This window comes from Cryptomeria japonica, chromosome 6 (assembly GCF_030272615.1).
Source record: "Cryptomeria japonica chromosome 6, Sugi_1.0, whole genome shotgun sequence".
Classification (NCBI taxonomy): domain Eukaryota; kingdom Viridiplantae; phylum Streptophyta; class Pinopsida; order Cupressales; family Cupressaceae; genus Cryptomeria; species Cryptomeria japonica.
The window spans coordinates 456,203,935-456,348,113 of NC_081410.1; the positions used below are offsets into that span (position 1 = coordinate 456,203,935).

General features: G+C 36.1%; 1 protein-coding gene across 1 annotated transcript; it reads left to right on the forward strand.

Moving 5' to 3' along the window:
- The first annotated feature begins 30,297 nt into the window (after positions 1-30,297).
- Positions 30,298-109,031, forward strand: LOC131876656 (uncharacterized). Its single transcript, XM_059222099.1, has 3 exons — positions 30,298-30,498; positions 68,484-68,671; positions 108,755-109,031. The coding sequence occupies exons 1-3, from the start codon at positions 30,298-30,300 to the stop codon at positions 109,029-109,031; spliced, it is 666 nt and encodes a 221-aa protein (XP_059078082.1).
- The last annotated feature ends 35,148 nt before the right edge of the window (positions 109,032-144,179 follow it).

Here is a 144,179-nt window from a genome sequence, read left to right on the forward strand (position 1 = left end):
GGGGTTAAGTTTTATTTTATGATTGGATTGCGCTCTTAAAATTTCAGGAAAAATGTCCAAGACCGTGTGCACTCCGGGCGCCATGGTCCCGACAACTTTTCACCAAATTTTTAGGGCCGTCGGATATGATGATTTTAGAGAGAATCCCAAAGTTACAAGTGATTTTGAGATGTTTTGACCCTCGAAATCAAGCCCCCAAGTTCAAAATAGGGCCTAATTAGGGTTTTTGATTAAATGATGTATTGGAGGAATAAAACGAAAGGGGCACAGTTTAATGAAAGGGCCCAACTTTATGATGTGGAAGATGATGAAATAGAACCTTAGACCTAATTAATTTGATTAATTAAGTACTAAAGGGGAAATGCAATGCAAAATGCCAAATGCGCCAAGGCGGGTGCTAAACTAGGTGTGAAATTGTAACATCCTAGCAAGTGCGTACAATTTACGACGCTACAAATCCCCTTTCCTCTTTTAAATAAATTAAATAAACATTTATTTAAATCATTAAATCCCCCCCACTTTCATTCTCCTAAAAATGCAACTTGCACCTATTTGTGTAAATAAATGAATTTTATTTTAATAAAATCTTACTTTCCCTCACCCACCAAACCCACTTGCAATCCTAAATCCCCTTCTAGATTCTTCTAACCCCTTCCTAATTAGCCTAACCCATCCCCTAATTATTGTCACATTCCTAAGCAACTTAGAGTCACTTCTCAAAGACTCCAAAGTCTTTGAAAAGCATTTAATGCTTTATGTGTCCAACAAACTAACCTCTAAATTCTTCCAAACCACTAATGACTCTTACATGACTATTTATGGTTAAATCCACTTGCACCCATGGTTAGAGAATTTGACCCCTAACACAACCCTCATGTAACTGATGTGTCTCCTCAAGCATTTATTGCTTTGACCATGGTTATCCTCACTAACTCTTGCACAAGAGTTTATCCATTGGATAAAAGCATTATTCTTTGAATAATGAATTTATCCATTCAACTCAACCTTAACCTTACCTCCCAAGTTAACCCTTAGGTCATGTCAAGCATTTAATGCTTATTCCCTCTCCTCTAAACCCATCTCATGTTGACACTTGTCAACATGGGATTGGGTTGAAAGCCCTCACATGGATTGAATATCATTCAATCCTGACCCTTGTTGAGATTACTCAATCTCAACCATCCATTGCTCCATTTTTCCTATAAATAGAGCTCACATTCCTCATTTTCAAATCCTTAAGCATTCTCAAGCATTTAGCATTCTTAGCCTTAATCCTGAAAACTTGTATGCATTTACATTATAGTCATTTTTGGAGAGCATTTAACATAAATTAATCATATTCACTCTTTTGGTTTAAAATTAACACTAGCTAATTAGATAATCTCTCATTTTAGCTTTTGTTCACACTTACATAACATTTAGATTAATCATTTTTCAATATTGAATCTCCATAAGACATCCATAGTGCAAAAAGCTGCTGAGAGCTACACTAATTTGGAACTTGGAGAGGAGAGGAACAAGGGAGGAGGAGCTACAAGCATGGTGGAAGGCATTTGGAGATGTCTTCTTGCATTTATTTTCATAGTTAAATGCTTCATTATGTTTTTAGTGTCTCTCTTGGTATGCCTGCTTAGATTAGTCTTTGGTTGATTAACACTAACATTTCTCTTTGTTTCGTGTGTTTTTTATGTGTTATATGACCATAGGTTTTTTTCTAACAATCTCCCATTTCGCAGAGCATCATTTGGTGAACCCAACGTGAATCGAACACGCAACCTTCTCAAACTACTAATTTTTTTGATTGTTTTACTTGACACACAGGTCACGCGTCGGTGCTTTTGTTCACGCTTTAGCGCTATCGTAATTTGGTCTTTTAGCGCTATTGTTTCCCCAATAGCTCTATTGTCCCCAAATTAGCGCTCTTGTCTATAGTGTAGTGCTATTGACCCTTAAGTAGCACTTTTGTTCCTGTTTTAGCGTTGTTGGCTTTCTGTATAATAATTTCTTTTAGCGCTTTTGTCTTTATTGTTGCGCTTTTGTGTTAAGTAGCACTTCTGTTCTCACACAGAGTAGCGCTATTGTAACAAAGCATTGTAAAAAATGCCTTGTAACCGATAAATCAAATTTTCTTAGGCTTGTAGAGGCCCACCATATATGCGGATTTTATTGACTATTTGCTTCTTGTGCAAGTTTGAAGTAACCCATTTTATTGCTTAAAATTTTAGAAATTCACTTTTCTTGATTTTCTTGCAAGTTAAAATTAACTTCAAAACACTTCATTTTGGTGCTTAAAATCAAACCTCAAAGACTTCATTTTGGTGCTTTAAAAACTTACAACAAACTTTATTTTTCATGCAAGATAGGCAATTTGAACACTTCCTTTTTGGTGCTTAAAAATTAACTTCAAACACTTCATTTTTGGTGCTTAAAACTGAACAAGACAATTTTGATTTCCTTGCATCAACTCAAGTTAAAATTCACAATCCACATTTTGTTTTGGGCAAATAAAAAGAACAATCGACTTGTTTTGTTTTTTAAAGCGATTTCCTTTCAAAGCAAAATGTGCTTTTCATTCAGTTGACCAAGATTTCATTTTCCTAGTTTACTCAACATATTGCCTTTGGAGGATAAAAAGAACACCATGACTATTGGAGCAACATATCCAAATAGTTAGATCACTATTGCAATGATAAGTTAAAAAGAACAAGTGTCTTTTGTGTTTGGCACACTTGTGCAAAAAGTTTGTCAAGTGGTCCTACTTCTAACACACACTATCCTCTCCCTTGGCTTTCATGGTCCCAGGTGCAAGAAAAAAGTATTAGTAACACTCAAAGTTTCTATTTTTAAGAGAGGCCTGCCAAGAGACACATCACTCTTGGGAATGACCTCGCGTGGTAAATTCTTTGAACCACTATAGAAATCAGGTGTGAGCGAAAGCTGTAGCCTTGGGTATAGTTGTTCTTACAGTGTAACTTGCCGAAAGGACAAATGGGCCCCACCACAAGTTACAAGGCTCTTAAGTGAGTCACTGCAGAATGAACTTATGTCCAAAGACATCAAAAATTACTAAACACCTTTATGTAGTAGCCCACCCATTCTATTGATTGAGGATATTTGTGATAAATTCAGTGCAAGAGCATAGAAGGTTTTTCTCCCAAGATACTCACCATACATATTTCCTTGAGTAGAAACATAGCTTTTTGAAAGGTTACTTGTAGCATGATAAAAGTGGTGACTCCCCCATCATAGGGATCATCTATTTGTTATGCTCATGCAAGACTTAGTATATCACATCCTTACCTGCCACGACGGGATTCATAAGGTATGTAGTACCAAAGTTGAAGAAATATCAAGATGTGGGCTGAAATTATCACAATTGGCCATTTGACCTTAGGGATAAAGTGTGTTTGGAGTGTCTTCATTTTGAGTCAAGACCAGTGATAAACTGAGCCGACTTCAAGATTTTTGGAAAAACATACTCAAAAATATTTGGAAGGAGTCATAAAAGTCCAAAGATTGGGTTGATCTAGACCCATACTTACTTTTGCCTTTTGAGGCAACATTCTTGTGTTTGTGTGCTTGCTTTGTTTTCTTGTCAAAGAAAAAATCAAAAATCCAGTTCCAAAAGACAAGTATTCATCCAACACAAACATTTTCAAATACCACCAAAGATCAAAAACAAAGTATCAAACTATATGACCATTCTTCACATCTTGAGAAAGAAGAGTCTTCATCAACACATCAACTTAAAGAAAAGACCATTGAGCTCAAAGGCTTTCATCAAAAGAAGGAAATTCTTCTATCTTAATAGACAAATTTTTGTCTCACATAGAACCTTATTACGTCACATATGTCTATATCTTCAAGGAAATCCAACGAGTTTGATCAAGAGTCTTTAAACCGCATAGCTTTTACTCAATATAGAGCTTTGAGTTATCATAAAAACAAGGGAGGCAAAATCAATTCTGCCTTCTTTCTAGACATTTGCATCACATATAACTCAGCTAGAGAAGAACCACCAACCCTTGAAAGAGAAGAGGAAGAGTTTGTTCCTTTTATAACACAAAGTTTTTATTGAAGTTAACATTTCATCCATTCTCACATTCACACATCATCAATCCATTCCAACTCTTGAAACATAAAAAGGTTATGTCCTAAGTTCTTCTTCGATATTGCTTGAATCAAACACAACACATCACTTTTTAGAGTATCTCTACATCTTGGATAAACTCATCCTAAGAGGCATTTCTACGCAGGTTAAAACTAGTCTATGAGTGAATCCTCTCATTACTAGGTAGTTGGGTCTGTAACACATCTCAGATCTCTCTAAACCTTATCACATCAGAAATTGTCAACAAAACACAACAAGCAATTCAAGAAAGTACTTTGGTAGAATCTACCTTTAGTGCTAGAGATACGTATGCAAAACACTCCACCAAACATTAATATTTCATTCCATCACCAACTCATCATCATCTTCACCAAACTTCAGCAAAAACTTATAAACAAAATGGCTCAAACCAGATCAAGGTCTAGACAACTAGAAATTGAAGAGGAAGAGGAGGAAAACCTCAATGAATTCCAAGAAGCCCTTGGAGGAAATGAAAATGATGAAAATCCAAGTACTCCTATTCCTACAGCAATAGAAAGGGCGCAACACAACCCTCTCTTCAATCGACTTTTTGACGAAATACTCAGGAGCAATGTTGATGCTCACTTTTTAAGACTTGCCCGAGAGGGAGCCAAACTACCCTCTGATTTTGATACATCACAACTAAGGCAGGCATCAGAACACTAGAGTCGTAATGAGGATGGAAGAGGTCGAGATCACATCAGATACAATCTTAATCAAGGAAATTCCCCACCTCCTCCTCCAAATGACATTGACATGTTGAGGCAACAAATCGAGAGTTTAGCCCAACAACTTCACAGTGGTGTGAAAACAAACTAGTTTTCACTTAATGACATTTGTCCCTATCCTTTGATAGGAACTTACATATGCCACCTTTTCCATGAGGGTTTGAAACACCTAAGTTTGAAAAGTATCAAGGAAAAGGAGACCCTCATGATCATGTTAGAGAATTTCATTCACCTTGCCTAGAAGTAGCATATGAGGACACATACCTAATGAGACTCTTTCCTCAAAGTTTGGCAGGGACAACCACGCAATGATTTTCCCGACTCATAGGTGACATTAGGACATTCGAAGAACTGGTCTATAAATTCATTGCACATTACTCACATAACATTGAACACAATATCACCATGGCTGATCTATGTAACACTAAGAAAAAACCAAGGGAGCTATTTTTAGCTTTCCTGCAACGATGGTGACAAATGTCTAGCAGACGTTCCCTTCAGCTACCTGAAAGAGAACTAGTGGAAATCTTTATTTCCAACTTGAATGAAGAAATGGAATTTCATTTAGACATGAAAGGTACAAAGTCTTTCAATGACATGATCACACAGGGTTTAAAATGTGAAAGGGCCCTCATCAAAAAGGGGCTTATCAAAATATACAATGAACCCAAAGATGCTCCTCACCCGCGATTCAACAGTGATAAACCTAACTTCTGGAATTAAAAAAAGAACATCGTCAATGATGGGGTTGTAGATGCAAGAACTATTAAAAGTGCAAAACCTGTGGTCCGCTTTGTAGGGAAAAACCCCCCTCCTAAGACCAACACAGTTCCTCCCCCACCAAATCAAGGACGCAATGTCCCACAAGAAGAACCAAGACAATGCCAACAAAATTATAAACAAAAATGAACGTACACTCCCTTAGGGGAACCTATTGAAACAGTGTTACGTTAGTTGGTCTCTTCAAATCTGGTGACTTTACCAAAAACATCCAATTACAAACCCCTGGTCAAACCTTCATGGTGGAGGGATAATGAACACTGCGAATTGCATCAAGGGAAAGGGCATAAAACAAGCAATTGTCACAGATTGAAAGATCTTAATCAGGATCTCATTGACCGAGGCGAGATTGAAATTGAAGGCCACGACCCAAAAACAACAAACAATGATCATCTTATGTTTAAAAATCCACTTCCATCACAAGATCAAAGGGGTCCTTCCACTTCAGGGTGAAACATAGATATAACCAATTATATGCGATCCGCCTATAATTACACTGTGAATCACCTATATGATGCCAATGAACAAATTTAAACTATTACCATAAAAAATCCAAACTGTACCTACAATGTTGTTACGCGTTGCAACAAATCACCATCAAAGTAGCTCCACAAGGCACACCTTCCATCCCAAAGCAGTATAGCCTTGTGGAACAGTTAGATAAGATGCCCACACTTATCTCCATCTTAGAGCTTTTGCGCCTATCCCCATCTCATAAAACAATCTTGGATCAATCTCTCCAAGAAGCATCAGTCCCTGCAAATCCAAATACAGATCAGTTCCAAGCTATGGTTGGAAATCTAAGGTCATCACCATGTCTCACTTTCTCTGAAAGTGACAATACATCCTTCCAACAACCTCATAACGCCTCACTCCATATTGAAGGATTTATCAACCAACATAGGATCAAGTGAGTCTTGATCAACAATGGAGCAGGCCTAAATATTTGTACACTACAATTGGTCACCGCATTGGGGTATGCAGTTGAATCATTGGATCCCCGCAAAAAGATAACCATAAAAGCTTATGATGATGCAGAGCGTTCATCCAAAGGAGAAGTTGTGCTACCAATTTGAGTGGGCCCAGTGGTGAAGCACATTATATATTAAGTTCTGGACCTTCCTCTGCTATATAATTTATTGTTAGGAAGACCTTGGATACACACCATGCAAGCCGTTCCATCCACCTACCACTAGTGTATCAAGTTTCCTCATAATGGTGTAGAAATTACAATCATGGGTGATGCAAATCCATTTGCATATTGTAACAATATCAACCATCAACCGGAGATTACCGTTCCTAACAACAAAGAAGCCACCTCATCCACCTCATACGTTAGTCTAGCCTCTCTTTCCAGTTCAAACACCACTATACCCAAGCAAGAGAAGCTCAAGATGAAAATGGCAAAGGAAGGTCCTGGAGAGTACAATCTAAGCCGACTCTTTTGTGTTGGACAAATGCCCACTTCTTCTAGAACTCATGGTAAACCTCAATGGTTACTTCAAACACCACTGGTCAGGCCAACATGCACTTTGACACCTTTCATCCTTGGAAAGAGTCAAGAAGAAAAAACCAGAGATGAAGACTTAGCAGAATGGATCTATAAAGACCCAATCACCATGAACATCCCGCAAGCTAAGCTTCCCACAGATCAATATGGAAAAGGCCTTCTCATTATGCAAAGAATAGGTTATGATGGTCAAAGTTCCTTGGGACCTTGCAAGCAAGGACAATATGAGCTCTTGCAGCCGGAATTGAAGCCCAAAGATAACACAGGCTTAGGCTTTCAAAAGGAGATTCTTCCTAAACTCCGATTCAAAGGGAAACCCAACAAACCTCTATATCAGCCTACTACAAACATGAAGAGGTCACCTTTGATTATATCAGCAACACCAGAACCACACCAATTATTCCAATATGGTTGAACATCCAAGCAATACCATCCATAGCACCAAACATCCCACCAATCAAACCAGCAACCTCATCAGCAGCAACAATTGTATCAATAACACCATTAGAAGTATCAGAACCCACAACGGTATCGACAACTCTAGAAATTCCATCAAAAGAAGTAGATTCAACAACGTCGATGCTACCTGTATCGGATTCACTAATCCCAATAATCCTTCCTGCAACACCAATCATTTCATCTACAAAGGTACATCAACCGATCACACCTGCAGTGTTTAACTCAAAGGATATCCCGGTATGGTATAGTAATCGGATACTATAAAGTGACTTAGAGACCGACTCACATGAGTGGGAATTCGATTCAGTATATCTCAATACTTCAGATGAGGAAGATGCATCACCCCCTCCACCTCACAAAGAAATCCCTGTATACAGAGAAGCACAGATTAAAACCTCTTAGGTACCTGAACTGGAATAACCTTCCACAGAACCTACGTCACATCCTATGCTTGATTCTGACAGGGAGAGTACCATCAACGACCTTCACCACAACGTCTTAACCCTCACTGACACCTCCTATGAGCTTAACCTGATCAATGAGGTAATGCCTATTAAACATCTGGAACTCATAAAATGGAACTGATCTAATCCCCCATGCCTTGACCAATTCCAAAACAATGAGGTGATCATTGATTTTTTGGAACTAAGGGATAACATACCAAGCGGGGATCACAAAGTTGGGTTCACCATTGAACTTAATAGCGCAGCATACTTTGGGGCAGACACCAAACCTTTCATCGGCAAAAATATAACAATAAAACATGGATCTTCCAGTGAAAACCACACTATGGCACTATTTGATCCCACAAAAGTAAAAAGAAAGAGCGTATCCAATGGTGAAAACCTCTCTAAGGCGCTTGAGGATGAAAGGTTTGACATCCTCCCCTCTAGTACATAGTAGGAATGATCAACAATCCTTATTGAAGAGACAAAATAATACAACATGGGGACTCCTCAAACTCCTCACCGCATACATCTAGCATCTCTTTTAACTCCAGAGGAACAACCTAAGTTTGTCGAATTCTTCTAGAAGCGTCAGATTAACTTTGCATGGTCATATGCAAACATGCCTAGTCTTGATCCGGATTTAGTCATGCATCACCTCATCGTAGCAAAAGGAGCTAAACCTGTCAAATAGAAGCTTCGCAAGATGCACCCTCAGATTGCGGTACTCGTCAAAGAAGAACTCAAGAAACTCCTAGATGTTGGTTTTATTAGACCAATGATTATGCAGAATGGATATCCAATATTGTACCTATCAATAAAGCCAATGGGGGCATCCGTATCTATACTGACTTCAGAGATCTGAAAAAGGCATGTCCTAAAGATGACTTCCCCCTACCAAACATTAACATAATTGTAGACCTAACAGTAGGACATGCCATGCTCTCTCTCATGGATGGCTTTTCAGGGTACAACCAGATAAAGATCGCACCAGAGGATCAACATAAGACAGTCTTCACATGTCCATGGGGAACATACTATTGGAATGTAATGCCTTTCAGTCTAAAGAATGCAGGAGCAACCTATCAAAGATCAATGACAACTATCTTTCATGATATGATGCATACCATAATGGAAGATTATGTTGATGACTTACTGGCAAAATTTATAACTAGAGAAGGTCATCTGGAAATATCAGATAAAATCTTTGATAGACTAGAACAATATCATGTTTGCCTCAACCCAAAGAAATGTGTCTTTGGAGTAACCTCAGGGAAGCTTCTAGGATACATTGTCTCAAGCAAAGGCATTGAGGTTGACCCAGCCAAAGTCAAAGCAATCATGGACATGCCACTTCCATAGAACATCAGTCAGCTAAGGACATTACAAGGGCAACTACAATCCATCTGATGATTCATTGCACAACTGGCAGATAAGTGTCACCCCTTTACACACCTATTACACAAAAACATCTGCGTTCAATGGGATACCAGATGCCAACAAGCATTCCAGATGCTTAAAGACTATGTCATGAATACACCATTGCTGATCCCACTAGATCCGAGTAGACCTCTATTGCTCTATATTTCAGAAACTCATACAACATTGGGAGTGCTAGTGGCTCAACACAATGTAGAAGGGAAAGAGTGTGTTGTATACTACATTTCTCGCACACTGGCCGGCTATGAACTCAATTATACACCTATTGAGAGAGCTTGCCTAGCAGTAATCTTGGTAGCCACTAAACTAAGGCACTATCTGTTAACACATAAAGTACAACTCATTGCCAAAATTGATCCACTAAAGTACTTACTCAGCAAAGCAACATTGACAGGCTGCTTGGCCAAATGGGTGATGATTCTAAGTGAATTTGACATCGAGTATGTGGATCGTAAGGCTATCAAGGGTCAAGTTATTGCAGATTAGTTGGCTGATGCACCAATCATAGGTGATCATCCTCTCATTTCCAATTTTCTAGATGAAGAGATATTCATGATCACAGTAGCACAACCATGGAAACTATACTTTGATGGTTCATACACTAGGCATGGCTTGGGGGCAAGCATTTTGTTTATCACACCTGAAGGTGACAACATCCCGAAGTCTTACAGGCTCACATTTCCATGCACAAACAACATAGCTGAGTACTCAGACTAGCCATACAATGGAAGTTAAAAGAGTTACAAATATATGGCAACTCCCAACTGGTCATTTGACAAGTAATAGATGAATATCAAACCAAGGATGACAAACTCATGTCATACAAGCAAATGGTGGACAATCTAAAGGCATCATTTACTACTATCACCTTTGAGAAGACACCCAGAGATCAGAATCAAGCTACTGACACTATGGTTACTATCGCATCTCTCCTCGATCTTCCATAGAATTCAACATGCTACAAGTTCTTGGTAGAACAACTTTGGATTCCCACTTATGATATCCCTGAATCTGAGATGATATGTCACCTTGTCAGTTCTGAATACCCATGGTATGGTGAGTTCTACACCTACCTTTGCGATCACACACTTCCTCCTAACCAATCGAATAACCAACGTAAAACCTTCATTCGCCAAACCGCTCGATATACCATTATTGCTGAAACCCTATATCGATGCAATCTTGATGGTACTCTCCTTCAATGTCTGGAACAAGACGAGATAACAAAGGCCTTGGAAGAGGTACATGAAGGAATTTGTGTAACTCACATAAGTGGCCCGTCCCTAGCAAAGAAGATCATACGCGTTGGATACTATTGGCTGTCCATGGAAAAAGACTCCTATTATTTTGTCAGAAAATGCAAGAAATGCCAAATTCATGTAGACCTGATACATGCACCAGCACAAGAATTGCAACCAATCACAAAACCATGGCCCTTTTGTCAATAAGGACTTGACCTTGTGGGTAAGATTCATCCATCTTCATCCAACGACCTCAAATTCATTATTATCGCCACCGAATACTTCACAAAGTGGATCAAAGCTGTTCCACTTACCCAAGTCACCGACAAGCAGATCGCCTCATTCATCCTTAATTACATCATTTGCTAATATGGTGTACCCATTTCCATCATAAATAACAGACTCCCATTCAAAAATCAGGATGTCTGTGAGCTCTGTGAGAAGTTTCACATCCAACACCGCTTTTCCACTCCCTATTACCCACAAGGAAATGGTCAAGGCAAAGCATCAAACAAGAACATATTGAGAATCCTCAAGAAGATAGTCAATGATGCCAGCCGTGATTGGCATGTTTAATTAAATCCAGCACTATGGGCGTATCAAACTAGCATTCAAACCCCTACAAGCGCAACTCCCTACTCATTGGTCTATGGCGCAGAAGCCATCCTTCCTATTGAGGTTGAGATACCATCTCTACGGGTTTCCTTGCATAATCTCATAGATGATGAAGCATACTGAGTCTCATGTCTTCAAGACTTAGAGCTACTTGATGAGAAACGACAAGTTGCATACAATCACCTCAAAGCCTATCAACAATGCATGAGTAGAAGCTATAATCATCGAGTTAGACCTCGTACATTTGAGGTAGGTGATCTTGTTCTTCGAGAGAATCCTCATAACCAACCAAATAGAGAACATCAGGGAAAGTTTGAATCAAACTAGCTAGGTCCATATGTTATCACTATTATATTTGGGTCTGGGGCATATCGGTTGGCTAGTTTAGAAGGAAAACCGCTAGCAGATCCGATCAACAACATGCACCTCAAACGGTTTTATACATAAGTTGTACATAGCATCAAGCTCCCATACATATCATAAAAACACAAAAAACATTCAGATAAATGTCCTGAAAAAAATACAAAAAAATCAAAATAGTAAAGAAAAATCATGCATCCAAATGGTGAACAACCACTCCGGTGGCACCTTGGGTAAGTGCAATGGTGAAAATCTGGCAAACAGGCGCCACTTGTAAAGGTTATGGCTCCATTGTATTTTAGACTTGTTGCGATCACATTCATTGCATCCACACATCCATCAGTCAAAACCATGGCTTGTTATTGATCTGCAATCAAGGATGGTACTTCATGCGTCTCGCATCTTGCTTTTTCATAGTCATGTCTAAACTGGGGGCAATGCCCTTAACCTATTGATGGAAGTGGATTCTACATTACTTATGATTCATTGAGTTCTTCATTCAAAACTGTCTCACAAAATACCAAAAACATTCAAAAAACAATCACACAATACCAAAAAACATTCAAAAAACACTCACAAAATCCAAAAACATGATAAAACATAAAAAATCAATCAAAAACATGGCAACACCTTGTACATACACATCCAAGCAGACAATCAACATCAACCAAACAATCAACATCAACATGCACAACTGTCTTAACTAGGATGCATCCTTACCAAAACAAAGACAAGATGACATTTTCTTTGATGAGAAAATTTTGTTTAAAGCTATCAAATACTTGATTGATTTGTAGGTTATTTATTCATTTATATTAGGTTCCTACGCTACTCCAGGATATCCACAAGTGATTAGAGTGGTCGGGATGGTTCCTAAGTATCATTTTTGTTTTTGTATCTTCTGTGATTTATTCCAATGAAGTTCTGGGGCATGTACTAATGGTGTCTACGTGGGAAGTTCACTAAGCTATGTGATCTTATGAAAAATATAGTCATGAATCACTATGGCTTTCTGACTACAACGTATACATCAACCATATGAGCATGAACCTGTAAAGCGAAAAATCGAACCCTAGATGTTCCCCCCCCCCACTCCAAGGAGAGAGAAAGGAGGGTCACTAGGGTTGACGGTTTTCACTTAGAAGAGACTTTACATTCAAAAGAGGGGTTGAAACTCACAAGATCCAATCCCACACACTGCAAGACTGGATTCTAAATGAGTTTCAAGGGTTAAGACATCAAGGATACCCTCTTTTGTAAAGAATGTAGATAGAATGATTGAACTAGGAATGCATGTAAAGTAAGAAAGATTTGCTTATAAACAGAGATAGGGATACGGGATGAAGCTACGAACCTGAAATTAGCAGTAAAATGTCAAGATGACGCTATCTTGCAAATTTGAGCAAAAGTTGACGGGACGATGGCGCCCGGAGTGCACATGGTCCTCCGAAAAATCCGCGAAACGAAGGGGGATCTGTTCGTCTCTGCACAAGGATTCCAGATCTTCAATTACAGCCGCGTACCTACAACCTACACACAGAAAAGAGAGGATGATTGGGGGGTTAGGGATTAGGGGTTTGCCTTTAGGTCAAACCCCGGTTTTGGAATTAACCAAGAAATGAGAATGCTGTAAATGTAAATGTTTGTAATGTAAACAAGTACTGATACCTTGTTGTAAGAATGTTTGTATTCTTACATGCGAAGGTGTAATGATGTTATATGTTGTAAGTGATCTCCTCTTCAATGGTTGAATCCTTGTCTTGAATGCAACACCTAGCCTTGAATGGAGACTTAGAATACTCAATTGCTTGAAGGGATGCTTGAATGCTTGAATGTTTGAATGTTTGAATATCGCTTTCGCGTCTTGCTCTTGCTTCTTTTCTTCCTCCCTTTTTAGGAGAGGAAAAGTAGTTTATATACTTGTCAATTAGGGTTAGGAGACTGATTTTTTCGACCTTAGGCTGACCCAGGAACATTATTTTATGAATTGAAAACTTAAAGAACCGATGCCCACAAGAGACCGGGCCCAAAATAGGGCCAGGGACCAGGGCGCTGGGCACCCTGGTCCCAACTCCCAGGACAGCAGGGTGCAAGGAGGATCAGGCCAAGGTGTAGAAATATGTAGTTTTTGATGTCGTAAACAGGTTTCGGGGTCTCCATTCAGGTTCAACGTTGCGCCGCCATCGTGAAGACCCAAATGCAGTCGACATTGCAAGTGTCGCAATTTTAGGATGCTACATTTAGCCCCCACTTTAGCGGGAGTAAAGCGTACGCCCATACTTCCGGTAAAGTACAAGGAAACAACATTGAAAGACTTTCACCACGTCAAGGAGGTAAGATACACCAAGCCCCCAGTGGACTAAGGATCTTACAACTTTGATTGACAAAGTAAAAGGGAAGATCACGAGGGAGAACCATGACTGTCAATAGTAAGGTTCCCTCACTATGAGTCATGCAAGAAAAATACCAAAAATTTTCAAGGCAAAGCTAAGTTCGCCAAGAAATTTTTAAGTATCTTGAAGAGATATGAACGGGGTGTATGCCCCCCTACGTTAAAGCGATTGCACATGCCTCATCGGGGGTGATTGCTTTAAGGTAGTGATACATATAGGAAATGAGAAGGGAAAGGAGCACGTTATCACAAGGATTTAGCCCCCAAGTGTGAGATAAGCCCAAGGATAATAGACACAAAACACAAAGCACAAGGTGACTTCGCTTTCCTTGGGGTCAGTATGCTGCATGATAATTCATGTATATCATATGTATGTATGCATAATTGTTCTTCATTCCCCAATCAAGGAAAGTCACCTAGAAGAAGGGAACACATGTGTCTTTTGAGTCAACATGAGAGAGACCAAAAGAGATCTCAATGCTTTGTATCATCCTCAAGTAAACAACACTAAGGACAACGAATAGAAGAATGAGAATAACACATAGAAGAAGTAACAAAAGAGATCAAGAGAGGAGGAGAGAGTCTGCTATGCTAATGAAACTAGTCTAGCACGTCATCCACCCCCCAATCTTGCTGATCAATATTTCGGGAAGGCAGGAAACACGCTAGAGGAGGAACATCCAACACAACAGATGGAGCTATCACAAGATCCAAACAAGGGCTATGTTCATGTTCCACGCCACGTTGTTCTTGTCTAGGAGCTAGGATAAGTGCTTTAGAAAATTCGTTAGATAAATGGTTATCAACATCAACATATTCATATTCACTATCAGAAGAAGGAGGAGTAACATTTTCATCATGAATAACATTTTCATCTATATCATCATCAAGATAGCCAAGGATAGCCTAGCTTCACACGAAATTGTTCGGAAGATGGAATAATAGCAAAGTTCACATCAAGGGATTTGTTACGGACCTCAATAGGTAATGTAATAGAACCAATTGCAGGAGAAGAAAATGAATCAAATAATTTCACAATCACATCTGTTTTGTCATAGATCACTTGATTCAATTGCAAAGTAAAAAGAAATTCTTTAGTAATGACATTAACCATGCACGAAGGATCAATAAGCACTCCACGACAAGGTGTATTCTTAACTTTTGCAACTATATATAAAGGACCATCGGGTGCTGTAATAGTTTCACTGGAATCAAATGTGATGGAAGGCTCTTTAGGGATTTTCTGCTGCTCTACAAAGTTAATCACATTCGGAGTCACAGACACAAGACTATCAGGTGAGAAAGAGGAATCATTAGTCTCAATCACATTAGAGGTATGAGAAGGTAATGGATCAGTAAAAATCTTAAGATTTTGGTTAGGAGGAGCTACAAATGTGTTGCCTTTATCATTCACACCAAAAACAGAGATAGTATTATTATCAATCAAATCTTGAATTTTACCCTTTAAAGCAAAACATTTTTCAGTATCATGCCCAGGTTGACGATGAAATTGACAAAAAGATTTGTTATCAAAATAGGGTGAATTAATCTTTGTAGGATCTATTTTCTTTATAGGAGGGAGGGTAAGCACATTTTGTTCCAATAACTTATTCATAATACTATGCAATGATTCATTCAAAGGAGTAAACTTTCTTTCTTTCTTGAAAAACTTAGAAATAGGAGGCACACCTGATGCTGCATTCACATTGTTTATGATGATGTTTTCATTGAACTTAATGACCTCTCTGTTCGGTTTAAACTTCCCAAATGATTGTTGACTACTATCACCCTTATCACTCGGAGCCATAGGATTTGCTTGTTCCATTTGACTCACAGTCAGTTGATAATTGTGAAGAGTTGCGCACAACTGTTGGAAAGAAGTAAACTTAGAAAACAGAAGTTTTTCTCTAATATCTTTTTGTAAGTTAGAAATAAAGATTCTTTGAATATCATTGTTAGGTATTGGAAAGGAAATTTGAGCATACAAATGCTTATATCTACCAATGAAATCAGTCACTTTTTCTTTAACACCTTGTTTACAATGCATTAAATCAATCAAAGTAACTTTAGGACTTATATTGTTTTGAAATTGTTGAATAAAAGCATTTGCAAGTTGTTGGAAAGAAGTAATAGAATAGGAAGGCAACGAGCAATACCATTGTAGAGCCTTATCTCTTAATGTTCTAGTAAACAGTTTTGCAAGCAACCTTTGGTCATGAGCAAAATCGGTACATATTGTTTGAAAGGTCTTAACATGTGTTAGAGGATCACCCTTACCATTATAAAGCTCCAACTACGGGATTTCAACATGCTTAGGGGGGATAGCTCGAACAATGTCAAGAGAAAGTGGGCTCGCAACATCAAATGTGGGCACACTAGACTTAGATTGATTCATAGAGGCAATTTGTTGCTGTAAAGAAGAGACAGTTTGTGCAAGATTGTTAATGGTCGCTTCAGTCGAAGAGTTCATATTAGACGTGTTAGATTGTGATGGAGGTATTATGTTATGAAAAGAAGGTATTGATTGAGAGTAAGGTGGTGGGACACTATGATAGTTAGTCATAGGAGATGATTGGAAAGAAGAAACACTACAAGGAGGAATGGAATGATTAAACAAATTGCCCCCTTGCGTCATGTTCATTTGTGGAGATGTAATAGGAACACTCATTGAAGGAATGAATGAGGAAGTAGGATTAAATGAAGGAAGAGGGTTGATTGAAGAGGAAGGATTGCCCCCATGACTGGTGATCATAGGTGGAATGTCTTGTATTGAAGTAGTCATTATGTTTGATGTAAAAGTAGGTATACTAGCAATAGGAGTTGTCAAAAGGGTAGAATGATTGACTTGAGTAGGAGGTTGTGTATAACCTAAAGTTTCAGCACAACTCTTCATAGGCATCATATTCGAATCCACAATGTGTGCAATACTACGTAAAATATCAATTCCATTCTTATCACTTTGAACCATACGTTTTAGACCCTTAATTAATGAAAGAGCTTCACTATCGGGGTATTCTTGAGACATCCATTGCTGAAAATCATCAAATTGGTTATCCAATTTCAAAAGTTGTTCTACAGAAACCTCATGGAGAGCTTCTTCATCATTAAGAGGATTAGAGGAATTACTCATGTCCTCGTTAAAAAGGCCATTCAAATTAGGTTCCATCTCCTCGGTAATTAAACTTCGGAAAGACTTAATTCTAAGGCTTCGTCTAACGGGAATAGTGTAAGTAGGGCTTATTGTTGTAAAACTCATGCACTAAAGAGAGAGAGAAGATTTTGAATTTAGAGGTAGCAAATTTCAATAAAATCAGCCAATCTCCTAGATTTAAGTTGTTAAATACAATCAGGACAATCTCCTGAAATTTCGAAAAAAATGTCGGGGACCATGGCGAACGGAGTGCACACGGTCCTCGCAACTTTTTTCAAAATTTTCAGGGATGAAAGTTATGATGATTTTAAAGCTAATCTGAAAAAATTGAGTGATTTTAAGATCTGTAGGTAGGCCAAATTAAAGTTGCAATCTCAAAATTGAAGCCTACCAAGATTGTTGAAAAATGCAAAAATTTGAATTTTGAAAAAGAGAGGGAAACTGAAATTTTGAATTTTATGATTTTAGAGGGAATAATAAAAGCAATGCAGGCTTTGAAATTTAAAAGTTGACTCAATTTCATGCAAAATTCAATTTTGAAAGCGGAAATCAAAGTTGTTGTAATTAAACATTTAATTTCAGAAGTCATAAACTGCAAAAATTTGAATAAAGCACTGAAATTTCGAATGAATGCCAACAAACTTTTTAGATTTAGGATAGTAAGAAACACAATTTTGATATGAATTTTAATTTCAACAATTTTTGAATGATTATAAGCCTTAATCCAAGCAATCACTAGAGCAACTTTGACTTTAATTTTGAAAGTGTTAGAATTGATAAAATCAGCCAAGATTATGGATTTTAGCAGAAAAATATAGTAAGATCTAGCTCCCGAAATTTTGAAAAAAATGTCAGGGACGATGGTGCTCGGGGTGCACACGGTCCTCGTAACTTTTTTCAAAATTTTCAGGGATGAGAGATATTGTGATTTTGTTGCGGAATCCAAAGTTACAGCCGATTTGGAGGTGTTTTGATCAGTGAAATTATCAGTCAAAGGTTGAATCAAGAGGGTTTTAAAAATTAGGGTTTTGACACTTAACCACTTAATTTTCAGAATTAAAGCACAAATATGAATTGACAATTTGCAATAGAAGGGTAGATCTGAAACAAGCATTAACAATTAAACATTTCACAAGCTCAAAAAGGAAAATTTAGGGTTTTTATGTAATTAACCTCTAAAATTTGCAAAAGATCAAACATGGAAATGTAATTAAGGAAGCAAATTTTTTTTTAGATCTAACCATGAATAATCAGAATTAGGATGTTCACGTTGGGTTCACCAAAATGTAAAGCGAAAAATCAAACCCTAGATGTCCCCCCCCCCCCACTCCAAGGAGAGAGAAAGGAGGGTCACTAGGGTTGACAGTTTTCACTTAGAAGAGACTTTACATTCAAAAGAGGGGTTGAAACTCACAAGATCCAATCCCACACAATGCAAGATTGGATTCTAAATGAGTTTCAAGGGTTAAGACATCAAGGATACCCTCTTTTGTAAAGAATGTAGATAGAATGATTGAACTAGGAATGCATGTAAAGTAAGAAAGATTTGCTTATAAACAAAGATAGGGATACGGGATGAAGCTGCGGACCTGAAATTAGCAGTAAAATGTCAAGACGACGCTGTCCTGCAAATTTGAGTGGAAGTTGATGGGACGATGGCACCCGGAGTGCACACGGTCCTCCGAAAAATCCACGAAACGAAGGGGGATCTATTCGTCTCTGCACAAGGATTCCAGATCTTCAATTACAGCCGCGTACCTGCAACCTACACACAGAAAAGAGAGGACAATTGGGGGGTTAGGGATTAGGGGTTTGCCTTTAGGTCAAACCCCGGTTTTGGAATTAACCAAGAAATGAGAATGCTGTAAATGTAAATGTTTGTAATGTAAACAAGTACTGATACCTTGTTGTAAGAATGTTTGTATTCTTACATGCGAAGGTGTAATGATGTTATATGTTGTAAGTGATCTCCTCTTCAATGGTTGAATCCTTGTCTTGAATGCAACACCTAGCCTTGAATGGAGACTTAGAATACTCAATTGCTTGAAGGGATGCTTGAATGCTTGAATGTTTGAATGTTTGAATATCGCTTTCGCGTCTTTCTCTTGCTTCTTTTCTTCCTCCCTTTCTAGGAGAGGAAAAATAGTTCATATACTTGTCAATTAGGGTTAGGAGACTGATTTTTCCGACCTTAGGCCGACCCAGGAACATTATTTTCCGAAATGCAAACTTAAAGACCCAATGCCCACAAGAGACCGGGCCCAAAATAGGGCCAGGGACCAGGGCGTTGGGCGCCCTGGTCCCACCTCCCAGGACAGCAGGGTGCAAGGAGGATCAGGCCAAGGTGCAGAAATATGCAGTTTTTGATGTCATAAACAGGTTTCAGGGTCTCCATTCAGGTTCAACGTTGCGCCGCCATCGTGAAGACCCAAATGCAGTCGACATTGCAAGTGTCACAATTTTAGGATGCTACAGAACCATTATGAAGGATTCATATTCTTTATTCTTTATTTATGCTACTTGTTTGCAGGTACAATGCTCCATCCTTGGTTCCTACTGCCTCATCCAAGATTGATACTACAATGCTCAATGATGAAATAAAGCACTATGGATCGTCATTCCATCTCATCTGTATATATTGCATTCTATTGCATTCCACCCATCCATACATTCATAATAGTTGCATATCATGCATACATAGTCATAACAATACATACTCTATTTTACTCATCTTCTTCCATAGGACTCGGTCCTAGGTCCTCTATATCTTTTATCTCACACTGAATCCCCCCCTCACCCTCCCTATCTTGATCATCAACATCATCATAATCCCTTCATCGTGTCCCAATCAAGCCTCGTTCATCACCATCCATCTCTAAATAGGAGGGACTGTGTTTCCCATCCTAAGTCATGCTCTAAATCAAGCAAGTACTCTATCTGCATAGGTACATCGATTCCCACACACCTAGACTATTAACAGATACTTTGATCAAGTCTCTTCGGGTCTCAACAAGTAATCGATCATGGTAATCCTAGACTACATCAGGCATTTATCATAATGACCTAGTCTCAATGGGGCTACTATGATTCACCACAACCATCCATCCCATGCCCACACTATCAATTGATCAACCAATCCAACACAATCCAACGGACAATTACATCAATTGTCTAAAGTTTCAACGAGTATTTTTCTTCATATACCTTGACTTCATCGAGCAATTACATCAATTGTCTAAGTCACATCAGGTCACTTTGATTCACTTACTCAGACTTTATCCTATCCAAGTGACCAACTAACATCAACTGTCACACTTTGACTCGACCGGGGCAATTAAACCGATTGCACCAGATTGTCCAACCAATTTTGATCAATTGTATAGCATCAATCCAAACCACACACTACATTTGCTCTGTATCTCTTGCATGACCTAAGGGTACTTGTTGGCTTGTTTCTTCGTATTCATTCCATTTTCTCCCATTCTTTCACCAACATTGCTCACTTCTTCTCTTCTATCTCCCTGCCAATTTTCCTTCTTTTTCGAGAGATTGCCCGATTTTTTGAAATTTTCGGCCCATCTCTCAAGGGGGCATGCCACCCATTAAATTAACATTTTATGAGACATATTTCTTCACACCTATTTTTCTTTCTTTGAAATGATGCGATAAACCGCACCGTCTCAAAGAGGGGCAAATGTAGTCACATAAATCTGTCCAATTAAATTAAATGAATATTTGTTATTTATTTGATTAAAAAAATCCACTAGCCACCAGTTAATTAAATTAATATTTAATTAATTCATCTTCAAACATTCTCCTAATTAAATAAATTATTCAATTTATTTTAATTAATTCATTAAACCAAATTCACAATCAATGAAATGAATAAATCCTATTTATTCAATTTAATACCCTTTCCTCTTTTAAATAAATTAAATAAACATTTATTTAAATCATTAAATCCCCCCCATTTGAATTCTCTTAAAAATGCACCTTGCACCTATTTGTTGAAATAAATGAATTTTATTTTAATAAAAAACTTATTTTCCCTCACCCACCAAACCCACTTGCAATCCTAAATCCCCTTCTAGATTCTTCTAACCCCTTCCTAATTAGCCTAATCCATCCCCTAATTATTGTCACATTTCTAAGCAACTTAGAGTCACTTCTCAAAGACTCCAAAGTCTTTGAAAAGCATTTAATGCTTTATGTGTCCAACAAGCTAACCTCTAAAGTCTTCCAAACCACTAATGGCTCTTACATGACCATTTATGGTTAAATCCACTTGCACCCATGGTTAGAGACTTTGACCCCTAACTCAACCCTCATGTAACCCATGTGTCTCCTCAAGCATTTATTGCTTTGACCATGGTTATCTTCACTAACTCTTGCACAAGAGTTTATCCATTGGATAAAAGCATTATTCTTTGAATAATGAATTTATCCATTCAACTCAACCTTAACCTTACCTCCCAAGTTAACCCTCAGGTCATGTGAAGCATTTAATGCTTATTCCCTCTCCTCTCAACCCATCTCATGTTAACACTTGTCAACATGGGATTGGGTTGAAAGCCCTCACATGGATTGAATATCATTCAATCTTGACCTTTGTTGAGATTACTCAACCTCAACCATCCATTGCTCCATTTTTCCTATAAATAGAGCTCACATTCCTCATTTTCAAATCCTCAAGCATTCTCAAGCATTTAGCATTCTTAGCCTTAATCTTGAAAAACTTGTATGTATTTACATTATAGTCATTTTTAGAGAGCATTTAACATAAATCAATCATATTCACTCTTTTGGTTTAAAATTAACATTAGCTAATCAGATAATCTCTCATTTTAGCTTTTGTTCACACTTGCATAACATTTAGATTAATTATTTTTCAATCTTTAATCTCCATAAGACATCCATAGTGCAAAAAGTTGCTGAGAGCTACACTAATTTGGATCTTGGAGAGGAGAGGAACAAGGGAGGAGGAGCTACAAGCATGGTGGAAGGCATTTGGAGATGTCTTCTTGCATTTATTTTCATAGTTAAATGCTTCATTATGTTTTTAGTGTCTCTCTTGGTATGCCTGCTTAGATTAGTCTTTGGTTGATTAACACTAACATTTCTCTTTGTTTCATGTGCTTCTTATGTGTTATACGACCATAGGTTTTTGTCTAACAATCTCCCATCTCGCAGAGCATCAAGTAGTAATAAAAGCTTTAATTATAACAAAAGTTCAATAATGGTTTATATTTTATACTCTTTTATGTCATTAACTAAAATATGTACGTGTTGTTTTTACAACAATTTATGCGTCCTCATGAAACTGGTGGCCATGATCAGGGTGTAGCAGGTAGTTCAGGTGATGATGATTTTCTTGGCTTATCACTTGCTTGGCTTATCATTTTGAGTACCCAAAATAAATCATACTTGATACTGTCAATGTTCATAATAAAGGTTCATCCTTGTTTACAATTCTTGCACTTTTCATATATTTAATGCTTTATATGTTTAATGTATTATTCTTCAGGTGCTGTCAATGTTCCCATGCAAATGTTGTTGGAGCCTCATCAGAGGTTAGCCCCACCTATATTGCCGACTGCAATGTTGGCAACATGTAGCATGCAAACGTCCTCTACTGCACGTCATATTGGCCCACCTACTATTGGTAGATCCCTCTTTTGCTCTATCTTTTGTTATGTGTTTATTTCCCTTTAAGCGTTCTTTCTTGTGGGCATTTCATAGTGGATTCATTTTCTACAGCAAGAGATGCACATGAGGATGCACTAGAGGCGACTACTGCTGATAACATACCATCATTTCCTGGATCTTTTCGTATTTCTAGTACGAGAACGTTGCAGGCCATATTGGTGGTGAGCGACGAAGAAATGATTCCCTTAAAGATACAAAAAGTTCCAGGTACTTTAAAATTATTATTATATATAGTCTAATTGTAATTTACTTTCTGATCACTCGTTTTGGACTAATGATCCCATGAATTTTTTGTAGGAAATGATATTTTTTATTAAAATCTTAGTGACATTGCATTGCAGATATTTGGGCCCACCATACGTAAAAGGTGGAACATCATATGTGAACTAACCCTAATCCACTATTTTGATTTCATATCATTGCTAGAATAGTTTTCCTTTGATCCATTTCTTGAACTATAATAAATGTAGCTTCAGTTCATTTCTGAATCTAATAGGTTTGTTTTTGCTTTAAAAGGTGGAATGATTAAGAAAAGAGGTTAAAAGATGAATTGACAAACCATATGGTTGAGTGGTTTGGAAATGACACCTTTGACAACAAGCTCCTTGAAAAAGCTCGCACATATCTAAAGTATGTGAGGGACCAATACAAGAACCATTTAGAGAAGAATGTAAAGTACGAGCATCCCCCCATGATTCCAGAGAGGGAGTGGTGTTGGCAAATGCACACTCCAATGAGAAATTGTAGGTGATTGAAGGTATTGTCATTGATGGCAACCTTGCAATCCTATGATACTGGCAGGCACCGACACCGGCAAACTCAACACCGACACACAAATCACCGACACTGAAAAGATTGATCACCGACACCCTGGCCGACAAGAATTTTGTTTAAATGTATTTTGTATTTAATTGTAAAATCTTTTGTAAGCCAACTTGGCGGATTGTAATATGACTCATTATGTATGAGATCATTGTAGATCATTTAGTGAGTAGTAGATGGAAGGATTAATGTAGACCTAATATGCGAATTGTAAGGAAGATATTGGATAAGGGTTTATGTATGTAGCAGAGCTTAAACCGGTACTAAATCTAGCATAGTAGATGCTGATCTGAAGCAATACAAGACATTGGATTTGTATAATCCATTTTTGTAAGTCAGTGAGACTTCTTTTGTAACTAAGTGGTGAGCTCTAGGCACTTGGCTTTCCTGCATGTGCAGGACCCTATTGTAAACAGTAATATTCCCTTATTGGCCAATAAGAGAATATTGTGGGTCACAAATCCCACCGAGGTTTTCCCTACACCGGGTTTCCTCATTAAAATACTGTGTTATGGTATGTCTCTTATGTTGTGGTTATTGCTCTTATTTACTGCATTATTTTTGGTTTGCTGGTACATAGTTTTGATATGCTTTTCATGTTATAATTCAAATAAATTCTTATACTGGTCAGATACTGATTCACCCCCCCTCTCAGTATCTTTGGGAATCCTAACAAGTGGAAGGACCTGATTTTGGATGCCAAGGAGAGAATTGAAAGGAAAAAAGGAAATACACCACTAGGCACCAAAAGAAGGTATGGGATACTATTAAGAATGTAATTATGTACTAATTAATTACTCTGTTTATTTATATAATCTAAAATATTTCAAACTTTTCATAGACTGAGTGACACGTCAAAGGAAACCAAGGCAAGAAAAGAAAAGAACGGGCAACACAAACTTGGCTCTGGTGGTTATATGAAACTTTCCGCACAAATTGTAAGTATCTATAAATGAAATATCGCATCAAAATATTTATAAATTGTAAATGATTTTTTTTTATCAAACAATGCAAGCAAAATTCACGATACCAAGCAAAAATGCAGGGCTCTGAATTCAATAGAGCACCCATAGAAGATGACAAGAGAATTGCCTACCAACAAGGTTATACAACCATGGTTGATTGGCTACGAGAATTGAGTGGGAAAACACAAGATTCTGGTGCATCCGTCACATAGGTAAATAAGCTAAATGAAAGTTATTTCAAATTGAATACTTTACCAATAATCTAATTGATGTTGAGTTCCAACATAAAGTGACTATATTTGTTTTAAATAAGCAAGCAATGATAACAATGTGCATGACATTGGAATGCAGCCTACTAATCGTGAAATACCACCTGCACATGAAGGTCCGAATGTGCATCCCAGTAGTGGAGTTATTTGTTTGCTATTCAAATTTATTTATATAATTATTAATACAATTAAACATCTTAATTTGTAATTAGAGTAGTAATTAATGTAACCTTTTTTGTTAATATTTTAGAGCATGTAGTCAGTGGTGACCAAGTGGAGCATGATCCGGGTACTAAACATCAGGAACATGATGTTCCCCAATCAGGTAAAGAGGACCACTATTATTCCTTTAGACAAATTTAATTGTAAATGGTGTTCAAAATTAATGTAACCTTTAGTATTTCAATTCTAGAGGATATAGAGGGTGTTCAACATGTTGAGGTTGGGGCTAGACAAAATGATGTGGCCCCATCAGGTAAAGAGCGCAACAGTTATGCTCTCTAAATTAATGAAATACTTGTAACAATAATAAAAAATGTTTTTAATTTAACCCATTTCTTTTTTATTGCAGAGGATCCCCCTTCGCTTCAGTGTCCTCGTCCTCGGTATAGGACTAGGGATACATCAAGATCACAAGCAGAGGACAAAACAACTGAAGAGGGGGGAAATGATGAAGAAAATGATGTTCCACTTAGTCTTTCCATAGCTTCAAAGAAAAAAGGAAAAAAGAAATGATTGTAATCTACCTTATTTGATAATGATTAATTTTTATGTGTTAATGAATGTAATTATGTGCTAATGAATGGTTATGAATGATATGTGTTAATTAATATTGATGAATGTTAATCAATGCTATGTGTTAATAAACATTATGTGATATTAATGAATGAATGTTATATTTTATTAATGGTAGAAAGAAAGAATGAATGAATGCTAGATGTTAACGGGGAATTTAGAGTGATGTTAGGGGGGGGAGGGGCCAAATGAGCTTCCACCTTCACGTGGTTGGCCCTATTAAGTAGAGAATATTAAACTATTCTCGAAACCAAGTGAAGCTCAATAAGATAACACACTTTTCAATATTTCATTATGTTGCACAGTTAATCTTATTAAATGATGTATATTGAATCTTAATTGCAGTGGCCAACAGAGCCAACACAAACAACAACACCACAAGTTGTTGGGTATAATGAACTCCCATATTGTCTTGTATGTACACTAACATTATGAGTTGCTTCTAGTGTTGATATCAATGGCGGGACTGCAAAAGTTATGAATATGCCTCATCCTTGTAAGTTTTTTTATTACTTGACATTTTATTTAGCATTTTGTTACTTCATGAATGAGATGTTTTCAGATGTCTATTCCATGAATACCTCTCTCTTGTATGCTTCATGATTGATGTGTCTTCAGCATGTCCACTCCATGAGAACCTTTCTCATATATGCTTTTACCTTATGTGTATCTATGTATTACTTCATGGTTTAAATGTATGATTCATGCCTTGCATGTATTCATATGTATGGTTTGTGCTTTACATAGCTCCTTCATGCCTTGCATGTATTCATATGTATGGTTTGTTCTTTACATATCTCCTTCACGCCTTATGATCATTACTTCATGCCTTGCAGCCTTCTCAAAATGTTGTAAATTCATTCAACAAGAAAAATAGTAGAGGCTACATACCAAAATAAATTAGATCTCCCTCTTTATTTCCTCACTTTCTTCCCTATTTTCTTCCTCCCTTCTTTATCACTTCCCTTTTTCTTTATTTTTTCCTTGATATAACTAACTTTTTCTCCTTAATGTTTTTCATGAATCCAGAGACTCCTTTACACTCCCCACTTTACATCCATGGCAACTACCTCCATAACTTCACTTAGTGTGAAGTAAATATTCTCTTCTACCATGGCCTTCATATATCCTTTCAAATATTACCATCCATATATATATATATATATATATATCGACCTCATTCTAAGACTTTGAATCTTCTCTACCCAGTTCTGCTTCACATTTATCTTATGTGACGACAAAATGTGAAGATTTAAGAGAAGCTTCAAATCATAATAGCCCTTAGCATTGGTTTAGAAAGAGTCTCATATTATGCCTCCTATATTGGATGGCTTTGATCCTCATCACAGTATTCAGCTTTGTCCTCATTGGATTATTTGCAGTCATGATGACAAAATTGTGAAGATTATATTTCAACAATTTTATTTTTTTTCTCGCTTCTGATTCAACGAGAATCGGTTAAGATATCCTTTCGGTGAAATATTTTTGTCCACCTTTGGTCAATGAAAAGAAATGTATTGTCATGTATAAAAGAGAGGATGGATGGTGGGCACATAGTCCCACAAAGAGATATTTAATACAATATATATTAAGATGTACGGTCTAAAAAAGTCCACAATATATATTAAACTACCATATGAAATTGAAGAGTAGCAAGTCAATCTTTCCTATCCCTAGCCTATTGTGCCTTGTTATAGAATATGAATAGAACCTTAACATCATTGATCATACTCACCACTTTTTATTTTAAAATTTAAAATCAACATCCGCCTCATTTCTAATGTTGGTAAGGTTCACTATTTTTAAAACAGTATTAGATAAAAGATTTGATGGAACAAAATTGATAGAGGAAAACAATAACAACATTATATTTTAGATGTTAAATGTTTTTTAATATATATTTTCTATATGATAATTAATATTTTGGGAGTAGTTCAGGATAAGGAGATCATTCTTCTATTTGATAGTCTATTGCCATCCTTATGTTATATTGTACTTTTGTTCTAGGAAAGCTTTTGATCTTTTGCAATTAGTGTGAGTTTTTTAAGGTGACGCTTTATATGTCCTAAAATTGTATGAGTGTAATAGCTTCTACTCTTGTTGATAGTTTGGTGGCTTTGAACAATGGCTCCTTTGAAGAAGTGTGATCCTTGTAATTTTGGCCTTCCATGATGTGAAAAGAGGTTATGTTATGAATAATGGTCCAGATGATTTAGTTATTTCTTATTATGTTGAGTATGAGTAAATTTGGGATTCCTTGGCTATGGTCACTATTTTCTACTAACTATTGTGATTTAGTGTGATTTGAGCATGGACTTGAAGTAATCAAGAGGGTGGAAACAATCTTCAAGTGTTAGGGGGTACGCGGCCTCGACCAAGGGATGAAAGTATCAGGAAAGTACAAGTGATTCATGTGTAGATCAATGTATCATTCACCTATTAATTCCTAGCAACATTCTCAAATAAACAAGAAAAGAGGTATGTTGAGTGCATATATAAATTTTATGTTCCCATGATATAAGTAAGATATCAAACACGTACAAGCTCTCTCATCACAAAATCAAACATACCATCCCCCCTCTCACAAATAAATATGAGAAATCAATTTCAAATGATGAACACAAGTCAATCCTCATACAACCAAGTCTCATATCAAACCCCCAATCAAACTCTATTCAATCATATTTCAAATCAAAACTTGTTCAACCCAACACAATCAAAATTCAACATGACACAATTAGGAAGTAATTGTTGGAGTTGAGAAAATACAACACCATAGGAGCCCAAATGATCTCTACAAGTTGAAAAACCTGTTACAAGGAGAAGCAAGGAAGCAAATCACAGAAGAAAGAAATACACAGAAAATATGCTCAAAAAGAGAGAGCTCAATATTCACAAAAATGTGTAATGTAAAAAACCTTCTTCTTCATACAATGAAAAGTATGAACTCAACCTTTAATAGGTCATAAAACCCTAAAAGGGAAAACCTAGGTTTGCACATAATAATTAATAAAAGAATTAATTATTATGCACCTAAAGTTAGCTTAAGTGTAAAAGAGATAAAGGAAACTTAAATAATTAAACAAATATTGTTTAATTAATCAAGTAAATACCTGAATACTCTAATACCTCCCCTTAAGCTAGACTTAGGGAGAAGCTAAAACCTAGAACAACTACTGAAAGCAATAAAGATGGGTCCAGGCAACAAGGCCTGATCAGGTACCCAAATACAATGAAATCTTTATGAACTGGAGAAATAGAGAAAACCACGTGGGAACAAAACTCTACTCCAAAAAGAGATGGAAAAGAACACCACTGAAGCATGAAGAACCTGCAAACTTTGTTGAAGAATAATTGCTGCGCTCAAGAACCTCCACTGAAATAGAACATGACCAGGTAGAGAAGACTATAATATGTATGAGTGCCCTCAAATGACACCACTCGAATCAGAAGGAAAACAAGGCAAACAATTGAAATCGAAGATACAGATGGCATAAGAAACCAAAGCCTAAAGAGCTGATCAATCGAACCACGGAAGCATTAGAACCAATAGGAAAAACCTCCCCATAATACTGAAGAGGGAGAGGGACAGGAACACTGAAAAGAACAACCAAGAAGAACTGCATGACGAAGAACCAGGAACATCAAGATGCTGAGAAAAGTACATGGTGTCATGGAAGGAACACTCACTTGACACACATCATGAGGTGAATGTCGTGGAAGGAACACTCACTTGACAAAGGTGGATGGTAAACAAGGCAAACATCAACCCCCTCATGACACTTTATAAGTAGTGCATGTACAATAAGGCACAAGATATGCAATATCCCAAGTAAACAATGCATGATGGCACTTTATCTCAGTGCATTTGTATAAATACAAGCTACAATGATAAGAAGACTGGAAATAGAAACGAGAACCAAAATAGAAACATCTGAACCAGACAAGAGATCCCAAGACCTGAAACAACTAAGATATCCACCAGAGTGCTGAAAAGAAAAAAACTGAATAAAATATGCATGGAACATAATCTGGAAATTAAACTCATATAGATGGAAATCACACAACACATGCTTTCCAATTTTTTTTTTTTTTTGAAAAACATAGTTCAGATGCTCATTCTACGTCCCCTGGAGTGCAAAAAAGAGACCTCACTTTGATTGGAAAAAAACATAGTCAAATAGAAAAATTAAAAAAAAATTACCAACATGACGAGGTCTGGCTCGGAACCATCTTTCCAATGCCTATTTGTTTTAAAAAAAATGACTCCGTATGCCCAAGATATGGCCAAAAAACCAAACCTCCCCTGAAAGAGGCAAAAAAGGTAGTCTGGTGGTTGGGCGGTGCACCGGTGGCTAGTGGGTGGCGCTCCGGTGGTGACTGGGTGGCTCCCTAGTGGTGCTCCAGTGGTGGAAAGGCCAGGCGGAGGTTCCCGGTGAAGGATTAGCGGCGACAGGGCTGCAGTGGCTGCCGAGGGTGGATTCCGATGGCGGGGAGACCAGTGGCGGCGGGGCCAGCGGGCGTTGCAGGTGGCGGCGAAGAGCTGCAGCAAGAGGCCAGTGGTGGCCGGGGGAAGCATCAGAAGGTGGGCGCAGGCGCTGCAAGGCCGGCGGCAGTGCGGTCGGGAGGCGGGAGTTCGACGGCGAGCGTGGGCGACGTGAGCGGCGGGGGCCGCAGGGAGTTGCCGGTGGGGGCCGGAGGAAGCTAGGAGGAAGTTGGGGCAGCCGCCAGAAGGCAAGGGGCCGGAAGGAAGCTGGTGATGGTGTCGTACCAACGCCTGCAACAAGGCACGGGCCCCACAGTACCCTGCGTACCGTGGGGGCCCCCCAAAAAAACTTTTTGCCAATAAAATTTTTTCCTTTTGAAACCCTATTCACCTTTTTGATTTTTTTGAATATATTTTTGATTTTTTTTTCAAACAAATCAAAATCTGCCCTGCATGCCGTAAAAAGGCAAAATATTTTTTTTTTGAAATTTTTTTCTCGAACTGCGTGCAAGGGTTGTATGCCCTGAATCTGGAGAAAAAATACTCCCAGAGGCTCAGGAACCAAAATAGGTCAAATTTTATATGACCATAGGGGTTTTTAGGCCTTCTGAGCATGATGGTGAGGTTCGTTTAGGCCCAAAGTGCTAAAAAAAAATCCTATCCCTAGGTACATAAAAAAAAAATTCTGAAACCCCAGATCTGCTTCCAATGCAAAAATTCTTAAAACAAGAATAGATAGTTGTAGATCTGAAGCTCTGATACCATGTTGGAGTTGAGAAAATACAAAACCACAAGAGCCCAAATGATCTTTGCAAGCTGAAAAACCTATTACAAGGAGAAGCAAGGAAGCAAATCACAGAATAAAGAAATACATAGAAAATATGCTCAAAAAGAGAGAGCTCAATATTCACAAAAATGTGTAATGTAAAAAAACTTCATCTTCATACAATGAAAAGAATGAACTCAACCTTTAATAGGTCAAAAAACCCTAAAAGGGAAAACCTAGGTTTGCACATAATAATTAATAAAAGAATTAATTATTATGCACCTAAAGTTAGCTTAAGTGTAAAAGAGATAAAGGGAACTTAAATAATTAAACAAATATTGTTTAATTAATCAAGCAAATACCTGAATACTCTAATAGTGATATCATGGAACTAGAGTTTGGTATAATTTTACGAGGGCCATCACTGAACGTTGAACCAATTTTTCTTCCAATGCAACCAAGTGTTCCTCAAGCAACCACACAACCCCTGGTTCCACAAGTAATTGTACAAATAAGTCAACCCCTACCAAAGTCACATACAATTAGACAACCAATTTCACCTTCGATTGTATAACATGTCAGTAAATATCCTCTTATGTCCTCAAATAGACCATCAAAGATGTCCCAAACAAACACAAGCGTAGTTACAAACATGCCACCCTTTGGACATCAACCAAACATAGTCACTGTGTCACCCGCCATGCAAAAAGGTCAATTAACAAATACCTTGTAACATAAAAATGTTGGAGTCATATCACAAACAAGATCGCCCAAACAATGAAAATTCCAACCTAATCTTCTCGACAATTTGCTTCAACAACTAGGTTGTACACATGAGACTATTCCTAAACATGATCATCTACCCATGTCTAGCAATGACTCATCTTCCTATCAATAAATTGACTCTCAAGTGGCCTCCATGTCACCCACCATTTCCTCATTCCCTAAAGTTTCACAAGAGCAATCCACACTATCTCCATCAAATGACACATTCAATGACGCAGCCTCCCAAGGGCTATCCACAATAGGTTTCCAAGCTAATCCAATTCAAGATACAAGTCCCTTCCATGCACTAGAAATACAAGACCCAATCACACCATATCCTCCCATTCTAGAGAGTCCATGCAAATTCCATCACCCTCATGTCAAAACATTGATTCCTTCCCAGAACCCCCTGGGCATATTCAAAATCATACCCCATGTTAAGAAGATGATACAAAGAATGAATAAATAAGTCTTGAAATAGATCAAGATCAAGATCTTAAATATTTTCCTTTGCATCCAACATTTACCAAGATCTCATTTCCTTTGATGATCCCAGTGTCTCAGACCATCCTATGTAAGATGATCCCTTTTTGCCTCAAGAACACATTGTCCTTTCAAATCCTATTGATACAAAACTTCCTAAGAAAGATTATGACACCCCTTCTATCCTTCCCAATGATTCCATTCAAAATCCAGAGAAAAATACCCTTAAAATGGAGTCCAATGATCCTCTTCCAAGTCAAGATCAAAGTATCCCTTCACTTTCATATTTACCAAAAGATCCCATCATTCCTTTAGATCCCTATCAAGATCCTTCCATATCTTCATCTCCATGTCTTAATCCTTTGTGTCCCCCACAAGATCCCATTATCCCTCAAGATTTCATCTCACTAGATGAACCTACCATTTCTCCTAGTCCCCACCATGATCCCAATGCCTCTGTGTAAGCTGTTCATGAACCCATTACATATCAAATGGGTTGCTCCAACTTCATCTAATCTAGTTTACTCCACAAGCCTATTATTTATTCCATGTTGTATCCTCCTAAAAGTGGACTTGCATCTTGTTTCGAAAGGAACAAATATCCAATTGGTAAAAATATTTGTTAAAGAATGCATTATCAAGGCAAAGGATTAGGGATATATGAACAAGGAATTTTAGAACCCCTCAATGTTAAAACAAATACTGATTGTCACGACCTTGGTTATATATCTCACTCTCAAGACGTTGGTATCTATTTTTAAATCTAAATCCAAATATACACCTTCTCCTTCATCCCTTCCATCCATCTTAGGTCCTTATATCCCTCCATTCCCTATCCAAGATCAACAAAGGCACACATATTTGAGAACCTTCCCACCATCTACTTACATCAACCCATCCAAAATACCTTCATATGATTCCTATCCACCCATTAATCATATTACTCTTCCAAGCATGTTTGATGCCAAGCATAAAACACATAAGTGCAACAATCCACATGCATTTAAGGATCAACATGTCCCATTTAATAGACATGTAAAAACAAAGAAAAATATGATCCAAAAAGAAAAAGAAATATTCAAAAGGGTCAAAAGGCCCATTGAGAAAAAGAAAGAAAAGTCAAAATCCATATGGGTTCTTAAGTCGCTTGTAGAAGCAATGTGTTACAAGGAACTACAAAATAAAGAAAAGTAAAAAACCATGTGGATTCCCAAGCGGCTCCTCGAATCACATCCTAAAGAAAAGTCAAAGTTGGCATCCAAAGTTGTTTTCCCTCCTTCTAAACGCCTTCAACCTTTCAAATCCATTTTGGGTCCTCATGTCCCAAAATCCATGGCCATTCCTCCATAAAAATCTCAAAATTCAAAATTTTCTTTTCCTCCATTACTCCACCACCCCTCAAGGTGTGTGCCAATGTCGATCTTGTCAACATTTTCATCCACTAATGAACAAGTCTTCCAACATCCAATCTATTATATCCAACACCTCTTTTCCACCCTTCCATCCCACTTATCCAATCCTTTACATAAATCCCTATCCCATTTCATCCAATCATCCATTTCATTATCATACCAATGTCTTTGAGCATACTAGTATCCATCATCTATTGCAACACATGTTTTAAGGGTACCACCCAAAAAGATGCTTGAGTCCTTTATCCATATCCTATCATGTGTCCATTGTCTTTCAAGGAAATAATAGAACAAAAGAAAATGAAAAATGAAGAAAACATAAATAAATAGTAAAGAGAAATAATTCATCTACTGCTGAAAACCTAGCAAACAGGCACCTTGGGCATGTACCATGATGAAAACTTGGAAAACAAGCATCACACATAATCCTTCATCTTCTTGAATTCCACACATGGGGGAAGGATTCATTCATGATATCCTAGCACATCCTATCCATCACATCCTTCATTATTCTTTATCCTTCATGTCCATCATTTGTATTTGTATCCATATTCTCTTTTCCACCTCTGATGTTGACAAGGCTAGGGATCTTCCTAAGCATCACACGTCCTATCTACATCCCTTTTGTCTATATTGATTCCCTTATCACACCCTCATCCTATTCATATTGCTTATTCATTTTTTTATCTTTCGTATCATATCCATGACTTATTATTATACCCCTAATCCATCCATGATATTGATATAGAATAAAGATGTAAAATACAAAAAATGCCATGGTTTCAAAAAACCTCTTGACATGTCCCTTTGTATGGACCACATGTCATCTAGTGCACCATGCTATCATCTTATCTTGTCATGTCCAATCCCCTAGCTTGGAAAAAACATGTTATCTCATTGTCAAATAGCCCTTGGAAACTAGCTCAACTTTGATTCCATAATAATCTCCCCTTATCTTCCCTATATATCCATTACCATTTTGTCAGTCCATTCATCCATCATACTGTCCTTTCCTTGCTTGACATTGGGGGAAATTCCCTTATCATAATCAATTAATGGAGTCCTTGTAAAGAGATCATAGGATGATACCAGTACATAGCAAAACGTCATAAAAAAATAAAAAAATAAATAGCAAAATGTCATGAAAAAAGACCAAAAACATTCAAATAATGTCATGAAAAACAATCAATCCAAAAACATTAAAAAAATGTCTTGAAGAAATCACAAAATAACCACAAAACCCTAAAAATTTCAAAACAATCAAAACTCTAAAAACAATCATTTTTCATTCCATCAATAAACTTATCCATTGCAATAGACAAACATTTGAGCAGACACATATGGAAAACCCGTAAAGCACTGCACTTATGAAATCACACAACAACAGACAACCTATCAATCAAGTAAGCAATTACACATATAAACTTGCCACATCAATCAATCAATCAACATCATCAGTCCTTTATCAACTATCATGTGTCTTCAAAGGGTGTGGTATACTTGAAACCAAACAATGTCCATCTTACATAGGGTACTTCATTCCTGAAACCAAACATCATGATCATCCTATCAGAAAAACTATCAACTTTGACAACAAGATCAGAATGGATGTTGACTCAATTGGTCTAGTGAGTCTTATCTTTTATTAATTTATCTTTGATCTTGTTCCCATTTTATTCAAGCATATCACCAAGCGATGCGAGTGGAAGGGATGGTTCATGACCTTTTGCTTTTTATTTTTGCTTGTGGGATGTTTTTCAGGACATTCTAGGGCAAGTATGTTTTGGGTGTCTATGTTGGTACATGCACTTCGTGACTATCACACATACCTTGACCCTTGACATACAAAACCAACTATTTTAGAATGGATTGGAACATTTCTTGTCTGCAATATGTTTGTTTTTTTGCAAAGGGATCACATTATCGCTCTGACCTCATATGTCATGATGTGATGCATCCAGTTGCCATATTAAATAAAGCTCTCTATTGATAAAGATGCACTTATGAAAGAAAGAATTCATCATTACTCATTGTTCCCTGTTTAATTTTTTCTTCTTACTAACATTTTTTCTCGTTCATCATATCTCCTCTTTCATTTAACATTTTTTATTTCTTCTTTCGAGAGATCATTCATTTCTACCATACATAAACAACCTCTCGAGGGGGGCATCCTACCTCCATCCCTTGGTTGACTAGGGCACATGATTTTTCAATTTTATCTGAAACAAATCTCAAAATCACATTGTCTCAAAGAGGGAAAAAATGTAGATGCTAAAAATTGGTAAACACATGTGTTCTTCATTTTTAACCTAATCATGCATATAGTCTTTACTATTTACATCGATCCTGTCTCACTTCTCCTTTCCCATTTTCTATCTCGTTGATATCATTTTCTCCCCGTTTATAGTTTGGGATATCATTTTTTCTTTAAATTTATCCCCTTGATGTTAGTTCATTCTCATTTCAATCTTGTGATGTCGATTTGTCCCTAAACCTGTCCTAATTAGGTCAATTTGCTTCTTTTTTGACCTTGTGGCTTCCCTTTTCCCATTTTTTGTCTAGAAGGTATCATAAATTCTCCCAATTCTGATTTTATAACATCATTTTGACCTCTTCTCCCACCCCATGGTGTTGCATTGGTCTCATTTCAGTCCTTTGACCTGGTTGGCTCGCTTTTACTCAGTTTGACCTAATTTTCCCATTTTGGCTCAATTCTTCCCATTTTTTGTTCGAAACTTCCCAATTCTTCCCAATTTCACCCAATTTGACCTAATTTGACTTAATTTGACCAAAATTAGGTCTTTGGATGCCAGTTTGACTTAATTGTCCTTTTAGTTTTAATTAATTAATTAAACCTCCTATCCTACTAATAATTCTTCTAAATAAATAAATAAATTTAATAATTTATTTATTTGTCCCCTTTGTCCATTAATTAAATAAATTTATTTTATTTAATGAATTTAGTCAAAAATATGAATAATAAATTAAGAAATTCTATTTATTAATTCATTCTATTTATTTTCTTCCAAATTAATATATTTTATTTAAATTAATTTATCCTTATTTTCTTTTTTAGGATGAGATTTTTAGTAAATTTGATTTATTAAATTATCTCTATTTATCCTATCATATGAGGATAATGTCTATTTTTTCCTATTTTTTAATTCCTCATAATATCCTCCTAATTTTCGAAAATGGGAAACTAATATCTTTCTTAGATTTTCAAAAATCAATCTTTTTGGAAATATCTCATAAATTTTAATTTTAAATTTGAAAATGAGGTATGCACCATCTAAATATGTTGAGAAAGTATGCCTCAAACTTGTTGGTTGGAACCTCTCATAAGGGACTAATCTCTTCAGGGATTTTGGTGTGACTCTATTTGGTGTCTTGGTGAACTCAAGCATAGTAGTGATTTCGGTATGACTTCGGAGTTTGACATGAATCTTCAAGTAGTTCACATAAATCATACCTCTTACCGATATTGGTGATACATTTGATGGGTCTTGGTGATGTTAGGGAGTTCGGTGTAGCATGTGATGTCACTAAGACGTTTCAAGCTTGTATCCACAGTGACCCTTCTTGTTGACAAATTATGATATTGATAAGACAATTAGTGTGTTATGACGAAAAGCTAAATTTCAGTGTAACATTAGTGTTCTATGAGATAGATCGAGCAGTTAGTAGAAGTCTTAACTTTTGTTGATGAAGACCATATCAATGAGACTTCGATGTTCGGGAAGACATTTCTAGCCACTAGCCGATGTTATGGTTCTTGCCGATGAAGGTCGTGTCGATGAGACTTTGCCAAAGTCTTGGTGACAAGAAGGAATATCAAGGATCGAAGATTGGGTCGAACAAAGCTTGATGACAATGTGAGTTACACTTCCATTGTGTGCTAATATGTTGATAAGCTTTGAGATTATCTTGGTGGGGACCATGGTTGAATCATGTTGTTAGTGTCAAGCAAAAGTGTTATTGGTAGAATTTGAAATTTTGGAAAATTCATTTTAAACGTCGATGTTCAATTCTATGCCGATAAGTCAATAACCTATTAGCCTAAGGTGGGAACCATGATGGACTCATGCTGACCTGCTGAGTAGGATGCCAATGATTGGTCCAAGCCGCAATGTAAGGAATTTTATGAGAGTTCAGAGAGATGGTTGAATGGAACCATGAAAACTGAAATGAACTATTTTTTGAAAGAGAAATAAATAGATCTTAAAAATGGTTGTGATTATGATGGTCGATTGATGGTACTGTTGGATGCTGAAGTGTAGATTGACTGTGTTTGTAATATGTGTAATTCAAAATAGTTTTGTAATCTGTATTGCTACCTAAATAGAGGTTAGGTCAGAGCATGAATATTGTAACTTGTACGTAATTTGAAATTACTATAAAACAAGTGGATAGTGCTTTGGTGTGTGGGTTTTTCACCCATAAGGGTTTTCCCACGTGAAAATTTGGTGTTCACTCTGTGTTTGAAAATTCTTTGTGTTGCTCTGTTTCTTGCATTGTGCATCTTAATGACTGTAGCAAGAATTAAAAATAATCCCTGCTTCTCTACTCTAAGAAATTGACATTCAGGAAGGCGTTTCCACACTCTGCTTTCCTTACATAAAATATTCTTTTTTCCATTTCCTCTACTTTATCTTTATCATATTCGTCCTTCCCTAAATGGCAGCTTTGACATGCGCTCAATCAAGTCCATCTGATCAACCAAAAATCATTTCGATCCTGGTCGTCTATCGAATTTCAATTTTCTCTAAATTGAGAGCTCTTCATTTGTCAAATCATCTAGTCTTAAGCATCCTTACTCTATCAAAAACATTTAACAATATAATTTTATGCATCTTTACTCTATCCGATCATTTAGCACTCATCTAAATTTTATGCATTATTACTCTGTCAAAAATACATTTAGGCATCTAGCAATTAACATCATTTTGTCCAAATCCATTTCTCCTTAGAATCACGTTCCTATTAAATCTCTAACATCACATCCTCGATTTCATTTCATATTTGCACCTGCATAATGAGAGTGACATATTAGAATTAGAGATCAAAGGAAGAACAAAAAAGCTTTATTGAAGAATCATGGAAGCGTTGGTTTGCATTTAATTCCATGTTTTATTTTAGTATTTTTGTTGGTTAGAGTAGGAATGATTTGCATGTTATTTAAGTTCGTGATTAGCTTAGATCAATTTTATGCAATGGTTTGATTTATTATCCCAATTTTTCGATCTACAATCTCACTTTTCATACAATTTTGAACGTGTTATTTCTATGACTAATTTACTTAACAAAAAACAAAGAAATGGAAAATTGTTTGCATCCTTATTACAATGATAAAGATACCTAGCAAGCAAATGCCCATATCATATTCTTGAAACATAACTTGTTGACATATTTGTCCAAAATTTAAATCAGCAGATAGTATATAACTTTCAAGTTTAATGTACTAATACATTTGATGAAATCATAGAAAAAGGTAATTTTTTTTTAGAAAGATCATAACTAAAGGTATTGTGAAGATTTATAAGGATAACAAGGATAATCCTTCTACCTCCAATGACAAACCTTGTCTTTGATAAAATAACTGTAAGAATTTTGTCAATGATGGTGTAGTAGATTCAAAAACCATTCAAAACATATAAACCCCATCTAAAATATTAGAAAACACACAAAACATACTTCAAAGGTGTCACCTTTCATAGACAAAACAACCCTTTTATACAAAATAATATTTCAAGAAAAAGAATTACTTCTCTAGTGAAGCCCATTGAATTTGCCTTACAAAAATTAGTCCAAGATAAGATGATCACATTACTAGAAGTTAGAAACTATGAACCTCAAGTGAAAGCCTTGTGGTATAAAGATAATTATTTTTGTGACTATCACAAATTCAAAGGGTGCAAAACTTCAGATTGCATCAAATTGAAACACCTTATCCAAGGCCTCATAAAAAAAGGTAATATTACTAATGAATATACTCTTTCCTCCTTAAATAATGGTCTCAAGACATTTAAGGATCCAGTCCCTAAGCATCAAAAAGGAGACACCTCCAATAAGGGTAGAAATGTCAAAAATGCTAATTATTCTATTGCCACATATGGCTATACCATTGGTCACTTAGGAGAATCCAATACTCGTATCTGTTAGGTCCTAGAGACAACTGAGAGGGGGGGGGGGGTGAATCAGTTGTCAAATAAATTCAAACCAAAACAACTTAACTAGCTTAATGCTTAATACTAGTAAACCAGTTAAGTATGCCGGTAGACAATTTTAACAGTTAATTGCTATACCGGTAAAGATTAATGCATGAAACATAAACACAAAGTCATCCACAACACATGGCACCAATATTTGTAAATGGAAACCCTGTAAAGGGAAAAACCATGGTGGGAAACCTTACCCATAATCAGATGATACTACTGCAGATACTAAGTGTACATAAATGGGGTGTGCACATGCAGAAAGGCCAACAGCCTAGAGCTCACTGCTCAATCACAAAATGGGAGTCACACTGACTACAGTTGGATGGTTAAATCCAATAAGAATGTACTGCACAAAATAGCATCTTCATATGCTGGATTCAGTACCAGTGTAATGCTGATATGCTTTCACAAAAACCTAACTTCACCTTCAAATGATGTCTTCGTGTATAACTCTACTTAATCTTGCATATACCTTCACACAATTCTTTTTCTGCATTCCACATTCGATCTTACAAATAAGATCTTACATTTATACCATAACCTAAGACCAATTTTAGTAGGTCGGCTCTACAAGATATTACAATAAAAACATTTTACAAACAATATAATATCTGATGCAATAACTGATTGAACATGTCGGCTTAATGCATTTACAACAATAATTAATCATTTCCTTAGCATGCCATGCTGATCTGGAAAAGATAAACCTGCCGGTGTAACCCTAGGTAACCCTGGACCTATTTACCGGTAACAAAAAATATGCAAATATGAATATACCAATGATTAATTCATTAAGATAAGATGTCCACACAATGTCTTCGATATTACCAAGTGTCTTCCATATCATTTCAAGTGCCGATGATCATTATATCCTATTGGTGAACCATATACTAGTAATTGTGCAATAGTTACTTGCTTGCCAGTGAATGCTGCTGGATCTCCAAAGTGCTAGTGTTTTAGTAGGTGTTGACATCAATGAATAAACCATACCAAAATACCAACAATCTCCCCCTTTGGCATTGATGGCAACACAAGATGGAAAAACCATCAAAGTGCCAAAACAGAAATGCCAAATACAAAAAAACAACAATCTCTCCTAAACAACAATCTCTCCCCCTCGGAGCAACATGTGTTATCCAAAGTTTTTCAATACCAATCTCTCCTCAAAAGATAATGTGTTTTTCCATAGATTTCTCTCCCCCTTTGACATCAAATGCCAAAGTTACAATAATACCAAGTTCATATACAAAATACCAATCAATTCGATATACCAACTACTCCCCCTGAGAAGTAGCTTCCTCATCAAAGACCGGAGTAAAAGATTTGTCTTTTAATTCTACCGGTTGACGACAATCATCAACTGTCTAAGTCTCTACCGGTGGTGGTATGACTCCAAGCTGATCTCTGAGATATTCAAAAGTCTCCTTAGGCAAAGGTTTTGTGAAAATATCTACAAGTTGTTCTTTAGTGTTCACATAAACTAGTTTTATCTCCTTTTCTTCAACTTTTTCCCTTAGAAAATTCAATTTGATAGAAACATGTTTTGTTTTAGAATGTAGTACTGGATTCTTAGATATATCAATTGTTGCAGTGTTATCACAATATATGGTAATAGGTTCCTTGCATTTTACCTTTATGTCTTTCAACATTTGCTTAAGCCATAGTACCTATGTATAGTTGGTTGCTGCTGCAACATATTTTGATTCTGCTGTTGATAAAGATGTACAACTCTGTTTCTTACTTAACCAAGAAACTAGTATGTTTCCAAGAAAGAATGCTCCACCAGTGGTGCTTTTTCTATCATCCACATCTCCTGCCCAATTTGCATCTATGTATGCACATAATTTAAAGTTTTCATCTCTAGGATACCACAATCCAAGATTTATAGTGCCTTGTAAGTACCAAAAAATCTTTTTTACTACCGATTCATGATTTTCTCTAGGATTACTTTGAAATCTTGAAACAATACATACTGCATTCATAATATCAAGTCTGGTTTGTGTCAAATACAGTAAACCTCCTATCATAGATTTGTATCTAGTTGGATTAATAGGTGTAGATTCATCCCTTTGAGATAATTTGTCATTTGTAGTCATAGGTGTGCTTATCGGTTTAGAGTTCTCCATCCCAAATTTTTTTAGTAACTCTTTTAAGTATTTGGATTGACTCAAGAATATACCTTTGTCAGTTTGTGAAATCTCCAATCCTAAAAAGAATTTTATTTCTCCAATCATAGACATTTCAAATTCTTGCTGCATTTTAATAGAAAATTCTTTACATAATCCATCTTCTCCTCCAAAGATTATATCATCAACGAATACTTCTATAATCAAGATGTCATCATTAGTTATTTTGTAATATAAATTGTTGTCTGCATTTCCTTTAGTAAAACCAATCTTTAAAAGATACTTATCCAATCTTGCATACCAAGCTCTTGGGGCTTGTTTCAGTCCATCCAGAGCTTTTCTTAACCTGCAAACCATATCATTGTCATCTGTCAAAGAAAATCCATCAGGTTGTTCAATATAGACGTCCTCTTCAAGATCTCCATTCAAAAATGCACATTTAATATCCATTTGATAAACTTTGTAGTTCTTGTGAGCTGCAAAAGCCAAGAATAATCTGACTGCCTCAATTCTAGCTACCAGTGCAAAGGTTTCATTGTAATCAACTCCTTCTTTCTGAGAATATCCCTTACATACTAGTCTTGCTTTATTTTTGACAACCTTACCATCTTCATTAAGTTTGTTTCTGAATACCCATTTGGTTCCAATTACATTTTTATCTTTAGGCCAGGGAACTAATGTCCAAGTGTTATTTTTCTCAATTTGTTCTAATTCTTCTTCCATAGCTTTAATCCAAAATTTATCTTCACATGCCTCATTAATAGATGATGGTTCAATTTGAGAAATAAGACATACCTCTTCATTTGCCAATCTTCCTCTTGTCATAACTCCTTTAAATTTATTTCCAATTATCTGATCTTCAGAATGATTCAATCTTACATACCGGGGTGTCTTTGTTTGCTGTTGTTCTTCAATTATTGTGGAATCCTCAGATGGTACTGGGGTAACTGGATCTTCATTCTGTACCGGTGGATTTGATGTAGGTTCATTTGTCACAATTTCTATTGTCGGTTCAGAGTCTATATACCTTGAAGTTCCTCTAAATTGTTCATCAATTTTTACATTTGTACTCTCAACAATTTTCTCCAATCTCTTGTTAAGACATCTATGCCTTGCTCTTAGATGAATAACCAAGAAATATTCCTTCATCACTTCTAGGATCAAATTTGCCAATATACTCATATCTTCTAATATAACATTTACTTCCAAAAATTCTAAAATATTTAAGAGTAGGAGTATTACCAAACTATAGTTCATGAGGGGTCTTACCGGTTTCACCTTTGATGTGAACTTTGTTGAATGTATAGACCGCTATGCTGACTGCTTCTCTCCAATGCACATGTGGTAAATTTTCTTCTGATAACATACTTCTTGCTGCATCCAAGATAGTTTTGTTTTTCCTTTCAACAACTCCATTCTGCTGTGGTGTCCGAGGTGCTGATAGCTGTCTTCTGATTCCATTCACTTCACAGAATGTATTAAAGTCCTTAGATGTGAATTCTCCTCCTTGATATGATCTTAAGCATTTGATTTTCTTACCGATTTCATTTTCAACCATTGCTTTGAATAGTTTGAACTTTCCAAGTGCTTCTTATTTTTCTCTGAGGAAAGTAACCCAACACATTCTAGAATAGTCATCAATGATTAGCATGAAATATCTATCACCTTGTAAGATTTTAGTTCTAGCTGGACCACATAAATCAGTGTGAATCAAATCAAAAGAATTATTGGATTTTTCTGGAATACTTTTGAAACTAGCTCTAACTTGCTTTCCAAATTGACATTCCTTACATATTGTATTCTAAGGTTTGACAATTTTAGGTAGATCTCTAACTGCCTTAGAAGTACTGATCTTTACCATGCAAACAAAGTTTACATGACATAGTCTCTTATGCCATAACCAACTTTCATCTATATGTGTAATCAAGCATGTCTTTTCACTGTTATTCAAATGAAAGATATTACCTCTAGTCTGATTACCGGTTGCAATTTCCAAACCAGTTCTATTCATGATTTTGCATTTTCCATTTTTAAATTGTAACTGAAATCCTTTCTCAACTAATTGACCAACACTTAAAAGATTATGCTTTAATCCTTCAACATAGTAAACATTGTCAGTGTTATGCTTACCATCAAGATATATTGTACCCTTACCTTTGATTGAACATGCTTTGTCATCTCCAAATCTTACTAAACCTCCATTGTATTCTTGAAAGTTCAAGAATTTACTTTTGTCTCCTGTCATATGATGTGAGCATCCTGAGTCAATGATCCATTTATCCTTTACTTCAACTTTAGCTGCTAGGGCTTGTTCTACCGGTTGAGCAATAGGTGTCGGTTGATCTTCTATTATAGAAACAAAAACCTATCCATTGTTTGTCGGATCCTCATCAGAATCATCAGTCACACCTTCATCAACAATGTAACAAGATTTGTCTCTATTCTTCTTAAATCTATATCTCTGATATTCAGGATTAGGCTTGTATGTCCTTCTAGCTTCTTCTCTTAGTCTAGCATGTCTATTAGGGCATCTCGAAGCCATATGACCAATCTTATTATAGTTAGAATATTTAAAGGGTGCTTTACCTTCATACTTACTTCCAATTGGACCTTTAGGCATTTTCCTTGCAAATAGTGCTTCAAGTTCTTCAAGTTCTTCATTTTCTTTCCTGCTTTCTTCAAGTTCTCTTGCATAAAAGGCTTTCCAATCAGATTTCTCAAATGATGGAGTAGATGATGTTGATGCTTTAAAGGCTAAATCTATCTTTATAGTAGCAACAGGACCAAATTCTTCAATTTCAAAAGCTAAAAGTTTCCCAATCAATGTATCCCTAGTTACTGATGTATTAGGCATTGTTCTTAACTCATTTATAGCAATAACCTTCATTTTATATGCCAGTGGCAATCCTCTTAAGATTTTTGAAACAATTTCATCCTCACTTAAGGTTCCTCCACAACATTTAATACCCAAAACAATTTCATTTACTCTTTCCATAAAAGCAAAAATCCTTTCATCTTCTTCCATATTCAGATGTTCATACCTGACCCAGAAGCTTTCAAGTTTTACAATTTTGACTGTGGAATCTCCTTCATTCAGTGTTTCCAAATGATCCCAAATAGCTTTAGTAGTAGACCTATCTGATAATCCCATGATTTGTTGATTTGATAATGCGCTCAAAAGTGCTTCTCTTGCTTTACAATCATTTTCCTCATCTTTAGCCAAGGTAGTTGGACTGGGCTGACCAGGTACAGCAATAGTGTAACCTTTCTTTGTAACTTCCCAGACGTCTTTACCAATGTAGTTTAGATGTGTCTCCATTCTGATCTTCCATATGCCATAGTTGGTTCCATCAAGTTTAGGATTGTCCTTCCTGAAATAATTAGTAGACATTGGATCTCCTCAAGTTGTTAAACTTCTGCAAAAGAGGACTAAGCTCTGATACCATTTGTTAGGTCTTGGAGACAACTGAGAGGGGGGGGGGGGTGAATCAGTTGTCAAATAAATTCAAACCAAAACAACTTAACCAACTTAATGCTTAATACCGGTAAACCAGTTAAGTATGCTGGTAGACAGTTTTAATAGTTAATTGCTATACCGGTAAAGATTAATGCATGAAACATAAACACAAAGTCATCCACAACACATGGCACCAATATTTGTAAATGGAAACCCTGTAAGGGGAAAAACCACGGTGGGAAACCTTACCCACAATCAGATGATACTACTAAATATACTAAGTGTACATAAATGGGGTCTGCACATGCAGAAAGGCCAACAGCCTAGAGCTCACTGCTCAATCACAAAATGGGAGTCACACTGACTACAGTTGGATGGTTAAATCCAATAAGAATGTACTGAACAAAATATCATCTTCATATGCTGGATTCAGTACCAGTGTAATGCTGATATGCTTTCACAAAAACCTAACTTCACCTTCAAATGATGTCTTTGTGTATAGCTCTGCTTAATCTTGCATATACCTTCACACAATTCTTTTTCCGCATTCCACATTCGATCTTACAAATAAGATCTTACATTTATACCATAACCTAAGACCAATTTTAGTAGGTCGGCTCTACAAGATATTGCAATAAAAACATTTTACAAACAATATAATATCCGATGCAATAACCAATTGAACATGTCGGCTTAATTCATTTACAACAGTAATTAATCATTTCCTTATCATGCCATGCTGATCTGGAAAAGATAAACCTGCCAGTGTAACCCTAGGTAACCTTGGACCTATTTGCCGGTAAAAACAAATATGCAAATATGAATATACCAATGATTAATTCATTAAGATAATATGTCCACATGATGTCTTCGATATTACCAAGTGTCTTCCATATCATTTCAAGTGCCGATGATCATTATATCCTGCCGGTGAACCATATACCAGTAACTGTGCAATAGTTACTTTCTTGCCGGTGAATGCTGCTACATCTCCAAAGTGCTAGTGTGTTAGTAGGTGTTGACATCAATGACAAAACCATACAAAAATACCAACAGTATCACCAATCTATCAATTAAAGTTCAATTCTCCAAATGTGTTGTCAATATGTGTAGAGGTAAAGTTACCCTTTTAGGGGTGTCATCCATGTAGACTCATCGGTGCAAAATGGGTAGAGTTTCTACATTTATTAATGTCGTATGTATTTGTGAAATGAATAGATTTTGTAGGTATTGCATTTATTAATGTCGTATGCATTGCAAGTAAAAATAAAAGGAAACATCGTGTAGAAAAAAATCAACAGGATAGATGTTAGATGTCCTAAATTAGTTGTACCTCCGTGGAAGTCATTAGGTTCATCCACATGCTATTCTTATTTTGCACATTCCTTTACAATGCATGAGTTTTTCTTTAAATTATTTTACATGTTTTAGGGGAAAGGACCTAGTAGTTGTGCATCCTAACTTCATGCTTCTCAAAATCCTACGTGGAAATTTCAAATCACTCTGATTTTTTTACAGAAGCTTACTTGGTAAGTCCCCTGCTTATAACTAAGGTTTTAGGGCCACATCATCAAATATGATGCCACATCAACATGCTTTTTTCCAAGGTGTCCAAAATAGCCCAAAAAAAAAGTGAGACCAATAGGTTGGCAAAAGGGCCCCAATACTTGTGCATCTGATGTGGCATCACATGATTGGTTACTTTTCATAACAAAATGGTATATTTAATTCAATTATTGGTACTTATCATACAACTATTGGTGCAATGTTATACAAAGGTTGGACATTAAATCAACAAGTATTGGGGTATTAAATCAACAACTTCTATCACAAGAATTGGAACGCGCTCAACTATTGGGTCCTTTCCCCTAATCTTTCTTTAAACGATTTTACATGTTTTGGTAATGCATTTTAAATTATACTTGGATAATTGTGATAGCATGCTATTTATTATGTTAGGATTTTTTATAATTGTTTATTCTATTTATATTAACACATTCATTCATTTAGTTTGGAAAGATGGCAAGGGAGTTGATATAATATCATCTCTATGCAATTTCTATCACACATTAAAAGATTATTTGGTAAAAATAATTGACTAGGATGATGCAAAACTATTAATATTATTTTAGGGAATGAAAATAATATTTCTATACTTACATATCAATTGTTTGAATTATAAATCAGAATTCACATTTTTTATGCTATTCAATTCATCTGTATTAGGAAATGGTTAGAGCTAATCTATGTTAAATTAAATCTATGGTTGGACATATTCATCTATGGAATTGTATTGTTTAGTTACTCAAAATAGAAAAATAAAATCTAAGACATCCAAATCATTAAGAAAATCAGAATAAAGAGTAAAGGATTCCCTATGAATTCAAATTTTAAAACCAAATAAATATGGGATCACTATGCTACTCAAAACTTTTAAATTATAACCATGCAAAACAAATTTGCTACATTTGGAACTAAATCTAGACAAGCAAATCCCAAACCAGTAGAACCAAACTTAGATACATGTAACTTGCTTCCTAAGAAACCAAAAAAAATGAAGTCATTTGCATGTAATTGAAGCACATCAAAATTGGGTTAACTCAATCCAAACAAGTAAGTCATATGCGCATGCAATTAAAAATCTTGAAATTTTCTCAAATGCAATCCATATCAGTCAAAACCTACTTCAATGAAGACCAAGGAAATGAATTCATATCAATAGAATACAAATTTGCGAAATCCAATCCTACAGACCCAACAAAGACAACTATTTGAATAGATGTCAAACAAATAATTTCAATTTCACTCCATTAAACATTTTAAACAAGTAATCCCAAATCTAAACCTAAGACTTGTTTGAATGGAAATTTTACAGATGAAACCCATATCAGTAAAATACTAGACTTGGAATACATGAAAACCTATATGGATTAACCATCTCGTTCACAAACTAGCCTCTCCCTTTGATTCTGTCCACAAACAACTTGTTATTCTCCTTCTCTAGAGCACCCAAATAAATGAACTAAAAAATAATCATAGCCAAAATCCCAAACAAACACAAGGGTATGTGCACAAAGATGGTGGTCAGAAATGTGGACACTGCCTACAAAAAACATGAAAAAACAAGTAGTGCGTACGCGGTATTAAAATTTGAAATCACAGCGTACACGCTTAGGTCCATTACCCCCGAGCCTAAAGAAAAGATATCGTGTATGTGGTGTTTTTAGGAAAGTGATCACATTCGTGGTTTTTAGTCCTAAAAAATCGCATACGCGATACCTGTCAAAAAAAGTTTTTTTAAAAAAATGACTGGGTTTTATTTTCTTCGTGACCACAACGTTTTTTTCTTCATTTTCCCCATGAAACTGCAAATGGGCTCCCACATTTCTCAGCAAAATGCTATGGATCAAGGTTAGTTTTGCATAATTTTTGTCTTTCTTTCTCATTTATTCAATATTTTTACGTTTTGAATTTAATTTTGTTTATTTTGATTAGGTTTTTTAATTTTTTGTTTCAAAAACTAGATTTTGATAATCCACAACAACAACAACAAGATGCACCTCTTGAAAAACCTGAACAAAACCCACAAGATACACCTCCAACTCCTCCTTTTGACTGTACACCTAATACACATGAGCAATTGATTAATCAGTTTGGGCAAAACTCATCTAAAATAAATAGATTGATTAATAAATTAAAAACATTTGAGCTTGAGCATCATAAATCCCTCGCCATTAGCCTAGAAACATTAGCTAGTGGTGCCACAACTATTTCCACGCAAATTACAAAATGGGAAAACTTTATGGATATGTGTCATCAATACTATGCTAGTGGGTTATCATACGAGGGAGTGAAAATAAATAAATTAGTAAACAACAAATATGTGCCCTTTTTGTTGATCCTAAAACTGGTCAGTCGTTACCTCTTAATGCAAAGAGGTTTCCCATACATTGGTGTACCAATATGCAGATGAAGAATATTTTTTGGCAGAGGTGGTGGATGGTCTTTGATGATCCACCTTGTAATAATTATGAGGTGTCATTGCATTTTTTGAGAAAAGTATACTGTGAGTTTGTCCTCAATGTGCAACCAAACTATTTTGACATGACAGAGTTCTATGGTAGAGGTGGTGGCTCTGCTCGAGATAGACTTGGAGCCCGTAGGCGATTAGCCCCGGAGAGTTGCCGCCCCCTAGCACCCAAACCCAAGGTGAATTAGGTTGTGCCAATAGAGCTGAAAGAGTCGATGGAGCTATGGACTCTTCAGGTGGCCACAACATTGATTGGTGCCATCATCCAGCATGGGACACAGTTAGCACAACCTCTTGTACTAGATGATGAGCCATTAGTTTTTCCAGGTGGTGACATAGAGTCTATTCAACATATGTGTGTCAGTTGCTCGGGGATATGCATAGCGATGAATGATGAGGCCGCTGCAGATGGATCCACATCTCATTCATGCATGATTTTTGGGAGTAGATGTTAGACTCGCACGACTGAGGATGTGGCACTAACAGACGAGTTGATGGACATGTTGTTTGACCATTAGCCATAGACACAGGTGTGTTGATTTGAGTTCATAGCATTTTATTTATCATTCACTTTAAATTTGTAATTACATAAATGCATTTTCATTTATACATCGATTTAAATTGATACAAATAATATGCATTTCAGGATGCAACAACGATATATCATACTCCTCCCGCAGTTACTATAGCTGCAACTTCGACGCTTGAGGTATAAATTTTGTAACATGTTAAAATAGAATAGTACACTTTGAATTCAAAAAAATTACAAGATATACTAACTATCTTTAATGCTTGGTCCAATTTTTGGTTTGTAGGTGTTGATAGGGGACCAAATGTCCTAGATTCATGACATCATGCTCAACGATCGATTTTGGCCTACAAGGCTATACGATATCATATTTTGTACAACCTTTTTTATGTATTGTTTTGATGGAATATGCAAGTCATTTCATTTTAGTTTTTTAAAATTATGTTTAATATTTTATCTGTATTAATATCTCATTTTAATTTTGTTTTTTTAGGGTACCCCCTCCACGTCTAGGCCTCGTCCTAAGCAAAATAATTCCTCGAAAACACCAAAACGTGGAAAGAAGGTAATTAATTGAACACATTTTAAGTTGTACAATTGTTTGAAAATGTTGAAATTGTCTTAGTTGGGATTTGTAGGTTGATTAGCATTTTTTGTCTATTTTAAATGTACAACGACCATTGAGCTATGTGGATTTGTTGAATGCACCAGATTTGCCCGTGGATCGAGAGAGGGAGGAGGTATGTATCTCTACTTTATTTTCTTGATTTCATGATTATATGTACGTGTACATGTGAACTTGTGATAAATTATAATCTTATATATTTTTCATATAGGAAATATCCATAGTTGCTTCATCAATGGTGAGCCCTTCTCCATGCATTGGAGAAGCATCTCAAGATCTGGTACACTTTTGTTTGATATATTACATTAATTGTTTTTAACCTACAATACTTATCATTATATTAATTGTATTTAATATTTGATCATTTTTTGTATAGGTAATAGCGATAGTTTCTCCATCGATGGTGAGCCATCCTCAGTCCATTGGAGAAGCATCTTAGGCACCGATACGTCATTGTTCTCTATATTATAGCTTTTAAGTGTTTTTGATTATTTATGTTAGTGCATTGTATTAATTGTACATTTAATCTACAATAGCCCTTTTCGTGGTCCGGCTATAACATGGATCCTTTTAAGTTTGTCTTCAAGAAAACTCCTAAGACTGACAAGGAGAGGAGAGCGAAGACATTTGATCCAAGATCAGCCAATGAGGTAATCTACATTTCAATTGCAAAGAAATTATAGTTAAATGCATAGTTGTGTTGTTAATTGTGAACTATTTTCTACAAAACAATTCTAACTTGGCTTTTGAATTGTGGTTTTGTAGCCATCTACAGAGCCGCGTAGTGCTTTGGAATATGATTTGATAAAATTTATAAAATGTTGAATTAACCCTAGTTTCTCTTGAAAGATTTTCATAAATTCAGCTACACATATATCATTTTTCACTAATTGCATCTCTTCAAATATTTTCCATCTTTAACTCAATATGTGACTGTCTTGTATTTTCCAAAAGAAACTAGTTTCCTACCGATTTCATGTGTGCTCTCCAAATATACACATCTTGGTAAACATTCCAAACCATCACATATAGCACAAGAACCTTCCAAACAAGACATCTTATAATAAATGCAACCATCATGTCTATTACATAGCACACTTGAAATAAATTCTCTTATCGACTTAGGAGGTGCTTGTATATTGCATTCCTGTAAAACATCGTTAGTGTGCAAAGTAGAACAAATATGATGAAAAATATCATAGTGCATGGAAAATTCAATATGCATCCTACAACAACACATGGTGCGTACATGATTAATCTTAATATAAAAAGGTTTTGCCATTTCAAAAAATCTTTGAGAAATTCTTATTTGAGGAAACTTTTCAAGGAATCTTTCATAAAATTTTGTTTGAGTCATATCCAGATAGTGTTTGGCATGTGGCTCACAATTTTTAGACCTGATTCGCCTTCTAACAACATCTCTTTGGCTGGGCAAAACTCTTTCGTTGTCATGCCAAAATGTTTCAATTAATGTTCTTAGTGCATCAACAACAACCTTGTCTTTGTGTGGTAGTCTACCCGAGAATGCCCAAAGAGAATTATTGTTAGGTTCCTCTATTTTTTCCCGCCTCTGTAATGTTTTACTTAATGTTATTCTAGTAACGTTTAATGACTTACTTGTTTTGCTTATCAAACGATCTTTTTTATTTTCTTTCTCATTATAGTTGATGTAATTACACGTCGAGTAACATTAGAATCTTTAGTATGTGATTTTGAATCAATATCTTGATATGCATCAAATATATTTCTCACAATAGTTATTTCGCTATTACTTTCAGATGATCTTAGGCCTAGAATTTTCATTGTCTCTCTAAAATTCAAATTTTTAATCATTTGAACAATTAATTGACATCTTGCGGTTTGATTTAAGTTTTCCAAATAGTTTTGCCATATTATTATAACAATTCTCCTACAAGTTCGTTCATTCATTTTATCGGGCATTGGCTTCAATATATTCTCATCAATGTCAATTAGATACTTTGGTTTCCTACGGATGATTCTAGGAGGTGTTAACATCGGTGCATTGTGTGCATTGTGTATATTCAATTCATAAAATAGAGTAGGTGTATGTTCATCATTTAATTGATTATTCAATGTGGTCTCTTCTTCAATTGCATTAGGTGCATTATGTTCATTTGGTAAATCAAATTGAGATGTGAGGATGACATACCTTCATCTCCCATTGTTCTTATGTCACGTAATTTCTTCATACGCTACCTTTGTCTTTCCTTTTCAGCCTCTCGTTGTTCCATCGTTCCTCGCTTGTTCTTTCCCATGGTTGATATCGGTTGTCCTAAATAGAATCATATTACATATATATAAACAAAAGTTCATAAACAATCAAATAACCATAAATATGCATCTTATCGTTATTTTTTTGAATCAAAACTATTAAAGAATCACAATAATATTGACAAAACTAATAAGAACAACAATTCAATCATTTCAAATCATGCAAAAACAAAATATTCACTTACTTCTATGTATAAAACAGTGACAAAAGTGCAGACACAGTTGCAGTGGGGCCTTCAACAACCTCAAAAACTTCTTTTGAGGCTATTGAGGCTCTTGGGCAACTAAAACTATGTCTAAGTCCCGTGTATGCGGTCTAATAATAGATCGCATACAACGTACGCGATCTATTAATAGACCATATATCGCGTACGTGTTGTTATTCCCTAAAATTTTTGCAAGCCCAATGGTATTTTATGGCACCCTGTGCGTGCTTAAAACTCATAAATACCATGTACGCGATCCTAGGCCTTAAAAATGTTATGGCGGGGCAACGAACTAATAGGCTCAGTACCTCGTACTTGCTATTTGTAGTAAAGAAAATGTGAAGGAAAAGGGAGGGAGGGAGAAGGAGAGGGGCAGGGAGAGGGAGAGGGGGAGGGAGAGGGATATATATATATATATATATATATATATATATATATATATATATATATATATATATATATATATATATATATATATATATATATATATATATATATATATATATATATATATATATATATATGTAGAGAGAGAGAGAGAGAGAGAGAGAGAGAGAGAGAGAGAGAGAGAGAGCAATCAATTAAATTGTATCATATCAAATCAATCTTATTGCATAAGCTAATAATATATTTAAATGCAATGGAATTGATTTGCTTGGTATGGCTATACATTTCTACCCAAACCATGAGTTTGGAAACCACTTCGTATTCTAAGAATTGCAGGAGAGAAAATTGGAAGAAAAAATGTGCATTACCAAAGATTACCCAAAGCCCACCACAGGAGGAGTGTGGTGGAGGGATGATGCATAATGGGTTTTATACATTGAGTCAATTGATTTGTTTATCAAGGAAAGCATAACCTCTCGAGCTCAAACTGTGGACCTTAGGATTATTAGGTCTCTAGTTCATCCAAATGGTGACCACTACATGGCAGACCTAATTTCAATATAACAATATAAAGTAAGGGAGATAAAGGGGGTACGGAGAGAGAAAGAGTGGGGAGAGAGAGAAGAAGAGAGAGAGGGATGGGGTATGGAGGAAGGGAGAAGGGGAGAGAGGGAGAGAGAGGTAGAGGGAGGAAGAGAGAGAGAGAGAGAGAGAGAGAGAGAGAGAGAGAGAGAGAGAGAGAGAGAGAGAGAGAGAGAGAGAGAGAGAGAGAGAGAGAGAGGCACCCTGTACGCACTTGAGAGGGGGAGAGAAGGAGACAATACACATACATACACACACATGTGTGTGTATATATACATATATATATTATATACATATATATTATATATTATATAATATATATATTATATGTATATACACATATTATATATATAATATCATATTATACATATTATACACTCCCAAATTTTAAACAAAAGTAGTGCGTACACGCTGTTTTAGCTTTATTACCGCGTACACGTTATTTATAGTAAAGACAACGTGTACGTGCTTCTTATACCATAGGTACCCCGTACGCACTTCTGACTGTTTAGGCTTGGAAATAGGCCTGGATGACAAAGCTATGGGTTGGAAGTTTGATTTCCCTCCATTTCCCTCCTTTTTGATGTGTTTTATTTTATCAACTTGGTTTCTCAAATTTGTCATCATCAGGTTTACACTTCATCATCACAATTATCGTCATCATCAAATTCTAGTGTTTTGGACCATTCTTCAATCCAACCATTTCAATGTTGCAATCCAAAAACTTCATATTTTGAATCTTCACAACTTTTACTTATTTTTCTGCTACTAAATCCAAAATCACTTCTACCATCTACCATGTAAATAGAACTAAGATTGTAATTATGATGATCTTCTTGTTTTCCTTTTCCATTTCCTTTCCCTAAGAATACTCTTGACTATAGTGGCAACTACAACTTTTAACATGAGAGCTTCCATAATGTTGTCTAACTTTGAATCCCAATCACACATAAAAAACACTAGTAGTACCATTAAGCCCAGTGCTAAAACTTGTTTTTAGTTTCCCCAAAAAATCATCATACGAAGCTCTTCGAGGATAATACAGCTGACAATGTTCAACTAGGCTAGTATTTTTTCCCCTACTTATTTTGTTCATGAAAATAGTGCATAGGCTGAAATAAATTTTTTGTTTTAAATGGATTTCTTTTTTTTCTACATGTCCTTGGTTGTAGGAACTATTATGTATACATTAATATTCTATTTGAGAAATTTAAAAAATTGTTTTCTTTCATAAGTACCATGTTTTGTCAGATACTATTAACAAAATGCTATTTTGTTTCTCAAGGTGCAAAGAACATATGTTTGTTGCTTTTATCCCTATTTCCAATTGCACAGACAATATCTAGGCCTATAAATGATCATGTATTACTTGGTGAAAACAAGTTTGATATAGATAATATTCAAATTCTTGTTCATGCATTGTCATATGTATAAGAATCAACATTTTTTTCCTAGTGACTTGGAATGTTATTTCTATTGTAGTATATAAGTTTTGTAATATATATTTTCTATCACATGTATCAAAGAAGTACCATAACAATATCTAAAGAGATTTTTGGACTCCTTAAAAGATTCTAAAGTAATTTCATTGAGTTTTTTTTCTAAGTATTTTTATTGAATTTTTATTTTGAAAGTTATGATTTTGATGTTTATGCCTGAATTGTATATAGTGGTCTAGCAAACTATACCCATTTGGCTACAACACAAATGCATCTTAGTTTAGAAGAGGGAAAACCAAAAGAAGACAACTAAAAAATATTTCATGGATTTAAATACATTATTTTTAGATTTGATTTCCCCTTTAACAATTTTTTTATAAGGCATGCATTGTTGTCTACTACCATTATTTATCTATCATCATTGTTAATCACCATTCAAATTGTAAATAAATACATTGAGCTCCTGATGTGTGATAATCAATCCATCAATGAGATTTTTGGTAGAATACCCATAAAATTAAGAAATTTGCATCGCAATAAAAAAAAAACCATTGCTACTTTTTTCTAACAAGTAACAATTTTTATTTTTTTAAAGGAACATTTCTTTAATAGATCTTCTATTTAATTTTACCTTTGATTTCCTATTGGCAAATCCCTTGAACCTCTTATCAGTGCAAGTGCTAGTTATTCTATTGCCACATATGACTATGTTGGCAATTTGAAGGAATTTATTACATGTATTGCATTGATGTTTTGTCATTGATGTCAACACTAGCTGTTATGGTTGTTTACCGACTTCCGGTAGAAGGATTGGATTGGGAAGATTATCAGTTGATTGTCACCAATATGATCTGGATGATGGAATAAGTTTATATGGATGATTCATATGCTTCTAAACTATGTTTCAGTTAGTTGGTATTTACTTGATGATCGGATGCTATCTCATGTTCTAGTAAGCCTGCTTTGTAGGTCAGGTAAGGGTTTCACTGACAGATCTTTATGAAGATCATTGATGTAATACATAAGTGGTGTTGGTGTAGCTTCTAGAAGGGAATCAAGATGCTGATAGTGATTGTGTTCATGCCTCAACTGATTGGTGTCATTTCTTTAGCTTGTGTGGATCTAATTTAGGTCTGATGCTATCTAGGTTATGAACCGGTTTTCATGTAATATGTTGGTGGATCCTCTGATGCGCTTCTAGGATGTTTTATTGGTTGGATGATGTTTGTTTGGCCTTAGGCTGACATGTTTTATGATTTTATTTCAAAATTATGTAATGGATCTATTGAATTATCATTTGGGTGGAAGGCCTAATTGGTTAGGTCCCGAGTTGGTATAAATATATGTAAGACCTCATTGTAGATCATAGGCAAGGAGCGAATAATGTAATAATCATTTGTGTAGAGGATTTGGTCGATCATAGGTGATCGATTTGGGTTTATGTAAGAGGTTTTAGACCTTCGGTATTGAGCTTTACCGGAACTGTAATCTGGCATGTTTGACGCTATCACAAGCAGTTCTTCTTTCTGGATTGGTGTCCAAATATTTTGAGGTGGTTGGCCTCTTCTATAGTCATTGAGACTCCATTGTGATGAGAAGTGCACTCTAGGAAGTGTGGCATCCTGCATATGCAGGCCCCTATTGTAATCATATACTTTCTGCAGAAGTATCGTTTGACTGTGGGTAGGGTTTCCCACCGTGGTTTATCCCTTTATCGGGTTTTCCACATACAAATCATGGTGTTATGTGTTATGGTTGCATGGTATTGATTCTTTGGTTTACAATTATGCTTAATGCTTTATCAGTTATTCTAGTAAAAGGTTTTAAGTGCTTTAATTCATATAATCTGTTAACAACTGATTCACCCCCCTCTCAGTTGTTCACCGGTTATCCTAACAATTGGTATCAGAGCTTGGTCCTCTTTTTGCAGAAGCTTAACCGCTTGAGGAAGATCCTATGGCAACTAATAGTTCAACTACTGTTTACTGGAAGGACAACCCTAGGCTTGATGGAATAAACTATGGATTATGGAAAATTCTGATGGAGACTCATTTAAGATGCATTGGAAAGGAAATTTGGGAAATAACTCATAAATGTTACACTCCTCATGATCTAGCATCTGGCAATCCTGCACTGACATACTTGGAAAGAATATTGAGAATGACTATAGAGCTAGAGAAGCCCTCTTAAGCACCTTATCAGATTAGCGAATCATGAGAGTATCTGATAAATCATCGGCGAAAGCTATATGGGACTTGTTGGAGACTCTGAATGAAGGTGATCCCACTATTAAAATTGTAAAACTTGAATGTTACCAGGTAAGATATGAAAGCTTGAAGATGGAGGAAGATGAAAGAATTTTTGTATTCATGGAAAGGGTAAATGAAATTGTATTAGGAAATTAGTGTTGTGGTGGATCTCTGAGCGAGGAAGAGATTGTTTCAAAAGTATTAAGGGTTTTGCCACCGACATATAAGATGAAGGTAGCTGCAATTAATGAGCTAAGAATCATGCCTAATTCTTCTGTCAATAGAGATACTCTTGTTGGGAAGATATCTGCTTTTGTGCTTGAAGAATTTGGTCCTCCAGGAGCTACAAAGATTGATGCTACATTTAAGGCATCTACATCATCAGCCGACAAGCAAGATTGGAAAGTTTTGTATGCAAAGGAATTGGAAGAGATTAGGAAAGAAGATGAAGAGCTTAAGCAACCTGAAGCCCTATTTTCTAGAAGGATACCTAAAGGTCCGACAGGAAGTAAGTATGAAGGAAAATCTCCTTTCAAATTTTTTGCATGTAATAAGATAGGTCATTTTGCATCTAGATGTCCTGAAAGGAATTCAAAATTAGAAGAAAGAGCAAGAAGATCTTTTAAGCCTAGCCCTGAATATCAGATCAAGCATAAGTACTAGAGAAACAAAAAAAAATCATGCTACTATGCTGATGAGGAAGGAGTAACTGATGACTAAGAGGAAGAACTGGCGGGAGATTCAGCTAATGGATTCATCAATGGAAAAGACTGGGTATTCTATGCTATGAAGGAAGATGATCTGGAACTAGTTATCAAAAATGAGGAAAAGGCCCTTGTAGAAAAATTTGAAGACAAAGATGAATGGGTAATAGACAGTGGATGTTCTCATCATATGTCAGGAGATAAAAGAAAGTTTCTAACCCTAGAAGAATTTGATGGTGGTCAAGTCAGATTCGGTAATAACAAAGCATGCATGATCAAAGGAAGAGGAACCATTTCATTGGATGGTAAGCATAACACTGATAATGTCTATTATGTTGAAGCTTTGAAGCATAATCTTTTGAGTGTAGGATAGTTGGTAGACGAAGGATTTCGATCACATTTCAAGGATGGAAAGTGCAAAATCATTAGCAAATCAGGATTGGAGATTGCAACTGGTACACAGACAAAAGGTAACATCTTTTATTTGAGCTCCGGTGAAAAGACATGTTTGATTGCACATATTGATGAAAGTTGGCTATGGCATAAGAGGTTGTGTCATGTAAATTTTGATTACATTGTAAAGATTAGTTCAACTAAGGCAGATAGATATTTACTTGAGATTGTGAAGCTTGATAATCCTGTATGTAAGGAATGTCAAATGGGTAAGCAAATCAAAAATTCTTTTAAAATCATTCCTAATAAATCTAATGATATTCTTGATTTGATTCATATTGACCTATGTGGTCTTGCTAATATAAGAAGCTTTCAAGGAGATAGATATTTCATGTTAATCATTGATGACCATTCTAGAATGATGTGGGTTGCTTTTCTAAGGGAGAAATCTGAAGCCTTTAAGAAATTCAAGATCTTTAAAGCTATGGTCAAGACATAGACATGAATGGAAATCATGTGTTTGAGATCAGATCAAGGTGGTGAATTCACATCCGGTGAATTCAACAACTATTGTGAGAAAAATGACATTTGGAGACAATTATCTGCACCCCAGACACCTAAGCAGAATGACATTGTGGAAAGAAAGAATAAAACCATTTTGGATGCAACCAGAACCATGATGATGAAAGCTAATTTTACTCATATCTACTGGAGAGAAGTAGTAAGTACAATGGTTTATACATTCAATAGAGTTCATATCAAATGAGAAACCAGTAAGACACCTTATGAATTATGGTTTGGTCATTCTCGTACTCTTAAGTATTTCAGAATCTTTGGAAATAAGTGTTATATCAAAAGAGATGATTCCATTGGAAAGTTTGACCCTAGATGTGATGAAGGAATATTTCTTGGTTATTCAACTAAAAGCAAAGCATATAGATGTTATAACAAAATATTGTAGAGAATTGTGGAGAGCGCTAATGTGAAAGTGGATGAGCAACACAAATACCAAGCTAAATCTTATGACAAAGAACCGATAGTGGAAATGATCATAAATGAACTGGTAATGCCTGTACCAGAATAAAATACCTGAAACAGTTACCCTGACATCATCAGAAAACTCAACTATAATTGAAGAGTAGCATAGAGAACCTGAAAAATCAAAAAACACCAAGGTATGTAAGGCTAAATCATTCTGAAAATCAAATCATTGGAGACCAAAACAAGGGAGTTATGATAAGAAGAAGATTGGAAAATCAAGAGGTATTTTTCATTTCTCAGATTGAACCAAAATTAGTAATTTAAGCTTGTAAAGATGAATGTTGGATGAAAGCTATGGAAGATGAATTAGATAAGATAGAAAAGAACAATACTTGGACTTTGGTTCCCCGACCTAAAAATAAGAATGTTATTGGAACTAAATGGGTTTTTAGAAACAAATTGAATGAGGATGGACAAGTTGTAAGAAACAAGGCTAGATTGGTTTGCAAAGGATATTCTTAGAAGGAAGGAATTGATTATGGTGAAACTTTTGCACTGGTAGCTAGAATTGAAGTTGTTAGACTATTTCTTGCTTATGCAACCTATAAGAACTACAAGGTCTATCAAATGGATGTTAAGTGTGCATTTTTGAAGGGAGAACTTGAAGAGGAAGTCTTTATTGAGCAACCTGATGGATTCTTATTGATAGATGACAAAAATATGGTTTGTAGATTAAGGAAAGCCCTATATGGATTAAAACAGGCTCCTAGAGCTTGGTATGCAAGGTTTTATAAGTATCTTTTGAAGCTTGATTTTATAAAAGGTAATGCTGACAGTAACCTATATTATAAGATCACTAATGATGATATTCTGATTATTGAAGTATTTGTTGATGATATCATATTTGGAGGTGAAGAAAAATTATGCATGGAATTCTCTGATAATATGTAGAGTGAATTTGAAATGTCTATGACTGGAGAAAAGAGATTTTTTCTAGGTTTGCAGATTACTCAGACTGACAAAGGAATGTTTATATATCAAACTAAGTATCTAAGGGCATTGTTGAAGAAATTTGGTATGGAAAATTCCAAACTGCTTAGTACTCCTATGGTTACAAGTGAAAAATTATCAATTAAAAATGTATCCCCTCCAGTAAATTCTACAAGATATAAATCCATGATTGGTGGTTTGCTATATTTAACTCAGACTAGACTGGCTATAATGAATGTAGTCTGTATTGTATCAATATTTCAAAGTAATCCAAGAGAAAATCATGAAAGTGCAATAAAAAGGATATTCTGGTATTTGCAAGGAACAACTAAATATGGTTTATGGTACCCTAAAGATGATGACTTTACTTTATGTGCATATACAGATGCAGATTGGTTAGGTGATGTTGATGACCAGAAGAGAACATCCGGTGGAGCATTCTTTCTTAGGAATAAGTTGGTTTCATGGATCAACAAGAAGCAACCATGCATTTCTTTATCTACTGTTGAAGCTGAATATGTTGCAGCCGCAACTAATTGCACTCAAGTTCTATGGATGAAGCAGATGTTGAAGGATATACATGTGAGTTGTAATGATTTGGTTGTTATTCATTGTGATAACTCTGCAACTATTGACATATCCAAGAATTTGATATTTCACTCCAAGACTAAGCACATATCAATCAAGTATAAATTTTTGAAGGAAAATGTGGAAGCAAAAGAAGTCATATTGGTTTATGTGAACACTAAAGAACAGATAGCAGACATCTTCACTAAACCTTTGTCCCGGGAATCATTTGAGTATTTGAGAGACAGATTGAGGGTTTCTACCCCTCTGGTAGAGACTTAAATGATGAAGATGTGCATTAGTCCGGTATGCATTATCAGAGCTATCTTTTGCTTCGGATTGATGAAATATTGATACTACTCAGGGGGAGTAGTCAACCTTGAGATTTAAAGTTTTCATATTCTGTTTGATATCTATGTCATATCTTTGGCATTGCTATCAAAGGGGGAGGAATATATGTGAAAAACCATTGCTATCTATTTTTTAGATTGATTGCACTCCTTAGGGGGAGTTTGGCAGTATTTGGTCTTTTGATTTAGATTTGGTTCAGAGCTTTATTGCTATATCATTTTATGGGAGATTGTTGGTGGTCTTCCATAGGGGGAGACTTGTTTGACATTTCTTGGCACTTGGATTCTTTTCACATCTAGTGTTGCCATCAATGCCAAAGGGGGAGATTGTTGGCACTATGAAGGAATTGGTTATGTGTTGCATTGATGTTTTGTCATTGATGTAAACACTATTTGTTATGGTTTTTTATCGACTTTCAGTAGAAGGATGAGATTAGGAAGATTATTAGTTGATTGCCACTGGTATGATCTGGATGATGGAATAAGTTTGTATGGATGGTTTATATGCTTCTGAAGTATGTTTCAGTCAGTTGGTATTGACTTGATGATCAGATGCTATCTCATGTTCTAGTAAGCCTGCTTTGTAGGTCTGGTAAGGGTTTCACCGACAGAGGTTTATTGTTCAGATCATTGATGTAATGCATAAGTGGTGTTGGTGCAACTTCTAGAAGTTATTTAGGATGCTAATAGTGATTGTGTTCGTGCTTCGACTGATTGGTGTCATTTCTTTGGCGTGTGTGGATCTAATTTAGGTCCGGTGCTATCTAGGTTATTGCTCAGTTTTCATGTAACGTGTTGGTGGATCCTCTGATGCGCTTCTGGGATGTTTTATTGATTGGATGATGTTTGTTTGGCCTTAGGCTGACATGTTTTATGATTTTATTTCAAGATTATGTAATGGATCTATTGAATTATCATTTGGGTGGCCAACCTAATTGGTTAGGTCTTGGGTTGGTATAAATATATGTAAGATCTCATTGTAGATCATAGGCAATGATCAAATAATGTAATAATCATTTGTGTAGAGGATTTGGTCGATCATAGGTGATCGAGTTGGATTTATGTAAGAGGTTTTAGACCTCTGATATTGAGCATAACTAGAACTGTAATTTGGCATGTTAGATGCTATCACACGTAGTTCTTTTTTTTGGATTGTTGTCCAAATATTTTGAGGTGGTTGGCCTCTTCTGTAGTCAGTGAGACTCCATTGTGATGAGCAGTGCGCTCTAGGCAGTGTGCCTTCCTGCATGTGCATGCCCCTATTGTAATCATATACTTTTTGCAGAAGTATCATCTGATTGTGGGTAGGGTTTTCCATCGTGGTTTTTCCCTTTATCGGGTTTTCCACGTACAAATCATGGTGTTATGTGTTATGGTTGCATGGTATTGATTCTTTGGTTTTCAATTATGCTTTAATGCTTTATCAGTTATTCCGGTAAAAGGTTTTAAGTTCTTTAATTCACATAATCTGTTAACAACTGATTCACCCCCCTAGGGCTCTTAGTTGTTCATTGGTTATCCTAACAAACTATACCATGGGTCACTTAGGATAATCCAATACTCGTATCACCAATCTATCAATTAAAGTTCAATTCTCCAAATGTGTTGTCAATATGTGTAGAGGTAAAGTTACCCTTTTAGGGGGGTCATCCACATCTGATCCTATATCCACTATAGTCTTTAAGATCATTTGGGAAAAAATATTGCACAAATATCCATCTTAGAGCTCCAATAAATATGTCACACACATAGAGAGATCCTCTAAAAATCACTCCAAAAGTCTTATTTACCTAATAACATAAATGTTGATCAATTCCAAGCCATTATAGGGCATATCACTTCTTCCCATCAATTAGTGTTCACATAATGAGGCTCTATACCTAGAGATTTTCTATTTACAAACATAAGGTTAAGAGACTCGTGATAGATTGAGAAATAAGTTTATACATTTGTACCCTATAATTGGTAAAACAATTAGGATATTTTTATGGTGTTAGTGATTCCCAAAAATGTATCACAATAAAAGCTTATGATGATGCTAAGCATTAATATGGAGGGAGTGATAACATTTGCCATTCAAATTGGTCCCATTATAGTTGTGATTGTTTATCAGGCCTTGGACCTTCATCTCCCATATATAATATCTCTTGGCCATCCATGGATACATGCTATGCAAAATGTACCTTTTACATAGCATCAAAGTAGAAAATTTCCTCATAATGGTGCCAAAGTCACTATTCATGGAGATCCCCTCCCTTTCTAATATTGTGATAACACAGAAGAAAAGTATCATAAATCCAATCAAGTACCCATTCGTCAAGAAGCCCCCTCATCATCCTATGTAGATCCTGGAAGGCCACCTAGTCAACTCCCTATAATGCATCTTTGTATATTATTGTTTGTGATAACAATGTACCATAGAGTATATATTTTTCATGATATGAATGAGTATATCTATGTGTATCTTACTTCTTGGTTGTGACAAAGTAATATTATGGATAAATTATACATAATTGAGCTACGATGCTTAATGATATTTTATTTGATTCTCAGACTAAATTAGATTATTTCCTAATGTGTTACATTTGTACAATAATGTTGGATATTGAATTGACCACCATGGATATTTTGTGATATATTGGATCTTATTTTACAATCTTTAACTATGCTTCCAAATTGGATATGCACTAATATTGTTGGCTTTTTGACCAATATTTTTATTGAATTGTATACCTTTATTTTATTTTATTTTGATATGTGAATGTTGCAAAGGGTGCCATTCCCATTACAACATTTGTGCCCACAACAGAAATATGACATAGATTTAGTTTCCCATGATTACAAACCCATCAAAAAGACTATACTGACTATTTCATTATCACCATCATCCAAAAAGGATTGCAAAACATTTCAAATTTCACCCAACCCTTACCCATGACCAACATACCCAAACACATCACCAACCATCAAAATCTTTTGTTCTTCATCCTCAGTCACTCCAAGGCACCTCTCATCCTTCAATAATCCCAAGCCCACCTTTGCCTAAGCATTTTCATGGTCCCCATCAAAAGTTGTACCAAAGATAATGAACTAGGAGCTATTGAAACTCTAGTAGATTCTTGATCAAAAAATTAAAAAAACTCAAAAATTGTTAAAGACTTAACTATCACCTTCTTGATAATAATCTAGAAAAGCACATCTTAAAAATAAAACTATAAATTAATCTTCATTTCTAACAGGGAATCAAAAAATGCTTTGAATGACAATTATATATCTCAATTTGAGATTCCCATCTAAAAAATGTCAAAAACATTAAATACTTAACTATCACCCTCTTGATATTAATTTTAAAAAATAATCGAAACAAAAACTATAAACCAGTCCACCTCATGGTTAGTACTTATTGTGGCATAATATTTATTATGTCATTGTTGCACATCTTTAAAAATCATAAATAATATAAAAATTAAAATATCTTTAAAAAAAAATTTCATAAGATCTTCAAAAATCTTTTATATTCTAAGTCTTGAAAATTAATAATAACACTTAAAAATACTATCAAATAATCCATGGACATAAATATTCAGCCCATGGACATAAATATTTAGCCGATAGGCCACTATTTTAGTCTCATGTCTTACGCCATCATTTTTTTTTGCACATCGCAAAGTATTCATCTAGATGATGTATTAATCTGGCAATATTACTAGATTGTATTTTTTTTAGAAAGTATTGATGGTTTATTTTTTAATGATGCCAAACACCAAGCTTTCTTTCCTTATTTTGAGGGTTTATCTTGAAATTTTAGAATATTTCTTTTCTAATAATGTTCCTGTGAAGCTTTTTCATCTTTTTATTTTTCATTTATTATTACTTAAGTGACATATTTATTAGTAAAGAATAAAGCCTTCTCACACCTTTTTTATCTGTATTTCCGTTTCAAATACAAGATTGGGATGGAAGTCAAGAGTGATGGAATCTAATTTTTATTAAGCTTTATTAAGCTTAAAAGTCAGAGTCATTAAGCAGTAATTGGAAAACATTTCAAGATATGCCAATTTCATCAAATTTGAAATCTCGAGGTAGATTTGTCTAAGATAATGGCGGCTAAAAGGACATATTAGGTGGGCATTTTAAACGGCTTGATTTACCCATTTTTTTTTTTAGATTTTTATGAATATTCAAATTAATTAATTTTATTCTTAAATATAATAAATCTTGGTTCATTTGAAATCTGAAGGTAGATTTCAAAAGAACAAATTAGGTAGCATTTCAAATAGCTTGATTTACTAATTTTAAAATTTAGATTTTTCATGAATATTCAGATTTTTTTTTTTTTTCTTAAATATAATAAATCTTGGTTCATGATAATGATTTGTAAAATTAAATATAAGTATGAGATTATTATAAAAATTAGATTTTTAAGAGTTTATTATCTAATTTAGATATAATATTTGGATATCTTTTCTTGAACTTATCATAACTGAATTGTGGATTTTCATCTACTAACTCAACAATAAGAATTAGAGATTTTCATCTTCTCAAATTCTAACCTAGAGGGGTTGCGTTTTACCTTAATGATGTAAATTGCATCTTAATAATGATATATAATAATATACTAATATTGCTAATAATATAATATTGACATTAATAATATGATTATGTAAATTAAATACTATTAATATAATAATAACAAATTATTATTCTATTATGATTAATAAGAGATGATGAAATTCAAATATTAATAAAAATAAAAATAAAAATAACTTTATGTCTAATCATAAAATTGTTCTAAAGTTATGAGTGGGTGTGAATGCCACAATTTGCATATAAAAAAGTAAAAATAAAAATTATTTCCCAAATTTTAAGGTTATGATTAATTTTGATAATGTAAGTAATATGAATATACAAGAATCAAGGTTAAAAATAATTTGACATAAAATTAATTTTAAATAATATAAATTTATAAAAATAATAATTAGCAATTACATTAAAGCCTTGCAAGTAAAATAGAATAAGGGTAATGGAATTGAGAATAGAATTAGGTACGATGAGGATTACAATAAAATTTGGGTTATATTGAGTTTTACAATTACAATTAGGGTTAGGTTAGAATAAAAGTTACACTTAAGATTAGGGCTAAGGCTAGACTAAAATTTGGATTACATTTAGAATTAGAGCTTGAGTTACAATAAACTTTAGAGTTAGGGATAGAATTAGGAGGGTTAGAATTAAGATTAGTGATAGAATTAGCATTATAATTACAATTAAGGTTAAAGTTATAATTAGGGTACAATTAGAACTAGGGTTAGGATGAACATTATTTAGGGTTCAATTAGAGAAAAAAGAGAGAAACCAAACAACTAGTTGTATTTTTTTTTTTAATAATGAGTGTGACAACAACTTCTTCATCTCAAAAAGTTCATCTATCTATATCTTACTATTAGCTAACCCTTGCACCCCTTTTAGTGAAAGTGCTAGTTATATGAATGTTGACTAAACATAAAATGAATCTTAAAAATATAAATATGTAACCCTTGATCAAATAATACAAATATTTATGCAATACTAATAAAAATAAAAATATATAACTTTTGGCTAACTAAACTACAAATATTTATGTTATAGTAATGAATAATTTGATGATCAAAATATTTAATTGTTGATGTTAATTAGATGTTTTTAATGAATATTTTTGATTAATTTTTTTATCAATGAAAAATTATAAGACCGATATAAAGGATCAAGCCCCAAAAACATAATTAAACAATAATGAAGAGCCAATACAAAAAGATCAAGTCCAAAAACATTTTTAAACAGCTATGAAGAGCCAATACAAAGAAGTCAACCCTAAAAACATATTAAACAGTGATGAAGAACAAAAGATCAAACCCAAAAACAATATTAAACATCAATAGACTATACTAAACCAAAGAAGAGGGTCATGATCATCAAACTTCTCCCAAACATCAGGAGAGATGTGACATCTTCAATCAGCTTCCAACCAATAAGAATGGCAGTATCCTCTTTTATGGTTAATTAGAGTAATTTGCACCTACGGGCAAAAACTATTGAGGCCGGCTATAATTGTCTCTGTCTGGACTTCCATATCTATTATCAACAATAAGGCCGGTTGTAATTGTCTTTCATTCGGAATTCCATATTTATTTCATCGTTATTCCTATTCAAGCATTGTTGGCGATGGCACCCACGCACCTGCTTTGGGCATTCAATACAAGTCCAGCCCATTTGTGTTTGTTTCGGTTTTATATATATTCCTAGAGTACTAAGTAATCTCAATCGTGGAAACAATTTTGCTTAATTTTTGTTTATGGTGTTTATATAAATCTAGAATAGTCACAGGTTGAAATCAGGTTGACATCTCTTCAATCAACAATCAAAGATTGAGAGATATCCATTTTGTCGAAGTAGTTTAGAACAATCTTTTATGATATCGAAACTTTCAAATTGTTTAATCCCTTCCCATCAGAAACAAAATCAACCGACTGAAATTTGGTCCTTATATGCTTTATCCATAACGATGGAAGGCAAAGAATACAAGTATTAGACTGAAATTTGTTTGAGATTTCATAGAGAACTTATCCTTTATTGTTCTGGACTGAACTCTCTTTCAGATGAAGATAATGGGATTAGGAGAATGGGTGAGGAGCTTAAGATTGAAGGGAAGGGCGAATACATATAGTGAGATGAACATGTGTGAAGAAGCAGTTGAAGAGAGGCGACACCAGATTGCCCAGATGATGATAAACAAAATCTTGAAGCAGGCGGATCGGCCAAAACCTAAGCCAGCTTTGAGGATAAGGTTGCGCAGATTTAGGATAAAAGTGGGACAATCTGTGTTTGGCAGACTCAAAGTGAGGATGAGATTTATGACCCGCCTTCTCTCAATGTTATCTCGCATTGCTCCAAGGGCAACACCATTGACACAGAGTTTCTATGATGGGGAGGATCTAGATATGAGCTTGCCTCTTCTCTTAAATTAATGAATTCATCTGTATCTTTATCTACTACTTCTAAATAAGAGTTCTATAGATTCTTTTGCTCTTACACAATAGAAGTTAAAAGGATTTAGATGGGTATAAATTTATTGCTATATTCAAATGCCCATGTTAGTTTAGGAGATTTCTTAAATATTTTACTCATTCCTTTTCACAGGACATTTTAGTTTTTCTAGGGATTCATGTAGTTCAGCTGTTTGCAGGGTGAAAGGAGTTCTCTATTCTTTAATGGCTTACACGAGATGGTGTAAACGAGATGTTTCAAATCTCAAATGGTCAAACATTCAAATGGTGTAAACTAGATGTTTCAAAAATCTCAAAATTAATCCATAGATCAATTAAAGAATCACAATTTTCACATTTCATATTGTCGATAATGTTGTTTGTATGTTGTTTGTTTAAATTGTGTGCAAATTTTTGGATCAATGTTTCAGTTCACACTCCATGATCTATCATCGGAATTATAGAGAGCCAAAAGAAACAATACATGAATATAAATCTACAAGATCACATAAAGAAAGATTTGCATATCATGGTTGGCATGCATGTGGGATGTCTTTCTCTACTAATGGTTTGATTACAATTGAAAATGGTTGAGTTTTCTTTCATGTTAAAATGACTCTCATCATACTCATAAACATGATGCAACTAAACTTAAAATACATGTACAAAAGAAAAGGTGAACAAACTTGAAAGCATTGTGTTAATTAAGGATCTAGCCACACCATTTATACCAAAATGCATACTCTAACCTCTTTTCAAACCAAACTACATGACATGACTTAGTTCCTAGCAATAATTTTCTTTAATATAGAATCCTCCTAATATCTTAATCATATATTTATATCCAAATTTCATTTCAAATCTTCTATCACAATATTTCAATGAGCAACAAAATCAAGCCTTTGAATCAAGCCAAATCAAACAATTACTAATGCTTTTTCAATTACAATTTATTTTGAATAAGATTTGTTGTTACTAGATTTCATCAGTTCTTAAATTTTAGATTAGTAGGGGAGAATAGGAAGATATTTATTCTTATCAATTTTGTCCCTAAATCTAACATTCTTACATCATCTAAAATCTATTTTTAGGTTAAATTTATAATCTCCTTTAAGATTGTTTTTTTTATTTTTAATTATTTTTCACTAATTCTTGTGATCCTAAATTCATTTTAACGTTGCATTCCAAAAAATTCTCTAGGGTCCCTAGACCCTCTTAGATGAAATAGAAGGAAGAAATGTTCTCTTTCAAATGACTTCGGCCAATGTGCCCATTACTGAAAACATCACTACTTTAGTCTATATTATTTAAGATGACACCTAGTACCATAGTGTACATTATGAATTAATTAAAAAATAAAAGACTATAATTATCATCAAGTAATTTGTTAAATACTAAAATTACAATTAAGATAATGATAGTCATTAGTCATTCCTAATTGGCGTTCTTATGAAAAACTCATATGGAATGGGTATGCTAAAAAGAGACATGCAACACTTATAATGACTCTTCTCATGAAAATCTATTTCACTCCCATAAATTATCCAATGCATTTCCTTCTTGCATCTAGTTCCTACACTCGAGAAATTTTGCATAATCTCTTCCATCCTATCTCACCTCTTAACATTCCATCTCTTCACCTCTTAACATTCCATCTCTTCCATCCATTCTCACTTTTTCACATCATACCACTCTCTTTTCCTCCCATCATTACTAGGCCACCATCTATACACATATCTCCTTCATACTACAATATCATCCAACCTTTTAGTCAAACTCTATTATATATTCCACAACAACATATACCATCTTAACATATTCATAGACATTCAATTTCCCTTATCTAACTTATTACAAATCTCCCTTGATAGAATGATGAAGCAAATTTGGTTGAGATCATAAGTTACCTCAATAATTTAAGATTTAACTCCAAGACTGACCTATCTCAAGATTTATACACAATCCTTTGGTTTACATTATACACGTTTTTCTATTTCTAGTGAAAATTTTGGCTCCTTTCTTTAAATTGCATACTAGCAAATCGACTCACATTTACATAGTTTACATGCTTAGATTTTTTATATAATGATAGATTGATAGCCAAACTCTTTTCAATAACTATGAAAGAACACAATTGAGTCTTTCTTTTCATTGAACATGATTCTATACACTTTTTTTGAAAATTTCATAATTATTTTTTTTAACATTTCCAAGTTGATGTTTCTTCATAATTTAATTTTACCAAAGTATTCCAATCCAAGAAAGGTTCTAATGAAAGGGTTAGTGATTATATTTTAAGATTTCAAACCTTACTTGCAATGTTGAACTATCAATAGTTAGATAATGATATACAAGGGTTATTAATTGATAGTTTTCATCCCACAATCAAGAACAAGGTTAATGTTGATCATTATATTCGACTTTACCTAAATTAATGTGGAGGATAAGAAACTAAGAACTTAAGCTCCTTAATGCTAATTAACTAAGTTATGGTTCCCCAGCACAAATTGCATACCATCCTATTTCCCTAGCAAGTTCCTATCAAATAGCATTTTGAAGAAGAGTTTAATGATAGTGGATCTAACATAAATAAGAACCAAAACCCAATATTATTCATATTCATCAATATCGCAATTCTTCAAATTTTATTAATGATTCATCTCTCACAATAGAATACCTTTAGATGAACATATAATTGAATGAAGGACCTTCATTCAAAAGTGATATTATCATGGCCTTTGAATGGAAGCTTTATTTTTTAAAAACTTTTTTTTATATATTTCATGTTTAAAATGTTGTATGGAAGGAACCTTCAAATGAAGGCAAACCTTCGTTCAAAGGTCCTTTTGATGTCATCATCCTATTGCTCAAAGATTTTTAGAAGAAATTTGTGTTTTAGAGAAAGGTCTAGAACCTCAAATAGAGTAATCATGACATGATATTTTTGGAAGATTGTAAACCTTAGAGTAAGATTCCCAAAATGTATAATTTATTATTTTCAACTTTTTAATGAAAATAATTTTTTTTTCTAAAAACATAAAGGTCTTTGTTTGATGCACATGGAACATATAAGAAAAGGTAGATTTTTTTGAAAGCTATATATTTTCACTCCATATTGGTGTCTTTGTTTCAACAAAAATATTAATTTTGATATCACAATTTTTTTTATTCAATATAGAATAATATTATAAACTAATAATTCTTAATAAAAATATAGTTGTGCCACATAATAGTGTTAATGATCTATGTTTAAGAAATTATAAATCTATTTTGTTTCTAAAAATATTATGCATTAGATGGAATAAAAATCATCCATTACAAATATTATAAAGTATAAAATTAAGTTATCAAAATACTGAAAAAATGATAAAATTTATTCTTTTAATAAAAAAATGTTTAGAATCTATATACAAAATCTCAAAAATCAATTTTCACATTATCATCAAATTATTAATAGTTTTCTTACTATCAGTCAGAAAAAGTAAAAAAATTGCTTATTTTTTTTATTTCAGTTCCTACTTAGTTCAAAAAATGGAGCCGACTATTGTGAGATCATACAAACATTAATCCATAAGCACATATTTAATTTTTACAATGCTCTATGGTTTCCTCCATATTTATATTTACAATGTTTTAAGAAGATCACTCAATTACTTTGTCACTTACTAGACCAATGGATTCTTCTTATCCGCTACTTTGTTACTTTGATGTCAATTCTTATTGCTATATTCTCTTGTAGCTATCCACCTAGCCAAAAAATACATGAATCTTAAGAAGAAGTCACAAGTCTTTATTTATAATAACACTATCTCCAAACGAGCACAAGATTATTACTAAATATCTCTTCTACTAAGAAGACCACCAAGTCAAGAAGCTTATCCAAAATATACTTTCTTTTTACATTTTTTTTATTGGAATGATCAATTAAATTACATCTTAGTCAGATGGATGGGGTTTTAATACCTTATTAGTAGTAAGTAGATCTCATATACAAGCACAAAGGTTCCAATACAAATAATAATAATAATAATATTGTAGCATCATAAATTGTACACCCTTAATTGGGTGGTACAATTCCACGCTTAGGTTAGCACCTGCCTTAGTGTGTTTGCATCTTGCATTTAAAATTCCCTTTAAGAATTTAATTAATTAATTAAATTAAATCTAAAGTCTTCTTTTATCACTCTACACATCATAAAATTGGGCCCTTTACCCTAGGTGTGCCCCTTTTTATTTTATTCTTTCAATTAATTATTTCATCAAATACCCTAATTATGTTTTATTTTGACCTTCAAGGCCCGATTTCGCATATCTAGACATCTAAAATTCCCATATACTATTGGAATTAGCTCTAAAATCACAATATCTTTCTTCCCCAAAAATTTGGGAAAAAGTTGGTCAGACTAGGTAGCTAGCTACTTGGTCCCGACTTTTTCTCCCCAAATTTCGGGAGCATGTTTTGGCAGTATTTTAATGTTTAAATCCAATAAATTGGTGAAAAATATCATTTCTAGGTCGGTCTATGACTCAAAACAAAGTTAGGGTTTCATGTATATAGCCCTTCCTTTCCTCCTTTGAAGGATCCATCTACAAGCAATTGAATGAGCCTCTTATGAAGTGAAAGTACATGTTATGTGGAGTCTACAATCAAAAAATCAGACATTCATCAAACATTTATCAACTCTACATCAATCATCTTCAACATCAATTAGGAGCTTTGAAGACATTGAAGAATAATAGGAGATCACCAACTGTTGATTGGCTTGCACCTCTCCTTTAGGGTTTGGTATGGTTTCATGTTATTTTCATGTCTTTGTATGAGCTTCATAACATTCATTTTCAGATTTACAATCATGCTTTAGATCCATTATTGTATTTGTGATTTGAACCATTTACATTTACATTTACATTTACAAGAATTTAAGGTTTGCTCTCCAAAGTGTAGGGTAGAATTCTAGGATTTTTTTCATGTTCATTTAGGATCTTCCATACAGACAAGATTCTTACACACACATTTTCAATACATTATCAACTATTTGTGGAGGTGGAAACCACCAAAACAAGGGGTTTGGCTAAGGAAAAACCCTATATAACCACCTAGACACCATTTTTCAAGTTATAGGCGCGGGTACAGGAATCCGACGAATGCGCGAATTTCGAGACTGACGGAACACACATGTGTAGAATCAGTCTCAAAGTTAGATCCTAGTTTCCAAGGACCAGGGTGTGTCATCCTAGTCTAGTACTAGGGCATGGCGTCCTGGCCCTCCCTATTTTGCATCATTTTTTGGCAGATCAGCATTTCGGACTCTTAGAATCCAAAATCTAGAAGTTCAACCCTCTGTTTCATCGGGGACCAGGGTGTGGTCCTGCTTAGTTAGCCCCCAATTTCAATGAGAGGTGTACCTTTGAGTTTATTTTCCTTCTCTATGCTCAAATTCTCAGTTTCAGTTCATTCAGTTTCTACATTTTCAGTTTATACTTGCTTCCTTGTTCATCTCCTAGCGTAGTTGATCGTTGCATCATATTTTGTACATCTCCTCTTCATTTTCAACAAAAGAATAGAAACCCTAAAGATATTCCTTGACCCTCTCTCTCTCTCTCTCTCTCTCTCAAGAAGTGGTCAAAGTGAATCATCTCCTTAGGAGCTTTTGTATTCCAATGTGTGGAGGAAAGTGAGGTTAAGTCCTAAACTACCCGATCTCATTTTTTGACATCACATTTTGGTGAACCCGATGTGAACCCCACTTTACCTACATCGACCTTCAACCAACTTGTCCTTACAACATGATAGTTTCTTAGACCTTGTTCTAACACTTCGACCCCTTCCTAATGAGCATATTGAGGACATTCTGAGGCGAGATGATGATTTCAATAACACCTTTATTAATGCCCACCCTCTTAAAGATGAAGCATTAATAAATAGTGTTATCCCCTCTCCCAAAATTGTCCCTACCCATGAGGACATCTTTATGAAAGAAGATATTTTTAACACTCCTCGTAATTATCTCACTATTTAGGAAGAACCATTGGATGATGATGTTAATTATTCTCTTAATTTGTTTCTCCCCGATGAGAGTACCTTGGTTAAAGAAGATGAAATCAGGATAAAGGAAGGCGATATGATTGATAATTCCCTTAATAACACCTCACCTTCTATAAATTTCAATCATCTTTTCTCTACAGATGAAGCATCTCCCTCTCCCCAAATTGGTTCTACTCATGAGGATACGCTAGTTAAAGGAGAAATTGTTAATATTTCTTTCAAAGATCTCCCTCTCAAGGATGAACCTTTAAAAAGTAATCATTCTTGTAGAGTGTACCTCCCCCATGTTGATCCTTTGGAAGAGGAGGAAACTATAGCTAGCTTTATCTGACACATTACACCTTCTTTTGATGAAGCATTAATAGCTAATGGTATGCCCTCTCCCGAAATTGATTCTACCCATGATATCATTTTGGTGCAAGAAGAGACTATCAACACTTCTGTCAATAATTCCCACCATATAGATGATGTTTATCCTTCTCCTAAAATGTACACCCCTTGTAAGAATAATTTGGAACAAGAGAATGACCTTAGGTCACAAAGGCTTGATATATTTAATACTCCCTTCTATGAGGATCTCCCTTTCATCCAATCCAAAGAAAAAGCTATTCATGAAGAAATGTTTAAGGACGATAAGTCTATTTATGAACCACCTCATGATTTTATCTCTACTAGATCTTGTTTACATGTTCCCAAACCTTCTTCAATCAATATGGTCCATGTGAATGGTTATGAAACACCTAATAAACCCGTCTTCACAGTTCAAGGTTCTAGTCCTTCTCCAAATCTAAACAAGCCTCTCTTTGTGGTTCATGATGGTTATAATAATGATCTCTTTTACACTCCTAATAAACTAGTTATTACTGTGCAAGAAGGATATCCCAAGTTAAGAGTCCTTATGAGTGATGCAAGGGAAAATCATTTAAGTGAAAGGAAATGGTTAGTTTAATCCATGAAAGCATTAAAAGCATTCAAAACAAGATAAAACGCCATTATACCTTCACAAACTTTCACTTGTTCTTCGGATTGAGCCTTTGATGAAGTGAAATGCATCCAAATGCTCCAATTGGTTGGATTGGCTCCAAGATTTGGTGTGGATTGCTCTCCAAGATGCCCAACAATGATGGGTGAAAGGGAGATTGGATGATGGATATTCAAGTGATGGATATGGATATGGATGTTATGGATTTTTGCCTATAATGAGGATGCTTTTGATGGATTCCTAGAGCTATATTGACAACATGAGATTACTTGGCTTGAAGATGGAAAAGGAAGGGGAGGAGACCCCAATTTATAGAGTTGAGGGAGGATGAATGGATGGTTGAGATTGAGAATGAATAAAGGGTGGAGATTGAAGAAAAGGGGAGCACATGGATTTGAGAGGACATGAAGTGACAAGTGTGGAGACCAAGAGATTTTCCATAAAGACATTTCTTGTCTCCACACTCCACAATGTACATGGGAAAGAGATCCCCAAGTACATAGGGAAGACAAAAAGGAATTAAAAATTTCCAAATAATGAGATGCATGGGGGGGTGAATCAAGAAAAGGAATTTAAAATTCCTTGGGAAGGTGAAAGTCATGGGGGAATGTGAGATTTTGAAATCCTTGAAATGACCCAATTGGGTGCATTTAAGGTGGAAAGTGAGGAGGGGACAAGTGGATTTTAGCCATAAATGGCTATGAGTTGACTTGGTGGCTAATCATGGGGATTAGCCACTAGCAAATGATTAAGAGGGAAGATTAGGTGAGATAATGAGGGATTAGAGGACAAGTGGGATTTGTGGGAGGATTTGACAAGAGGAGAGAGAATGAGGGGAAATTTAAAATTGAGGAATAATGTTAATCATGATTATGAGGGATTGTAGAAGAATTAATTAGGCTAATAAGAGTTTAAAAAAGTGATTTGTAGGAATCACTTGATTTAGTTAATTAATTTAGATTAATTAACTAAGAGGTTTTTAGAAGAAATAAATAATTAGATAAATTTTAGAAGAATAGGGAATAATTGATTCATTAAATAAATCAATTATCTAGACTATAGTGACATGATTAAATTTAATTAATACCGAGAAGAATAAAGACTAACATAATTAAATTAATTAATTATGTATAAATATAAAATTAATTAAATATTTAATTTAATTAATTTTGGACGTCTACAATGAGTATGCTAAGCAAATAACCTGAGAGAGTTACAATTCAGTTGCTCCCACATATAATACATGGAACAATAGGCAACCTAGTCCTCCTCCGGTTATTCCTTCTACACTTCCTACTTCTCAACCTATTCCTCCACCATCACCTCGTATATCACAAACTATTGGTAAGGAGTATGATCTTATTGAACAACTTAAAGCTACTCCTAACAAGATATCACTTTGGGATTTGATTCAAACTTCATCTGTGCATATCATTGAATGCTACAAGATGCTTTAAAGAGCTTAGATGTCCCACCCGTAGTGACACCTAATAATATGGATTCTTTGATTGATCCTATAAATGCTCCTAAAGCTCAAATTGGATTTACAAAAGATGAGTTGCCTTCTCATGATATCCAACATCAATATGGTCCTCTTGTGATTGTTGAACTCTTATCAATGGTAATGCTATAAGAAGAAACCTTGTGGACAATGGCTTTGGCCTTAATGTTTGTAACATTAATCTATTACATAATATTAAGATGGACACATATCTCATTAAACCAGACTCCCTTACTATTTGTGGTTTTGATAATGTTGTTAGGTATTATAACCTTACCTGTCAAGGTAGGACCCATTATTTTACCCACACCTATTCATATCATGCTTGATAATTTGACCTACAATCTTCTATTAGGATGACCTTGGATTCATTGTATGCAAGTTGTCCCTTCCACTTTGAATAGTAAAATTAAGTTCATCTACACCAATAAGATGTATACTTTATTTGTTGATACCAATTTACAAGCTCCATTACAAACCTCATCTTCTTATTCAACTACTTATAATCCTTCTTCCAATTCTCCCACATCTTCAAGTATACCTATTTCTCTTGTCCCCTCTAGTGATTCCAAGACTCTTGAAAAGGATTCTACTCAATCCAATTCCTCTCCCAAAGATATCTTTTCTCCTAAAGGGGTACTCTCAGATGATGATTGGGGATCTCTAGACTTTAAACCTACTTTTGTCCAAGAGAATAAAGGGTCTCTTTGAAAGGATCTAAGGTTGAGAAGAAGAAAGATAAGGATGAACCTAAAAAGCAACCCACTTTGTCTAAATAATTAAGTAATAATTTTGTGGCTGCTTCTAATTCAAGCAATTATTCACAATCTTCTTCTTGTTCATCTAATTATGGCATTGAGACCTATGAGGCCCCACCATCTCTTTCTGATTTGGTATCCCTTTATGATCCTGGTTTTCACATCTTAGCTAAAAGTCAATATAGTGGAAATGGTTGTGGCACAAATGAACAAGGGATTAAAGTTCCTTTAGAAAATAGCATGCATGAAGTTTCATTTGGACTTGGATATAATCCTTCAAAGCCCACCAAAGCATCTACAAGATCATCTCTCAATGTGAATGCTATATTTAGTAGTGATGATAAATTCACTTTGAAATTATATCATCCTCTATGTATCCGAGCACTCATGCCCCTCCTAAGGGAATTATGGTGATTGACAAGCCTCTTTATGAATCTCCGCAAGAGATTTCCAATCCCACTTATGAGGCCTTATCCTCTATTCATTATACTATCCTCTCTTCTAGAAATAAGGCCCTAATGAATTGTATTTATCCCTCTCCTAAGGCTTCTTATGTGCAAGAGGAAATTGACTTAGTGTCCTATTCTTCTCCTACAAACTACTCTCTTGATCAAGATTTTTCAATATTTATCATCTTATACATATTTTGAATCTCATAGATGGTAGAGCATTTAGCATGTCATATTCAAATTCTTCATCCAATCTGTCATATCTTCAAATAACATTAGTGGATATTATGTTGCTTATCATTATGTAAAATTGGTAGCTCACTTACTGGGGGCTCATTGTCATTCATGATAGTACAATTTCACGTGCAATCATACTTTAGAAGCAACATAATCACCCATTTTTGTCCCATCTCTTGTCTCCATGTGTGTGGGGCAGGAGTGATTTCAAACATATCTCCTTCTTAAGGTTAAAAGTTTCCCCTTTGTGAAGTAGTGTCTTATATAAGGATTTCTTATTGATTGTAGAGGTGTATATTCTTATTGGGAATTCTCTCTCTCATATTGGAACACGTATTCCTAATGAAGATCTTTAGTACATATCCTTAATTGGACCTTTTACTTAGTGTGGGAAATCTTTAATCATGCATCAAATTCATTTTTTCATTGTTACATCTTTTATAAGGAACCCTTCTATGTTGTGAACGTGCATATCCCTGATGAGGATCTCTTTCCTTCTTTTAGAAGAATGTTTCTTTTATAAATGATCTCTCTTTCAGGTCCTTGCCTCTATGCTTGGGGGGAAAGGGTGATATTTCAATCTTCTTTCTTTTTCTAAAAGATTCACCTTTCCTTTATTGAGTGGTATTTTTCATTTGATGTCATTTCCTGCATAGAATATGTGTCTTCCTTATCTAGGACCTATTCTCTGTTTGAAATGATACATCTTCATGAACAATCTCTCTGTAGTGAAAGTGTGTAATCCTTTGCTAAGAATCATCTTTTCCTAAATATTGGAGAAGGTGTGTATTCTTCTCTTCCTTCTCTTCCTTTTAAAAGATGTTATCTTTATCAAAGATCCCCTCTATTCTCAAAGGCGGACGTCTTTGAATAATGATCTCTTCCTCCTTTTTAAAAATTTATAAGGTAATTCTTTTCTAAACCCTAATTTTGCATTTCTTTTCCACTTAATCTTTCATCTTGTGTTAGAGAGCTCCAATCCCCACATTCTTGGTTGTGTTGGAATTGGGTTTAGTTTTGTTTATTACCAAATGCTTCATGTTGCACTTGAATCTTGTATCAAGCTTTGTTGTGAGAATTTGTCATTACCTCTTTTCACAATTCATTGTGGTAAACATGATACCCTATTTCACCTCACTAATTAGAAAGCCAAAATAGGGGGGCATATAGCTACCCAAAAATTTCATCACTTCCCTAGTAAGCCTTTAGGTGATTTTATCTAACAATGTGGTTTTGTAGGGTGTGGTTCCTAACAGTGTATTGCAGATACCACTAGGGGCTTCGTTCGACACCTTATGGATATATCCTTTTTCATGAAATTTTTACTTTTCTATACTTTAGCTTGCATATGCGCGTAGTGTCATATGACTGTTAAAGTGGGGGCTAAATGTAGCATCATAAATTGTACACCCTTAATTGGGTGGTAGAATTCCACGGCTAGGTTAACACCCACCTTAGTGTGTTTGCATCTTGCATTTAAATTTCCCTTTAAGCATTTAATTAATTAATTTAATTAAATCTAAAGTCTTCTTTTATCACTCTACACATCATAAAATTGGGCCCTTTACCCTAAGTGTGCCCCTTTTTATTTTCTTCTTTCAATTAATTATTTCATCAAATACCCTAATTATCTCCTATTTTTACCTGCAAGGCCCGATTTCGCATATCTAGGCATCTCAAATTCTCATATACTCTTGGAATTATCTCTAAAATCACAATATCTTGCAATCCCAAAAATATGGCAAAAAGTTGGTCAGACCAGGTAGCTAGCTACCTGCTCCCTACTTTTTCTCTCCGAATTTCAGGAGCATGTTTTGGCGGTATTTTAATGTTTAAATACAATAAATTGGTGAAAAATATCATTTCTAGGTTGTCCTATGACTCAAAACAAAGTTAGGGTTTCATACATATAGCCTTTCCTTTCCTCATTTGAAGGATCCATCTACAAGAAATTGAAGGAGCCTCTCATGAAGTGAAAGTACAGGTTATGTGGAGTCTACAATCAACAAATCAAGCATTCATCAAACAGTATCAAGTCTACATCAATTAGGAGCTTTGAAAATATTGAAGAATAATAGGAGATCACTGACTGTTGATTGACTTGTACCTCTCCTTTAGGGTTTGCTATGGTTTCATGTTATTTTCATGTCTTTGTATGAGCTTCATAGCATCCATTTTTAGATTTACAATCATGATTTAGATCCATTATTGCATTTGTGATTTGAAGCATTTACATTTACATTTACAAGCATTTAGGGTTTGCTCTCCAAAGTGTAGGGTAGAACTCTAAGCTTTCTTTCATGTTCATTTAGGATTTTGCATACACATAAGATTCTTACACACATTTTTACTACATTATCGACTATTTGTGGAGGTGGAAACCACCAAAACAGGGGGTTTGGCTAAGGAAAAACCTTATATAGCCACCTAGACACCAGTTTTCAAGTTACAGGTGCAAGCACAAGAATTCGACGAATGCACAAATTTTGGGACGAAATACAAAAGTGTAGACTCGGTCTCAAAGCTAGATCCCAGTTTCTAGGGACCAGGTCATGGTGTCCTGGTCCTCCCTTTTTGAATCATTTTTTGGCAGATCGACATTTCAGACTCTTAGAATCCAAAATCCATAAGTTCAACCCTCTGTTTCGTCAAGGACCAGGGCGTGGTGCTCTGGCCCTGCTCAGTCAACCCCCAATTTTAGTGACACATGCACCTCTGAGTTCATTTTCTTTCTTTGTGCTCAATTTCTCCATTTTAGTTCAGTTAGTTTTTGCATTTTCAGTTTATACTTGCTTCCTTGTTCATCTCCTAGCATAAGTGATCATTGCATCATATTTTGTACATTTCTTGTATCTAATGCAACACCATAATCTAAGATGACAATTAGATCATCAAACCACGAAAATGTTAAAAAACTATAAATGTTTATAAGAAAGAAAATAATTGAACCCTTCCCATGGAGATGGGAAATCACTATAGATGTCTTTTTGGGAATCCTATTTAAACTATAAATTCCAAATTCAAAAGAAATTTCCTCTCATATATTCTTACTTCCAATTGAAATATGATCCCTTTCTTAGTACATTGATAACCACCGTGAAATCACCTTCTACAACCAAATTCTACATGCCTATAGATGTAGCAGCAACTATACTTGATACTACTACTCCTTCTACTTTATTGTTTATTCTCATGCCTTAAAATGAGAACGTCCATGGATAAAATATTCACCACTTTCTAGTCATGACAATAGCACTTATATTACCCAAATTTTCATAAGATGCACTATCTCTATTTAATTTTTTTATAATATTTTCAAGGCAAGATTTTAAAATCATATTCACTTCCTCAATTTGAAAGGAGAAAAAGGCAGATTTGTTCTTTTCACCTCCTAACCCTTTTTAAGGGTGAAAAATTCTCTAGTGTTAGCGGGACCACCTTTTTTTTTTTTAAGGAAGACTCTCTTTGTAGTGAATTGCCTGAGAGAAATCAGGTCTCGATGAAAAGATGTAGTGAATGAAAAGAATGGGATTATAGTCGAGAAAGAAGAGTGGCAAAGGCTTCACTTGCACATTGCATCACATAAGAATTTCCCAACTGCTGATAGCTTGGCTTCTTTTGCTGCTGGATTTGCTTCTCTAATTTATGGCCTTGCAAAAATAATGGATATCGAGGAAAGATATCATGGCGAACTTTCAGCTTTAGATCGTTAAAGTTTTGGAAGTGCATGCTGCAACCTTTATGTGGTGTTGTGAAGTGGAACATGGGAAAGGAAATGGATGATGGAAGTGACAACATGTAAATGAGTTGGTTGCTCATGTTAGAAGGAAATATGTTAGTGTTGGAAATAAGTTATATTCGGATCGACGATAGATTGGTTCAAGAGGGGTCAGTAGCTCAGTGATAGAACACTCTAACAGTGTATGGAAGGTCCTAAGTTCGAGTCCTAACTAATCCATGTCTCAACAAAACAAGCATGCATGAAAGTATCGAGAGCAGAGGCCATACGGAACAAACCCATCGAATGGCAAAAGTCAGATGAGGCCGATGGAATTAAAAAGTGCAGCTTTATTAAAATGCGCTATGATTGCAGCTTATAGATTTGAAAAGGCTTTAGAAACTTTCAAAAAATGAAATTGGCAGTTGAGAATGCCCCAAAACCCCACATAAGTCATCCTATATGTTTGCGCCGAAATGGAAGCTCAGGAGCGTAGTTAATGCAAACGCCTTGGTAAACACGTAGACATGAAATTAGGGTTTGAAAATTTGCTGTTATGGAATGCCATGACTATCCAATAAGCACCAAAAGACAAAATTGATTAGATGCAATAGCCAGGTGTTGCAAACCATTCAGCTTACAATTAGGCAGGTGAAATTGAAAAAAATGATAAGATCGTTTGAGCATAGTGAGTAGAGGAGGGAGGGCTGTGTGAGAGCAACGCTAAAGAGGAGAGTAACTTTGTTAAAGAGAGGAAGAAAGGCCATTGACAGGCCAAAGGTGAAAATAATGTGTTGCAGATTTGTACAAGTCAAATTTATATTTCTTATTGCAATCAAAGTGTTGAATCGTAAGTTGCTTGTGTTTTGTGTTTGAGTCTTGAGGTTTGAAGGCCAGAGGAGGTTTCTTGTATCAATTGATATTGAAGCGAGGGGTCTCGAGCGCGTAGAGTCTACACCAGGACTTGCAGGTAGACTTTGAAGTAGTAGAGTTGTTTGAGAAGCTTGAGAGGATTGTTGCAAGTGTGTGAGGAGTTGTGTACAATTGAGAGCTAGAAGGACATAAGTGGATTTAATGTTTATATCGGTGGCTTTATTTATAGTGCAACACTATGCTACACATTAGTGGATTTAATGTTTGTACCATTTCTCCCAATTTAGTTAAAATTCATTAATGTCAATTTTTTTTTTATGTTACTAAGAAATAATGAAACTTTGCTTGTATTTCTAACTATTTTGAAAAAAAATAGATATAAATATTCTCCCTCCATTTAAATCCTTGAATTCTTTGTAGTATCTTAGCTTTGGGAAGTGTTCCCAAAGTAGTGAGTTGTAAAATTTGAAAGGTGTATTTTATTTTTAAAGCAATTTGCTTTGTTGAAAAAAAAATACTTTTTGTTGTAAATTATGTAGCAATTTTTTATTTCACTATTTTAGATCACATCATCAATAAGGTGTACAAAAATCATTAAACCATTCAATGGTCAAACAATCAATGATAATTTTACATCTCATCCATACACAAAGTAAAAATTTACCTTATTGTTAAATAATTTGATGTTTAAGAATAGTTTGATAATTACTTATCTTGATAGTGATTGTGTACAGAATAATTTTACTTAAATTTGTTAAATATTGGAGAATTTGTGAGGAATGTTGATACCAACGTATCTAATCATAAAATTAATATTTCAATGAGATTTTTTTCTTTAAAACTCCACAATTGTCATGTCAATAACTAGACTTAATATAAAAACTCCACGATTGTCATGTCAATAACTAGACTTAATATAAAAACTCCACGATTGTCATGTCAATAATGATTGTCTTCTGACTCCTGGATCTCTTGGTGATGAGGTTTTTTTTGTCCCTCTCCTTCTTGGTTCCATGGTTTTGTTTGTTGTGCTCCATTATCTGCATCTTGGGGTTTCTCTGGTCTTTCCTATAGAGGTGGTCCTAACTGCTATGGAGAGGGAGATGGATGTGGTTGGAGGTGACCTTTCTCCTATTGAGGTGGATTTGGATGCTACTAGATATGCTTGGAAGTATGGTTGGGGGGCGGATGAAGCCTTGTCTTTTAGCGGCAAGGGAGCCGATGTTGGGCTTTCTACTATCTTCTTTCCTTTAGCTCCTATGGAGGTGGAGATATTGAATTTCAAGTTGCTTTCTGTAGGGATCACTCTTAAGGATAAGGTTGTGGGAGCCTGGATAAAGCCCATGATTAAGGCTTAGGGAGCCTTGTCCCCTATGTTCATGTTGGACTAATTTCTTTTAGGGTGGCTTAGGCATTCTTCTTTTGCCACCAACTTTGTAATGTTTGATTTGTTTTGTTTGGTTGTGGCTGGGTTGCTATTTTTCTAAGTCATATCTTTTTGCAGTACTCCATTGTTGGTTCTGTATCTGTGAAAAATCCGAGGGTTTTAGGTCCCTTCAAAACTCGTTGTATGGGGAGTCCCCTCAAAACCTGTTTTATCCTTAATAAAAAACTAGACTTAACATAATTAATATAAAAGCATAGTTAAATAGACTTTCCAGAGAAGAACAAAAAAAACTTATATAGTCACAAATTGAGTTCTAACTTCTTTACAATGCTAGCTATAATTTAGTTCTATTGTTCATTAGTATCACTTTTTTTAGCATACAATGCGACAAGGCTTGAAAAGTTATGGTAGTAGATTATTTACACATAAGTTAAATATGCTTAGCTCAAACTTACCTTATAATGTTCACATAAACATATGAGTGACTTGTTTTAAAATTAATAATTAAATTACCTATAGAAAATAATGTTTAAAGATACTATTGTGAGATTCATCTAAGAAATGATGAACATAAATTTCATATTCAAATTAGAAAGAAAAACACATAAAAAACCACATAATTAAACAATGATAAAAGACCAATACAAAGGGATCAAACCCCATGACATAATTAAACAACAACATTAGACTACGAGACTGAAGAGGAAGGTCATGTCTTCAAAGTTCTCCCAAACATCACAAGAGGTGGCATCTTTAATCAGCTTCCAACCCATAAGAATGCAACATGTTTAATTAGAATTGTTTACCATGGGAAAAAAACTATTGAGGTTGGCTATAATTGTCTTCATCTAGACTTCCAAATCTATTTCATTGTATCAATAAGGCTGGTTTTAATTGTCTTCCATGCAGAGTTCTATATTTATTTCAGAATTATTCCTATTTATGCATTGTCGGCACCTGCTTTGGACATTCCAATACAAGTCTAGCCTATTTGTTTTTGTTTTCCACCTGGCCTACTAGTCACTATGTATTCCTAGAGTATGAGAGGGAAAGCGACTAAGCAATCTCAATCATAGAAACAATTTTGATTATTTTGTGTTTATGGTTTTCATATAAATCTAGGATTGTTATAGGTTGAAATCTCTACTATCGAGTCATAGGTTGATATCTCTTTGATCAACAATCAAAGATTAAGAAATACCCATTCTACAAAGTAGTTTGAAATAATTCTTTATGATATCAAAATTTTGATTTTTTTGTGTTTAATCCCATTCCATTAGAACTAAGTAGGCTGAAATTTGGTCCTTCTATGCTTTATCCAGAACAATGGAAGGCAAAGAATACAAGTATTAGACAAAAATGTGTGTGGGATTTCATAGTGAACTCATTATTTTTTGTTCTGGACTGAACTCTCTTTGAGATGAAGAGAATGGGATTAGGAGGATGGGTGAGGAGCATATGATTGAAGGGAAGGGTGAATTTGCATAGCATGGCTGGCATGCATGTGGAATTTTTTTCTCTATTACGGGTTTGATTATAGTTGAAAAAAGTCTAAGAGTTTTCTTTCATGTTAAGAAAGTCTCATCATGCTCATAAACATCATGTAGCTAAACTTTTAAAACATGTACATAAGGAAAGGTGAACAAACTTTAAGGCATTGCACTCATTAAAGATCGAGCCACACCATTTAGACCAAAATGTGTACTCTAACTTAATTTTAGATCAAACTACATGACTTAGTTCCTAGCAATAATTTTATTTAATATAGAATCCTCCTAATCTCTTCTCATATTTTACATTCAAATTTCATTTCAAAACTTCTATCACAACATTCCAATCAATCAACAATAAAAATGAAGGCTCTATTAAAAGTCAAATTAAACAATTAGTAATAATTCTCTAATTACAATTCATTTTTAGATAATATCTATTGTTATTAGACTTGATAATTTAATTAAGTGTTAAATTAGTATGGGAAAATAGGAATACATTTATTCTTTATCATTTTTTTTCTAAACCTAATATTCTTACATCATTTAAAACTTATTTTTTAGGTTATTTATAATCCGCTTTTAGCTTTTATATTTGATTTCTATTTTTTTTTTTCATGAATGATTATTCATCCTCATTTATTCTTTATCATTTTTTTCTAGACCTAATATTCTTACATCAACTAAAACTTATTTTTAGGTTATTTATAATCTCCTTTTAGATATTATATTTGATTTTTAATTATTATTATTCTTTTATGGAGGATTAATCATCCTCTTCAACTAAGAGCCAAGGACTGAGGGGTATCCATTCCACAAAATTCACCTAGGGCACAATCGTGGCCTCGTCACTTATAATGTTGGAGCCTTGCACTCAACAAGACTTGATCCTTCGTGGGCTCATTAAGAACCTTTTAACTTCACCAAGACTTGATCCTTGGTGGGCTCATTAAGAACCTTTTGAGGAATCATTGACATTTTTAATTATTTTTCAATAATTCTCATGATCCTAAATTAATTGTTGGAATTACACTAGAATTTGCCCTATAATTCCCAAACAAGGTATGTCGTATATTTAGGAAATGCAAGTTGCCAATTTAAATCTTGATTAGATCTTACAACCAAGCTAGTTATCATTGTGAAAGATGAGGAAACATATACTCAACAATATTATAAAGAGAATCATAATCATCATTGTAAATTACATAATGTGCATTTGGGACTCAATAAATTTTTCCCTAACAAGTCTGGGAGTTGAGAAATACAACCCCACAGGAGCCCAAATAATCTCTGCAAGCTGAAAAACTTGTTACAAGGAGAAGCAATGAAGCAAATCACAGAAGGAAAGAATACACAGGAAAAATATGCTCCAAAAGATGAGAGCTCAATAATCTCCAAAAATGTATTGTCAATAATAATCCTTCTTCATACAATGAAAAGATAGAACTCAACCTTTAATAGGTCAAGAAACCCTAAAAGGGAAAACCTAGGTTTGCACATAATAATTAATTAAAATAATTAATTATATGCACCTAAAGTTAGCTTAAGTGTAAAAGAGATACATGAAACTTAAATAATTAAACAAATATTGCTTAATTAATCAAGTAAATACCTGAATACTCCAATACCCCCCCTTAAGCTAGACTTAGGGAGAACCTAAAACCTAGAACTGCTAATGAAAGCAATAAAGATGGGTCCCGGCAACAAGGCCTGATCAGGTACCCAAATACAATGAAATCTCTATGAACTGGAGAAATAGAGAAAACCACGTGGGAATAAAACTCTACTCCAAAAAGAGATGGAAAAGAACACCACTGAAGCATGAAGAACCTGCAAACTCTATCTCTGAGAAACTACTGATCTGAAGAACCTCCACTAAAATAGAACATGACCAAGTAGAGAAGACTATAATCTGTATGAGTGCCCTCAAATGACACTAGTCGAATCAGAAGGCAAACAAGGCAAACGACTGAAATTGAAAATACAGATGGCATGAGAAACCAAAGCCTGAAGAGTTGATCAATCGAACCATGGAAGCATTAGAACCAACGGGACAAACCTTCCCATAATGCGGAAGAGGGAGAGGGACAGGAACGCTGAAAAGAACGGCCAAGAAAAACTGCATGACGAAGAACTAGGAACATCAAAGGTGTTGAGAAAAGTACATGGTGTCATGGAAGGAACACTCACTTGACACACATCATGAGGTGAATGTCATGGAAGGAACACTCACTGGAAAAAGGAAGATGGCAAACAACAGGCAAACATCAACCCCCACATGAGACTTTATCAATAGTGCATGTACAACAAGACACACGATGTGCAAGATCCCAAGTAAACAATGCATAATGGCACTTTATCTCAGTATGTTTACATAAATACAACCTACAATGATAAGAAGACCGGAAATAGAAACGTGAACCAAAATAGAGACTGATGCCTTCCTAAATGGACAAGGTTAGCAAATGACAAACAACACACGAAAACCAAAAGATCGTTAGTGTTAGTCAATCAAAAACTAATCTAAAAAGACATACCAAGAGAGACACTAAAAACATGCTAATATATCTAACTAAAGAAACAAAGATAATGAGACATCTCCAAATGCCTCTTAGCATGGTCTTGGCTTCTTCTCCCTTGTTCCTCTCCTCTCCAAGTTCCAAAATAGTGTAGCTCTCAGCAACTTTTTGCACTATGGATGCTTATGGAAGATTGAGACTGTAGTATTGCTCTAAATCTGAAATGAAAAGCTAATACTATGCTATTGATACTAAAAATGATTGATTTTATCAAAAAGACAAGATATTAGTTAATTATGCTAAAAATGCTCTCTTAAAATGCCTATAGCTTAAATGCATACAAGTTTTCAGGATCTGGATTATGAAGAACTGGGCTCTATTTATAGGAAAAATGGAGCAATGGATGGTTGAGATTGAGCAATCTCAACAAGGGTCAGGATTGAATGATTTCAAATCCATGTGAGGGCTTTCAACGCAATCCCAGGATGACAAGTGTCAATGTGAGATAGGTTGAGAGGGGAGGGAATAAGCATTAAATTCCTGATATGACCTTGGGATTTTAGAGTCAAGGTTGATTGAATGAATAAACTTTTTATTCAAAGAATAAAGCTTTTATCCAATGGATAAACTCTTGTGCAAATGTGAAATGGATAAATATGGTCAAAACAATAAATGTTTGGGGAGACAAGTTTGAAATAACCATAAATGGTTATGTAAGAGCCATAAATGGTCATGTAAGAGCCATTAGTGGTCTTGGAAGACTTTGGGGGTTAATTTGTTGAACACACAAAGCATTAAATGCTTTTCAAAGACTTTGGAGTCTTTGAGAAGTGACTTCATTTTGCTTAGGAATGTGACAATAATTAGGGGATGGATTAGGCTAATCAGGAAGGGGTTAGAAGAATCTAGAAGGGGATTAGATTTTGCAAGTGGATTTGGTGGGTGAGGGAAAATAGGATTTTATTAAAATAAAAATTCATTTATTTCAATAAATGTGTGCAAGTTGCATTTGTAGGAAAATGCAAGTGGGGTGGGGATAATGATTTAAATAAATGTTTTATTTAATTTATTTAAAAGAGGAATAGGGGGATTTAATTAAATAAATAGATTTTATTTATTTAATTGATTGGAATTTGATTTAATGAATTAATTAAAATAAATTGAATAATTTATTTAATTAATAGAAGAATGTTTGGGGAGGAATTAATTAAATATTAATTTAATTAACTGATGGCTAGTGGATTTTTAATCAAATAAATAGCGAATATTTATTTAATTAAGCTGGATAGATTTGTGTGACTACATTTGCCCCTCTTTGAGACGGTGTGGTTTATCGCGTCGTTTCAAAGAAAAAAAAATAGGTGTGAAGAAATTGCCCCATAAAATGTAAATGTAATGGGTGGTATGCCCCCTCGAGAGATGGGCCGAAAATTTTTGAAAAATCGGGCGATCTCTCGAAAAAGAATGAAAATTGGCGAGGTGGTAGAAGAGAAGGAGTTAGCAACGTGGGTGAATAATAGAAGAAAATAGGGGAAGAATGGAGAAATGGGGGGCTCGGGAAGTTCACGGGGACCACGGCGATGAGCGGGGAGAAGTTACGGTGACGGCGAAGGGTATAAATGGGGTGAAATGGGCGAAAACAGGATCATTTGTGACCGCGACCATTTGAAAACCAGAGCTTTGATAGGGACATTTGGAGGAGCGAGTAGCAGCCAGGATGCCGATTCCGATCACCAAGCATAGATTCGAATGAGTCCGTCGGTTCCAGCGCCCAGATGACTACGGACCAGCAGTACGCAAATTTGAAAACTTAATTTTTAGGCATTTTTGATAGGTTTTTAGCTGAGTCCAAGTCAAGTCAGAGCAAGAGTGTTGGAACTTTGGTTTTGGCGCTTTTGCTCCATGAATTAGCGTTATTGCGCCGCAATGGCACTATTGCCCCATTATTTGAGCGCTTTTGGCTTGTTGTAGCGCTATTGTATGCAAGTTTTAGCGCTATTGATTAAGTAGCGCTATTGTGGGCTTAATTGAGCGCTATTGAGTTAAAGTAGCCCTATTGTATAGTTGTTTTAGTGCGTTTGTAGTTGTAGCGCTGTTGTATAGCTGATTGAGCGCTTTTGTTAGGGTTGTAGCGCTATTGTTTGGAAACTAGCACTTTTGTTGGTATAATAACGCTTTTGCCTTAGGATAAAGAGATGCCCCAGTTTGGATGAAGACCAATCTCTTGATGCCAATGAATGACGGAGGGCGAGGTGAAGTGGGAGTTGTTTTGAACCATAGTAGCCTGATGAGACTTAGGTCATTTGTTAGGATAAATGCCTGTTGAAGTCTAGGTGGCCATGATTGCTTACCTGTTGAGACCCGAAGATACTTGATCAAAGTATCTATTGATAGTCTAGGTTTAAACTTAAGAAAGTTTGAAAACAAAACAATTAATGGTGATTGATGAATGTCTATGTGTAGGAGGAGCTGCACGTGTTGTAGTTACGCAAGCGCCATCCGGCGACACAGGGGTTGCGGGATCGATTGACACAGGCGGAGATTGATTGCATTGCCGCGACTGGTCTATACGAGGTGATGCACATGCCCGTGATTCGTATGAATCACGAATTGATCACAGCACTGGCAGAGCGGTGGCACAGTGAGACGCACACCTTTCATTTGGCACAAGGGGAGATGACCGTGACCTTGGAGGATGTGTGGCGCATCCTTCGGATTCCGATTCGAGGGGAGCTGGTCACATATGACAGATCCTAGGGGACTCTTTCGGTGCAGAGGATTTTTGATGAGGATGTGTTCATTGATGATGGCTCGATCGCGTGGGAGGATATAGCGGCACTGTATGAGCCTCTTCCAGTAGTTTTGTCAGGTATTGTAGGAGGGTTGCTGTGTCCAGATAGGCGATCACATGGGTTGGCCGTCGGATGGGGACAGGTTATCGAGATGATGATGACCGAGGGGACCCGATTTGCATGGGGGCCGTGCGTACTGGCACACATGTATTAGGAGCTTCATGAGGTAGTGTACCGAGGGAGGGGTTCCTTAGCAGTGGGCATGACGCTGCTACATATTTGGGCTTGGGAGCACCTACTAGTGACTCGACCAGTGAGTCTTAGATTCCATGCGGTGGATCAGCCATACATGTTTATGTACAGTGGCATGATGAGTTAGCCCCACTTGGGGAAGTTAGAGTGGTGGCGGCGAGCATTGGATGACCTGGGTGTAGTGATATGGCGGCCATACTTGGAGTGTGAGCCATGGGATGATGACGCAGAGGCACTGCCGTATGTCTTCATGACCCGATTCCTCATTGGGAGGACCTCATACCATGTAGAGAGACAGGTGCCCGAGAGAGTGATGAGGCAGTTCGGACGGCAGCAGGGACTGCCCAGTGGATCTGGAGAGTATGCGCGGGTGATTCAAGAGAGGTATGCATGGGGTCCAGTGCTACCTTATGATCAGGCACTAGCAGAGTTTCAGACACTGCAGGCGAGGCCATGAGACCTACGACCGAGGGTCGTTGATGCAGGGGTGACAGATGAGTATGAGCAGTACCGGGTAGCACACCCGATCCCACAGATATCGGATCCAGCAGAGCCGATCCCAGCTTTTGAGGATGAGAGGGGACGGAGACGGAGGAGGGCAGGAGGTCGAGGAGATGGAGGAGTAGGAGGAGGAGGAGGAGGTGGTGGAGGAGATGGAGGAGGTGGAGGAGGAGATGGAGGAGATGGAGGAGGTGGAGGAGGATTGGGGATGCGGAGTCAGTAGAGAGGGAGAGGTGGACTGCCTCTAGATATATCACAGGGGCCATTGATACCAGGAGGAGTTCAGCTGAGTAGGAGGGGGATGGAGAGAGAGATCCCAATGGACAGAGGAGAGGGGACTACTGGAGAGGGTGGTGCAAGGGAGGCAGCTATGGATACCGAGGGGGGAGCTACTGGAGATCTACGGGATCACATCATAGTACGCTTGCAGACACAGATAGAGGATTTGAAGGTGGAGGTGGCAGCTAGGGATGTGCAGCTATTTGCACGGGAGTCAGAGTTGATGGTGGTGCTGCGGGAGAGAGATACTGCAGTAGAGAGATTGGCGGAGCTGCAGGAGAGAGTCCGGGTTGGAGTAGGAGCACAGGGGCCTACAGGGGAGGTTATGAGGCAGTTTGGACGAGCACAGGCTGAGATAGAGTACTGGCGGGGTTTATATGAGCAGGTGGTGCCAGTGAGTCAGCGAGCTCTCAGTTATACTCAGATGCGGCAGACTAGATCAGAGCGATCGCAGAGGATGCAGAGCAGTGGGGGAGTGATGGGTCCTTTGAGGCGGGAGAGATCAGGGGATGCAGGAGGGAGTGGTGGTTCGATGACGCCTCCACGGAGAGATGGAGTAGGGGGTGCAGGCACTAGTGGTGGAATAGGTGGAGGTGTTGGGACAGCATCGGGCCAGAGCGGCATTTGAGAGAGCATTCATGCATATATGTATTTGTATCATTGTTTATTTTTTGGACTGTATCTTGGATGGCTCTTGGTAGCCAATTTTGTAGACTTCATTGTACTCTGATATATGAGATGAGATATATGAGGAGATCCCACATTTTGATGATATCCATTTGATTTATATGGATGTTGATGTAGGATGATGAGTTTATTGTTTAGATGGATATGTGTATATGTATGCATTTGATGAGATGTTTCCTATATGCATGTTTTTATGATGATTTATGATGTTGGATACTAACATATGAATGCAGGTTTATATATGATTTGTTTTGATTTGTTGATGCAATGCTTTATGTATGTAATGCCATGATGATGATGTATGCTTGTGTTGATTTATGAACAGGATTTTTGGTGTTTCCTATTTCAAATATAATGATGAGATGATTTATGTGATGATGTTTAATGCAATGGTCGAATGAATGATGTTTATGGATGAATATGCATCTAGATGTTTGTTAAATGAATGCAATATGGATAAACAAAATGTAAAGTACAAATGCTATATATGATAATGCCTAAATGAATGCGTATGTAAAATGGATATATATAAAATGGTATGAACCAATGTTGTACAAACAAGTGGATTTTACAATTTTAAATGCGTATATATGATTTAGGTACAAATGATAATGTGATGATACTATAACTAATGCTTTAATAACTGCACCTTAATGCAATTAAAAAGAGTATAATGAATGCAATGTGAATGAATCCTAAAATGAGCATAATAAGATATTTAGTTAATGGATGAATGAATGCTCTTTTTCACTAAATGGATATATGAATGTATGCAATAAGAAATGATAAAGGATGATAAAACGATAATGGATAACTGATACTACATGAGTGCCTAGTAAATGATTTTAAAATAATAAAAAACAATTTGATCCCACGAATAAATCTACTTATTTATGATTGATGCAATGATGCAAATGATTAATGAAAACTAAATGTCAAGAAAATGAACTATATGCAAAGTTAAAAATGACATGAATGTTTCTTAATGCAAGATGCAACTAAATGCGAGGATGATATGATCATGAGAAATGCAAGGTTTGTAAGACTTGGCATGATGCATTGACGATGTATCAGAGTACTCGATCGTGATTCTATCCAAGACCAGCTTAATTTTCACATTTCGCATATAAAGCCTATATATGAATGCATGAATGGATGGGTGATATGCAATGGAATGCAATATATAAACAGATGAGATGAAGTGATGATCCATGGTGCTCTATTTTCATCATTGAGCTTTAAAATGTTGGAAGAAAATACAAGCATCTTGACATAATGATTCAAGATGACCTGAGTATTTCTTACATGGATTTTAATATAGCAAGTTAATACAAATGACTTGATATAAGGGTCAAGTCGACCAGAGTATTGCTTGTGGAATAGACAAGGATTATCTCTATTCATGCATGACTTGGATCGTCCTCCTTGATCTTAAGTTGATCATATCCTGAGACAAGTGCATACCGTACTAAGAGATAAAAACCTTTATCCAATTTGGATGAGGAGGAACCAAAGAATGAGCATTGTACCTGCAAACCAACAGTATATACATAAAGAATAAAGAATAAGGATCCTTGGTAATGGTTCATGCCCATATGGTCGAGGTATACGCTGTAGTCAGCAAGCCATAGTGATCTATGACTGTATTTTGCATATGATCACGTAGCTTGGTGAACTTCCCACGTAGACACCATTAGTACATGCTCCAGAACTTCATCGGAAATAATGCACAAACAATACCAAACAATGCTGAAAGATCCCGATACAGATAAACAAATGACTATACTCATAAATCAACCAAGCATTTGCTAGCTTAACATACTTTTCTTGTCAAAGAAAATGTCACTTTTGTCTTTGTTTTGGTAAGGAAGGATGCATCCTTTTTGAAGACAGTTTTGAGTGTTGATGTTGATTGTGTGGTCGATTGGTAAATGGTCATCATGTGAGTAGTTTGTCAATGCTTGTTTTGGTATTTGCATGGATGAGTACGTACAAGGTGTTGCCATGTTTTTGTGTGATTTTCGATGTTTTGTCAATGTTTTTGGATTTTGAATGGTTTTGAATGTTTTTGGTATTTTGAGTTGAGACATTTTGAATGTTTTTGGTATTTTGATGATTGCTTGAATGAAGAACTTTAATGAATCATAATACAATGTAGAATCCACTTCCATCAATTGGTTAAGGGCATTGCCCCCATTTTTAGACATGACTATGAAAAAGCGGGATGCTAGACGCATGAAGTATTATCATAATTGCAGACGAATAACAAGCCATGGTTTTTGGATGGATGGATGTATGTATGAAGTGGATGTGATCGCAACAAGTCTGAAAGACAATGGAGCCATAGCCTTTACGAGTGGCGCCTATTTGCCAGGTTTTCACCATCGTACTTACCCAAGGTGCCACCGGAGTGTTTGTTCACCGTTTGGATGCATGAATTTTTCTTTACTTTTTAAATGTTTTTGTATTTCTTCAGGACATTTTTCTGAATGTTTTTGGTATTTTCTAGTATGTAGGGGAGCCTGATGCTCTGTTCAACTTAGGTATAAAACCGTTTGAGGTGCATGTTGTTGATTGGATCTGCAAGCGGTTCTCCTTCTGATGTAGCCAACTGATATGCCCCAGACCCAAATACAGCAATGACAACATATGGGCCCAGCCAGTTTGATTCAAACTTGCCCTGATGTTCTCTGTTTGGTTGGTTGCGAGGATTCTCTCGAAGAACAAGATCACCTACCTCAACTGTACGAGGTCTAACTCGGTGATTGTAACTTCTGCTCATGCACTGCTGATAGGCTTTGAGGTGATTGTATGCAGCTTGTCGCTTCTCATCTAGTAACTCTAAGTCCTGAAGACGGGATACTCTGTAGGCTTCATCATCTATTAGATTATGCAAGGAAACTCGTAATGATGGTATCTTGACCTCAATAGGCAAGATAGCTTCTGCACCATAGACCAACGAATAAGGAGTTGCACCTGTAGGGGTTCGAATGCTAGTTCGATATGCCCATAGTGCTGGATTTAGTTGAACATGCCAATCACGACTGGCATCATTGACTGTCTTCTTGAGGATTCTTAATATGTTTTTATTTGATGCTTCGGCCTGACCATTGCCTTGTGAGTAATAGGGAGTGGAAAAGCGGTGTTGGATATGAAATTTCTCACAAAGTTCACGGACATCCTGATTTTTGAAAGGAAGACCGTTATCTGTGATGATGGACATGGGTACACCATACCGGCAGATGATGTAGTTGAGGATGAATGAGGCGATTTGCTTGTCGGTGACCTGGGTAAGTGGAACAGCTTCGATCCACTTTGTGAAATATTCGGTGGCGGTAATAATGAATTTATGGTCGTTGGATGAAGATGGATGGATTTTACCCACAAGGTCAAGACCCCATTGACAAAAAGGCCATGGTGTTGTGATTGGTTGCAGTTCCTGGGCTGGTGCATGTATCAGGTCGCCATGAACTTGGCATTTCTTGCACTTCCTGACAAAGTAGTATGAGTCTTTTTCCATAGATGGCCAATAGTATCCATTGCGCAGGAGTTTCTTGGCTAGTGACGGACCACTCGAGTGAGTCCCGCAAATTCCTTCATGGACTTCTTCCAAAGCCTTTGTTATCTCATCTTGTTCCAGACATCAAAGGAGAGTACCATCAAGACCGCGTCGGTATAGGGTTTCGACAATAATGGTATATCGAGTAGTTTGGCGAATGAAGGTTTTACGTTGGTTATTTGATTGGTTGGGAGGAAGGGTGTGATCACAGAGATAGGTGTAGAAATCACCATACCATGGGGATTCGGAACCGACAAGGTGACATATCATTTCGGATTCGGGGATATCATAAGCGGGAATCCAAAGCTGTTCGACCAAGAACTCGTAGCGTGTTGAATTTTGTGGAAGATCTAGGAGAGATGCGATGGTAGCCATAGCGTCAGCAGCTCGATTCTGATCTCTTTGTATCTGCTTAAAAGTGATAGTAGTAAATGATGTCTTTAGAGTGTCCACCATTTGCTTATATGGCATGAGTTTATCATCCTTGGTCTGATATTCATCGGTGGCTTGTCGAATGACCAGTTGGGAGTCGCCATATACTTGTAGTTCTTGTAATTTCCATTGTATGGCTAGCCCGAGTCTTGTGATCAAGGCCTCATATTCTGCTATGTTGTTGGTACATGGAAATGTGAGCCTGTAAGACTTCGGGATGCTATCACCTTGAGGTGTGATAAACAGAATGCCTGCCCCCGAGCCATGCCTAGTGTACGAACCATCAAAGTATAATTTCCATGATTGCGTTGTTGTGATCATGAATATCTCTTCATCTGGAAAATTGGAAATGAGAGGTTGACCGCCTATGAGTGGTGCATCGGCCAACTGATCTGCAATGACCTGAACTTTGATAGCTTTACAGTCTACATATTCGATGTCAAATTCACTTAGAATCATCACCCATTTGGCCAAGCGACCTGTCAATGCTGCTTTGCTAAGTAAATACTTGAGTGGATCAATCCTTGCAATGAGTTGTACTTTGTGTGTTAACAGATAGTGCCTCAGTTTAGTGGCTGCCAGGATTACTGCTAAGCAAGCTCACTCAATAGGTGTGTAATTGAGTTCATAGCCCACCAGTGTGTGAGAGATGTAGTAAACAACACACTCTCTTCCTTCTTCATTATGTTGTGCCAGTAGTACACCCAATGTTGTACTTGTTGCTGAGATATAGAGTAACAATGGTCTACTTGGATTTGGTGGCATCAGCAATGGTGGATTTATGAGATAGTCTTTAAGCGTCTGAAATGCTTACTGGCACCGGGCATCCCACTGAAAGCGGATGTTCTTGTGTAGCAGATGTGCAAATGGGTGACACTTATCAGCCAATTGTGTAATGAATCTTCAGATGGATTGAAGTCGTCCTTGTAATGTCCTTAGCTGACTGATATTCTTTGGTGGTGGCATGTCCATGATTGCCTTAACCTTTGCTGGATCGACCTCAATACCTTTGCTTGAGACGATGTATCCTAGAAGCTTCCCGGAGGTTACTCCAAAGACACATAATCTTCCATCATAGTATGCATCATGTCATGGAAGATGGTGGTCATTGCTCTTTGATAGGTTGCTTCTGCATTCTTTAGACCGAAGGGCATTACATTCCAGCAATATGTGCCCCATGGACATGTGAAGGCGGTCTTATGTTGATCTTCTGGTGTGATCTTTATTTGATTGTATCCTGAAAAGCCATCCATGAGTGAAAGCATGGCATGTCCTGCTGTCAGATCCACTATGATGTCGATATTTGGTAAGGGGAAGTCATCCTTAGGACAGGCCTTATTCAGATCTCTGAAGTCGGTACAAATGCGGATGCCCCCTTTTGGTTTGCCGACAGGCACAATATTGGAGATCCATTCTGCATAATCAATTGGTCTAATGAAACCAACATCTAGGAGTTTCTTGAGTTCTGTTTTGACTAGCACTGCAATCTGGGGATGCATCTTACGAAGCTTCTACTTGACAGGTTTGGCTCCTTCTGCTACGGTAAGGTGATGCATGACTAAATCACGATCAAGTCCAGGCATGTCTGCATATGACCATGCAAAGTTGATCTGACGTTTCTGGAAGAACTCTATAAATTTAGGCTATTCCTCTGGAGTGAGAAGAGATGCCAGATGTATGATATGAGGATTTTCAGGAGTCCCCACATTGTATTCTTTGGTTTCCTCGATGAGAATCGTTGATCGTTCCTGTTGTGTAGTATCAGGGAGAATGTCAAACCCTTCATCCTCAGGCACCTCAGAGAGGTTTTCACCGTTGGATACGCTCTTTCTTTTTACTTTTGTCGGATCAAACAGTGCCACAGTGTGGTTTTCACTGGAAGATCCATGTTTTATTGTTATATTTTTGCAGCTGAAAGGTTTGGCATCCACCCCGAAGTATGCTGCGCTATTAAGTTCAATGGCGAATCCAGCTTTGTGATCCCCGCTTGGTAGGTTATCCCTTAATTCCAAAAAGTCAATGATGGCCTCATCATTTTGGAAGAAGTCAAGGCATGGAGAATTTGGTTGGTTCCATTTGATGAGTTCAGGGTGGATAATGGGCATTACTTCATCGATTAGGTTGAGTGCATTAGATGTATCAGTGAGGGTTAAGACGTTATGGTGAAGGTCATTAATGGTACTCTCCCTATCAGAATCAGGCGTAGGATGAGACGTAGGGTCTGTGGAAGATGTTTCCAGTTCAGGAACCCAAGTGGTCTTTATCTATGCTTCTCCGTAAACAGGGATGTCTTTGCGTGGTGGAGGTGGTGATGTGTCTTCCTCATCTGAAGTGTTAAGCTGTACAGAATCAAATTCCCACTCATGTGAGTCAGTCTCTGAGTCACTTTCCAACATTCGATTACTATACCATACTGGGATGTCCTTTGAGTTAAATACTGCAGGTGTGATTGGTTGATGTACCTTTGTAGTGATCGGTGCTGCAGGGCGATTGATGGGGATAAAGGAATCTAGTATAGGGAGTTTTGGCAATGTTGACTCAGTTGCTTCTGCTGGAACTGTTGGTGCCATAGATGTTGTTGCGAGTTCTGATACAGTGGCTGCTGCTAATGGTGCTGCTGATGGGATTACTGGTTCGTTTGGTGGGATGAGTTGCATTGGTGATAGTTGTGTTGGGGTTTTGAGCCTCGATGGGGCAGTTGGCATGGTGCTTGATGGTGCTTTGATTATGAAAGGTGTCCTCTTTGCAGTAGGTGGACAAAATGGTTTGTTGGGTTTTCCTTTGAATCTGAGCTTAGGAAAGATCTCTTTTTCAAAGCCTAGGCCTGTGTTACCTTTGGGCTTTAATTCCGGGAGCAGAGGTTCATGTCGTCCTTGTTTGCGATATCCCAAAGCACTCTGACCATCATATCCCATTCTTTGCATAATGAGGAGACCTTTGCCATACTGATCCGTAGGAATTTTAACTTGCAGTATATCAGTGGTGATGGGATCTTTATAGATCTAGTCCACTAAGTCCTCATCTTGGGTTTCTTCTTCTTGACTCTTTCCAAGGATGAAAGGCGTCAAAGCACATGCTGGCATGATCAGTGGTTGCTGGAGTAACTACTGTGGTTTACCATGTGTTCTAGGAGAAGTGGGAATTTGTCCCACACAAAAGAGTTGACTCAAGTTGTATTCCCCAGGACCTTCCTCTGCTATCTTCATCTTAAGCTTTTCTTGCTTGGGTATAGTGGTGTTCGAACTGGCAAGAGAGGTGGGACTTACATATGATGTGGAGGAAATGGATTCTCTATTATTAGGAACGGTAATCTCTGGTTGATGGCTGATATTATGGCAATATGCAAAGGGATTTGCATCGCCCAGGATTGTGATCTCTACACCGTTATGTGGGAACTTGATACATTGATGGTAGGTAGATGGAACGGCTTGCATGGCATGTATCCAAGGTCTTCCTAACAATAGATTGTATGGCAGAGGAAGGTCCAGAACCTGACTAATGATGTGCTTTACCACGGGGCCCACTCGGATTGGTAGTACCACAGCTCCTTTGGAGGAGCGCTCCACATCGTCATAGGCTTTGATTGTGATCTTCTTACGAGGATCCACTGATTCTATTGCATATCCCAATGATGTGACCAACTGTAGTGTACAAATATTCAGGCCTGCTCTATTATCGATCAAAACTCGCTTGATCCTATGCTGGTTAATAAATCCTTCGATGTGGAGTGAGGCGTTATGAGGTTGCTGGAAGGAAGAGTTGTCACTTTTGGAAAAAGTGAGACAAGGTGATGACTTTAGACTACCAACCATGGCTTGAAATTGGTCTGTATTCAGATTTGCAGGGACTGACGCCTCTTGGAGTGCTTGATCCAAGATAGTTTTATGAGAGGGCGATAGGCGCAATAGCTCTAAAATGGATATAAGCACAGGCGTTTTATCTAATTGTTCCACAAGATTGTACTACTTTGGGATGGAGGTGGTGCCTTGTGGAGCTACCTTTATGGTGACCTTGCCGCGACGTGTAACAACATTGCAATTTGAGTTGGGATTTTTGAAGGTTATTGTTGCAACTTGTTCATTGGCATCATACAGATGATTGACAGTGTAATTATACGTAGCCTGCGTATAATCAGTAGTATCAGTGCCTTGCCTAGAAGTGGAAGGACCCCTTTGATCTTGTGATGGAAGTGGATTTTTGAACATCAGATGATCATTATTGGTTGTTTTTGGGTCATGTCCTTCAATTTCAATTTCTCCTCAGTCAATAAGATCTTGAATAAGATCTTTTAATCGGTGACAATTACTTGTCTTGTGTCCTCTCCCTTGATGGAATTCATAGTGTTCAGTATCTTTCCACCATGCCGGTTTGACCTGAGGCTCATAGTTTGAGAGTTTAGGTAGAGTGACCAAATTTTGAGAAATGAGTTGTCGCAATACTGTTTCAATGGGTTCCCCTAAGGGAGTGTATGTTCATTTCTGTTTTTGCTGACAAGGTCTAGGTTCATCATGAGATGTGATGCGACCTTGATTGGAAGGAACATTTGTGTTGTTTTGAGGTGGAGGATTTTGTCCTGCAAACCGAACCACAGGTTGTGCATTTTGGATAGTCCGGGCATCCACAACCCCATCGTTAACGATATTTTTGTTTTTATTCCAGAAGTTTGGTTTATCGCTATTGAAGCGTGGGCGAGGACCATCTTTTGGTTCATTAAAGATTTTGATGAGTCCTTTCTTGATGAGTGCTCGTTCACATTTCAAACCTTTGGTGATCATATCATTAAAAGAGTCTGTGTCTTTGACATCCAGGTGAAATTCCATTTCTTCGTTTAAGTTGGAAATGAATCTTTCCACTAGTTCACGTTCAGGTAACTGAAGAGAACGTCTGCTAGACATTTGACGCCATCGTTGCAGGAATACTGAGAATTGTTCACCTGGTTTTTGTTTGGTGTTGCACAGATCAGCCATGGTGATGTCGCGTTCAATGTTATGAGAGTAATGAGCGAGGAATTTTTGGATAAGTTCCTAAAATGTTCTAATACCACCTGGTAGTTGGGAAAACCATGATGTGGTTGGTCCTCCCAAGCTTTGGGGAAAAAGGCGCATTAGGTAGGTGTCTTCATATGCCACTTCAAGACAAGCAGAATGAAATTCTCTGACATGATCACGAGGATCTCCCTTTCCTTTGTATTTTTCGAATTTGGGTGTTTCGAATCCTCGTGGAAAGGGTGGCATGTAAAGATTCCTATCAAAAGGATAGGGACAGATGTCATTGAGTGAGAATTGGTTAATCTTGACACCAGTATGAAGCTGTTGGGCGAGATTCTCGACTTGTTGCCGCAACATCTCCATTTCATTTGGAGGAGGAGGTGGTGGGTTACCTCGAGGAATGTTATATCTGATGGGATCTCTACCTCTTTCCTCTTCATGGCGACTTTGTCTTTCTGATGCTTATCTTAATTGGGCAAGATCAAAGTCAGAGGGGAGTTTTGCTCCTTCTTGAGTGAGTCTTAAGAAGTGAGCATCCGCATTGCTCCTCAGTATTTCGTCAAAAAGTCTGTTAAAGAGAGGGTTATGCTGAGCCCTTTCTATTGTTGCAGGAGTGGGAGTACTTGGGTTTTCGTCATCTGCATTTCCTCCAAGTGCTTCTTGAAATTCATTGAGATTTTCCTCTTCTTCTTCTTCCCTTTCTATTTCTCGTTGCCTGGACTGTGATCAGGTTTGGGCCATTTTGTTTATAAGCTTTTTGTTGAAGCTGTGTGAAAATGATGATGAGTTTTTGTTGAAATGAGAGATTGATGGTTGGTGAATTGTATTGCACGTGGATCTCTAGCACCTTTAAGGTGGATGTAACTGAAATTCCTTCTTTGAATTGCTTGTTTGTTTGATAAGTTTTGATGTGATAAGGTGTAGAGAAATCTGAGATGTGTTACAGATTTAACTACCTAGTAATGAGAGGATTCACTCATGAACTAGTTTTAACCTGCGTAGATGTGTCTCTTAGGATAAGCTTATCCTAGATGTAGAAACAATCTAAAAAGTGATGTGATGTGTTTGATTTCAAGCAATATCTAAAAGAGAACTTGGGACAAGAACCTCTTAATGTTTTGAGAGTTGGGATGGATTGATGATGAAGTGATCATGTATGAGTGAGATGATGGATGAAAATGTTTTCAACTTCAATAAAAACTTTGTGTTACAAATGGGACAAACTCTATCTCTTCCCTTTCAGGTGTTGGTGGTATTTCTCGAGCTGTGTTGTATGTGATACAGACATTTGGGAAGAAGTTGGGTTAATCTTTCCTCCTTGGTTTTTGTGATAACTCAGAGCTCTATATTGCATAAAAGCTCTGCGGTTCAATGATTCGGAATCAAATTCGTTTGTTTTTCCTTGAAGGTAGAGACACATGTGACGCAGAAAGACTCTATGTGAGACAAAGATTTGTCTATTTATATAGAAGAATTTCCTCCTTTTGATCAAAGCCTTTGAGCTCAATGGTCTTCTTTTCAAGTTGATATTCTGATGATGCTTCTTCTTTCGCAAGATGTGAAGAATGGTCATAAAATTTGACTCTTTGTTGTTTGCACTTTGTTTTTGATGTGTTTGGTTGTTTTGACAGATGTTTGGTTGGATGAATACTTTGTTTTTCTTTTGGGAAGTGATTTTCTGATTTTTCTTTGACAAGAAAACAAAGCAAACACACAAACACAAGAATGTTGCCTAAAAAGGCACAAATGAGTATGGGTCTAGATCAACCCAATCCTTGAACTTGTATATGACCCTTTTTTTAGATGTATTTTAAGGTGTATTTCCAAAGCCTGAAGTCGGCTCAAATTGCACTTGGTCTTTAAAACAAACACACTTCAAACACTTTTTATCCCTAAGATCAAATGGCCAGTTGTGATAAATTTAGCCCACATCTTGATATTTCTTCGACTTTGGTACTACATACCTTATGAATCCCGCCATGGCAGGTAAGGATGTGATATACTAAGTCTTGCACGAGTATAACAAATAGATGATCCCTATGATGGGGGAGTCACCACTTTTATCAAGCCACAAGTGACTTTTCAAAAAGCTGTAGCCTCCTAAAATTGCGACACTTGCAATTTCGACTGCATTTCGGTCTTCACGATGGCGACGCAACACGCAACCTGAATGGAGACCCTGAAACTTTCTCACGACACTGAAAACTGCATTTTTCAAGCACCCTGGCCTGAACCTCCTTGCACCCTGCTGTCCCGGGAGGTGGGACCAGAGCGCCCAGTGCCCTGGTCCCTGGGTCCTATTTTGGGCCCGATCTCCTAAGGGGTCTCGGGTCTTTTTGTTTGCAAATTGGAAATTAACTTTCCTGGTCGGCCTAAGGTCGAGAAAATCAGTCTATCAGCCCTAAATGACAAGTATATAAACTACATTTTTCTCTCTCATTTGGCATATGAAGAGGATATGTGTACAAAGCGTGGAAATTATATTCAAGCATTCAAGCATTCAAGCATTCTTTCAAGCAATTGATCATTTCAAGTCTCCATTCAAGGCTAAGTGTTGCATTCAAGACAAGGATTCAACCATTGAAGAGGAGATCACATACTACATGCTACAACATACAACATACAACATCTAAACCTTCGCACATAAGGATACAAACATCCTTAGAACAAGGTATTAGTACTTGTTTTACATACATTTACATTTACAGCACTTGCTCATTTCTTGGTTAATTCCAAAACCGGGGTTTGACCTAAAGGCAAACCCCTAATCCCTAACCCCCCAATCGTCTTCGCTTTTCTGTGTGTAGGTTGCAGGTACGCAGCTGAAATTGAAGATCTGGAATCCTTGTGCAGAGACGAACAGATCCCCCTTCGTTTCGCGGATTTTTCGGAGGACCGTGGCGTCGGGCGCCATCGTCCCGACAACTTTTGCTCAAATTTGCAGGACAGCGCCGTATCGACATTTTACTGCTAATTCCAGGTCCGCAGCTTCATACTGTATTCCTATCTCAGTTTATAAGCAAATCTTTATCACTTTCTATGCATGCTTAGCTTAATTCTCCTATCAACATTCTTTACGAAAGAGGGTAGCCTTGCTGTCTTAACCCTTGAAACACATTTAGCATCCAATCTTGCATTGCGTGGGATTGGATCTTGTGGGTTTCAACCCCTCTTTTGAATGTAAAGTCTCTCCCCTAAGTGAAAACCATCGAATCCTAGCGAACCTCCCTTCTCTCTCCTCGGAGTTGGAAGAGGGGAGAACAACTAGGGTTCGATCGCGATTTTCCGCTTTACAAAAGCTATGTTTCTACTCAAGGAAATATGTATGGTGAATATCTTGGGAGCAAAACCATCTATGCTCTTACACTAAATTATATCGCAAATATCCTCAATCAATAGAATAGGTGGGCTACTACTTAAAGGTGTTTAGTCATGTTCGATGTTTTTGGACATAAGTTCATTCTGCAATGACTCACTTAAGAGCCTTGTAACTGGTGGTGGGGCCCATTTATCCTTTTGGCCAGTTACACTGTAGGAACAGCTATACCCAAGGCTACAGCTTGCGCTCTCACCTGATTTCTATAGCAGCTCGAAGGATTTACCGCTCGAGGTCATTCCCAAGAGTATCGATCCCTTGGCAAGCCTCTCTTAAAAAGATAAAATTTTGAGTGTTACTAACACTTTTCTCTTGCACCTAGGACCACGAAAGCCAAGGGAGAGGATAGTGTGTGTTAGAGGTAGGACCACTCGACCGACTTTTTGCACAAGCGTGCCAAACACGTAAAACACTTGTTCTTTTTAATCCATCATTTCAAAATGTGGTCTAACTATTTGGAGATGTTGCTCCAACAGCCATGGTGTTCTTTTTAACTTCAAAGGCAATGTGTTTTGTAATCTAGAATTCGAAAATCCTAGTCAACTTAAAAAAACACGTTTGCTTGAAGTAAAAATGTTTTTTGCAAAAAAAATCTAAAACAAATGGATTGTTCTTTTTATTTGCCCCAAAAATTGAAGTGTGGCTTGTGATTTTTAAGTTTGATGCAAGGAAAGCAAATTTGTTTGTTGATTTTAAGCACCAAAATGAAGATGAATCCTAACTTGCAATGGAAGTAAATGTTTGTTTTCAAGTGTTTTAAAAGCACCAAAGGAAAATTTGTGATTGTAGTGATGAGTTTTTAAACCTGCAAAAACAATGAATAGTTAGTAAAATCTATGTCAAAGGGGGCTTCCACAAGCCTAAGATTTTCAAATTTTCGGTTACAAGGTGAGTTTTACAATATTCTGTTGCAATAGCACTAGTCTGCGTTTAAACAGAAGCACTATTTCACACAGAAGCGCTGAAAGAACAGGAATGATAGAGAGTCAAAAGCGCTAAAAGAGTTTCATTAGCGCCAAAATAACAACAAAAGTGCCAAAACAAATCCAAAAGTGCTGAAAGTTTGGCAATAGCGCTATTGTAGTAACAATAGCGCTAAAATAGAAAGTGTCAGTAGTGCTAGAACGTGTTCAATAGCGCCGAAGCGCAACCTGTGTGACACATTCAACAATCAGACATGTTAGTTTGCAAAAAAAAATGGTATTTTTGGGTATTCGATTCACGTCGGGTTCACCAAATGATGCCTTCCTAAATGGACAAGGTTAACAAATGACAAACAACACACGAAAACCAAAAGATCGTTAGTGTTAGTCAATCAAAAACTAATCTAAAAAGACATACCAAGAGAGACACTAAAAACATGCTAATATATCTAACTAAAGAAACAAAGATAATGAGACATCTCCAAATGCCTCTTAGCATGGTCTTGGCTTCTTCTCCCTTGTTCCTCTCCTCTCCAAGTTCCAAAATAGTGTAGCTCTCAGCAGCTTTTTGCACTATGGATGCTTATGGAGGATTGAGATTGTAGTATTGCTCTAAATCTGAAATGAAAAGCTAATACTATGCTATTGATACTAAAAATGATTGATTTTATCAAAAAGACAAGATATTAGTTAATTATGCTAAAAATGCTCTCTTAAAATGCCTATAGCTTAAATGCATACAAGTTTTCAGGATCTGGATTATGAAGAAATGGGCTCTATTTATAGGAAAAATGGAGCAATGGATGGTTGAGATTGAGCAATCTCAACAAGGGTCAGGATTGAATGATTTCAAATCCATGTGAGGGCTTTCAACGCAATCCCAGGATGACAAGTGTCAATGTGAGATAGGTTGAGAGGGGAGGGAATAAGCATTAAATTCCTGATATGACCTTGGGATTTTAGAGTCAAGGTTGATTGAATGAATAAACTTTTTATTCAAAGAATAAAGCTTTTATCCAATGGATAAACTCTTGTGCAAATGTGAAATGGATAAATATGGTCAAAACAATAAATGTTTGGGGAGACAAGTTTGAAATAACCATAAATGGTTATGTAAGAGCCATAAATGGTCATGTAAGAGCCATTAGTGGTCTTGGAAGACTTTGGGGGTTAATTTGTTGAACACACAAAGCATTAAATGCTTTTCAAAGACTTTGGAGTCTTTGAGAAGTGACTTCATTTTGCTTAGGAATGTGACAATAATTAGGGGATGGATTAGGCTAATCAGGAAGGGGTTAGAAGAATCTAGAAGGGGATTAGATTTTGCAAGTGGATTTGGTGGGTGAGGGAAAATAGGATTTTATTAAAATAAAAATTCATTTATTTCAATAAATGTGTGCAAGTTGCATTTGTAGGAAAATGCAAGTGGGGTGGGGATAATGATTTAAATAAATGTTTTATTTAATTTATTTAAAAGAGGAATAGGGGGATTTAATTAAATAAATAGATTTTATTTATTTAATTGATTGGAATTTGATTTAATGAATTAATTAAAATAAATTGAATAATTTATTTAATTAATAGAAGAATGTTTGGGGAGGAATTAATTAAATATTAATTTAATTAACTGATGGCTAGTGGATTTTTAATCAAATAAATAGAGAATATTTATTTAATTAAGCTGGATAGATTTGTGTGACTACAGAGACATCCTACTCAGAGAAGAGATCCCAGGACCTGAAACAACCATGATATCCACCAGAGTGCTGAAAAGAAAAAAACTGAATAAAATATGCATGGAGCAGAATATTGAAATAAAACTTAGATGGCTGGAAAGTACATAGCACATGCTTTCTGAAAATATAATTTTTTCAAAAAACGGAGGTTGGATGCTCATTCTATGGCTCTCAGAGTGCAAAAACTAGACCTCACTTTGACTGGAAAAAAACATAGTCAAACAGAAAAATTGGAGCAAATTACCAACACCATGAGGTTGGGCTTGGAACCAGCTTTCCGATGCCTATTCGTTTTCAAAAAAACAACTCTGTATGCCCAAGATATGGCCAAAAAACTAAACCCCCCCTGAAAAAGGCCAAAAAGGAGGTCTGGTGACTGTTTGGTGGTCCGGTGGCCAGTGGGTGGCGGTCGGGTGGCATTCCGGTGGTTGGGCGGTGGTTAGCCGGAAAAAGGGGTCGCTGGGGCGACGGGCCGGAGGTGAGCGGCGACCGGGAAGCTGGGTGCAGTAGTAGCGGCGACAGAGCCCAAGCGAAGGGCCCGCAGGCAGCGGGAGGTCGGGGGCTGGGAGCGGTGAGCACAGGTGCAGCGGAGGCTGCTGGCGGAGTGGCGGCCGAGGGTCGGGGGGGCCGGAGGCCGGGGAGGTTCGGGTTGGTGGCAGGGGCCAGGAGCCGATAGGGGGCCGGAGACGGCAGCACGGAGCCTAAGCTGACGGCGACAACGTTGTACCTTCATCTGCAGGGCTTGCAACAACGCAGGGGCCCCAAGGTACCCTGTGTACTGTGGGAACCCCCCCAAAAAAAATTTGCTCAAAATTTTTTTGAAACCCTATTTTGCTTTTTTTTATTTTTCGAATATTTTTTTAACAAAAAAGCAAAATTTCGGCCTGCATGCCGTAAAAAGGCAAAATATATATATATATATATTTTTTTTTTTTGAAATTTTTTTCTCGAACTACGTGTCAAGGTCGTACGACCTATATCTGGAGAAAAAATACTCCCAGAGGTTCAGGAACCAAAATAGGTCAAATTTTATATGACCATAGGGGTTTTTGGGCCTTCTGAGCACGATGGTGAGGTCCATTTAGGCCCAAAGTGCTTGGAAAAAAAGTTCAAACCCTAGGTGCATAAAAAAATTCTGAAACCCCAGATCTGCTTCCAAAGCCAAAAATTCTCAAAACAAGAACAGGTAGCTGCAGATCTGAAGCTCTGATACCATACAGGAGTTGAGAAATACAACCCCACAGGAGCCCAAATAATCTCTGCAAGCTAAAAAACCTGTTACAAGGAGAAGCAATGAAGCAAATCACAAAAGGAAAGAATGCACAGGAAAAATATGCTCCAAAAGATGAGAGCTCAATAATCTCCAAAAATGTATTGTCAATAATAATCCTTCTTCATACAATGAAAAGAAAGAACTCAACTTTTAATAGGTCAAGAAACCCTAAAAGGGAAAACCTAGGTTTGCACATAATAATTAATTAAAATAATTTATTATATGCACCTAAAGTTAGCTTAAGTGTAAAAGAGATAAAGGGAACTTAAATAATTAAAAAAATATTACTTAATTAATCAAGTAAATACCTGAATACTCTACTAACAAGCTATCGCCATTATGGAGTTCCTTGGGAAATCATGTGAGGCGCCTCGAGCTTATTTCTTTACATGAAGCCTAAGAGCATAAAATGACACTTGCCATTCGACTTCCTAGCCTCACTTGGGGTCGATGTACTTGAATGAAACTTATGTGCTACTTGCATCCCTTATTATGTATTCCATTATACCCTACATAATGAGATGGTTCAATGGCTAAAGTATTAAAGAGTCTTATCTAAATCTATTATATATAAATATCATAATGGCAAAATAGCAACATATAAATATATATTAGCAACAATATGTTATCTGTTTATCATTCTTAAACACTATCAAGTGGAAGACAAGATAAAAAATCAACAAGATAAGAGTTTTATGCATTATCCATCATACCAAGCACCTTGTAAATGAAAATTTTTGTTGTTTATATCAATTTGATCTGCTGCTTATACAAAGATATATGTGTATAATAATATTTTCTATTCCATTAGATTTTATTCTCTGATTATTGATTTAATGTTCCCTCCTCTTATTTCCTATTTCCTTCTTGCCCCTCCAAGTGAGAGATCAACTCCTCTTTATATCTTTCATTTGGGAAGTGTCATGTCTTTTAGTTTGAAAAGATGTACACCTATTTGTGTGTTGCCTATTTCCCTTCAACCCCTGGTCTTCTAGGGTTGTTGCTTCTTATCCTTTATTTATGCCTTGCTAGTTATAATATTGCGATATGAGTATGGATATAACATTCATGCACCCTCTTAGATTAAATATAAGATAAATATTTTCTCTGTTTTCATGCTTTCTTTCCCTAATGATGGATTATAGAGTTTGATCTAAAATGTTGAGCATTAAAAAGTTAAACAATTAAATCTAGAAGAATAAGTTTGAACAAACTTGTTCTCTTCAAATCACTTCTACCAATGTGCCATCATTGAAAATATCACTACCTTAGCCCATATTATTCAATATGTCACTTGACACTTAGAACCATGATGCACATTATCCCACGATACAAAAGAATAATCATCTTTGATAGCGGGTGTGAATGATACTTTTGGAATGTTAAGGTGGATAGGGTTGACTTTATATTCTCCAATGAAGGAGCTTATAAATTCTAAGGAACCCCAATCATCACCAAGAAATTCATTTGATTGAGAAGGAGATGAATTTGAAGAAGGAGATGGAGTTGGAGTAGACTTAGGATTGTGGACAACCTTCTCATGGGTTTCCTCTTTGAGAGGGACCATAGGAATATTTGTTGGCATATTAAAAGATAAATATGGAATATAATTTTGAAAGGTAGGTGTAACCAAGGCATGACCAACTACTGCCATTTGACATAAGTGCATAGCATTAGGATCAACCTTGATTGTAACTACTTGATTGTTAGCAACAAACTTAATAGAACCATAAAGGGTAGAAGTGAATACTCCTAAATCATGATTCCAATGTCCACTCAAGATAAGATCGTATGGTAAAGGCCTCGCATAACATACACCAGGGTTGGAATAGTGACTAGCTCAATATTTATAGGCAAAATAACAGTACCCAAACCGGTTTTACCAATTTTATCAAAACCATGGATGAACAAAGAAGATACAACAAGAGAATTCAAATCTAGTTTGATTTTGGGTAGTAGATCTAGGCTACAAACATTGAGTGTTGAGCCAATATCAATGAGAGTTCATCTAATGTTGACACCATAACATAAACAATTATCATTAATAGATTTATTCAATTATAGAGTATAATATTTGATGAATCCATAGAATATGATCCATTAATGTATTTACATGTGAAAGCCTTGCAGAAGAAGTCAATGAGATCTTCTAAAGAGTTTCCTAAAGCATACCTTGATAAACTAAAGTAGTTTGAAACAAATCCTAAAGTGAAACCTTAGCAGGTATAACATGAAGTTGCTCAATAAGATCATAATCACTAGGTTGGTTAACTGAAGGCTTAGGTGCTTGAGGAAGATCTAGTTGAGAAAGTGGTAAATAAGTATTATATTGATTGATATTTTTCTTGCTTCTACGTGTGTTATAAGTATGGGCTACCATTTTATAAGGAGACTTAGATTGTGTGTGTCTCGTAAAAAGATTTAGTGATTTACTTTTAAAAGGAACACCATGAATAGAAATTACTGATGAATACTAAGAGGGGGGGGTGAATTAGTATGCCAAAAATCTTTGCACTAAAACACTTACACAATCTAAAGATAAACCGGTAAAGCAGTCTAACAGTTAAACCGGTTACCACAAATCCAAGCCAAAATGCGAATAAAACATTCACCCACAAAAGCAATACAACCATAACACAAGATATTTGATGTGGAAACCCAACTGGGAAAAACCACGGTGAGATGGAACTCACAAGTCACTATCTGTAGAATAGAAACTAGACCGGTTAAGGTCAGACCGGTTAAGGTCTTACAATGTTCTTCACCAGAACAGATCCTTTTAGGAATCTCAATCTCTGTTAGGAGATAAGTCCGATTAAAGACTACCTTGTTAGAGGATTTTAGATTCACATGTGTGAACCACCTTGTTAGAGGATTTTACAAAGGCTTTGAGGCCTACCCAGTTAAGGGCTACAGACTTGTCAAAGATGTGAGTAATCAACAAGTGTTTGATCTATCTAATAGCACAAACTGCTTGGTTAGATCCAGTATTGCTCACAGCTAATGCATTCCAGCATTACTTCAGTCTCCTCTATCTCTCTCTTAGTTACAACTCGATCTTCTCTGACAAGATCGCTCTCCACTTCCACCTTAAACCCTAGCTCAACATTAACCCTTTTCGCAACTTCTTCAACAACTTAAAAACCCTAGACATGATGTCCTTTTAAAGGAATCTAATTTCATGTCGGTCCAATAGGATTACATTATAATTTTCTAAGTTCAGTGAATCTAGACATACTCAGTAACACGACACAAGAATCATCGTCAATGTGTTGGCACCATCGAACAAACGGTGGATTGGTAACTCATCACAAAATGCCAGTTGGTAACTCATCACAGAGTATTACCAGTTCATACAAAATACTGGTTGCCGGTTTGACAAAAATGAAGACTGGTAAGAATGTGTTGTGCCACTTTGCTTCCTCGTACCGCTTGTGATTTGCGAACCACTTGGGGTCAACATGCCTCTTCAGACCGGGAAACACATTCTGCAAAATCACCACTAGTCTAGAGACTAGTATACAACATACCGGTTGGAACAAAATACCGGTTGAGCATAAGCTCATACATATAAAGGGGATCTTAATACAAGTGTGTGTCCATCAATGACAATCACAGCATAAACCACAAAAATGCCAACAATCTCCCCCTTTGGCATTGATGGCAACACTTGGGAAAATAAAATTTTGACATCTAAGTCTTTTACAACAGAAAAACTTGCCATTAACAAAATTGCTCCCCCTAAGCATATACACTATCCCTTAATCAACAGAGTGTATAGAAATTTTGCATTCAGAGCATAATCATCAGAGCATATAGCATATATCATAGCATATATCAAAATTTCAAAACAGATACTTCGCCCTCTGATATACTTCTCCCCTGATATATCAAAATTTCAAAATTTTAAAACCATATACTTCTCCCCCTTTGCCAACAATGACAAAGTACTGTTGAAAAACCTATTTCCATATATATATATATATAAGATTTTATGACAATAATGAATAATACTTGTCAAAAACCGCTTTATAGTCCTGCAAAAATTGTTTCATGGAAAGAGACCAGGACTCAAGTAGGGAGGTCGCCACTTCCTTCTCTGTCTGCATTTGTGATACCTGTTCCTCCATGGCATCTATTGTGCTCAATTCATGTGTGGTTGTTAGGGCATCCAGGTTCAGATAGCATTTCTGGAGAATTTGCAGTCGTGGAAGTAATACCAATTGAAGCTCCTACAAATCCCTAGACCTTGTACTGATCTCTTGCTCTATCTTGGCTGACTGGATCTGGAACCGGTGAATGGTTTGCCCATATGCTGCAAAGGAGTCGTAAGGAGTCTTGAATGTGCTTAAGTAGGACTGTAAGTCCATTTGAAGCTATTGCTTCTTGGCTAGCACATCGTCACAGAACAGATGAGGTTGACAGATTTTGTTGAGTAGCAAGTTTCCCTCATCCAAGGCACTCCTTATGTCCTTTTGATCCTTTAGCAGATTAGTCCTAAGCTCATTCAGTTTCTTCACTAGAGAAACATTAAGAGCCTTTTGGTGCTCTTTCTTTACATTAGCCTATGTTGCTTCTTCTAGGCTCTGCACCTGATCATCCACTACAATACACAGAAGTTTAAGTTGTGCTAGTGATGAATCAGTGTCAGGAAGATTAGTACTAGGGATTAAACCGGTAAGTGTGTCTACAACTGCCTGAATGATGTCCTGTTCCTTTTTCCTGCGAATGATCTCAAGGTGCTCTTGAGCAACCTTGATGCTCTGCATAAGCTCTGACTCACTTGCAGATTGGAGATCAATAGGAATAGAGATATCAATCGGTGAGGGTTGACTTCCAGTTGCCTTCGGAGTCTCCACCTGAGAGCTTTTTGTCGCTTCTCGTTCCTTGGCTTCTTCAGCTTTCTTCTTTTCTGCTTCTCTTCTCTTCTCTTCTTCCTTGTCTTCCTCTACCTTTTTCTTCTCCTCTGCTCTCCTCTTCCTTTTTCTTCTTTTCTTCCTCTTCCTTCTTCTTCTTCTCTTCCTCTTCCTTTTTCTTCTTTTCTTCCTCTTCCTCCTTCTTCTTCTTCTCTTCCTCTTCCTTTTTCTTCTTTTCTTCCTCTTCCTTCTTCTTCTTCTCCTCTTCCTTCTTCTTCTTTTCTTCCTTGCCCTCTTCTTCTTTCTTCTTTCTTTCTTCTTCTTGCTTCTTCTTCTTCTCTTCATCTTTTCTTTTCTCCTCTTCCTCTTTATTTTTCTCTTCCTCCTTTTTCTGTTTCTCATCTTCCTCCTTCTTCTTTTTCTCTTCTTGATCTTTTGCCGCTTGCTGTGTGTCACCACCCTGATCGCCCTATTGCCCCTGCTCAGTTCCCTCAGAAGGTATGTCCTGAGTGACATCTTCTATATCTAGGGCATCGACATCTATGGTGTCGATTGGTTCCTCCACCAGGTTGCCTTCCTCATCAAAAACCTCATTCGGTTTGGAAATAACTAGTTCCTTTGCCGCTTGGAGGTTGGCCATTCAAGCTTTGTGAGAGCTGATACCATGGGCCATGTGTTGATGTGTATCCTTTTCTACATCATCAAATCTCCCCTCCAACAACCAGAGTCTTCTTCTCCTTGTGAAGAAGAGACCTTTATTTTGATCTAATACATCAAATAATTTTGAATTTGAGAGTTCGGGGAAGTACTGTGCAAAAATTTTCTCCCTAATCTCTTGTTCCTTTTCAATGGCAATGCGCCATTTGTTATCCAATGCTTTAAATAATGAATCCGGTGTCTGAGATTTAATCTCTGATGGTGACCGGTCATTTTTACATAAATAAAGAATGATTTCCTGTAGTACTTCATCTTTTTCTTCACTATTGAATTCATCATAATAATCTATTAAATCATGAAGTAACTTTCTCCTAATATTCTTTACTATTCTTTGACAATGTGTCAAAGGTTTGTAAGAGGAGATATCTATATTTACCGGTGCGGATGTTGCCGGTTCATTCTTCTTCATCTTCTTGGTCTGTCTAGCCTTCTTTGGTTGTTCATCAGACTCGGTTTCTTCAGAGTCTGGTTCATTTGCCTTAGTCTTCCTCTTTCTTTCAAAGACTTTTGCCAGTGTTACCTCCGGTTTCTTCTTTGCCGGTGACCGCTTGGTCACTCTTAGAGTCGTAGTGGTAGCTAGTGCCGATGTTGCAGGCACTGCCTTAGCTTTCTTAGCTGTCGGTTCTTTTCCTTTCTTCACCAATGGTTCTTCAACCAGTGCGATCCTCTCCAAGTAGGTTCCGGTTCTCTTAGCCTTTGGATCAAGAGGCGAGGCAATAAGGGTTGAAGCATACCCTTCCAACATGTCAAACATGACCTCATAGCCCATAGGTTCCACTTCCTCCATTCTAGGCTCAATAGCCTCCATTAGACATTTGTCCACCTGAATGGTGAAACAGATGTCATCTTCATACTTCTTCACTATGTCACCTGAGATTCGTACCCTCTGACTCATCTTTCTTTTGAACTCATCAAAGTATTTGTTCAGTATCTTAGGGTAGCCGGTTCCAATGGCTTACACACTTTCCTTTATCTGCTTGGTTACTGGTTGGTCAGGGGACCACTGGACATCTCCTACACCTGGAAAGTAGCCTTGGAAATAGAAAAACAACCCTACCAGTAGTTGTCCAAACTTAAATCTCAGTGAATTGTCCTTTTTGATTGCCTTGAGATTTAACAAGAGTTGCCTCTGCATATCGGTGCATAAGTCAAATGATTTATCCTCTATAATCATCTGGTAAGCGGCATTTACTGCAGCAGTAGATACAGAGTTAATCCTGCTAGCTGAGAATGTTTTGTAGCTTATCACCATGCAGGCGTATTTTACCAGTTCATCCTTGATAGGATTAACTGTCATACCTCATGAATCACTTGTTGAACCGGTGAGCTTGGTCATTTTCATTTTGCTTTCCGTTCTCAGGGCTGGCACTTCCCCTGTGTTGCAAAAATCGATGACTGCATGAATTGCCTCAAGCGTGATATCATGCGTTCTCTCCAGGTACATCTTGTCACCATGGACTCTGCTCAAGATGATCCTGATGTGATCCTCTGTGAAGTCTTCCAGAAAATATACCGCATTATGGAGTTTCTTCTTCTCTAAGATACTGAACTCCGGTTTGATCCTTTTGTCCTTTCCGCAAAATAAACCTAATTGAGTATGAATGGCTAAGTACCCTAGGTCTTCTATCTTGCAATCAATATAGTCTGAAATTTCTTCTTCGACTATGACTCCAACTGGAACTTGTGACAAAGCATTATACTTGGACTTCCTCTGAATGAAACTTTCTGACTCAATAGATGTGCTTGAACTGGTATGAGATGTGGAAGCCATTGTAGAGTATTTCAAGAAAACGAAAAATACCTTTCAAACGCGAAATTAGGGCTTCCTGATTCTTCTTTACTTCGCTATCCGTCGGATGCCAAATCACTACTTTGAGTTCTCCACTACCGCTTGCAAACTAGATTTGAATCTCTTTCAAAGCTATCCAATTTCTTGAAATCTAAGCTCAAATCACCTTTTCTTCGCTCTGCACTTGAAAAATTTTCTTCACTCGAAAACAAATAGTGAGAAATGATTTGAAAATTGCATTTATACATGTCTCTCACCTACCATCATTAATGCTCCTCTATTAGGGCGTAAACCGTAATTTGCCTTTTTACCGTTTCTGGTCTTCTGCCATGCGACGGGTGTAGCATACCGGTTAAGGTTTTTTACCGGTGTTAACCAAGGGTTTGAAAGCATTTTGCCATTTGCTCCCCCTAAGCCTTTGAGGCTTAGTTTGTCGGTTCCGATATTTCCACACTAGGTGCAGAAACTGGTTCCTCTTCTGACATTGTTGGTTTCTTCTTCCATGTTTTCTTCATGTCTCCTTGAACTTTTTCAGCATCTATTTCTCCTTCCTGAGTGACTGGTATATCATCAGATATACTTTTTCTGCTTCTATAGAATCTTGCAATGTGACCCAGTTTGCTGCAGTGATACATGTTTCCATTCTTCCTTTTGCATGTTGCAGCAGTGTGACCATGACCATGACAGATCATACAACTTTCTCTCCATCTGATTGCCGCTTGATAACCATCACTTCCTGACTGATGATTGAAGACATTAAACCAGTTGTGGTTCTGGTTCATAAAAGATTCAGGACCAGTTCCTTGGGTCCTCTGAGGATATCTTCCAGTGTTATCCATTACAGACCTGCATTCAAATGCTCTGTGCCCAAACTTGTTGCATGCATAACAATGACCATTGAACTTATTGGATCTAGGTACATTGTTGATAAAATAAGGAAAATTATTGTAGGCTTTGCTCCTACATACATTGGCAGTGTGTCCTTCTTTAAGACAGTTAAAGCAAATAGGTTTGAATTTTTGCTTACCTTTTCCTTTGAGTGTTGGTTGCTTCTTTGATGCTTCAGCATTTGTTCCTGAGGATTCTCCTTCCTCATCTCCAGAAAAACCAAGACCATTGGTATTCTTTGCCGGTCTAGATGACTCAAGCTTTTGCTCTAGCCTAACTGTACTTTTGCCAAACTTAGCTAGTATTTCCTTTGACTCAAAGAGTTCTTTGGAAATAGCAGTGTTTGTCTCCATAAGACTTGCATTTTTAGAGATGGCAATGTTCAGTTCTCCTTGCATGTCTTCTTTTTCCATTCTACTCTCATGAAGGCGAGCAGTTAGTGCACTAATCTTATGTTTCAACTTGGAGATCTCATGATCTCTATCTTTTACCGGATCTTCAGCTTTTCTCTAGTTCTCAAGCTCTTGACTAAACCGAATAGTCAGTCCTTCCAACTCCTTTCTCAAATTGGAGTTTGAATTATTCAACTTATTCACTTCAGCAATCATAGCTTCCATGTTAGCTTCATCTTTAGAACTACTTTCAGATAGTTCCATCAACTTCTCTGCATGTTCTCTTCTTTTTGCTTGAGATGCCTTGTATTTGACCATAAGATCATCATAGGCTTGCTCAGACTTAGTGAGCCGTTGAGTAAGTTCCCTCAAGGTGTATTCCCCTATATCTCTTTCCAAGTGGTTAAACTTATAAAAAGGTTGGCTCTGATACCAATTGATGAATACTAAGAGGGGGGGTGAATTAGTATGCCAAAAATCTTTGCACTAAAACACTTACACAGTCTAAAGATAAACCAGTAAAGCAGCCCGACAGTTAAACCGGTTACCACACATCCAAACCAAAATGCGAATAAAACATTCACCCACAAAAGCAATACAACCATAACACAAGATATTTGATGTGGAAACCCAACTAGGAAAAACCACGGTGAGATGGAACTCACAAGTCATTATCTGCAGAATAGAAACCAGATCGGTTAAGGTCAGATCGGTTAAGGTCAGACCAGTTAAGGTCTTACAATGTTCTTCACCAGAACAGATCCTGTTAGGAATCTCAATCTCTGTTAGGAGATAAGTCCAATTAAAGACTACCTTGTTAGAGGATTTTAGATTCACATGTGTGAACCACCTTGTTAGAGGATTTTACAAAGGCTTTGAAGCCTACCCGGTTAAGGGCTACAGACTTGTCAAAGATGTGAGTAATCAACAAGTGTTTGATCTATCTAATAGCACAAACTGCTTGGTTAGATCCAGTATTGCTCACAGCTAATGCATTCCAGCATTACTTCAGTCTCCTCTATCTCTCTCTCAGTTACAACTCGATCTTCTCTGATAAGATCGCTCTCCACTTCCACCTTAAACCCTAGCTCAACATTAACCCTTTTCGCAACTTCTTCAACAACTTAAAAACCCTAGACATGATGTCCTTTTAAAGGAATCTGATTTCATGTCGGTCCAATAGGATTACATTACAATTTCCTAGGTTCAGTGAATCTAGACATACTCAGTAACATGACACAAGAATCACCGTCAATGTGTCGGCACTGTCAAACAATCAGTGGATTGGTAACTCATCACAAAATGCTAGTTCGTAACTCATCACAGAGTATTACCAGTTCATACAAAATACCGGTTGTCAGTTTGACAAAAATGAAGACTGGTAAGAATGTGTTGTGCCGCTTTGCTTCCTCGTACCGCTTGTGATCTGCGAACCGCTTGGGATCGACATGCCGCTTCAGACCGGGAAACACATTCTGCAAAATCACCACTAGTCTAGAGACTAGTATACAACATACCGGTTGGAACAAAATACCAGTTGAGAATAAGCTCATACATATAAAGGGGATCTTAATAAAAGTGTGTGTCCATCAATGACAATCACAGCATAAACCACAAAAATGCCAACAATTACCTTCTTTGGAGAAGGACTAGCTTCAGTCACATAAATGATTGGTCTCTTAGGTCTTTTAGGGGCAATAGAGACAACAATGACATTCCCAAAATCATTACAACTTGAAGAATAATTAGTTGAAGGAACTTGATTGACACCAACTTGTGGGAGATCAGATGTAACACGAGATTCATCATCCATTTATGCATCAATTTTAGAAGAGAGTTAACTGAAATGAAGAGAAGGTAGATTAATATTGAGAAAAGTATCAATGAATTCATCCTCTTGCAACAAAATATCCTCTTAGAAGATGAAAGATATTTTACAAGAATGATCAAAGACATAGAGTGACATAGGCAAATCCAAGTCACCATCACATGCATGAAAAGGAACATCATTACAATTTTGAAGAAAACTAGAAATTGAATTAATAAAAGAAGATAACAAATGCATTTTGAATGACTGAATGAATGATAAAGAATGCTTTAAAAATAATACAGAAGAAGTATTAATGTAAAGTTCACCAAAATGTAATGGTGCGAAATTGACCCTACAAAGGGAAGAACTATGTTCCCTTGAGAGCCAATTTCACAACATACATTTAGATATATCCAACTAGCAAAACTGGTGAAGATATCTAATTATACAAATGGAAAGAGTAGATGATATAGAGTCTTTAGTCTGAATCTAAGAATCTTCATCAAGGATGCTAGCTCGACGCGTAAACGTCTATGCAATATGTTGTATTCTTGTACAAACCACAAACAAAAAACTCAAAAAATAGAGAACCCCAACTCTATCCTTCAGATAACCTGCAAAACCCAAAAGTTAGAAATGTGATTGTGAATAGCAAAAAATAAATATAAACATAAATAAATATGAATGAAATAAATAAAGCACAAAAAAACCCTCATGCGTTCGAATGCATCTAATAAACTTTCCCACAAGAAGAAGAGACAAATTTTTTGGGGCTGTTTGGAGACTTGCCTCAGTCAAGTCCCTATTTTGGTGTTTCCACCTCCACAATAGCTAGATAGATAGATAGATATATAGATCAAAAGATAAATAGATAGAATGATAAAATGATCGAATAGAGAGGGGATGTGATAAATACCAAGATTCTCAAAAACAAGATAACTAAAAATATATTACCAAATAGGCTTGAGAAATCCAAGAGAGCTAGGAAGATTATTGTGAGATCTTGCTCGAGTGTTGTAGCAAACTAGAGATTGTTGTAGCAAGTGGTAGAGACAAAGAGAAAGTTGTGAGAGATAAGAGAACAAGAGAGAGATAGAGAGATTACCTAAAGGAACTAGAGATATTGAATGGAGAGAGAAGAGATTTAAAATAAGAGAATAGGAGGGAAAAGAGGGTTGGCTAGCCGTTTTGGAAGATTTTGAGTCATTTCCATCGACCTGGGTAGGTGACAAGAAGAATAACGTCTAGAACCGACATTTGCATATTAAGATGTCACAGGACAAATGCACGACATGTAGTGTTCATGCCACGTACTAGTGCCCAGACAAATCACGCTCAAAAACCACAAGTGACAAGAGAGACATGCGACTAACACGAAATTGAAGCTGGAAGATAGGTGTCGAAAAATGTGTCTTGAGCATCCCAAGAGGGAAAAGGCTAATGCAAGGGATATAATGAGCCTAATCAAACGCTAGGGAAATGGAAACTAAAGTGGATACAAAAATGTAGGTGGGATTGCAAAGGGGTATGCAATTTTCAACACTACATATATGAATCCTCTCCCTACCCATCAATCTCCTTAACATGCGCCCAACTTCCTTGCTCACCCAAGTTTCCTCCTAAAGCCTCATTACTATTTAATTCAATAAACTAAAATAAACGCCATAAAAGAAACTCTCTACATCTTTGAGCATTATGAATGGTGCTTGCACACAACATAAGAATGATAAACTTACTAGAGAATTCTAGATGGCTTTAAGAATGGGTCACCACATGGAGCTCCAAGAATTTTCCAAAACCATTATTTTAGGCCTAAATAAGATGTTACTTACGATAAACATGATTTTTCTCCTAAATATCTAGTTTTCCTTTTGGCCGCCATCCAATATTTTAATAGAAGATAATTCCATTTTTGCTAATGACACCTTTAACACCTTGACATTTGAGGAAAGAATAAAAGGTCATAGCAACTGCAACCTCAATTCCTCATTCAGCTGAGCCACTACAAGATTTGAGATGGAATCCTTCTACAGTATAGTCCTTGATCATGGAGTTACACCCATACCCACACATTCATTACATTAGATTACTTTTACAAATCCTAGCAAAACCCATTTGGAGCAACAAGAATGGAGTCCAAATGCCTATAAGAGATTATCCCCTTGTGTTATGATAATGAATAAGGACCTTATTTCACTATGTCATGAGAAAATATAGAAATTAATAGCTTGAACTTTACTAAATCTAAATTCCTAAGAGCTAATAACCACTACAATTATGCTACCAATTAAGATAGCCACAATATCTAAAATGGTGAGCTCATCCAAGTCCAAATAGATATGGTATTAATAGAAAATCCATCCACATGATCCATACAGGATCAAAATATTTAAATCGCCCATATATATCACAATAAAATAAAATTGGAATGTAACTAGCTCCCATGCATGAGCACAAATCCTCTAATACAAATAATAATATCACATTAGGGTGAAGGCTCAAATTTGTGTCACACTTCAGGCCAATTTTCTAGTGTGAATGAATTTAAGAATTGGTAACCAAAAATTAATTTTATTCAAACATATGATATAGTTGAGTTTATTTAGCTAAATTAGATATAGGCCTCAATTTTTTCAACTAGAATCATATAGTAAATAGGTATATAGCATCATTTTGGTGTCAACTAACCTCAAAATAAAATTATACAAAAAAAAATTGATGTCCTCACAACTCCTCATGTAAATAACATTTTTTTATAGTACCCTTTGTAGTACTAAAAAATAAAATGTTTTATATTTTACTTATTATTTATGTTTTCTTTTTTCTTTTTAATAAAATTGTCATTAACACCAAAATATATGGTCAATTGTCTTGTCAAGAAAAAATACTAAAGTTTATTAAAATTTTGGAAAAATGATGCACTAGAGGAGAGATTTCATGTTGAGATGATATATTATTTTATTAGTTAAGATTTTATTAGTTAACATCATTTCAAAATTTAAAACAAATATGTTACTTTCTAGCAATTCAAGTTGGAACATTAGATAAATGTTTGCCAATTCATTTATAAAAGAGTTCAACATAACTTTGAACTTTCACCTATCAATACTTGTATTTAATGCAACACCAGAATCTAAGATGACCCTTGGATCATCAAACCAAAATAAAGTAAAAATATTATCTATGACACTTATAAGTCAGAAAATAGTCCAACCCTTCCTGTGAAGATGGGAAATTGCCATAGAAATCTAATTAGAGGTCCTAATTAATCCCACAAGTTGATAGGAAATTTGTTGTTGCACTAGCCTTTTTTAAGAGTAGTTTTGACAACTCACTATTATAAACTCCAAACTCAAAGAAATTTCATCTTTTGCATATGTCCTTACTTCCAATTGAGACATGATCCATTTCTTAGTCCATTGATAACCATATGGAATGACCTTCTACAACTAAATTATACACACCTATGGGTGAAGTAGTAGCTATACTTGATGCTACTTCTCATTCTATTTTATTGTTTATTATTATGCTAAAAAAATAGAATGTCTATATATATAAAACATTCACCACTTCAGTGCTTTATAATAATTAAACTAGCACCTACATTACCTAAAATTTCCATGAGATGCACTATCAAATTTTAATTTTAAAATAGTTTCAAGGCATAATTTAAAAATCATATTCACTTCCTCATCTTAAAACAAGTAAAATGAGGAGAAAAATATCTACATATACTTTTCACTCTTTCTCTCATCTTGCAATAATTTTAACTATGTAGTTCATACTGCCATGTTAGCCTCTAATTGGAGGGTTGTTCTGCATAAGTTGAAACAACCTAGTCTTAACCCTACCATTTAACCAATCTATTATAAGAGGTTTAGACCGAATTCTATTCTTACCTCTTTCCCTACTTTGCTAGAAGTCACTTGTGGTTTTTTCCTTCAGATTAAATTCTTGGTATGATTCCATCTAGCTTAATCAATGCCTAATTCCACATTCTCTTATCCATCCCCATTTCAAAATGTGATCATTACTAGTTAGCTTGAGCACAAAACTTTCAAATTGAATACTTAAGGTTGCTTATTTAAAGACTTCTAGAACAATATAATCATCATAAAGAATATTAATCCCTTAGCAATCATTCAAGAATTAAGAGAAGTCAAAGAACACTTTCAAACCAAGAACATCCTTTCACTTGACATCATCCATTTGTCATGGCATGACTCTTCGTGAACCAAAAATGCAAATTGGTTTGATTAAGATTGAAGGAAGTTAAATATTTCAATTCTAGCAAAACAAGCTCCCAAAAGTGCTCTCAAACATGACCTTGACCTAGCACAAATATTGAAGTATAACTTGAAGAAGGAAGCATGTGTGCATACAAGATGACAACATTTAGAAGACGAAATCATGATAATAAAACCCAACTAATTCACAAGATTCAAATTACACTTATCCTCAAAATAATCTAAAATGTGATAGAAAAATCTATTACATAAATATGACAAAAGGTTCAATATTTCAAAAATGGCTATCTAGCCATCAAGATGCACCATGGCATTCATAGTTGGATGCTACATAATTAAAGTTTTTGACTTTTCATGGATGAGGATCATCTGTAGCTTGTTTACAGTACCATTACTTCAAATGAATAACAACAATCCTCATCCATGAAACGTCAAAACTTCAATTATGTAGCATCTAACCATGGATGCCATGGTGCATCCTGATGGTTGGATAGTTGTTTCCCAATATATCTACCCCATTAGAACAACTAATCCATCGCTAACTCTTTTCAATTGCAAATTTACTAATCTGTAAAAGAGCTCATTCATGTTAATCTAAGGAGCGGATTATTTCAAAGTAAGATTATGTAAGCAATCCACTAAAACATGGTGAATTGTATGTACAATGACCAGGCTCATAATCACAAACTTATACCCATCCACATCCTTCGGACTTTTATTCATTTTACAGCAAAGAGCCTCTAAAATTCTCTCTCAAGAAAATGATGAATTCATTCATTCAAGACAAGAGGCGAGCTCATTTCAATGCATCTGAAATTCTTTCTCTCTCAATAAAAAAACGAATCTATTCATTGATGATAAGAATAACAACGCCACAACTTAACCATCACAACATATCAATACCTTGAATTCAATTATCCATGAGAAGAGGCGAGTTCATTTCTAGACTCTCTTCATGGCTTCTGCCATGGGCCAATGATACAGACCTTGGGAAAATGCGAGAAAATTTCAAGTGAGCCCGACTCATAATTTTCATGCACAAACGCACCTTCGCCATGAATCTGCTAAACGCAGATCGTCTAACTTTTACGTCCACTCTCTGCAACCTAATCCTCTGAGCTTTCTTTGGGCTTGACCGATCTGCCCGTTCCAAGATTTTCTCAATATGTTTCTGGGCATTTTGGTGCCGCCTTTCTTCGAGTGTTTCTTCACAGGTGTTCATCTTTCCATATGTAAATGCCGTGCCCTTCAATCTTAAGCTTCTTGCCCAATCTCCCAACCCCATTTTCTTCATCTTCAACTGCAGATTCAGTCTGGAATATGGGATTTAATATTAGATTTGATTCCAGCTATTTTGGGCTTTGATGAATCAAATTGGTTTATTTATATGAAGATAGTTGTGATCGGACTTATTCTGATAAGCTAATCATTATCCGAGTTTCTTTAATTGATTTTTCTTGTTAAGCTTTGTTTTCATCTGAAGGCTCCATCAGTTCTGTCAAAGTTTTGGCTTGGTTTTAGGATATCCTCGGAGGAAACTATGCATTTGAATAATTGCTAGGGATAAGTTGGGATTTAAAGATGTGACAAGAAAATTTTGGAGTTAGCTAGAGTAATTTATGTAATAATCTAAGTATTTAATTGATTTAGATGTAAGATTTTAATTGAGTTATAAATTATATATTGAAATAAATGTTATAATTGATAAAGAAGGATAGAGGAGTTTAGATTTGTGTATGCTAACTATTGTTCTAGTGAAATACGTGTTTTTTAAATTTACTGTATACTTTATGATAGTGGAATTCTAACAAATTTTAAAACAGTCTTAGCTTTGTAATGGCTTAGAATCTCATATATGACATTGATCTAAGAGTTTAGAATTGCACATACCTAAATTTGTGAGCCTGGATTAGGATTTTTTTCTCTCTAGATATTGGGTTTCCCGTGTCTACTTAAACTAGGTGGTACTTAAAATATTGGTACAACGATGTGAAATTCACATTATAAACTTATATCTTATCATGTAAACTCCTGCGATATTAAATAATAACTCTATTTCTATTTTTGCTTCATAATATATTATTTATAACACTAATATTTTAATTTTGACACCCCTCCCAATATACTTTTCTCATTCTAGGTAGGTTTTTTTTCCATGTATATGAATTATCTGTTTTTTATGTGACATTTTTAATATCTTTTTTAAATTCAACATTGTAATATTCATTTTTCTACCATGTGCTTGAAATTCCTATTGTGAATAATTTCACATAATCATTAGAGGTTATTGATATCTATAAAATAATAAACCCATTGCTAGGTAACCATTCACCTATCTTTGTTCACGAAAGGTAAAAAAATTAATGTCTATCTATAATACTAAGGGGGTCTACCATTCATCATCAATCTAGAAGATAAGATCCTCAATATTGACAATTATCCCTTAAATGATCTCTACTAGAGATGTTGAATGAACATTCATACAAGATTGGATAACAATGCCCTATTATTGATGCACCATATCATTTCTAGTGGAGTTCTCAAAATGCCTCTCCTGCCTGTTGTTGTGCCTGAGTTTTCTCCTTTCGCAGTGGATGCTCCTCATTATTCACGTGTCATTTTTGTTGTAGGCCCTTCATTTTCCCCCTTTGCAACTAAGCCCATGCCTCCTATGTTAGGTTTGGTTCAGGTTACACCTTCTCTGTTGGTGGATGTTGTCCCTACCCCAATTGCTCATCCTATCATGAAGGATATCACTCCTAGTGGTGGTTCTTGTCCATGTGGCTCCCCTGTTCTCAAGGAGGTCTTCTTTAGTTTGGTGTAGGGTGATGTTATTGTGATGCATGATCTTAGGGTTCACCCTATCCCTCCCTTGGGGTCTAAACATCCTATAAGGACTCATAGTTATGCCCATGCTATTCGATTAGGCCCTCGCCCCCAACAAGTGTTTTAGCCTCTTTCATGTACCAAGTCTTCTCTTTTCATAGTTTGTGGCGATCGAATATTGTTGATAATGAGGATTTCTACCCGAGGCGTGGTCTAGTGCATCGATTCTTTACTCTCTTGCCTACTCTTCCTAACTTGAACAATTGTGTTTAGGCCTCTTGGAAGCCTATTGTGACTGGTACTTGATCGAGCTCTTTCATTGTGCTAAGGGTTTTTTTATTGCTTCTTTTGCTTCATTTGAAGACAAAAAATTGTTGTTGGGACAACTTTAGGCCTAGGGAGAGCATTCTCTTTCCATAAAATCATTCCTTCAATCCCCTCACTGAACCACTTTCTATACATATCCAGTTTGGGTCACACTATTGAATCTTCTCCTTTAGTTTTGAAAGGATTCTTTTTATGAGACCATTGACAACTCAGTTGGTTGTTTTGTAAAGGGTAAGTGCACAAAGATGGTGTGCAAAAAAGTGGACACACACCTAAAAAAACTTGTAAAAATAGGCACCGCGATCGCTACTAAAAATTCAAATCACCCCATATGTGCTAAGGTTCATTGTCCCCGACCCTAAAGGGAAAAAAGCGTGTACGGGTTTCTTTTACAAAAATGACCGCGTACACGCTTCTTCAGGACTTAGTGTTGCGTATACAGTTTTAAGTCCTAAAACAATGTGTATGCGGTACCTGTCAATAATTTTTTTTTTTTTTTTGGGCAGACTGTGTTTTACTTTTCATGTGACCGTGAGTTGGAAATTGGGGTTTTTTCTTGCTAAACCGCACATGGGCTTGCTCTTTTCTCACCCAAATGCCATGGATCAAGGTTGGTTTTGCTTGATATTTGTTTTTCTTTCGCATTTGTTCAATTTTTTTTGTGTTTTGAATTTAAATTCGTTTATTTTGATTAGGCCTTAAAAATGTTTAGCAGACTAGCGAACTAATAGTCCCAGTACCCTATACGCTCTTTTTGTAGTAAAGAAAATGTGAAGGAAAAGGGAGGGAGGGAGAGGGAGAGGGGCAGAGAGAGAGAGAGAGAGAGAGAGAGAGAGAGAGAGAGAGAGAGAGAGAGAGAGAGAGAGAGAGGGGATGGAAAAGGGAGAGAGGTAGAGAAAAGTAGAGGGGGAGAGGGGGAGAGAGAGAGGGGGAGAGGGGGAGAGAAAGGGAGAGAGAGGGTGGAAAAGGGAGAGAGAGGGTGGAAAAGGGAGAGAGAGAGAGAGAGAGAGAGAGAGAGAGAGAGAGAGAGAGAGAGAGAGAGAGAGAGAGAGAGAGAGAGAGAGGGGGGAGAGAGGGAGGGGGAGAGAGAGAGGGGGAGAGAGGGAGGGAGAGGGAGGGAGGGAGGGAGAGAGAGTGATAAGGATGGAGAGAGAGAATGGAAAAGGGAGAGAGGGTGGAAAGGGGAGGGAGAGAGAGGGGGAGAGAGGGTGGAAGAGAGAGAGAGAGAGAGAGAGAGAGAGAGAGAGAGAGAGAGAGAGAGAGGGGGGGGTAGGGAGAGAGAAAGAGTGGGGAGGGAGAGAAGAAGAGAGAAAAGGATGGGGTATGGAGGAAGGGAGAAAGGGGCAGCCTGTTGGTTTGTTATTCTTGTAAGCAGTGGTGCTATGTGGGGTCATACAGTGTCCTATGACCCCTTAGGTGTCATTATAGGTCTTGTAATGTGTCCTTGGGGGTCATATTATGTCCTACCACCCTTTAATACACCATATGGTGTTGTTATGGGTCGTATGGTGTTCTAAGGGATCATATGGTGTCCTACGACCCCTTAGGACACCGTATGACCCCTTAGGTGTCAAATTTTGGAGGCAATATTAGCACTACTTTTTATAGTATAATAATGGTTCATCTTGCCACCTCGGGACACCATATGACCCTTAGGACATCATATGATCCTAAAGGGTCATGTTGTGTTATGTGGGGTCTGGAGGGAGAGGGGGGGGGAGAGGGAGGTAGGGAGAGGGAGAGAGAGAGAGATGGGGAACGAAGGGATGAAGGGAGAGAGAGGGAAAGAAAAGGCAGGGAGAGAGATGTGGGGAGAGGAAGACATGTCACATGATGTCATTAGGGGTCACATGGGGTCCTAATTGAGCCACACATGTGTTACAACACCATATGACCCCTTAAGACACCATTTGACCCCTTGAGATATCATACATGGTCTGAAGAGGTAATCAGGTGTTATGTGGGGTCCTGAGAGAGAGAGGAATACAATACAGTACAATAAGATATCAAAAGACAATATATATAAATACACGTACATACACATATACATATAATACACATAAAATGTCAAAATTCAATACACATACACACATATGTGGGTATATATACATAATATATTATATACATATATATTATATATATACACATTATATATACATATATACATGAAATATCATATTTTACATATTATACATGTATACATATATGTATGCACACACCCACATTGTAAACATAGGCAGAAGTGCGTACGCGCTGTTTCTAGCTTTAACATCGCGTACGCGCTTCTTACTGTAAAAAAAAAGCTCGTACGCAGTTTTGTTTTAAAAATACCCCGTACGTGTTGTTTATAGTACAAGGAGCCCATACGCACTTTTGACTGTTTAGGCTTGTGAATAGATCTGGATGACAAAGTTGCAGGTTGGAAGTTTGATTTCCCTCCATTTCCCTCCTTTTTGACATGTTTTGTTTTATCAACTTGGTTTCTTGACTTTGTCATCATCAGGTTTACACTTCATCAAGTGGGTATTTCTAAAATTGCCACCATATTTTCACCCATCTTCTGAGCTTTTTAACAATATAATTTATTTTAAATTTGAACAACAATAACATATTATTATTGAATTTCTTTTACCAGTGTCTCCATAGTTCTAAGAGACATACGTGTACCATTTTTTTAATAACTTTTAATATGCATCCAAATTTAAAAAACTTTATATATTATTGTAGTGCACTTGATTCTTTACAATTAAAAAAAAAATGTATTTTCGATTATTTTGGTGCAAGTTATGCTTTGCGCACGAACAGGTACCTGATTTTCAGGATGTACTCGATTGGAAAAATCATAAAAAAAAAATACTCAACAAAAAATTACAAAAAAATACACAACTTCTAGTGCTCACTCTTAACTATCTTTCTGCCAAAGGATTTATCAAAATACTAAATCTAACTATGACTTTTTTGATGTGCGCGTTAGACACTATGTTATGTTTTTCAGAAAAAATCAGGGTCTGTTTTTCATGCGGGAAGGATTTGACCCCCTTAATCTTATCCAATTTTGAAAAAAATTAGTAGTTTGGAAACTAGATTTAGAGCACTACAATCTTTGTTCTTTGAGTATTTTCATATCTTGAGTGGTTGGCTCTCAATTTTCTCCTCCAAGTTCAGGTTTACCTGATTTCAGAAGAAAAGAAAAAAAAAAAGTGTCCACTTATACCCCCCTTTTTGCACACCATCTTTGTGCACTTACCCTAAAGGTCGATGATTCCACTTCCCACATGGATCACTCCACCTTCATCTACACTCTGGTTTACATTGACATCTCCAAACTTCTTCATCGGGATGTAGTTCTGATGGCTAGGGACATGCCTTAGACACAACCATTGGATTATGAAGGCCTCCCCTTTCAATATCATCCTTACTTTTCTACTGGTCACCTTGATTCATATTACTCTCTATCACATAAAAAAGGATCAACTACTTGGTGGAAGGATGCTAAGGAAGATCACTTAACCATTGAGGTTGCTACCTCTAAGGATGGCTTTGTCCAAGATGTTACTAAGCTTTATGATCGAGGTGTGGCTTCATCATGCCCTAGTGTCCCTATCATAGTTCCTTCTTCTTGTTGTTTGTCTTATGCCACATCAGGTGCTCCCTCACAACTATAGTCTTCTCTAGTGGTTGATGACTCTTCTTTGCCTCATCATCTAGTTGGGCTATATAATCACTAAAAATCTAAGGTTCCATACTACTTTGTAGCAATGAGCTATGTGTATAAACTAATTAAGGGATAATTTTTTTGATGAGATAATCTAATGGGAAGGGCTTGAACCCATTACAAAGCATCATCAAGACAAAAGGAGTGAATCTCCCAAGAAGTGATATTGGAAAATTAAAATAATAATAAATGCTTTTAATTAGACTAGGGAACCAATGGGAAACAAGGGACCTAACCCTACACAATAGGTTTCTCTTTCACAATAGTTGAAAGAGTATGGAGAGATAGAGAAGTCTCTTTCCTCTTATGAACTACAATCTAAGCAATACTAGATATCGTCCAAAACCCCATTACAAGGGGGAACAAGAGGTGACCCCCCAACTAGAGGATTTTGTTGTGATTGGCCACCAAGATCTTAAGGTGCATATTTTGATTCTATTTCTTGGTTTATAAACTATATTACTTCCTCCTTTGAGAGGGTGATCTATGTTGAAATGCACTTTTTTTTATTCGAGTTGATTATGACAAAGGGTTTACATAGAAATTAACATCTTCTAAGATTTGAAAGACATCATTGATAAATAAATTAGTGATATGAACTATGTGCAACATGATCTATATATTGCTCATTTTAGTACTTATTTTAAGTGTCAATCCTTTGAACAAAAATTGCAGATTGTCCTTTATCCACCCATAAGTTAAAATTAGCCTCCAAATTAGTGAGAACTAATTAAGAATGAAGATGATTAGAGAAATATTGGTGATTGCAAATGTGGTCACAATGGGCCTAATAAATGTTTATAATCTAATAATGCTATGGTTGGAAATTGTTGTTATTAATGTCAAAGAGCATTTCGTGGGATATTTGGTGGACGATAGCTTGCACTAAATTTATGGCACTATTATTGACATCATTAAGAAAGGTGGAGATAAATTGTATATCTAATGTTGAGTTAAAAATTGTAAAATATTTTTTTATTAATGTGGTCAACCCCCTCTTCGATTTGACCCAATTATGGGTATTAAAAATATATTTATATAGTATTTTTAATGTTGATGACTCCCTTAATAGGTGTTCCCAAGCTAGAGGGCTATAAATAAATTAGATAAAATTATTTTTCTTATGGCCAACCTTGCTTGAGTTGAACGCCCACTTTGGCCTTGCAAGTAAAAACAAATAAAATATTGAAATTTGATCTTGGTCAACCAAAATGAAGAGAGGTAACTATTGGTGAAGGGGTTCAATTTGCATGTATGGAAGGAAGATATTTTGGGGTTCATCTTATCGAGAAATTCATTGAAGATTATTCTTATTTTTAAAGTAGATCTAACATAGAAAAGTGCATATTTAATGACTTTAAGGAGATTTATTGCAATATATTGAGCCAAAATATTATAGATTTTGTGTATACTTTTAGCAAACTTTTGAGAGAGTGTTAAGACAAATCTTGAAGATATTTGGAGCAGTCATTCAAGGCAGATTTGTAGCAAATTTAAGGCAATTTTTGAAGGATTTTTATTCTTAAGAAGGCCCAATATTTTATTAGAGATTGGTGCCTCTCAATAGTGTAAACTAGATGTGCTTGCCTCAAGGATTCTCCAACCACACTCATATTTATAGATCTCTAAACAAAGTACTCCCACTCCAACAAAAAAAACACATCGAAAGAAAGGTATCCCAAGCTTCTAAAATTAATTCATAGCAAATATTGAAGCTAATTAAGAAAGTATTATGCCAACATAATTAATATAATGATGGAAAAATATATATAAAATATGTAAACCATATGAATACCAAATATATGTGGAAAAACCATTGCATAAAATAACTCCACTATAGAAAAGGCCCACACTTGTATTAATAAAAAAAGGATGTAAATAAATAGAATCAATTATCCTTTTGAAAATAATATAACAACCTAAGAATACTTGTAAATGAAATTTAGAAACTTCTATCCCATTAAGTAATAAATAGAAAAGTTGGAAATTAGAAACCATCGTGAGGGATCTAAAACTATGAGTCAAAACCATGAACCATTTAAAAACTTATTGTACCCATAGTCTTGGTCAAGTGGAATGGAATAGTAAGTAATTAATCTTATATATCTTAGAAATCTAATACTTCTCTCACATGTTATATATTCTATCATAATGGTCAAATTGACCTCTTTCCAAAATCTAGGCAGTCGATGAGGTGATTCAATACTTTTTTCATAACCAACAAATTAGGGAGATGCTTTAAAATTCCCAATTTTGACCTTTTGAATGTAAAATCCCTATTCATTGTCCTCTTACACAATATCCTAATTATATTAAAGAATAAACAATAAATATACAATGTCCACACCCTCACATTATTTATCATCTACACAATTAAATGTAATTTGTATGTTAGGATTTTCTAGGTGAATAGTATACCTAATCCTAACATATGCTAGGGCCTCATAGCATACAACCATGCAAACCCTAAAAGAGATTTATGACATCATTTATTTTTATCAGCAATGAGACAAACTATTTAGTATGTATGGTTTGATTGTGATAGGAAGAGTAACTATAACTAAAAAAAATATGCCCATATTGTTATCAAATTTGTTATGACTGGGTTATATGGATTTAAATTTGATATATCTAGCTTCAAAAATTATATTTTCAAATGAAGGCATTATAAGCTAGGATTATTTAATGTTTCACTTGTCATATTTGTTAATGTATAAACCTAATAATTTGGTAATAATGAAATCACATGAGAGTTATACATCATAATATGAAATAGTATGACACTTGAATTTATTTTAAATAGATTCAATCAATCAAGCCACATATTATGGAAGAGTGTTAGATTTTGATTATTATCTTTTTCAAGTTTTTTTCATGATCTCGTAATACAATGGTAATATAGACAATAAATACCAAGGGATATCTTAGCTTGTGTGTTCTTGAGTTGATCAATAGTTTCATAGTCCTTTGAACTTTTATATATACATTAGAGGACAAAGATAGTTGTTTTAAAGGAATATTGCAACCTCTAGCTAAATTTGATGTTTAATTACAACTATGTGATGGTCTTGTGAATAAGCTATGAATTGAAATATAGGTTTATCTCCACTAGAAGAAGTATAAAAAAAATAAAAATGGGACAATGACATGTATATGTCATAGAAATAATAGGTGAAAATCATGAGAAGACCTATCACTGGGTCTATATGTATCCTCATGAGATTAGTTTTATAAAAGTAGTGTAAAGATAATAAGATTAGTCGAACCTAAACATTCACAAGTTATCTTAATTCTAAACTTTTTCATTAAAAAATTATCATCATCTATGCATACTTGTGATTATCAACAAAGAATAAGTTAATATGTAAAGAAGCATTTGTAGTACTATCATAAGCACTATGTAGTAAGTCCTCACTAAGAACCACAATGTCGTTATGCAGTGAATACGAAGGTAATAACATATTAATATGAGATGAATGAGAAGCTAAATACTAACATCAAGATGCATGTTATTATCTTATAAGATGTCACAATGTGAAGTACTGCTATGAGCATCCATTCAATCAACAAAAAATGTACAAAAATAATTATCGAGGATATCATTACATATGGAAAAAGGTAATTCACTATAAGTAATGAATATATGGATATATGCCTATTATAAAATATAAGAGAGACGTCATCAAAAGGTATAAAATTTCATGAATATATGAAGAGATGCAATGTCATCAATGGTTATTGTAGACATAAAATTAATTAAACTAATATTTAATTAAAAGTATCCCTTTATTGCATGATTAATTTAATTAATCATATTATCCACTTATTACCCTTAAATTAATTAAATCATATTTAATTAATACCTCCTTCTCATTCCTCCTAAAGTTTGATTTGGTTTAATAAATCAAACTCAACCTTAGATAATATTCTAATTTTATCCCTAATCCTAATTAGCTAAATTAATTCATAATTAACTAGGCTAATTCTATGATTCCTACAAATCTACCTTCTAATCCCCCCATTAAGCTAATTAACCTAAGTCTAATCCATGTTAGTATTTATTCAATTTTTAAATACTACACACCTACCCAGCTCCACATGTGACTCACAAGTCAACCTACCCCTTACACATGTCATAGACATGTCATTTTCACAAGCCTCTACCTTTTCAACATGTGACTCATAAGTCACCTCATAGCCACCTTATCCCTTACACATGTCATAGACATGCCCCTTTCAGGAGTTTCCCCATGTGTGCTCACACATGTGTGAGCACACTTACCCTTGCACCCCACTTCTCCTTGTGACACTTGTCACAAGACTAAGCTTCCAAACTTGGGACCACACTCCCTTTTAATCTGGGCCCTTTGTCATCCTTCCAATCTTGGTCGTCCATTTCGGATCTCCAAACTTTATAAATTGAGCCCTTATCTCATCTCCAATTATCCACTTTTCATCATAAGCTTATGCTACCACTAATACATTTGGTCTATATTTCCGACGGAGAAGGTATATTGTGACCAAATTTGATTTTTTTTTGAAAAAATGCCCAAATTCGTCGGAATTCTGACAGTAATTTGACATTTGGTTTTGACGAAGAAGGCATTAGTAATGAAATTTGTTTTTTTTTTTCAAAAAAGTGCCCGCATTCGTCGGAATTCCAACGACAATGGACAGTACTTAAAAAAAAAAAACAGAGAGGGCAAGTCATTTGTGCATTGTTGCAATCCCGCGCAGGCGTCCGCGTTGACTTCAACCCCCGACTTGTGTTGCATTGCAAACATCATTGATTGGTTTTTAGTAAATTGACACAAATCTAGTTTCAAACCGAGTGAAAGCAACAGTTCGTTCTCGTTCGAGAGCCAATTGGACTAGAACCAATTGCAAACCCGCACAGGTAGATTCTTCACCTTAATTTCATCATGCAAAAAATTACACCATTCCTTTCAAGAGATTGACCGATTGTGGAAGCAACTACTATCTATTGAAGGGGAATTCCACCCATAGAATTGTAGGGGTTCGAGAAACTATGATCTATGGAAGGGGCCGATTAGACTCCAAACCTTCCTTCCTAGTATCAATATTGTATTCTCGACGGATATAACTCCCTAATTAGTTGAGGGCTACTTCGAGAAAGCTATGCCTAGAATTGGGTAAGGCTCTCTACAATAAGGGGACCACTCTCCCATAATCCATATAGTTGGGCTCGACTAGAGCCATAATCCTCCATGCGAGAAAATCCAGGATTGACTAATCAGTCATTCTCTTATGGTGTTTATGTTTGCCAAATACCATGCCCAAATAGGTTAGTCACCATCTTAAAGTAAGCATACTAGAATCTCCACATTCACTTCATTTTTTTCCTCTCGCCACCTTCTAGGCAACATGCTTAATGTGGTGGTGCCTATGTGTCACCCTTAGGTGCGCATGGTGGGTCTGATGTTGTTCATATGTGAGTAGACATTAGAGACATATAGCATGCTTTCCAAATTTGTTTTTAAGGTTTGTGTTGTGTCCCAATGAGAGCATGATATTGGTATCAAAGACTGGTTTCGTACACTAGAAAATTTAGGTTGAATTTAACATGCACTTAATTAAACTTAATTTGGGATTATATGATGTCACACACAATGAGGATGGATCATCCATCCCCTAGTGCTTCAATAGGAGCACATTCACATGAGGGACAAGAAGAGTCATATCACTTTGAGAATTTTCACCAAGATGAGTAGCCCAAGTATGGACCTCAAATCTTACAAGCCTTATAGATATTTATAGGTGTGATACTGGATAGGTTTTCACCCACAAAAAAGGCACCTCATGAGGATCCACTTTTAGTAGAGGAGCATATACTTGCATCTTGGGAGCTTATTAGGAGTTCACCTTGAATTTGGGAAATACACATAGAGGAGATAGAAGATTGATCAATACACATTACCTAGCCTCATCATGCATAAATACAAGAGGTATAGACTATAGCAAGCACATATCATGAGCCAAAGGATCATATTCGAGAGTTGCTTCATCTCCAATCGTCTACATTTTTAAGATCCACAAATGGGGTTGAGGCTAAGTCTTGGTTACTTAGCTTGGACTTATGCTTTGGGTTGCATCTATATGTGACCAACCTAAAGGCATAATTTGTAAATTGTAATGCAATTTTTGAGAGGACTTGCTTCCACCTCGTGGTATTGGGAGGATAAAATGCACCAACTCACATTAGAAACCCTCTCATGGGATACCATTTTGGAGTGCTTCAAAGTGTGTTCTATTTCAAAATATTTTTGACAGAGATGCATAGATGAGTTTCACAATTTACATAATGAGGTTTCGTAGTGGCTCAACATGAAAGTTAGTTTTTGGAGTTCTTGTAGTTTGTAGATTACATTCAAGACAAGTTACTTGTCAATTATTTCATTACTAGGGGTGGAAAAGCCCAAAAATTCAGTTTTCCTACACATGGCCAATCCAAATGACTTTAGGGTTGCTATGGAAAAGTCTCTTATGGAAAAGGAGGTACATGGGAGGACACAAGAGGCATGAGAGAATTTTGTAACCTTGATCAAGGGACTAAAGTGTCCATAGGCCTCCCCATCCTTCAAAGGAGAATTTAGACTTACTATAGGATTTCAAAGAAAAACCCAATAGTATCAAGATTAGGGACAAAGGTCTAGAGCATAGTAGGGGCAATAGGGTAGTCACATGTGACCATCATTGACACAAGGATCTATTCACAGTAGATACAATATCTTTTGGAGGTGGTAGAATAGCTTCCAATTCTAGAGGTATTGAAATAGGAGAATCAAGACAAGATATCTCTATCTCATTAGGATATTCAGTGCATTCCTAATAAGAAAGTTCCACTTTGATAACATATTCATTCAAAGGATTATCAATATAATTAATGATACTAAGTATATCCACAATAGGATCACATCGAAATGTACATTCATTAAAATATTTTGAATTTTCCATAGTGTTTTTGAGATATTCCAAGAAAACATGTGATAGAGACCAGAATGTGTGGTCTCCAACACTTAAACTAATCAGTCCTAAGACATGATCATTTCTAGTTCTTCATGCATATTTTGTTAGTGTAGAATATTCTAGATCTAAAATATTCATTCTAGTTAAGTTTACTATTTGATGTTGTCTTGTTAGGATAATATTTATTTGGTGTCCAATATTGCATGTGACCACTTGCTACTATTCTAGATAGGAGTTGCTATTCTAGTGGAAATGCACTTGCTATATATTGTTCACCATATTGCAACTTCCGTAATCCATCTTTTAATATGTTTTAGGTATCGTATTGAAAATTCTATACTTTCTTTAATATCTTAGCTTACCAACACTAGCCATTTATTTTGAATTCTTTGTTCTTCCTAGATGGTATAAAAGTGGTCTCTGATCTTAGTTTGTTAGTTCAGTTTATATGGTGTGCTTTTTTTTTAAATACAGTTGCATGTAATCTTTGGTTTATTGTGTGATTAATATTAAAAAAATTGTCCATGATCTAATAAAGTTGATTTGAGTGATTAAGTTGAGGGGTAGTTTTACATGAAAGATATGTATATCTGATTGATGTATTTATGCCCATGTGGCTTGAAAAGCTAGCATAGAAGATTTCCACATACAAGTTGCAACATATTTTGTATTCAATATTTTTTCTTACTTTGGAGTTTTAATGTTGGAAGAAATTAATTTTTGCTAGTCTAGGTTTGAAGTAGTTGCAACGAAACTGCAATATCCATTCAAGTATGGTTTTGACATTTCCTAAATTTGTGTTTAATTGTCGTCCACATTATTTCACTTTTTGTCCATGTCTTGATTCTAGTGGGTTGTAATGCTCCATTTGTATTTGGTTTCCTGAGTCATAGTTTGAATTAAGTGCTTTATAAATAAAGAGGCAATGCAATTTTTTCTTAATGAATCAATAAAATCTATTTTTGTATGTTGTAGTATTGCTCCACTGCTTTTAAATTTGGTATCTGAGCTGGCCTGATCCAAACTCCCTCATGAGAGGGTCTACAATTATGAGATTGATATCAATGAAAACAAGAAGAATTAATATGTTAGTACACTTTTGATTGTGCCAAAGATTTTAGGCAAGAGAAGAGCACTGGTCTCCTATCAAAGCAAGCATAAAGTAGAGGAACTATTTAAATGACTAAGGGGAAGGTTTCTCAAGCCTCAAAGGATGCCACTAAGAAGGGTCATATGACCAAGGACCAAATTGGCTCTATATTACAATAGGTTGGGGAGAAGGTGAAGGCATTGATGTAGGGGGAAATAGAGACTATGAACAAGCCCTTATCTAGAGGCAACCAAAATGAATAGTGTCTATTATACAATGTTCACTACTAGAGGTTGTAGGTATGATTAATAGTGAATGAGTTAGTGTAACATTTGATTTTAGGGCATCTTATTCTTTTATTTTCCCATCTATAATGGAGTGTTGCAGGCTAGTGGGCATCTAGATAGGATAATAGGTGGAAGGCTGATTTATTCTCAAGGGATAACAAGGTGGTTGTATATTTAGTGGTTAGGGTTTTCCAATTGGCTTTCAGGGGCATCACCATGTATTAGTGGATCTTTGAATTACACCCTTGGGGTCTTACAACATAGTATTCGACATGGATTGGCTTGATGCACATTAGACTATGATTGATTGTATCTATAAGGTGACTAAGTGTTTTTATGATCATGGCATGATGATTATGATTTTAGGGGTGCATAGACCCATATCTCTTCATTTTAAGGTGACTAAGTGTTTTGATGATCATGACATGATTCACACAAATCCTCCTTCAACTGGGTCTTCTAATCCCCCTGGTACTCAACTCACAAAATGTATTAGATGTCCAAAAACCAATGTACTTTCAGACACTCTTACAAGGACCACTCAACATATACCACCATGGGTCTTTACCCTCCCAACCACCCAAAGGTCAAAGGAAGATTCACTGCTGTAACACTCACTTTTTGTGACAGTCTCAAGCACTTAGGAAAGTCACTCCTTTCATGGCCATTCTTCTTCACAACATTGTCTAAAATTAATTATGATGATAGTGTACCTCCTTAAACCTTCCACCAACACCAAAATCAATACCAAACTCCTTCCCAATCTCACTAATGGACTAACTCAACTCACTATCAAATTGTGACAATCAATGCAAGGTTTAGGATAGTCATACACCCTCGCGGGTTGATGGGATTTTTTGGTCACCAAACACTTGGATTATGTTTATAAATCCCTCACAAATTCCCCAACCCCTTAACAAGACCTTTAAAGGACCCTTGAGTCAATTACACCATCCAAACTCCATGCATACACTGTGTTCTCAGATTAAGACACAAAAATCAACGCGTTCCACATATTTGCATGTGCCAAAATGCTCATGAGACCCTGAAATGATTAAGAAAACACAATACATGATTTTATGGGTCATCCCATGCCTTGAAATGGATTTATCAACATGTAAATGACCCCTAATGCATTTTAGTTTGCCTCGGGTTACCCTAGACTAGGTTTTTGATAGTTTTCACCAATTTGGCTATAACTTTTGCAATACAGAACAAAACAAGATGAAACCAAAGGGAGATTGAAGAGGATTTACCCCTATAACACATTAAAGATATTTTTAAAGAAAAATTACATGCTAAGGAATTCCAAACTCCAATATATCAGTTTGAAACGTTAAAGAACTCAAAAATTACAGGGTAAAACTGAGATATTCATTAATTGTGCTTAGTTACAATGCTCAACCAACCCTTGGTCATGGAGAGTGCCTTATTAAACAAATCCAAATCCTCCCTCAATGGTTAGAAACACCTTTTAAACTTTTCTCAACAAACTAACACGTAATTGCTCATAAAATGCACAAAACATTGCTTTAACAATGTTGAAAATATTAGCAACTTTGTCAAAAATTGTTCCTAGACTCAACCCAAGACTACTATGACTCAAAAATGATATAAAAGGGTTCAAATAGGTCTATATTACCTTTACATATCATTAAACATCACATTTGACCCATTGAGACATATTTGCAACATAGTGACAATTTTGACAATATTGATCATCATGACCCCCACTAGGACTCAATACACCATCTAATGGTCTTAATGACATTTATTACATGAAATATGGTCTTTTAAAACCTTATTCATAACCAAACTCAAAAACCTTGACCTATTACTAAATTGGTTGCATGGTGGTCATCTTGTGCTAGGTGCTCTTGCCCAAAAGGATGATATGATACGGTGGAGAGAAATATGAGGGGGGAGTGGTAGGAAATGTTAAGGGTAGCTGCTACATGGAGAAAGAGGAGGGAATAGAATGTGTGGGTTAAGGGGGACATAAGGGATATAAATGATGGAAGAAGGAGATATGTGGGGGGAAAGAGGTTTAGGATGTGGGCGATAGAAGGGGTTGGAGTTAGGATATGTTGAGGAATAAAGTGGAGTGGGAGGTATAAGGGGGTAATGAAAGGGTAAAGTGGATGTAGGTTATGATGGGAGTTATAAGGGGCAAGGAAAAAGGGTAAGGGGATAGGGTAGTAGGTTAGGATAGGGATAGGATATGGGTAGGCTAGGATTGGGGTAGATGATAAGATGGAAATGGTAGGTTAATAGGTGTGTGGTAGAGGTAAGCTTAGGGAAATAAAGGAAGTAAGACTTATGGGATGTGGGTTAGAATAGGTGATTTTAGGGGAATAAAGGGGTAAAGGGGTAGGTATTATGGAGGGGGGTGTGAGATATAAGGTATGAGGGGAAGGGAGATGCTAGGATAGAATAGGGGTAGGGGTAAGGTGGAAAGGAAGTTAGTGGAGGGAGGTGAGGGTATAAGATGGAAGGGTAGAACTCACTATTTCATATTATGACAACAACCACATTGATTAGGCAAGTCAAATGTCTCTCCAATGTTTAGGATACACAAGGGCAACATTAGTCATGTAATTATGCATGAGCATGGGAATGGATAGTTACTTTCCTTTCAGACTAACTTGGGTCTATGACTCTCAATGGGAATATCACTTACTCTAAATTACCACAAATCCATTAGATATGTTTTGAGATGAAAAAGAAGAGTTAAATGGTTTTGGTTCAATTTGCATAATTTCTATGTTCAAGTAATTTAATTGTATAGCCCTTTATTATAATGAAATGTGATTTCATAACTAACATTTCAACTTCTATATAACTAGTTGTATAGCCCTTTTTTTTTGCCTGTGAAGAAAGACCATGTCAGACAATATCAGCGAACAACAAAATAAGGAGACAATTGCTAGATTGTGGTCTAACTTGAAAAGAAAATGTGATGGAAAATTTTATTGTCCCTGCAAAATTTGGAAGGAGTTAAAGACTAGAAGACTTCTAATCAAAACAACTAAGAAATATTGTAGGTTGCATGGTCACATTGAAGGTGGACATGATTATCATCCATTGGTAAGTTTTTCATTATATCATTTTAACAATTTATATACATAAGAAATCACTTGATGATGAGATCATGATCATGGTTTATTTATGTTTATCAATTTTATATAGGTCAAGCACCCCGGAGCACATGATATGGATCAACACAACCCAGAGAATATTAAACTATTCTCGAAACCAAGCAAAGCTCAATAAGATAACACACTTTTCAATATTTTATTATGTTGCACAATTAATCTTATTGAATAATGTATATTGAATCTTAATTGCAGGGTCCAATGGAGCCAACATGAACAACAACACCACAAGTTGCTGGGTATAATGAACTCCCATATTGTCTTGTATGTACACTAACAGTATGAGTTGCTTCTAGCGTTGATATCCATGGTGGGACTGCAAAAGTTATGAATATGCCTCATCCTTGTAAGTTTTTTTATTACTTGACATTTTCTTTAGCATTTTGTTACTTCATGAATGAGATGTTTTCAGATGTCTATTCCATGAATACCTCTCTCTTGTATGCTTCATGATCAATGTGTCTTCAACATGTCCACTCCATGAGAACCTTTCTCATATATGCTTATACCTTATGTGTATGTATGTATTACTTCATGGTTTACATGTATGATCCATGCCTTGCATGTATTCATATGTATGGTATGTGCTTTACATAGCTCCTTCATGCCTTATGAGGATTACTTCATGCCTTGTAGTCTTCTCAAGATATTGCAAAATCATTCAACAAGACAAAGAGTAGTAGAGGCTACATACCAAAATAAATTAGATCTCCCTCTTTATTTCCTCACTTTGTTCCCTATTTTCTTCCTACCTTCTTTATCACTTCCCTTTTTCTTTATTTTTCCTTGATATAACTAACCTTTTCTCCTTAATGTTCTTCATGAATCCAAAGACTCCTTTACACTCCCCACTTTACATCCATGGCAACTACCTCCATAACTTCACTTAGTGTGAAGTAAATATTCTCTTCTACCATGACCTTCATATATCCTTCATATATCCTTTCAAATATTACTATATATATATATATATCGACCTCAGTCTAAGACTTTGAATCTGGTTTGCCCAATTCTGCTTCACATTTCTCTTATGTGACAACAAAATGTGATGATTTAAGAGAAGCTTCAAATCATAATAGCCCTTAGCATTGGTTCAGAAAGAGTCTCATATTATGCCTCCTAGATTGGATGGCTCTGATCCTCATCACACTATTTAGCTTTGTCCTCCTCAGTGGGTTGTTTGCACTCGTGATGACAGAATTGTGAAGATTCTACTTCAATGATTTTTCATTTTTTTTTCTCCCTTCTGATTCAACAAGAATCGGTTAAGATATCCTTTCGGTGAAATATTTTTGTCCACCTTTGGTCAATGAAAAGAAATGTATTGTCATTTATAAAAGAGAGGATGGATGGTGGGCATGTAGTCCCACAAATAGACATTTAATACAATATATATTAAGATGTATGGTCTAAAAAAGTCCACAATATATATTAAACTACCATATGAAATTGAAGAGTAGCAAGT

Bases quoted from the DNA above. Each gene is read 5' to 3' on its own strand.
- LOC131876656 (XM_059222099.1), top strand. From the start codon at position 30,298: ATGGCGGGGAGACCAGTGGCGGCGGGGCCAGCGGGCGTTGCAGGTGGC. The intron at 30,499-68,483 runs GTGGGGGCCGGA...ACTCTCTTTCAG, and splicing joins GGGGCCGCAGGGAGTTGCCG to ATGAAGATAATGGGATTAGG. The intron at 68,672-108,754 runs GTTGCGCAGATT...TCCGGTGGCCAG, and splicing joins AAGCCAGCTTTGAGGATAAG to TGGGTGGCGGTCGGGTGGCA.